Raw genomic sequence first — 109,484 nt, 5'->3', positions numbered from 1 at the left:
AATAAAAAATTCAGCCAAACTGGAAGCTCATATTCAGAGCCTGATAGGAATTTTCTTTCCAGGACTTCTTCCCTAAGTTAAAATAAAACTAAACACACAGAGGGAAAGAAGCAAATTAGGGAGGATGTTGAGCAACTGTCCTTGACTTACAAATCCTTGAAAGACTGGAAATGCAGCTCTAGAGGCAGTTCATATTCCACTCACTTCCCTTATTTCAAAAGACTTATTGCCTTGCCTCTCTGGGAACTGTTATCTAGCCCATCAACAATTCCTAAATTGAAGGAAAAAAAGGGAAAAAAGCAAGAAAAATGGCCATAAGAGAGAGCAGTCTCACCCAAAATCTAGCATCTGAGTGTCTTCTCCACAAATATTTGTAGAAAAAGCTTAAAATTAAATTTGGATTCAATTATTCTTCCATAAGTAGTGAGCCTTATATTACTGTAGCTGATTCATGGCAGTAATTTTAAAACAATAGCTCTGGAGTCTCTGTGTTTATATGTCTACGTATGTTATATATGTGTGATATTTTACCTCTAGATGGTATAATTTCTAAAGAGCTCTATTCAACTCAATTAAAGTAAGTGCTTATATAAATGTAATGGAAACTAACCCAAATATCTTTCAAGCTAACATAATATAAAATAATCCTTTGTAAATAAAAGCTTATTTAAGTTTGTTGGTTTGATTAAAAGAAACATGTTTTCAAAGTTATCAGCATGGAAACAAGTAAACTAAATAGATATAAAAAAGACAAGAGTTTATAGACAAACTTTTAGAACTTGAAACCTTAGAGTTTTGCTAAATTGAATTAAATGATGGAAGAGTCATTAAATATTTAGATCATTTCCAAATAATATAAAATACTGAAGCATTAGTTGATAAACATGTCTATCTACTTTTGACTTCTTATTACAGAGGAAAAAAGGATGTTTGGGTCTATTAGTAAACATGTCTTGTGTTTTATTAGAGATTGTACTATGAAGTAACATGTTTCTAGAAATTATAAAAAGTGTTTATAAATTTGCCAAGCTACAGAATGCTAATGTAAAAGAGTTTATAATTTCTTACTTCTTAGTTTTCACTAAAAATTAAGGCCCATAATGGTTAGAAATTATAATTAATATATGTGATTAAAGCTACTAAAAATTAATAAGGAAAACATCTTTGTATTCAAGGAAAGTAAGCTGTATGTTTTCAGTAAAGAAGGTATAAAGAATGGAAGTATTTTTGTTTGTTTTGTTAAGAAAGATAAATTTGTCCTAAAATACTAGGAGAGAAGAAAGAAAGTATGGGACAAATTATGAATGTAAAAAGAAAGTTACAGAAAGTTTTGTAAAAAAATTTTAAAAAGGCCATGAGGAAAGAATTTTGTGCATGGTCAAGTTGGCTGAGATTAAAATAAATTTAATTTAGTGGATAAGTTTTAATATCAAAAGTAAGCTGGTACAAAAAATTAGAATTTGGTTTTATCTGTCTTAAAAGGATAATTTTCTTGAACTTTTAGTCTGCTCCTGATGAGAGGTTATAAAAGGTTTTCTTTACTTTTGAGTGAGTCTCACTTTGATTAAATGTCTTAAAAGCATTGTTTCACAGCAACACAAGATCAGCAAACACTTGATCTTGTTTAACCAAATGTTTGAAAAACCTTTTGATATTTTTGATAAGCTCCTCAAAATTCATATCCTAAATGAAGTCTTTCTTTTGACTTTTTTCTTTGAGACTTTTCAGAGGGCCCCTGAGACTTCAGAGAAATCCCTCCTCTTCCCATAAAGAATGGGATGCTAAACTAATTAGGTTTGTTTGGTATTCTAAATTACACAGAAAGCATTGTCAAGTAAATAATGATATGCCTTCTTACCTTATATTGTGTAAGTAAATATTATTCACTATCTTAACCCTACTACCTTGCTTCCAGCACCACAGGAGGAAAAGACCACAACTCCATTCTATTATCCAATTGGGTTTACAGATGGGTCTTACTTAAACTATAAGCAAGGACATTATCAATCTGGATATGCTGTCCAGCCTTGAGAATGCCCACTACTTTCTATTAACTCTGCTAACCTAGTAAAAGATTTCCTTCTATAGACTCAAAAAATTGGCATGAAAGAAGAGAAACAAAGGTGGCATCCAAAGGGGGAATTTTTAGGTTCGGGCCCTGCTAACAAACCATAGTGCCTACTGGAGCACAGCTACCACTGCTCCAGTATATACACCAATTAACCTATTGGGCCCCTGAAAAGATGATTTTTTGGGGGAAAAATCCTTCTCCAACAGTGGCTCATGAAGCCTATACTCATTGTGCTGTATGCCCAAAGTATAACCTAGGGAAACGATTTCATGGGTCACAAGGTCACTTCCCCTTCCTAAGGGACCCTTTGAGGTATGGCAATTGGACTTTGTTCAAATGCCACCATCTCAAGGATAAATTTATCTTTTAATGATGTGTATGTTCACACACTGGGTTGAGGCCTTTTCTTGCAGAAGTGTGACAGCTTTACGTAAATTATTATTATTGGAAATGATAATTCCTGTTTGAGGAATTCCTACTGAGTTACACAGTGACTATGGAACTCATTTCAGTGGACAAATAATTAAATCTATTTGTGACATTTGGCCAATAACGCAACGTTTTAACTAACTGCATAATCAAAACTCAATTGGCAAAGATTTCAGAAGCATTTTACCTTTCATGACCAAAAGCTCTTCTGCTGGTGCTCCTCAGTTTTAGAGCTACACCTTTGGTAAGTGGCAGCTGTCCCCTTTCAAGGTAATAACTGGACAGCCTATGCAATTAGATGAAGAAATGTATGAACCAGGTTTTCTTAAAGGAGATATCATACATCATTGTCAAGGTCTCATTGAGACACTTAAAAGAAATGAGCTGTTGACAGCTGATTCTTTTCACAGTGAGCTCTTGGGAGATGAGGACCTTGAGGATCATGGACTTCAACCTGGAGATGGTGTTTATTGGTAAAGAGACCAGATAAAAGAATCTTTGCAGCCCTGTTGGAATGGAGCATACCAGGATGAGAAGAAGACAGCATCTGTTGTAGACAGCTGTCCCAAGACTCCAAACGAGCCCTGTATTTTCCAAACTTATATCTCCTTATTTAAACTTTCGTAATGCTTAAACCATTTACGTGTTTTATGATTGTTCCATTTAAGGTTTTCAGAATGCTATCATACTTAAAGAAAGTGGTTGATTTAGAACAACTGGTCTCAAAGGCCAGTCATTTATTGGGTGGTTTCTAATGGAACTCAGTGGTCATGTAGAACAAATCTCTGGCCTTGGCTACTGCCTGCATGGCTGAAACACTGCCCCCTGAGCTTCCCTTGGATGCAGGGGAGGATTCACCCTGAGCTAACATCTGTTGCCAATCTTCCTCTCTGTCAGACCAGATGGGCTCATTCAGTGTTCCACTGGTATGGCCACCTAGCGGCCGTATTTGTTCCTTCTTTGGAGTTAGAAGATGTCATATCACATGTAGAGCTCTGACTAAATTTACTCAATAAGCTCTTAATGATAGTCAAGCAGGAATAGCCTTATTAAATAGTGAAATGTCTTTAAATGAGAAAGGTTGTCCTTCAAAATACAGTGGCCTTAGATATTCTGTCAGCATCCCAAAGTGACACATGTGCAATCATTCCGACTAAATGCTGTGTTTTTATACCTGATGAATCTTCCAATGTGTCATCTCTGCTAAAGCACATGAAAAAGCAGGTAAATGTCTTAAACAAATATTTTATAATTTTAAACAATGTGAGCATGTGAGTCATGTAAAAACACATGTACAATGTTTGTGCAATAATCTAAAGTTAATTGAAAAATTATGTAACCTATGAAATGCTTCCTCTGTTAATATATACCTCTATGCTTATCTGACTATTTCCCCCCAACGTGGATAACTGGGCAAACCAATGAGATAAAAGCCTATCACTGAGGGTCATGATGGAACCAGGACAGACAGCAACCACCCTGGCACTGAGGGACAATATTTTGATCATCAGTGCTTTCTGTTGAAAGATTATAGATCAAGAGGGGAAAGTGATAAATAAATGAAAAGCAATAGGAATATTGGAGTATATGAGGAAGCCATTTGGTATAAACCTAATTCGGCCTGACCTTGTTTTTCCAAATGGGCCTGATGTGTCCTGTTGATCATGCATTGTAAATCTGCTTTAAACATTTGCTGTGCCTCAAAGACAAGAATGATGCCCCTAAAGACAGGGACATTGCTTCCCCCATATTGGCATTTCCTTTAGGATAAGAATCTCTCCCTAAAAACTAAGGATTAATTACCAACCTGCTGTGCTCACATTGTGACCACTGACCTGCTGACCCCTGACCTGCGGTGCCAGGTAAGCATCTCATGACAGTAGTAACAGAGATATTCCTGTCATGCGTGATGTATGCTCTTTGTTCCAAGGTGGTATGTTACCACTCTGTACACCCCACTTGTTTGGTGCCCTTCCTTCCTTGGGGAAGGAAAGAATGCCCAGGGTTATAGTTTTTAAATTTGGCTCATAATAACCTCACCCCAATTTTGATTTATAGATTGATTATGGATTGTTTGCATCAATATTTCTAAAGACAGCTTTCATTCACTACACTCAGATTCTCAGCCTGTAATTTGCAAACTTTGTTTAATCTTTACACTTTCCTGTGTGACCACTACTAAAGTTGTCTCAGTTTTTGAGAAGAGGACATGAAAATCTGGGGTCATTTAAATTCAGGATCCACGATTGTGTCAGAAAGTGGAGCCTTTTCAGAAAGTAGTGCCTCTGAGTCCCTCCCCTTCCTCGGCTCTGAGGACTTGCTCTGAGCTGCACTGAGTGTGCTGGTGCTTCCTGAGTCCTAATCCTGCGTTCAGTGTCTCTGTCTCCCCTGCACCTGGAGTCACCAGCCCTGTCTTCCTTTCCCTGAATCCACATTGCCAAGCATATGTCTGTCACCTATGTGCAATCAGCACATTTCTGGTGACAGAATAAAGAGAACTGCATGAAGTAACCCTTGGTGTTCAGTTTTATACCACTACTATCTGTAGACAATGTCAGAATACGTGAGCTATGGCTGCTGTGAAGAAATGCGGAAGAATTCAAATCAAACATATTAGCCCCTCAAAAGGGAAATGCAGAGGGCTGAGGAAACTTGTATTTCATTGCAATTTAAGAAGTGTAAAAATGCCATCCAGGATCAAACCTCCAAGTCCTCTGCTTATTAGAATTAGAAAGGAGAGCTAAGGGCTGGCCCTGTGGCCTAGTGGTTAAGTTCAGTGCACTCTGCTTCAGCAGCCCGGGTTTGGTTCCTGGGCATGCTACTATGATACTGGTTGGTGGCCATGCTGTGGTGGCAACCTACATACAAAATAGAGGAAGATTGGTAACAGATGTTAGCTCAAGGCAAATCTTCCTCAGCGAAAAAAAAAAAAAAAGGAGAGCTAGATTGAGACTTAGATTTTTATTTCAACATTGGGTCTCATTTAGATGGATACATCTTATTGCATTGAAACTTCTGTCATTTTCTGTGAGTATGTTTAATTTCCAGTGTAATAATACAAAAGAAGTGTTGAACTCATGACATTATCTGAGACCCATAAATAGAAGAGAAATTGAACAAAAGTGGAAACAAAATTGGGATAAGTACAGAAAATGACAATTCTAGCCTATTTAAGAATCTCATTTTGCAAGACGGTGCTCAGAGGAGCTGGATAAAGGCTTGCACAGCCAGACATCTGCATTACCAGGCTCAACAGAGACCTACCAATCTCTTTACTGATGACACTGAGGTTGACGATGTCCAGCTCTGTCTGCACCCTTAGCTGTGACATGGCCCAGACCCATGGCCCGCCAAAGCAGGAGGCCTTCAGAGTTCTGCACCAATCAGAAGAATCTTTCTTGTTTTCCAGCTTGAAGGGCAAGAATGTTTTCAGGTTCCCTGAGACAGCTGGATGGCAGCCAGTTCAAAAACCTCAGGCCACCTCTTTGTCCGTGAGGTGATCCAGCAGATCTTCAGCCTCTTCAGCACGAACAGCTGAAGTTCCTCATTGGACTCCATCAGCAGTTGGAAGGTCTAGAGACCAGATTGCTGCAGGAGATGGGGGAGGAAAAGAGCCTCCTGGGCGATGACGACTCCAGCCTGGCTGTGGAGAGGTCTTTCCAAAGAACCAGTCTCTATGTGAGAAAGAAAGAATACAGCTCTGTGCCCGGGACATTGTCCTACTGGAAGTCAAGAAGTGAAAATCAGTATGTGCTTTCTCTGGGTCATCAAGTCACAGAAAACCTGGGACAGGAAACTTAGACCCAATCTTCCACAGTGGAGTCTTACCTGCTTGTAAGTAGCCTCAAGCTTGTAAATATTCACTCAATCAATTCAAAGACTTTCTTTCTGCATCAGTTGTTAAATGTATTGAGTCATTATTGCAGATTTTTTTAATAATAAGAGGAAACTACTTTTGAATCAGGAGAAACTGTGTTTTTAATTTGTAATAATTAGAATTTATGTATCTATGATGATTGTTGTATTTAGAAAATTTGTTCTTCAAGTTATATGGTCAGCTTCGTCTTCTGTTTTCATTTTCTCTGGAACCATACAATCTACATTTTAAATCTTGGGTCACACTCATACTCTTAAAGAGATGCAAAGTGCCCTTACACCTTTAATCTGCATTCAAATCCAAAAGGAACATAAACAGTTTTATTCATTTCATTGATTCATGAAATATTTTGAAGTATCTCTGCTCCAAGTGACTTACTTTTGTTTGTGTATAATTTGTAAATAAAACAAAGATATTTACTTCTTTAATGTCATGCTCTGGCAGAGAAGACAGGCCAAGTCATTGACAGATAAGTCATTAGGAACTCTCTCTAGGACTTTGAAGGAGATGCACCAAGACACTATGAGAGATTATTCAGTTTTACATATACTTTCTTGGAGAAATCATGTCTAATGGTGGTTGATTCAGTTTCAGCAGTTGCACGAACAAGAAACTAAAGTGAAATGTATTATACATTCATGGAATTTAAACTTCAACAAATAAGTTGTAAATATACCTTCTGTTTGTTGGCACTGGGATGGGTGCCAGATACAATGAAAATGCATGGTGGTCAAGTTTGGACATAGTAAGTGGAGGTATTCTAGGGTAGCAGGTAGAAATATGGGCCTAATGTTTGGAGATAGGAATCTGGGTAAAGACATGCACATGGAAGTCATAATCAGAGAGATGGCATCTGAAACTATTTGGAAGGTTGAGACCGCATGTACAGAGGACGAACGTGATGCCTAGCATTTTGAGGAACACCAAAATTCCCCAGGATGAGAAGGAGTAGTCAACAAAGGAAAGAGAGGAGGAGCAGAAAAGCAGAAGATGGTGGTGACACAGAAACCAGAGGGAGGTCCAACTTTCAAAGGAGTATGCGGTCCAAAGTGTCAGATGCTTCTGAGCTGTCAGCCCAGGCTGACGGACAGTGATCTCTGAATTCAGTAAGATGGAGTGTATTGTAAACCTCGGCTGAGCAGCTTCAGGAGAACAAAGAGGCTGAAGCCACATGACAGTGTTACAGGCTCTTAACATCAGCCCTGATATCAGTTCCCCCACATTGAACCCAGCGTATATGAGGTTAAAACTAAAACCCACCACCCCCTTTCCTGCTTCTCTAGCTCCACTCATATGTAAATACCTGTTTCTTTAAACTTGGACTCCTTGAGCTTTACAACTAAATGGGAGTCACAAATTGTTAAAAGCCCAGGTGGCCTGGAGTTGGAGGCACACTAAAGTTTAGCTAATCATGTGTCCTTGAGTTTGCCAGGAAAGCCACTGTCTCAAGAATATCAAGGAGCGGAGGCTTCCCAGACCTCAACTCCTTGACTCCCAGCGCTCGAACCCGCCTCAAACAAGAAGACAAGACAACAGCGAAGGACGCCCACCTGCCATCCTCCTATCTCACCCTCCCCCCTGCCTTGCTGCAAGCAGCCTCTCAAGGCCAAACGCAGGCTGGTGGGAAAGCACAGAGCTGCACAAGCTACATGTTCCCCCCTCCCCTACCCAAAACCCCAAATAAAAATCCCTACCCGTTCCTCATCGGGGAGCTAGCAATTTTTGAGTCATGAGCCCTTGAATTGCTCCCTGTGCCTAGCATAGTAAAAACCTGTCCTCTCCACTCAAGACTCTGTTCTCGTTATTTGGATTGGCATCAGGTTCAGAGACTGAACTTTTGGTTACAACAGGGAGTGCAGAAATGAGCTGCATGCGGAGAAGTAGGGGCAGATAGTGCAGAGAATGTTCAAGAGGTTTGGGTACGAACAGAATGGCAGAAGCAAGGTAATACAGGTGGTTGTAGGGCTGAGGAATGAATGGTCATATTTAGCATGAAGAAGAGGAAAATTAACCATATTTAATGTTGATCAAAACTAACTAATAAAAAGGTAGATGTTGGTACAGGAGAGAGGAGGTAACTGACAAAGCATAAGCATATTTTCTCTACTTTGCATCATGGGAATTTCTCACAAAAGCTAAGCCTTCTGGAATTGTACCCTGTTTAGTGTCAAAGAGGTTTTGCATCCTGGGGCAGTGCACTCTGGTGAGGTTTGGGATTCATAAAAGGGACATAAAATAATGATAAAAAGTCTAAATGTGAGAATGGAAGTGGGAATGGAGATAGGCCAAACTTCAACCTCTCTTCTCAGATCAATTTTATGCAAGGGTGTTTATCAGTGTTGAGGATAAGCTTCATAATGAAAAATTTAAATAAACTTTGAACACTTTTTAAAAATATTAAATGGATTATCTTCTGAATAAAAAATACAACTGTTTGGCACAGGAAAAATGGAATTTTCCTAGTTGTGTCAATAAGAACTTTTGCATAATTGGTGGCTAGGATTTAATATTAATCCATGAATTAGTAAAATCAGACAACAAATTGAGAGAATTTTTTTCTTTGATACTTGTCATAATCACATATTAAGTCTTTCTATGCCTAAACATTTGTAATAATTTTAAATGTGTACAGAAATATCTTGTACTGAGAAACAAATCTTCAGTCAACATATTACAAAGTGTAAAATCAAAACATGTTTACACATTTAATGAGTCTGGATTCACCAGTAGATCCTTTCTTTCCTCATCAGCCCCTGTCTGATAGGTATTACACAACCATTTTTGCATTAAAGTGTATGTGGGTTTCCTAAGAAACCAGGCAGGATGGCCTACTGCCTTAAGAATAGTTTCCCTGAGAAGATTAAATTTAAAAGAAATAATATCCTCTTTCTGGCCTTTTCAAGGATAGTAGGAAAATAAATAAAAGTAATTTAGGCCCTGGAATCAAGTTGGTTCTTTTTCTTCATTAACAAGTTGACAGGAAAACTCAGGAATTAAGGAAAAATATTTTGACTCTGGAGATACTGAAACTCACTGACTTTCACTGGGACATGAAGACCAGCAAATGACTGATTTCACTGCCCCCTTTCTGACTGGTTACTGATTAAAGGAATGGTTGATGGGGATGGTTTTCCATGGGGAAAACGAGGGTGCTGCTGGCCTGGCTGAGCTGGGCATCTGTGAACCTTGGTCCCAAGGTTCTCTGATGACATTCTTTCCAAGCATGGCCATTAAATAGGAAACACAATAATTTTCACTTTCTAAACATTTTTCCATACTTTAATTTCCTTTTTTGTTTTCATATATGTATTCTCCACATAGCGTAAGGAGATGTCATCAATCCAAACCATTAATTTTGCAATAGAAGTTTAATTTTCCCAGTAAACTTTGCATGCTCCAATCCAAAAGGATACTTTTCAATCAAATGAGAAAGGTCTTTGTCCTAAAGTCAGAAGTGATATAGCTATGGAAATACTCACACACACATTCTCTTTTTCATATATAAATATTGTCTTCTCTGTCTAGGGCACATTTCTAGGCCCCATCTTAGGCCCCATTTTTCCCTCTTCACTTTACATAGGGGGGCAGGCTCCCTCAGCCCTAATAGTTTCTGCATTCATTGAGGGATTTACCAGACCACCTTGGGCAGTTAAGCTCTTTAGAACCAAGGATTGGGTTTTACTTACTGTTTGATTCACAGCAGAGGCTGATGATTATTAAAGAATAAGCTTCTCTACTGTTTCTCTTCCTTCAAGAACTCATTCATCCAGGTCCATGTGGTTATGCTTCCCGGGGGCCACAAGTTTGGGACTAACAGAGACATTGTCCTTTCTTTCTACCATTTTCTTACTGGAGGCCTATGGTGCCCCTCAGGCTGTGTCAACACCACCTGTAGGAGTCCTGGTTCTTTTCAGGAGCAGATGGGTGTGGCGATTCAAATCCAAGATAATTTATTTCCCAGTACCACCTCACTCACAAGGTACATATCACATCTAGGACCACCTTCTCCTCCAGAGTGACAGAGGCCTCTTCCTGAACTTTCTTGGACTCACACCCTGAGGGCAGGCTGACCACATCCTGAGGACTTCAACATTTCTTTTCTGTGGAGGGGCCTGTTTCTGTGTTGGCAAAATAATTTATCCTTCAGGACCTTCTCATTGCTCCTAGACTGTTTGAGTGAAGGACCCCAGTTCTCAGTGATGACCTCCTGCTCTCCTGACCTGAGTCCCCAGGTCTCAAAAGTGTCAACAGCCCTTCGGTAGTGACAGCAAACATTTGTTTTGTCTAAGAAGGTGGAGGAATTCCCCAATTGCAGTCATTTCACCTTTCGTAGGCACATAATTTTTATGTTGCCAAGTACAGATGTTACTATTCAACTCTTTTACTTAAACTATTGAACACTTGTTAATCTTGAGTTTTCCAAGCTGCGCACAGGGGATTCAATGATTGTGATGTCTCTCATTAGAAGCTTATGTTACAGAAAGTAATGATCTTTGCTTTTTTATCACTCAGTGGATTCCAGTGGGCTTCTTTGTTCCTCTGTCTCTATCTCCCTCTGAGAATGCAGGGCAGTGACCAAAGCTACTAAGTCAGAGAGAAATGTCCTTCTTTTCTTTACTTGAAGATTTTTTATTTAAAATTTTTGTACCTTCTTTTCACTCAGTGAATCAATGGGCAAGATTTGTCTTTCTGCTCCTGCATTACATTCTAATTCATGATGAAGTGAGAACAACAAAGTAAGTAAAAGAAAGGCAAAGAGGCTGCAATCTCTGTCATTTTCAGGACTTCAGATTTTTTGTTTCTCATGTCAGCTTTCATAGAAAGTAAAATTCAGCTGTTGTTTTGTGGCAAAAAGAAAACAAATGTAAGTCTGAATGTTGTGAAAGTCAAAAAAGGGAAGTGATTTTCTCCTAACAAAATGATATATTCTAAGTTAGCAAAATTCACTGCTGCAAAGTTGGGCACCAGGGTAAGACAGAGGGGAAGAAAGAAGGCCAGTGTTGAATAACTCAAAGGCAGGACAATGGCTGCTTCTGCTAGAAGCTCCAAGACCAACTCCTGAGTCAATGGCCTGTCTTAAATTTTGCAACACCAGCCATCTGATTTTTCTTTCATTTAATCCATGTGTGAGCACCTCTGAGGAGAGAAGGAAGAAGCCTCATCAACCAGCTCACAGACAACACCACTTGCTACAACACTAACCCTCTCTGGCAAGATAGTGGGTATCAGCCCTTGCCTGAGCTGTCTACCTAGTTGATAAATCTACTCAGACAATGGAGAGATTGCCTTGAGAAATCTAGAGTTATAAGAAAGGGAATTAGGTGATTTCAAAAGGTTCTGATCTTAATCTGGATAATAGTAATCGTGACATGAAAAATAATAACTGAATTTTATGTGTACTTATAATGGACTAGCCACTATTCTAAATTCTTTAGAATATTAACTCAATCTTCCCAACAGCCCTATTTGGATTACACTCACACAACTGGAGAGAAATATAAATCTGAAGGGATGAACTATTGAAATGTACCCAAGATCCAAGCACAAACATTAGGGAGAGTCAGTATAATGACTTGTCTGGAAGACACCATTAGAGGGAGTGAAGGATAGAAATGCACATGGGATTTATGAACCAATGAGTGGCCATGGCATGAAATCATTGAGGATGTTACTGCACAAAATTTTGGGTCTCTGCCTGGTGCACATAAACAAGCTATTGATTATGGAATCAGCCTTTGGGAAAAAAGATCAGCTTTATTCTGTGAGATTGACCTGTAAAGAGAACAGGGGGCATGTGCCCTCAGATATGTCTCCCCAATTCAGGATTTGGGGCAAAATTTAAGAGGTTAGGGAGAACAGGCTGGCACACAGAAATGCTAGTGGGACAGGTTTTGATTGGTGGCCTTCAAACATTTATGGTAAGCTTTTAAACATTTATGACAGGGTTCAACAGTTGTTTTGTGGCCACAAAGTCACCTATATGATGAGGTGGCAAAGGAATTTTAACACTGGATCTTCTTGAGTGAGGGATCCCTTGCTTCTGATAGGAGTCTGACTTTCAAATTCTGGTCATGTCCCAGTCCTTGGGTTCTGTGGGAAGGAGTATCTTTAGTTCCACAGTCATTTCAGGTTAAGATTTCTTCTTTTGTCCATGTCCTGGATATGTGACTTTGCAGATTTTCCATAAAGCAGTTCTTAACCACTCTGTTGATGAGAGATAGGGTCACTTGAACTGACCCTGGAGGGTCTGTGGTTAGAAATCTCCCCTTTTTTTTTTCATTCCTCAATCTTCAGGGATATAGGGAGATGACTGCTCTACCTTCTTCCTGCTGATAAGGAGTGTATGTTGTTCCATCTCATTAAAGTAGCCTCTTAGTAAGATGGTGAGGCAGATGGGCTCCCACAGTTAGACCTACATTGTGTAAGCAAATAACCAGGTATTTAATAAGAAGCATTTATAGAGAAACAAAAAGAAAAGCAAGGCTAATGGTTGGAGCAAATTATAGACAAGTTTCTGAGCCAAAGGCGCAGCCAGTCAATGGATTTCTAGATGTCAGGGTCGAAGTATCTTTTGCAATTTTAAACATCTCTGATGATGTCATTGGGTGTTCAGGTATCTTTCTGAAAGGGTTACACAACAACAGACATGCATCTTAAGTTTATAGCAAGTTGTCCAGCTTCAGTTTGCAGGGCTTCTGGAGAAAGGTGAGTTTCAGTTCTCAATGATTCCAAATGAAAATGATGGAAAAATTGAAAACATCAGTTTGGAGATTTGTAGCCAGATATTTCAGGAGACTAGAAGAATTCAGCATCTGGTCCAGTTTACAGGTAGAAAACAAAACCTCAAAGACAATTAATAGAACTAGAATCTAATATCCATGAATGTATACTGTAGTTTTTATTAAAAAATAATTTTTCCCTCTAAAATCATCCTCATTTTAACCAAAGATAGCCACAGCAAGACTCATTGGTTTTCAAAATAAGTCTGGTTTCAATAAGCTTAACCCAATTGTTTACATAAGTATAGCAAGAATAGCAATTGATTACATAGGCTCTTTCAAATCTGCTTTGCTGGAACTTTTTATAAGGAATCTTAGATTGAACTTTAAAGGCCTCTTGAGGCCAGGAAAGCCAGACCAGGGACTTGTCATCAGACCCCCACCTGCAATACCTATAGATTTGGGTGGATCCCTCTCTACTCTTAAGCTTCCCCAGAATATCCTGAGGGTCCTTGTACCTACCAGGGAAGTAACCTGCCTTAGGCAAGTGGTAAGGTTTCTGGGAACGCTGTAAGCAAGGTACCAGGCCAACATTTCCAGGTAGCTTTATTCCATAAAGTCAACCTTTGTTCCTCAAAAGCTGTCTTGTCATATCTGAGTCTGCATTTTTCTTTCAAATATGGCATTCCAGTCAAAGCTTTGGTAATATAGCCAATGTTTCCAATTATGTCCTGTTATAAGGAGAACAGGTTTTTATTGAACTTATGCAAATAGCTGTATTTCCATCAAAACAGTACTCAATAAGAGCTTCTAAATTCTGGAGGAATCATTTAGGGAGAAAAAAGATAAACAGTTCAGTTCTGCTTACAAAGGTATAATTTACCAAATTGCTTTAAGTCATAGTTAACTTAAGAAAAAGGAGAAAAAGCTTTCCTTAAATCTGGAAAAGATAAAACATCAAAAAAATCAGCAATATCTCAGATGAAGAATCATAAAAATTATAATCATCCTCATCAGTTCATTCAGTCTTGTGTAACCGATTCTGTCTTAATCTTCTGTTAACAGTTTCTCCTTTAGAGTACTGTAATTTCTTACCCAGTTCAGTTTTATGATCTGAAATTTTATCAGAAATCTGTATTCTAGAGCAAGTGTAAGAGTCCTTGCCATGAATCTCTCTGAAGATGAAACATAAAAATCTGCAAATGACAAAAGACTCAAAAGGGCAATTGACAAAGAAATTTGGCTATTTCTGTAACATACAACACTTCAAGACAATAACTAGAATTATAGCTGACAACCAGGACAGATCAGAATTTTAGGAATGTTATATAATTTTTTAAAACACTTATATCAATAACATTTACCAACATGATATCATAGGTCCCTAAGAAACAATATTTAGTTATCTAATTTACCATGGTGACAATTAAAGATTTTCAGGCCAATGCAGAAAATTAAGTAGCTGTAAGAAAAACCTTAACACCTATGATTAAAGACCTCATGAAAACCATACTGGAAATTTATTTTGATGAAACATAAAATACCTACCCTTATGGTAGGCTACTCAAAGAAAAAATCCTTTCATAATCTCTTTATCAAGAGCAGACTAAAAGTTCAAGAAAATTATCTTGTTTTTGTTTGTGTGAAGAAGATGGGCCCTGAGCTAAGATCTGTTGCCAATCTTCCTCTTTTAGCTTGAAGAAGATTGTCACTGAGCTAACATCTGTGCCCATCTTTCTCTATTTTGTATGTGGGATGCTGCCACAGCATGGGGTAGTGAACCGTGTGTAGGTCTGTGCCCAGGATCTGAACCCACGAACCCCAGGCTGCCAAAGCAGAATGTGTGTATGTAACCACTATGCCATGAGGATGGCCCCAAGAAAATTATCTTTTTAAGAGAGAAAACCACCAAATTCTAATTTTGCACCAGTTTACTTTTGATATTTAAACTTATTTACTTAATTAAATTCATTACAATCTTAGCCAACTTGACCATGCACAATTCCTTCCTCAGGGTTCCTCCTCCACAATGTTCTATAACTTTCTTTTTTTACATTCAGAATTTGTCCCTTGCCTTCTTTCTTACCTCCTAGTACTTTAGGACAAATTTATCTTTCTTAACAAAACAAACAAATATTTCCATTTTTAGATCTTCTTTACTGAAAACATACATCTTACTTTCCTTGAATACAAAGTTGTTTTCCTTACTAATTTTCAGCAGTTTTAATTACACATAGCAATTGAAATTCCTAACCCATACAGACCTTAATTTCATGGAAAGCTAAGAAGTAAGCAATCATGAGCTCTCTTTTATGTTAGCATTCTGTGGCTTGGCAAGTTTATAAACACTTTTCATAATTTCTAGAATCATGTTACTTCATAGTACAGTCTTTTAATAAAATACAATACATATTTACTAGTAGACCCAAACATATTTTAATTTCTCTGTAATAAGAAGCGGAAAGTAGCTAAACCTATATTAATAATTAACATCTAATATTTTACCTTATTTGGAAATGGTCTAGATACTCAATAAATTTTTATCATTTAATTTAACATAGCAAAACTTGAAAGTTTCAAGTTACCAAAAAGGTTTTGGAAGCTATTTTAAGAACACATGTCATAAGCTATAATTATTGCTAAAAGCTTATCTATAAACTCTTATTTCACTTGCATCTAGACCATGTTTGTAACAATCATATTTTGATTACTCACAAAAACTTTATGTGACGCTAAGGAAGTTAGCCATCATTTTAAGTTGTTTTAAGGACATATGTGATAACAATCATTGTTAAAAAGTTTCCCCCAAAACTTTTACCTTTTTTCCGTTTATTTAGTTTACCTGTTTCCAATAATTATTTAGATTGCCTATAAAGACTTTGAGACATCAGACAAAATCAGTAATCATTCTAAGCTATTATTTTTCTGACAAATTTGTAACAGGGATAACATAATCTTATTTGACTAGTAAACCCAGACTACATGTCTGCATCATATCCAATGCTGGTAACTTTGAGGATGCCTATTTCAATCAAGCCAACAATCTTAAATAAGCTTTCATTTACCAAAGATTAATTTATATCGTGTTAACTTGAAAGAAATTTTGGTTAATTGCCATTACACTTAGAAATAATTTATATAAGAACTTACTTTAAGCCAATTGAATAGAGCTCTTTAGAAATTATACCATCTGGAAGTATGGTATCATACACACATAAATATATATAGACACACATACACAGCGACTCCATAGCTATTGTATTAAAGTTAATGCCATGAATACAAGGCTCCCTGGTTGTGAATTCAAATTTTGTTTTAAGCCTTTTTACTAATAGTTGTTGAGAAGTCTCTTAAGATGCTAGATTTTTGGCAAGGGCATTCTTACAGCCATTTTTCTTGCCTTTTTCATTTTTTCTTCTTCAGTCCTAGGAATTAGTGATGGGCTAGACAGTCCCCTGAGGGTTTGCAAGCTCTTAAAGACAAGGGAAGTGGGTGGAATCTGAACTACCTAGCTGCATTTCCAGTCTTTTAAGGATTTTTTTTAAGGACAGTTGCTCTTAATGTCTCATAAATTGGGTTGTAACTCAAATGACTTTCCAGGTCGATCTACCCGTCCAAATACATCACAAAGACACAGAGAAACCACTCAAATTTTCTCCAAGGTAGAGCTTCTGGGGCATATTTGTCTTAGTTTCTAACATCCCAATATCTCCAAGCATTTTGAGAGGAACAGGTGAGGCTTTGGGATTGGAAAAAGACAAGTGAACTTTGAACCAACGTCTAGAGCCATGCATCTGGCTCTGTAGGGATTTGCAAGACAAAGGTGATTGTTGCCAGTTTCCCCCCAAAACTGGAAAGAGTTTAGCCCAGCCTTTCAGCTACATTTTTTCAATTTAGAAGTTTTTCCAATTTAAGGTCCCATCCTCTGACCATTGGCAAGTAGGATCTTAATAGCAACTCAAACCAATAAGCATTTATAGCTTAACCATGGATGCAAGAGCCCTCCCCAAAAGACAGTGCAAAAGAAGCTGCCCTCACAAGATCTAGAAAGTTCACTTCCAAAAATAGTTCCAGAAAACAAAGGCTTCTGCTGCACAGGTTGTAGTGCACTAACAAGCAATGAAGGTTGAGAAACAAAGCCCCAGATGGACTGGGACCCCTCATGGCAAACTCTCCTGAGAATGGATACAGCCAGCCAGAGAGTACATCTCAGAACTCCAGTCTACTTGACTGGCTGCCAAGATGCATGCCGGAACATGCATCCTCTGGATGGTAGAGACCAAAGAGGTCACAAAACCAGCTCTCAAGACATAGAACAAGACAAAACAAAGAAAACTTCATCTTATATGCACATTAACAGCTTTATCTAGACTTTGGGTCTCTTGGAGCCAGACTACTATGTAGGAGAGAGCTGCCACGGGGTTAGGGATTTGTGTGTGCTTTACAGAGTACCATGTTGCATGGATGTTTTCTTAAGGGTGGTGGGGGACCCTGTCATCATCTATCCCCTTCTGTGACCAACTTGTCCTATTACAAGAGTCGTCTTGAGGTGGCAGGTGCCCTAATTGCTCTTAACTGGTCAACCTGTGCCCACCAATTTTGTGGCCATTTTTGGCTTCCAGGATGCCACTTAGCAACAGTTTCTACCTTAAGCACATACTCCATAGGCAGGCTCTACAGCAAAGTTTACTGCAGCCTGCACAGACAACAGGCTTATGGAGATGCCTGTGTCTTGCCCCATGGTGTTTTCCTTTTTATGACAAATGGCACAGAGACAGAGACAAGGGAAGATAGTGACCTTCTCTGGGAGGAGAAAGATCAATAAACCAAAGAGTACTCAGTTGTTCGTACTAAGTACTTGTAGCTAAAAGTCACCCAATTTGGGAGAATGAAGCACAAGGGGCTACAGGTTGGGATCAAATTAGCATTTTCCCATTGTTTCAGAATTTAGACACTGCCAGGCAAAAGTATATTTATGCTGCAGCTAGAATCTGATCACAAAAATTTGGGGTGTCCCTGAAGCCAAAACCCTCCCAATGAAGGCCAAGCCAAGGCTTCTTTCCAACGGCCAATATAATTCCCCTGAGGCCAACGGCAGTTTGGTAGGGCCCTTAGCCACAAAAAGAAGTGCAGCCCACATTTCTGACCATTGCTGACCACAAAACGGAGTGCAACCACATTTTTGTCCGACCATAGTTTTGGGACCCCTCACACCTGACGATTATCAAGCCAAGCCTGCAGGACACAAAACAAGCTTAGTTAGATGCTGCAGCTCTTTGTAAACATTTGCAGCTTCTGGAAACTTTAGGTTAAAAGGTGGAGCCCTTGACTCTTAAAAAATTTGTTTCTTGGTTCAAAAGCTCAAAATGAACACAAAGCAGCCACTGTAATTTTAAATTATCATGGGTTATCTTGCCAGCTGATTACAGTTATCCCCATTTTAGGGGACTTTCCCCAAGGTGGCCAAAACAAACAAGATAATTTCTAAAGAGAGTTTGTTATAGGTACTGGGAAACTCAGTCCCCAAAAGAGCCAACTCAATTCAGACAAACATTAGCACACGCTACATTCTGCATATAACACAGACTAGAATACTAGCTAGTTTTCCAGAAGTAGCTCCGAACCAGTGCCAGGAGCTACCCCAAACCAGACTTCCAGGGATAACTCTTAGCCAGTGCCAGGACTTTCCCAGATCTAGTAGCAACTTAATGAGTGAAACTTTTATCCTGCCTCTAATTATCTTGGGTGTTTCAGGCCCCAGGTTGGGGTCTCAGCTCACAAAGATTCCTCAGAATACAAGCTAAACCTGTATTTCCAGGAAATCAAACTAGTAAGATGAGGGAAGGGACAGTTGCTTTCTTAAGGTTACTCACCCAGATCCAAGTGACAGCTTGATCCAGAAGCTGTTTCTTCTCCCAAAGGAAGGAAAAAATGCCTTGAGGCCTGGGGCTCTGCAGCACAGAAACAGGAATCCAGTCAGCTGAGTCTCTAGAAAAACTCCTCTAAGCAGCCACTTAGCCTCAGTGAAAAGACCCCACACCCTGCCAGGGGTTCCAGAGCCTTGGACAGGTAGTCAAAGGATCTTGTCCTTTCATGGTTTGTTACCACAAAAAATTGGGGTTCACTTGCCTGATGCACTTAAACAAGCCAATTAATTACAGCATCAGCCTTTGGGAAAAGAGATCAGCTTTATTCTGAGAGATTGACCTGCAGGGAGAACAGGGGCCCTGTGCCCTCAGACCTGTCTCCCCAATTCAGGATTTTGGGTGCAATTTAAGAGATTAGTGAGAACAAGCTGTCATTTATGGCAGGGTTCTAAACATCTGTGATGAGGTGGAGAAGGAATTTTAACATCAGATCTTCCTGAATAAGGGACCTCTTGCTTCTTGTAAGAGTCCTACTTTCAAGTTCTGGTCCTGTCCTGATTCTGGGCTTCCATGGGGAGGAGGATCTTTGGCTCTACAGTCATTTCATATCTAGACTTCTTCTTTTGCCCATGCTCTGGTAACATGACCTTGCCTATTTTCCAAAAGGCAATTCTTAATCACTCTGTTGATAAGACATGGGGTCGGTTTAACTGGTTCTGGAGGGCCCGAGGTTACAAGGAGAATGAGATGACAAAGGATGCTGAATTCCACTTAAAATGCCAAAGAATTGCTGTCTATTGTTTTGTATGGCAAAAGAGTGTGGTATGAGCCCAATGAACTGACTTTAAATTCTAAAGAAGAATAGACAAAATCCCTATTAATTAGTTAGAAGGGAGTAGATTTTTCTGCCAATTGAAAAAAAGTCTAAGATTTCATGAGTGATTTCCTCAATGAAATATAGTAAAAATAACTTTATTAATCCATTAACTGCAGACCTCTGGAAGCCTATTTATTTTTAACTCTTGAATTTTCTTGTGAGTTTAAGAAGAACAACTCAACACAGCTTATGGGGATACCCATTCCCTGCACAGCCTATGATTTCTCTCCAGCAGGTAAATTGGAACAATTATAGAGCTCACCTCATTCGTTTCCCTTTGTCAGGGATTACTGTCCTGTCCTACATTACCCTTTGTCTGAAAAGTATTGTTCCATATATTTTCTTCTTTTTGTTGTTGTTTAAGATGAGAGGTAAAAGTAGTCTCTGTAACTATATCATGATCAGTAGTGGAAGTACTGAAAATTGTTTTTGAGGTATCCCCCAAAATCTATTTCTCCAACCATAAAATTTAGACCACTTATAGTGATTGCTGATATATTTAGGTTTACTTCTATCATATTACATGTTTTATACTTATATTTTCTGATTTATTAAGCTTTCCCCTCTTTTATGTGCTTTAAATCTCTTCTTTTTACCTAGTTATTTAACAATCCATAGCTTTCAACAGACATTTCAAAAAGCTCAAAGGAAAAATCAACATCTTTACTCATCTATGGAAAAATCTAAAGATACTTTAATTATGATCACAGTATTTTAGTTCTACCATGTTTTAGTTCCTAAGAATTAGACATTATTATTATTGTTTGTGCAATTATTTTTTAGATGTAACCACATATGTAGCAATAGCATTCCTCTTTAAGACTTCCTTAAATTAGGGCCTTCAGATGATTGTTCTTTCATATAAAGTAAAGCACTAATACCTACTATCACAGGGATCTTTTAATGATAAATTCTCTCAGTCTTTCTCTAGTTTATTTAATTAATGATTTATTTCAAAATCATTAAGAATAAACAAAAATCAACTCACAGATTCCAGCCATATAGGCTCTGACTTTCCTCCTTTAGGACCTCACTGATTCCATGGGAGACCTCTTCTGGCCAGGCTGCTGTCCTCACTCCCAAGGACAACTCCGTTTCTCACCTCCAGCCCAGACTGAAGAACCTCTTCTCTTCTCTTTCTTTGCAACCAATAGTTGCAATGTGAGTGCTGAAGAGACTTAGGTGTGACCAAGATGGAGAGTATTATGACTTCTCAGACAGAAGCAGTGAGTGCTTACCAAGAAGAGTATTTAAATATATTATGTCCTTCACTTCAGAAGGCAAGCTTCTCAGAGCTATTTTCTATGTCATCATTAACTTCTCTTATTCACCCTTCCTCCTGTTCCAGTGTGGTTTCTGGTGATTAATTCTACCAAATCAACTCTCCCAGAGGTCACCAATGGTTTATTACTTTTAGAGTCGTCATAATTTTCTATGTTCATTTTAATTTAGTATTTTTCTGGGCAAGGACTTTCTTGCTGTTTCTGAGATACTTTCTATTTCATCCTGAAGTTAGTATCAAAACAGGGAAGTAAAACTGGAAAGATAATGGGCCTGTATCATTATTTTCCATCATTTTCAATACATCATTTTTTCTTTCTCCACTCAACTTTCTTAGAAAGCTGTCCTTGCATTTGGATGCACTGGGGCAAAAAGAAAACAAATGTCAGTCTGAATATGGCAGAAGAAATAAAGTGAATCCCCAGGTAAGAAAAATGACAGCAGGAGTTCTCTTCTCTTATCACCTGCTCCACTAGTCCAGTGTGGTTTCTGCTCATTAATTCCACCAAACAAACTCACACTAAGGTCAGTTCCATCTGTTTCCTCATGTAGTAGGTGGTTTCAATCAACAGAGCAGCCTACTGACCTTCAACATAGTACTAATCAAAATATTGATAAACGACCATCATAAGTAACTAAATATGCCATGATTTAAAGTAAATAAAACATTAAACATATTAATATGATTTGCCAATATATCGATTCCATGAAATCTATCCAGAGGCAAATATATTTCAAAAGAGGGAAAATGATGCAGAGAAAAAATAATCCACGCTGTATTATAGGTCAGACCTATTTTTCTCCCCCACTTCAGAAGGCAAACTTCTCAAAGCTATTTTCTATATATTGTCATTAACATTTCTTATTCACCCTTCCCCCTATTCCAGTGTGGTTCTGGTGACTAGTTCCACGAAATCAACTGTCCCTGAAGTCACCAATGCCATCTATTTCCCAGTGTGCTGGGCAGTTTCCATCCACATTTTTCATTAATACATTGAGTATTCTAAGCGGTTTCAGTCTTTAAACATGGTCTTCTCTCCATTCTCTCTCGTTCTGAAAATGCATGGCTATTCCACCTGTTTTCTTTGTGGTTCTTCCCTCACTTTTAAGGTTGAAGGTCCTAGCAACCAATTTAAGTCCTTTCTCATTCCCATACCCTCTCTTCCCAGGTGACCACTTTCCTTCGTATACTCTGCAGTTTGTGGAATTGCTTGTAAATTGTAAACTCAACTATCCTGCGAACATTTGCACTTAGATGTCTACTGGGAAAATACAGAGAATATCTACCACTTTTGTTCTTACAACCTGACATGACTCGATCCAGCTTGTGCTGAGAGAATTCCATTTTTCTCCCTTCCCATTTTAGCATTAAACCTAACTGATAATAATTTCTAACATTAATTAGTGTTAATTTTAAAATAACTAGTATTCAATTACCAATCAATTGGTTAGTGTTTTTAGGTTACTTTTCCCGCAAAAAACAAACATACAAGAAAGCAGGAACTGTATTTGTTGTGTTCACCTCATATCCTGAGGTCAACATACAACCAGGCTTAGAGGAAGTCTATTTTTACTTCTAACTTGAATATAACAATGATGGTAAATGAATAGTGCCATCCATTCTTTAATCAGCTTGCACACTCAGGTGTGGTGTTTCTTTTTTAAAGAATAAACAAATAGAAGATATTTTCTACAGTAAAGATTTAATGAACACAGAAAATAATAAATTGGCTAAATATAAAGAATGCATTTTGTTATATTAAACTACAATGTAAAGGTGCACATAATGTTATAGCAACAAAAATAATTTAAATCTCATAAATAATTAAATAAATAAATATTTAAATAAATAAATAGAGCAGCCGGGTCATCTGTATCAGACTAGTGTCCGCAGGGTTAAACACAATATTCATTAATACGCTTGAAAACATTTGACAAATTTGATTGAGTTCAGATCACGATTACAGCAGAAATCCTTGAGTCCTTGACATGGCAGAGCAAGTGGAAGTGTGATATTATCAGTCGATGAAAAGCATTTCCATGTTGAACCAGGTGTCATTTCTTCCTCCTTAACTCTGCGGCAAGTTTGTGGATGAAGAGAAGGATCTCATGATTTCTGCTCTGACGACCTCCCAGGCACAAGGGCTGTATTTCTTCTCTTGCAGATAGAGAGCGATTCTTTGGAAGTATCTCCTCACAGCCAGCAGGGAGTCCTCGTTCATCAGGGGCGTCTCTTCCACCCCCACCTCCTGGCTCAGACAGGCTTCCAGCTCAGTCAGCTGCTGATAGAGTCCAGTGTAGAGCTTGTCTAGGAGGCTCTCGTCCCAGGCGGCAGACGAGCCGTCTGTGCTGAAGAGGTGGAAGATCTGTTGGATCGTCTCATGGACCGCAGAGATGGCTTGAGCCTTCCGGAACTGGTTGCCGTCAAACACCTCCTGGGGGAATCCAAAGTCATTTCTGTCCTTCAGGCAGGAGAAGGGGGAGATTCTCCTCATTTGTCCCAGGAGCATCAAGACCCTTGTGTTGCCCAGGCTATGGGTGTGAGGCAGGTCACATCCCAGAGAGCAGCTGGAGTGGCAGCTGAGCACCACCAGGGCCATCAGTAAGGAAAATGGTAGAGCCATTGGGGATCTTGCAGATGCTGCTGGCCTGGCTCAGGTGAGTGACCCTGTCTCTGGGTTCTCTGAAAACCTTTCTTTGTGCATGTGTCTTAAATAGGGCACACATGAGTTTCCATTTTCTGAACGTTTCCCTTACTTTCTACTTCTGTTTTTGCTTTCCTTTATGCACTTTCTACAATGATTTAGAGCAATGCTTCTCAACCATTTGTATTTTTCTTTATTGCCTCCTGCCCCCAGAGTCTTCTTATGTGTTTTCCTGATTGAACCACTCAAGAAAACTTAGTAACACAGATATACTGTACATACAGATATGCATTATATCTATATATCTCTACTTTATACATAGAAAAAGAAGTGCAAACTTTACTTTTCTTATTCAATGCAAGATTAAGAATAACCTAGAATTTTAAGCTAAAATTTAAATTTGAATGCTAATGACATTTAATTTAACTTCATAGGTAAGTTTGCAGGATTTTTAATGTAATATATTTACTTATATAAATAGTAGTGTACCAAATTATATATTCAAATTCAAATTTTACATAAATACATAATCACAATACCAGTAATGATATACTTAAAATCTTTCAGAGCTGCTAAAAACAATATTTTCTTAACATGTGTTTTTATGTACATGACTGTCACTTTTGCTTCATGTCAGAAAATAATTTTTAACTTCACCAGCTCTCTGATAATATTGCTTCTTTTCTGCCATCAATATAAGTACTAATGTTTATTTAACTTTATGGATTAAATAATAAAATATAGACGATTTGCATTTAATTCTCAACCCCACCTCACCCTCAGAAGCACTAAGGCTCAAACATAAGCAACATCCACAGAAAGCTAATGGCAGCTCATCAGTAAGCGAAGGCAGCCTCTCACAGCATGACTTTGAGATGGAGCAAATGATGGGGGAGAGTCTGCCAGTGAACCATCCATTCACCATAGATATTGCAGCACTGATCTTGCATACATTTTGCGTCTATTCCATGAACTCAATGTCAATGCTTCTTATATGATACACAAGAAAACCCAACAAGAAAAATGAAGGAATAAGACTTTGTTGGATAGGGTTGAGCTTTGGAGTGCCACGAAGCATTGTAATATCTAACATTTGTTCTACCCTTTAGAATTAATTTTCCACCTTTTATAGCAATATCATCCCCAATGAGAATGGGCAATTTAGGAAACATCATCAATTTGAATCTTTCTTTGTATTTTCACATTAAAATTCAAATTTCCTAAGGAAGTTTCAGAGGTTCCAATTCAAGTCTGTTTTTTTCAAACAAAAGGAAAACATTGGGAGGCCGACCTGTGGCAGAGTGTTTAACGTTCCACACCCTCTGTTTCAGTGGCCCGGGGTTCACGGGCTCAGAACTGAGTGCAGACCTCATCCACTCATCATTGGAGGCGTCTCACATACAAAGTAGAGGAAGACTGACACAGATCTTAGCTCAGGGCTAATCTTCCTCAAGCAAAAAAAGAAGAGGATTGGCAATGGATATTAGCTCAGGGAGAATCTTCCTCACACACACACAAAAACAACAGAAAAGGAAACATCTTTGTCTTTAATTCAGAAGCACACAAATATTGATTATATATCATGTGAAAAATTAACTTTCAGCTCTGATCCTGAGCTCTGCTTTAAAACTCTTTTTGTTTTGCATAGGAAGTGAGGTTGCCCCAGCCCTCTAGATTCCTACTCTTTAAATGGTGGGTACTATAGTTTGTGTCCCCCCCCCAAATTCATATCTTGAAATCCTAATGGCTGATGTGATGGTGTTAGGAAATGGGGCCTTTGGGAGGTGCTTAAGTCATGAGGGCCTAGCCCTCATGAATGGAATTACTGCACTTATAAAAAGGATCCAGAGAGATCCCTAGACCCTTCCAGGTTGTGAGGACACAACGAGAAGTCTGCAACCCAGAAGTGGGCCCTCACCTGACCATGCTGGAGCCATGATCTTGGACTTCCAGTCTCCAGAACTGTGAGTCATAAATTTCTGTGTTTTTAAGCACCCAGTCTGTGGTATTTTGTTATAGCAGCCCGAAGTGGACTAAGACAGTAGGTATGAGACCATCTTAGGCAATTCAGCTCATTAGTAACTGGACTCTGTCTTGTTCATTGTGTTTTCCTCAGCATCAGGTCCAGTGTAATCACTCGATAAATACTCTTTACTAAAGCGGTCTCTTAGATTTTCTCTTCCTACTCGAAAGTGTTCAGGAATGACCAAGCTGTTTTGCTCATCACGGCCACATTCCTAGGATTATAGTAGACCAGGCTAACATTTCCACTCTTCTCTTATCAAGTGTCAATAAGAGTACTACTACTCCTGCTGAGTTTATTACTAAAACTTCTAGGAGTCTAGTGTTCTCAAGGCACATATGAGTCTGGGGAGTCAAACTGCCAGGGCAACACAATTTTCAGCCTTTGCCCAGCACTGTATTAAAATCCCAAGTATGACCTCATCTCTAATTTGCCCTCTACTTTTTCATAAATGCAAATAACTAGCTTGGTATCATACACAGAGCCTCATATCTCTACTCAAACTCTCCCTGATTCACACAGCTCACAGCAACCAGACAATTTACCACATTGCTTCTCAGGGGAACAGTAACCTATGTCCTCAAATGATCAGTCCTCCAGCTTTCCTGCCCTTTTCAATTATGGACAAAATCCCCAGAATGTGTGTGAACTATAAATAGTTGTGACATAATTTTTCCACAACTCAGAAACCTGGGCCTCAAATCATTTGATAATATTTAGATGACTGGTGGGAAGTCAGCCTATCTGAGGATAGAGATTATGGAATGGATCAATTATTTTAAAATAGCCAAATAAATTTTACTATTCTTTATTTTTCATGATTCAATTAAACTCTTTATATCACTGAACAATTAAATGCTCGAAGTTCTGAAATGAGCGTAGAGATTTGCATTCTCATGCAAATAAGTCACCTTTACAAAAAATGTGTGTTTCAAAATTTAATAAGCTTTAGTAATTTATCCAGTCAACGCATTTTTATTGGTTTTTGGGTTCATTCTTATCATCACATGCTGAGGATACAAGGCAGTTTTTCCCAAACTATTATTCTTAGTCTATCAGACACTGGACAATGAGCATTTTTCCTTTGTTCACTTGAGATTGTATTGGGAACTTCTGCATAATCCTTATTTATGGGGTATTTTACTGTACAAATTTGGTCTGCTACTCTTGTATTCCCTTAATTTCCATCTTCAGATTAATTCAATAAATGGATGTGAATATGATCAAGAAAGTGGACTATAAAATGTTTCTACATACTGTTTACAGCACCAGATATCTTTCTTTCTCATATCACTTTTCCTAGAAAGTAAAAATGGTCTGATTTTGTATCCCAAAGCATGGGAACATAGAGAAAATAAATGCATGTCAAAATATGATAAAAGTGTAAGAAGGAACACAAAAAACTACAAAATATCATAAGACAAGTGAAAATGAAAACAGAACATACCAAAACTTACATGATGCAATGAAAGTAGTGCTAAGAGGGAAATTTACAGCTGTAAAAGCTTACATTAAAAAAACGAAGAAATGTCTGAAATCAACAACCTAACTTTACACCTTAAGAACTAAAAAAAGAAGAAACTAAACTCAAAGTTAGCAGAGGGAAGTAAATAATAAATACTAGAACAGAGATAAAGGAAATAGAGAACAGTAAAACAATGATAAAGATCAATGAAACTAAAAGTTAGTGTTTTGAAAAGAACAAAATTGACAAACCTTTAATGATATTAACTAAGAAAAACAGAACACTCAAATAACAAAAAATCAGAAATAGAAGAGGAGACGTTACCACTGAGACTAAGAAATACAAAGGATCATAAGAGATTACTATGAACAATTATACACCAATAAATTGAGACATACAACCTACCAAGACTAAATCATGAAGAAATAAAAAATCTAAAGAGATCAATAATGAGAATGGAGATTGAATCAATAATCAAAAAACTCTCAACAAAGAAAGCCCAGTAGTAGATGGCTTCACTGGAGAATTCTACCAAACATTTAACCAATTAACACTAATCCTTCTCAAACTCTTCCAAAAAACTGAAGGAGAGAGAACACTTCCAAATGCATTTTATGAGGTGAGCATTACCCTGATATCAAAACCAGACAAAAATACTACAAGAAAAGAAAATTGATGGAAAAATCCACAACAAAACACTAGCAAACCAAATTCAACAGCAGATGAAAAGAAGTTTACACCGTGACCCAGTGGGGCATACTCCTGGAATGCAAAAGTGTTTCAGCATACAAAAATCCATCAATATACCGCACTGACAAAATGAAAGGGAATAAACTATGTAATCATCTGAATTGATGCAGAAAAAGCATTTGACAAATTTCAGCACTCTTTTATGACAAAAACACTCAAGGAACTAGGAATAGAAGGAAATTGCCTGAACATAATAAAGACCATATATGAAAAACCCACAAGTAACCTTGTACTCTGTGACAAACTGAAACTTTTTCCACTAAGAATGGGAACAAGACAAGTATGCCACTCTTACCATGTCTTTTCAACATAGTGCTTGAACTAAAGATCAGAACAATTAGATAAGAAAAAAAAAATGATCCAAATTGGAAAAGAAGTAAATTTATCTCTATTTCTAGATGACATATATGTAGAAAACTGAAACGATTACACACACACACGCACACACACACACACACACACTGTTAGAACTAATGAATGAATTCAGCAAACTTTCAGGAGACAAAATAAACACACAAAACTCAATTGTGTTTCTGTACACTTACAATGAACAATCCCAAAAGGAAATTAAGAAAATAATTCTTTTCCGAAAGCATCAAAAGGAAAGAAATACTTAGGAATACACTTAACCAAAGAGACAACAAACTTTTATACTTAAAACTATCAAACACTGCTGAGAGAAATTAAAGAAGAGACAAATAAGTGGAATGACATCCTGTGTTCCAGCATTACACGTTAATGTTGTTAAAATGTTCATACTACCCAAAGTGATGTACAGATTCAAAGTAGCTTAAATTCATTTTTTTAGGTGGATCTTGACTGAAGTGGCAATTATCTGCCCTTGTCCTGCAATTTTTTGTGGACTCTTCACAAAAAGTAAGAAATGACCATTTGTTTCCTGTTGTCTCCATCCATTTCCACGGGATAGTGGACTCCATTTCAGTTTGATACCAAATGTGGTACCTAATAATTGGAACACTACATCAGGTCAAAAACCAAGAGTTTGGGGGGCCGGCCCCCGTGGCTGAGTGGTTAAGTTCGCGCACTCCGCTGCAGGTGGCCCAGTGTTTCGTTGGTTCGAATCCTGGGCGCGGACATGGCAACACTCATCAAGCCACGCTGAGGCGGCATCCCACATGCCACAACTAGAAGGATCCACAACTAAGAATATACAACTATGTACTGGGGGGCTTTGGGGAGAAAAAGGAAAAAATAAAATCTTTAAAAAAAAAAAAAACCAAGAGTTTGGATTATGAGTCTTTGGTCTGCTGGTTTGGCTTGCTCATGTCCTCACTCTTCTTTATACACTAACATGGCTATATTCTCTCTCTAGCTTCCAGGGATGTAGCTTTTAATGACCAGCCCTATTATCTCCTTAAATTCTTCCCTACAAGTCTATAAGATACCTGTGGGTAGAGAATTCATCTTACCTAACCTTGTTTCCTATGCATTTTGCCCAGTCCTTACCATCTCAGGAACTCAATCAATGTACATGAGCCTTGGTAATAATAGGAGAATGAATAACACCAACGTATAATAGATAGCGATGATTTGAGAGGACGATAGACCGAACAATATTTTGTAAATTCTTCATGGTTCTCCAAGAGAAGTTATAACTGAATATCGCGTGAAGTTGAAAACAAATTGGTGGCAGGTATATGTTCTTCAAGTTTGTATTATTAGTATTTAGAATATCAGGATGATTATCACTGGCCTGGTCACGATGGAAGGCTCACTCTCACTTTTATTCTAGTGATCCTCAAGAACCTGCAAGGAGTTACCTGATCATACTTTCCTTGTCTCCCTCAGGTGAGAAGGAAACAACTTGAACTTTACAACGTGTTCTGAGGCCTCATCTCCAAACTTGTGGCCATTTTCTGACTTTAGCCTATGCCTTTGGGAATCAACTTGAATGCTTCTTTTAAAGGATCAACGATACTGTGAACTCTATGTAGTGACATCTATGTCATTTCCCTGAATTTGAACTGTGGAATCAGACTTTGGGTCAGTTTTTTAAAATATATAAAGTGTGCGCAGTGAACACATTGGTTATTTTGTTCTCCTAAAAAGAGCATTAATACAAATAGTGTAAAAAATGAAGAGTGGCCTTTTCACTGAACTTGTCTGCTCTTTCATTAGTCACCTGATGGGAGTCTATTTCCCAATTTCTTTGCACTTAACACATTTCGTGAGAATATACGCAGGCCAACTAATGTGAGCAGAAGTGATATTGCCCTGTATGGTCCTGGCCCTTGAAGATATCTTGTGTGATCCACTTTACTTTTTCTCTCTACAACTGAGTGGAATAGATTCAAGCATCACAGACAGACTTGGAGTCACATGTTGAATATGGTAAAGTCACGAAATAGAGGGTATCAATGTTTCTGAATCACTGTTTGGAGAAGAGTCAACCAGAAGATTCTTCTGATCAGGAATGCCTGCATTGTGCTCTTATACAAAGGAAAAATAAATTTCTATTATGATCAAATTATGGATAGTTTTCTGTTTATCTGTTATAGCAGCTAACATTTACGTAAGTGATAGATGTCTTTAACAATATATTATCCTGAAGGAACGTTGCATACAAAATGGACTTTACATTTTAGAAACAACAAATGCCCTCAAAAAGCTTAAACAGATTTTTTTAAAAGGTCATAAAGTTATTTATTTAAGAAAGTAGATCATGTTCTTCTCTCTAAACATACTTTTGCAAATTCATGATGTACAATATATTTTTTTAAATACCTCCATGATTTTAGTTTCAGATATTTTTCAGCTGGTACAGAAATATGAGTTGAGATTATTTGGGGGGGTTCTTAGCAAACAATGTGAATGATTAGAGAGCGGATAAGTCTAATTTTCTCCTTTATTTGCCGACTTTTCTCTGAGTATTGCTACATGAGGGAGAGGCACACTTCCGTTTCCCCTCTGACAACCTCCCAGGCACAGGGGCTGAATGCCTTTTCCTTCAGATAGTGATTGATTTTTTGGAAGTAATTCCGGGCAACAGTTCCCAAATAGGGACAAGCCAGGTTTTCTTCTTCCAGCTGCTCCAGGCTGTGATGAAGCCTAGAGAGTAGTTGATCCAGGAGGGCGTTGTTCCAAGCAGCACGGCTGTCGTCTGTGTTGAAGAGGTTGATGATCTCCTGGAGCATCACATAGTGGAAACAGGTGCCCTGCGTCTTCCGGATTTGGGTGATAGTCTCGCTTTCCCAAGGAAATTTGAAGTAGGTTCCGTCGTTCAGGCATGACTTAGAGTGGATTTTTTCCAGCTGTCTCAACAGCATGAAGATCTCCCTGTTTTTTAGGCTATGGATCCAAGGCGAGTCCCTGCCAAGAGAGCAGGCAAGGATGGAGCAGAGCATCACTCCTGCCTCTAGCAAATGGACCCGGGCCATTGAGAATTCCGGTGATTCACTGCACGGCCGCCAGGGGGCGCGCAGGGCACCGCTGAACAACTAGCGCAGTTTCCTTCGCGGGCTCCCCGGAAAGCGGGATTCCCTGGGCGGCCGCTAGAGGGCGCGCAGGGGGCCTTTCCTGACGCCGGGCGCTCAGAGGCGCGGACTTGGTCGGTTTCAGTCGTTCGGGCCGCTGGAGGGGGTGTGCGTCGCAGCCTTGGGAGCCAACTTCGTGCCTCTTTAATAGTGCACGAGACACCTTCCTCTCCGCGGCCCTTCTGCTGCGCGGAGAGCTTGGCCGCGGCCTCGCCGGGGACGCGTTTCTCAGGGAGAGAGCACCGAACCCGGCATTTTCTGCACTTGCCCCTGAGTTTTGCGCTTTCCTTTCGCACAGAAACTTCGGCGAGGCCATTTTTACAAAGAAGCCGTTTCTTGAGGGTCTGAGGCCGGAATCCGAGCGTGTTGAGTGGTTTTTACAGATTCGGGAGCGTTTGTGGGCGAGATGCGGCGACAGATGCGGAGAAAGGGGACGGCGGGGACGTGGGCCGCGAGCGGACGGTGTTGGGGACCCGCGGGGGTGAGTCGGGCGCGGCGCCCCTGGGTCCGAGGCGGGGAAGGTGCCCCCCACGTGCTCGGGGACTTTCCTGGTGACTTTCCAGCGTGACAGCGGGAAGGTGGAGGAGGACAGTACTGAGAAACTGAAAACCTGGAATATTGAAACTGCTTTTTATTAAGCAGCTTTTGATATTAAAATATTTTAATATTAACTATAAATATCAAACGTGAAATTTTCAACGTTGACCTTGACAGCATGTATTAAACTTTTTATGAAATATTTTATAATTAAATATCAAAAAAATTTTAAAAATATTGTTAACATTAAAACTGTTAAAAACAGCGTTTTATTCAACTTCACCTAAGTTTATTTAAACTATAATTTATTTTACCAAAACAACAATTTAATATAATTTTGCTTTCCTCGCTTTAATGGAAGTAAACTGAATAATATTTTTTCAAGATTACTTCTTTACTTTTTTTAAATTGAGAATTGCCATGTTTGACACTTTCTCCTGATTCCGTGAGAATCTTAAATAATTTTTATTTAACTTCACGTTGCTCAAACGACTTTCACAGGACTCCGCCTTCACTGTGTTGTTCAAAGGAAGTTAGTGCTGTGTACAGGCCGTGGAGGACATTGAACAGGTCAGATCTTCAATTTTCTTTGGTATAAATTTTATAGACTGAATGGAATTTGCCTAAATTTCCTTTGCATGGGGCCCCCTTCCTTTGTAAGACTCTCCCAGCCTTGCCAGTGCAGGGTTCTTTCTTGTCTGTATTTAAAATTTTGATATTTTGTTCATCATGGGTGTTTTGGCATTAGTTTTCATTTTTAATCTTGTGTTAAAATATTATTTATCTTGAGTACTTAGATTTGGTGTCTCCTTAACTTCCATGCTTGCGGGAAGTACTCCCTCACTTTAGCTGAGTGCTAACCCAGGAAACAGCTTGTGAATTAGTGTTGTGAGCTTCCCTGGCTGGAAACCTAGCAATGTCCCATTCTTGTCACTCTCTCCCCCATATTTCTTTTAACCACGTTCCTGGACTCTGCAACTTTTTTTTTAACCGGTCCCTTAAGAAATATTGCCAGAGGTGGTCTGAAAGGAGCTGAGGCTGAGGGAGGGGACTATTTGGCTCATTTCTACTGGTCGCAGAGCAGCCACGTGGGCTCAGACGACTCTCCTCCGGGCTGGTTCTCTGCGGAGAGCCTCAGGCGCACCGTCAGTTTCTCTCCTTCAAGTGTCAGGCGCAGATCCGACTGCATGTATTAAACGATCACTTCTTTTCTGGGAAGCCCCACACTTTAACACATTGATGTTCTTTTACTGTCTCAGACCTTACTGATTACTAATTCTCTATGTTTTCATTAATTTGTCTTCCACTTCCAAACTTGTAGATGCATTGACCAAATTTTGATTATTTTATGTAATAAGCAAAATGAAATTATCAATTGGCAATTATTTCTGAGAACTTAGAATGAGATCAACAAAATTAATAATTCTAACAATAATTATAGAATAACCTCATTTAATATATAAGGTGGTTCATACAGATTGCCAATATTAATTCTCACCATAAATTTATGAGATGCATGGGAGACAAGACGGGTGAGAGTTATGGCCCCTGCACCAGAGAGTGAATTACAAACATTTCAGTGACTCCTCTGTTGAAAATACTGAGCTAGTGGCACTTGTGGATTAAAAGGAACAAATACTTATGCTCTCAATTTACATGAAAATGGGAAATGACTGGAAAAATATAAGACGACATATACCAACTGCTAAAATGTGAGGGATGGAGCAGAGCATCGCCATTGCCATCAGCAGAGAAACCTGGGAGTCCAGAATCTCAGCACTTCGCCTGTACCACAGTGACACTGAGCGCGCGGCCACCGCTCAACAGCGCGCGCAAACCCCCGTCGCTGCCCCCAGCGGCCGGCAGGGGGCGCCCGCACTCGCCGTGACCGACCCTCCGGCGCCGCCCGCCCAGCGGGACCCGCCTGGGGCTCCGGCCGCGGACACCGGGAGACCCGGCGCGTCGCCGTCCGCGGGAGCCCGGCCCGGGCGAGGCGCCGCGGGGCTCAGGGACCGCGCGGGGCGGGACAACGCGGAGCAAACGCTTCCTTTCGGCCCGACGCGGCGGGGAGCTCCGCCGGGGCCCCGCCAGAGCCTTCCGCTGCCTGCGCCTGCCCGCGTCCATCCTTCCCTTTCTCCTGGAAGGTCGGGGCCACACCGTTTCCAAGAGCGCGCGCTCATTCGGGGACCGGCGGCTCGAGGTCAGAGCGTGCTGTGGGCTGTTTCCAGGCTCAGGAGGCTTTCTGGGGAGAAAGACACGAATTCGGGGAAACGGAGACGCAGCTACAATCTGGACAGTAGGGACGGAATATTGCGACCCCCTCCAGTGGAATGACTTGGGGACAGGGCTGAGACTTTAAAGGAGCCCCGGGAGAAAGGGAGAATGTGCGCCTATATTTACGTGATTTTGAAACTGAGGATGAAGGAATTAAAATTTTCCTGGCTTAGGGTGAAACTGTGCCTTGTACTCACAAGGTTAATATTGGAAACAAAATAACTCAAGTTTCTGAGCTTGCCCTGCAGGACAGCAGGCGGACCTCTGATAAGGTAGGAACTTGCTGACAGCCCCTTGCCTGATTAAGCAGCTTAAGCATCTAAAATGACTGATGGTGAAGTTTAGATGTCAAAGACTACAAATCCACAGCACGCAACACATAGAACAGTCATGCCCGTGCTGAGGATTCTTTAGAACTTCAGCCCTCCAAGGCTACATGCTCCCCCTTCTCTACCTAAAACTCCAGATAAACACCCTTGCTTATAGCTTTCCAGGGAGTTCGGGATTACAGCTTTAGCTGACTGTTCCCCTTGCTCAGAGCTTTGCAGTACAACTCCTTTCTTCCCCTACACCTGGTGTCAGACGGGCTTGCTGCACCACGGGTGAGTGAACGCACTTCAGGTTCGATGTCAATTTCATTCCATTTTAATGGTTAATTTCTCCTACAATGTTAAAGTGGTCGAAAAAATATTTTAAAATTTAAAAGTATTAAAGCACATTGTTTAAGTATTTTATTTATGCAAAAACCAGGCTTTATTATAACTTCCTGGCTTTAATGGAAACAAACTCATCAGTAATGTTTTCAAAATTACTTCTCTACTTATCTCATTTTCAGTGGAGAGAATTGTCATGTTTGGCAGTATCTTATGATCCAGTAACTATCTTAAATAATTAATTTCAACTTACAAAATCTTTTTTTCCCTCTCATTTGTTTTAAGCATGAGTCCTCTATTAAGCATTCTGCTTTATATATAGCCATGGCTTTTCATTGGATGGTTTTAACTTTTTTCAAAATGTCATCCCAAATGAATAAGTTGCAAAAAATTTATAATCTATTTGCATCAAAATTCTTTCCATTTCAGCGTAATGTAGGTTTGCACTTAACATATCATTTACTACTTAACGTCTTATTGCCAAATGCACTCACTGCATTTTCTATTCATGCCCACTAGATATCCTTAGGTGTTTTTAATGTACTGTTTAGTGCAGAGATGAGGATGTTACATTTGCTAGTTGCATTAAAAAATTTGTGTATATCCTATGTACAGTACTAATAAAGGTGATCCTAATTCACAGAGGTAGAAATTTTGCATAATAAAATTATTAGCTGAGTAAGGCACAAATGTATAATCATATTTTTGGAAGCATAAAATAATGGCTTTTACACCTTTGTGTGCACTTGTCAGTGTATATATATATGTTACCAGTACACAGTAACAACTATCATAACTATGTTTAATATGCCCCTGATGCTTTATATAATTTACTCAATTATGGTAACAACTTTATGTGTTATATAGAGACTATATAGAGTTATATAGAGACTATAACATGAAATGGAATACTGAATGGAATATGGTATTCTCATTATCCCCATTTTAACGCTGTAAAAGTACAATAGAAAAAATGAAACAATTGCACTAGTCATGCAGCAAGTTGAAGGAAAAAAGGAGAGGCCCAGTTAACATTTTTACAGGTCACCTGAGAAGGGAAGAGTAACCCACGAGAGAAAATAAAATCCAAGACAGTAGTTTTCAAAGAGCTTTACCGGCACAACTATTTTAAGCTTATTATATTTATCACTTTTAACAACCCTGAAGACCTACAATATTCCTCACATCATGCAGGATACTTAGTGGGATAAGAAATGAAGAAGTGCTCCTGCTCTGGGGAGTCAACTAATGACAAGCATTTATTTGACTCTCAATTATAAAGCCCTGGTGAGTGTGTGTGTGTTGGGGGTGGGGGGTGAATAAAATTAGAGGGCAGGAGTTTGCCCTTGAAAGTATAGGACCATAGGAAATTATTGGAATAATACAAGTTAAAATATATTCAATGAAATATATGATGATTGGTAGGAATTTCTGTTATCAGTTTTAGTGAATTAACCCTGGCTCGTTAGTGCAGGAGCTGGATAGACCTCAATAACCATGTGTTGTGTCAGTACTCTGACATGTTGATTGTTGAGTCTCTCTTAGAATATCACACACTTTGAGGACAGGGAACACACCTTATCTCCAGTAATTAACCCCATGCTCAAATCTCAGCCAGACCTTAATCCACGGTCGTGAATAAGTGCTGGGCTGGGTACAAATGAGATGCTTTGACATATTTCAGATAGTCAAATATCGAGATTTTGGCTTATAAGTACATATTGACATTTCACTTACTGTGTTTGATTTCCAAAATATTTGAGTGGGATCTATATAAGCATCTTGATAGGCAAGGGAGACAGAGGAATGTAGGCTGGATTTAAAGGTAAGATTTACATAGATAAATAACCTGAAAACGCCTGTAGAGGAAAGTGTTTTCACAATAATTAGGGGCCTTTCTGCTCTTTCCTGGGGTCACTTGCAGCATGTAACGTTTAGAATTAACAGGCAAATTCTTCAGGCAAGAATCTTAAAAAAGTGGTAATTAGGCACTTTATCAGAAAACACCAGCAAATATGTCAACATTATTTTTAACAGGTCATGGTGAAAAGTGAAAAGTCATCTACCTTCTTTTTTGAGAATAATAAAATCTAGATTCAAGTATTTTAAAAGGATTAAATAAGAAAAGAAACTCAGATTTTAAAAAAACTATAGATGCATAACAGGTAAAATATCAGTAAAATAAATCAGAAGGCATGTTAATAATTAGTGAATCATAATAAAATAGAGTTGGTCTGATAATCCAAGGATGCTTACACCATAGCTATAATACAATTAAGTAGATTTTAGAAGTCTTGAGTTCAAACTATGGAGCTTTCCCATATTCCTGGGTGAAAACCATCAATGGTGTTAAACCTCAATTACACAGACAGGACACCTGATGAGAGAGCAGTTGAGAATGATTTCAGGAATTTTAACCTGAGAACCTAGAGGTATGGAGTTGCCAGTAACTGAAGGGGAAACAGTAAGAAAAGAGGGTGATTGTGTTTGTTTTTATTTGGGTTTTGTTTTCTCCAAAAGGAGATTTCCATTTTCAATAACCTAAATTTAAGATGCTTATTAGACACCAACTGTCAAATAGGCATTTGGACAGATGCCTCCAGAATTTACTTTTGGAGCACCTCAGCATCGAGGTTGTTTTTAAAGCCCTGAAAACTAGATTAGGTTGGGATCTAGTTCATGAGCTTAAACTGAAAAGAATTCTAGGCACTGAACACAGGAAAACCACTAATTTAGATGTTTCAAGGGAAGCTAGAATGGGCAGCCAGAGAGGCGAGAGGAACATAGTGTTAGTGTGGATCTGGGATCTAAATGAAGACCCTGCAGACTGTGTGTGTGTGTCTGCTGTATAAAACAAAGTGTTTGCATAAAAAAATGAATAACGAATTTCTGTAAATAAGTAAGAAAAGGACAATGCAAAAGCCATGGGTGTATTTCTATGGATAGGAAATTCACAGATGAAACATGAATTTCCAGTGAATATGGGAAAAAGTTCTGAGCTATAATAGTGTGCTAGTCCTGAAGCGAACGTCCCACCTCCAAATTCTGGGGCTGAATTCCTTCAACTACGTTTCTTCTTTGCCAGCAGACTTTTTTTCATTTTAAGTTCTTCCATACCTATTACAGGAGATGGATGAGAAGGCTGGAGTAAATTTTCTGTTTTGGAGACTGGTTGTGACTGATAACAATTACCACCAATTAGGAGAAAGACAGCTAATGGTGCTACTAGATGCTACTTGTCACCTATCATATTGGCAAAAACTAAAAAGAATGATAAGATCCTGTGTTGGTCAATGTGTGGGGACATATATGAACGTATACACTCTTGAAAGCAGATTAACACAGCCAGTTTTCTCGTGGACAATTGGCAGTACGTATTTTCAGTGTGTATGTATTTTGACCAATAAATTTTACTTCCTGGCTCCTTCTTTAGAGAAAGACTCTCACTTGAGTATAAGACACTTGCACCAACATGCTGTTTAAACTTGAAAACAACTAAGAAATTGCCAAATAGTCGATATGGGCAAGGGTTAGGGAAAGAGAAAGGGAAACAGCTAGAAACAGAGAGAGTGTAGGGGATCCTTGCTGTGGGGTCCCCCTTCTAATTTGGGACAAATCTCTTAGTACTCCTCTTTGCGTGCACATCTTGTCTGATTGCCTTAGCCTATGTGTGTTTCTGGAGAAAAGTATTGATCTTGGAGGCAGATAATGACTTGTCATGTGACCCACAGCCAGTCACTCAGCACTTTAAGCAACCACCTCTCCTTGGATGAGTGGTCTTTGGCCAAGGGCACATGAGGAAGGTCAGTGTCCTGACGGTCACTTCCTCTGAGTTTTCTAGTCCTGGATTTCTGCCTATTTAGTTACTTGTCCTCTGTAACTTCAAGTTGAGAGACTCAAGTGAAAAGATGAATGTACAGCTAATTTATTAATTTCATAATGAAAAGCAGACATTACTCTTCCCAGGCTTCAATTGCTGTGTGAGTGTGAACCTCTCAGTAGGAGATGAAGGTTGCTTCTGCAGGCCCTGGATGTGGAAGCTAGGAAAGGGTAAAGAAACTGGAGTGGAGCCAAGATGACATTAACCCTGACCTCTTCTTTCCTCCAGGTGGAAATGGTACAACAGGTGGCCCCAGTGGCTCTTTTCTCCACTTAATTTTGCGATGACTCTCCTCCTTTTTGGTGACTCCATTTTATGGCTCTTCCTTTTTCAGCAGTCACTCCACTCAGCCCTTTAACAGTGTTGACCCAGACCCCGTGGATGCAGAGGAATACGGAGAATAATGTAGAGTACTTGGCCATGCTGATGGCAGTGGGCTGAGTAGTGATCCAAGGTGAGCCCAGAAAAACTACTCTTGTCAAAAATTGCAAGGACCTACTTCTGTTGCATGAGTGTGTACCTCCATGAAGGAGATATCCCATGGTTCTACCAAGCACACAAAATCCACAGAAGGCTCCACAACACTGAGAGGCCAGCTGTGCACCAAGGACAAGATCCTGCAGATCCTTCATGAAGTCTAAACAATGACTGTATGGAGGGCACTTACTCCAAAAGGGATTTTCCAGGCCTGGAATCATCCCTGCAGACTTTGTCCCTATGCTCAAAAACAAGCCCCACCTCTCTACTCCTGATGAGATGGCACCACGTGTTCTATTCTACACTGTAGTTGGGAGGAACCTAGATCAGGTTGTGTGCATGTATGTTTAGCTGGGAAGTGGGAGTTGTCTTGATTAGGAACAAGGGAAATACTCCCGTTACTTCCCACTAGCTGGATTATTTTTCCCCATCTTCAATGGCTCTCCATCTTTCCTACACATTCACCCTCCAAATTTTTCCTCACTATTTGCCTCTCTTTTCTGCAGGCGCTATGTGACTGCCCAGGGAACCATCCTGTCATTGAAGGCTGCATGATCCCTTTGTCCCCAATGGTGTCTTCAAGCCAGGCACCATGTAGATTCTCCATAGGGAGTGCATTCTCTTTCCTAAGGTACCCACCCAGTGGGAAGAATTCATTGTTGGATTCAAATTGTATTTCAAGGCAGATGAACACTAAAGACAGGGAAGTCCCTTTAGTAGCACTTACCTTGTTTCTTGACCTTGCCACGTCCCTCTGATAATACACCCCACTATATCTTCCCAATCACCCTCCATTTTAAAGCTCACTCAGCTCTGTCCACTAGATGGTAGTAATTTTTTTACCATTTAAAAAGTCATTGTTTTCTGAACAATGATTCTTTCTTATCCCTGAACGTTTTTAGAGCTGAGCTGTCTCGAACAAGGTGACCCAGGCCATGGGTCCATTTCCATGTCCTTAGCTTGGACTCCAACTCTCTTCCAGGGGCTGAAAGGGAACTCTCTTCCAGAAGCTGGAGAGGGTAGAGATTTCTTTCCCAAGCCTGATAGACTGTGTTCTTTCCCATGCCAGATTTGCTAAGACCTTACAACTGCTCTGCCATCCATTTGGCCTCCTCCTGGCCCTGCCTGTCGAACCACAGACACAGCCAGAAGTCCTGCATCCCTGCCACTCCAGAGCCTGCCACACACGGAAAGGAATGGGGAAAAGTGGCCAATTGTACACTTTCATTTAGGCTAAGCTAAGAATTGGGAAATGGAACTGATCTCCCCATCCTTAGAGGGCCTTGGAGTGAGATGGAAGGTGTTATCCACCCAAATATTTGGAGTCATGGGGTCTTCTCCTTTCCCTTCTGAACTCAGGGCCTCAGGACTGCCAAATTCCAGTTCCGTTTTTGGGATGTGTGAAGTTTCTTGTCTCTTTGTGTTCCTAGAGGCCGAGTGGGACACTTTTGGCCCTGCATGCCTGCGTAACCCCAAGCATTCCACCCCTCAGCTGTTTACAGTTCAGTATCGTGGTAGAGCGGGGCAAGGACCGAGAAGTCCAGTTCCTGAGGCTTTTTCGTTAATGGATTTTCTCATTTTTTTAAGCCCCTCGACATTTGTCAAGTTATTATGCTTTTGTATTTGTTTTTTTGGAGAGCTGTATTCAGATGACAAGTAAGAAAGCTGAGATGGCAGTGGGTGTGCGGTGCCACAGTCAGACTCTCTCCCTAACCTTCCTCAGCTTCAGAAACTCGAAGTGAGCTCTCAGGAAGAGCTGGAGCTGACCTCCTCTTCTCTCTAAGCGCCAGTGTCTGGATTCTCTAACCTTCTCCTAAATGCAGCAGAGACAAAAGAAAACACTCTCTTTTTAGAAGAAACAGATATATTTGGGAAGGGTGAATTTTGTGGTTCTTAAGAAACAGAGACCGTCCTTTTCAGAGGATGCATAATGTGAGAAACCATGAATTTTCTCTAATTTTATAGAAATATTTCTTTGAGAGAAATTTTCTCGGGAGTAGGGCATGGATGTCTTTCTAACTGACTTGAGGAAATGCATTCCTCAGAGACGGAGCCCGGGGCAGCTGTGAAGATGGTCCGATGGACCTGCCATCCGTGGTCCAGACTGCCGTGGCCTGGCTGGGGACACAGGCTCCCTAGGGAGCAGGAAAGTGGGATGTTTCTTGTCCCTCCCTCTTTTAGGTACCTGAAAACACTGAAAGAAATGCCTCGTCTCTTTGCAATGTGACTCCCAGTGGCGCCTCTGGCAAGAACTGGGGCTTCTTGTGCCCAGGAGCCTCCACTCGTCACCTGTCCTGAGCAGGGGCCTCTTCTCTGTGAGGTGGGTGGTCTCCATTCATCTTCTCCTGCTTAGGGTCTCCTACAGTCCTCTCTCTCTTTTGTTGTTGATGGAGTTCGGTCCTGTTTGCTATCCTCCCCAGTCAAGGGCCGCCTGCAAGCCTATGAGCAGAATGAGAGGGGGCCCCTCTCTTGGCCATCTGGCCTTCTTTTTCCCACAGGTAAGGGTGGAATTAAAGAGTTCTCCAGGCCAGGAGCTGAATCTTTTGTGGTGGCCTCTTCTCCATGACCTGCTTGAGGGTTTTCTCCAAGATGCGTGGCAGGCACAGCTCGAGCGTAAGCTCTTGAAACTTGGGTAGATGAGGAAGAAGAAGTGGACTGGGAAGAGGTCAGCATTGGGTCTTCTTCACGTTAGAGTGTTTTATAGTCAGGGACCTCAAAGAATGGGCCCCACCCCTGATGCATCCCAAACTGCCTAACATGGACTTCTGAAATCTGTCAAAGACCTGCATGGAGGAAAGAAAGCCTGCCAGAGGAATTCTGGTAATATTACTGATGCAATAAGGGAGCCACATTTCTGTTTTGTGCCTGGATGTGGGGCTTCCCAGGACGGAGGAGTGGACATCATTCCTTACAGTATTGATCTTCCCCATTTTCTTGCCCAAGTGTATGACCGGGGTAGACACCCAGAATCCTTCTAGTCTGTCTTCTGCCCTAGGCCTCTTGATTATTCATCCTGTGAGTGACTCACCACACCACATTTTGTCTCTTTCTCAGAGCTACCCCACAGAAAGCTATCCTCATAAGGGAGCTTATGCAGGTGCCTGTAGAAGACAGGAGGTAAAAAGGGTGGGGGGAACTTCCTGGCCAGGCAGGCCCTGGAAGATCACATTCCTCCTGTCACTGACTTTATGGGACTCCTTTCTCCCTCACCCATGGCTTCCTTTCCTATTTATTTCCCTGTGGTACTTCCTGTGTCAACCTCATGCTGTGCTGGAACCCCAGAAATCAATAGGGAAGACAGCAAGGGGGATGCCTGAAATAATGGAAGAGATGAACCACCTTTTCTGAAGAGAAAGTAGTTCTGGTGCCACATTAGCACCTTTTAGGAGGGCTCTCTAAACTGGGCCAATTGGAGCCTGGGTGTGTCAAGTGAAAGTGGGAGCAAAGAGAGTATGTAGGAGGCTAAGTGGAATGTTCCATTGGGAATAGATTCTTTCAAGATTCATGCCAAGGAATTTTAGGATTCAAGGTCAGAGGTTCAATGACAAGAATAGTAAGCTCCACTTATGTATAGGGCTATGTCATTTTAAAGGGCTTTCACAGACATTGTCCCAAGCAGTTGTCCAACACCCCCATGAGTTTGTGGGCCAGGTGCTCCATCAGAGAGTCTGAACCTTGGAGAAGTTAACTTGTCTGAAGGCATTGCCCAAAATATTTGCCCCCCAAACAATCATTCTTCCACTGCATCTCACACTGGCACTGAATGGGTGAGCCCCACGATGCAGCTTTCACATGGGGGAGCAGAGCAGGGTGAGGAGAAGTGTCTTGGGTTCCAATTTCTTTGCTTTCCTGCTATAAGTCTCTCCTCTGGGGGCATTATTTTCCAAAAAGGACTGGCTCTAGGAAGGGACATTGTGAGCACTTATGGACCTGGGACTTTATGGGAAAGAGATGTAAGATTACACCTGCGAGAGCCTGGTATTGAGTAGCAGAACTTTACCTTGTAAAGCTCCTGCTTTTTTCCTTCCTGCGTCTGATGTGCTGCTGAAAGACCAAAACGTAATGAGTTCAGAAGGTCTTCTTTGCCCTTCCCATTCTAAAGAAGCAACGAACATTATTAATGAATAATGTGTGTGACTTTCTACATTAATCGAGGTCTCTATTATTTCCATGTTATTCATCTATGAAATAGATCAAAATATTTCTACTGATCCTCCTTTGTCACTCAAATAAAGAAGTGTTTTGTGCATGTGGTTCTTTATTGATATTTCAGACAGTGGTCCTCTACTGAAACGGGGCACAGACTCTCAGATCTTCAGTGACACGTATGCTCCATCCTAAAGGATTCTGCTTCCTGAGAACAAATTGAGTCCCATCTGATCGGAGTGTGTCAGAGGCTCAGCACTGCTTTCCATGCATCAGATCTGACACAAGAAGAGGCTTGGCCAGAGCGCCCTGAGATGGGAAAACGGCAGATGAGCACTCTTGGGGGACTTTTCCCCTGGGTGGTCTGAGCTCTCTTAATAAGCAGTTCCATGGTCCTGAACCAAGATTTGGGGGATTTTATGTATCATTATTATTCTTATTTATACCTATGTGTATGGCCTGTGATATGGATAGAAGCCCTAGTCTCCACTCTGCCCTGTACCCTGCCCTACCAGTTCTCATAGATTGATGATCTAATCTTCCCTGAGAGTTCCCATTCCTGAGGTCTGGCCATTCTAACAATTGGTTTAGAATAGTGGGAATAGGAAAGGAAAAGCCCGATTCAATCTCTTTTCTAGGCGGGACCCTGGCTTCCCTTACCTGATTGTTGTCTGTGTTTTTTTTGAAACATTGGTAAATCTGGACACCACTGAGTGCAGTAACATGACAAAGATTATGCCAACTGTATTCAAATAAAGAGAATGGTGGTGGGTAGAACCTGAGCCCCAGGGTTTAGTAAAATGCGGATGAAACAAGGTGATGTTCTCCGTCTACTGCACACTGCTGCCCAAGGCAACTGAGCACAGAGATAATAGACTCTAACCGAATCCCAGGCACATATCCCAGTTAGGGGACAGTCACAAAGGGTTCTTGAGTTGGGGGAAGGGGACAAAAACATGTGTACCTGAGGCCCCTCCTCACCATCCAGCCTAGTAGATGCTACCAGTCTTCGTGGTCACTGGATTGCATTTACTTATCCTCCCTGCTTTCCAACAGCAACCTGTGAGTGGATCATATATGTGTGTGTAGTGTATATAATGTGCATATGCACACTAAGGTACATGTGGTATACATAAAGTACAGGTACGTGTGTGCACATGCGTGCCATGCCATTTCTTGTAGGTAGAAAGTAGCAAGGACATCAAAGGAGAGAAGGATATTTATATTGCTTTAGTGCATTTTCTCTTTACTCCATTTTTACCCCAGATAGTAGCTGGAGTTTCCATTTTCTCCTTAGAGAAATAGGCTCGGATGCCACCACATCCTCAGCTTTTGGAGGTCCAAAAGTCTCCCAACAATTTTTTCTAAATCCCAAGAACACTTTTAGAAGTATAATACAGATTGCAAATATCGTTGGTATTCAGCACAGGGAGTTTTCATACACTGAAGACACTGTGAAACTAGCACCCACGTTAAAAAAGAAACAGAAGAAGAAGAAGATTTTTCCCAGGATCTAGCGCCACCCAAGTGCTGCCTCCCGGTCACCACCTGAGACCAGCTCTCCCAGCTGTTCTCTGAGCGTGACCGTTCTGGGACTTCTAACAGTCCTGCTTATTTTTTCCAGGCACACTTTTATACCTTTTGTGTGTATTTACTCATTTAATCCTGACAATAATCCTATGAAAACATACTATTATTGTCCCTATATTAAACATGAGGAAACTAAGGATTCTAGTGTTTATATTATTTGTCAAGGACACACTGCTCTTAAATAGAAGAGCTGGGATCAAGCACAGGAACTCGGGCTGCAGGATCACATTCTTTAACCAACAAGCCATGCTGTGAAAAATATCATGGCAACCTGGAAAACAGTCCAATTCAACACAATTCAATGTGTCTCACAATAACCACCATGCTCCACATATCGCTTTTCAGAGGGTTTCACACATGTTTCTAGAGTTCATATTTTCTAAATTGTGTCCCAGAAGGCTGTGGGGAGACCTGCGGCTCAGAGAAGAGAAGGGACTTGCCCAAAGGCCACAGCTGGTAAGAAACAGAGTCAGATTTGAGCACAGGATAGACTAGGAACCATGCTGTTTTCTCCTCTTCACAGGACAGGAGGAACCTGAGGCCAAGGAGGGTTCAAAGAGTTACACAGTAGTCTCCTATCTCCAGCAGGCCTGTCTCAGCACTCTGCACACTGGTGGTGCTAAACTTATATGAATCCAAGTCGTCCATGTTTCTGGACTTCGTGTTTACATGCTACTCGAACTCTCAGACTCCTGTGGGGAAACTGAGGTCTGAGCTGCCCTTGTGTTGGTGACAGATGTATTTAGGACCTAGGTTCTAGATGAATGAGAAGAGAATTGTGGGAGAAGTGAGGCACAGGGTGAACAAGAGTGTCCAATAGGAGTGTCTCTGTATCAGGTCGAAATGATATAACCCAATGTATACAGAGTACTCAGGTTTATAGAGATATAGACTTCACCAACCCACTGAGCTTTACAGTATTTCATCTTCTGTCCCTAGTGATGGTTAATTTCATGTGTCAACTTGACTGGACCGTGGGGTACCAGATATTTGGTCCAATATTCTAGGTGTGTCTGTGAGTGTGTTTTGGATGAGATTAAGATTTTAGTGGATAGATTGAGTAAAGCAGACTGCCCTCCCCAATGTGAGAGGCCCTCATCCAGTCAGTTGAAGGCCTGAATTGAACAAAAAGGCTGACCTTCCTCAAGTAACAAAATGACAAAATATAATTTAGCTAAATTCAATGCAACAGAACTGGGGTCTAAGGCTTATAGCAAAGAGGAAGGATGAAAGGCACAGTAGAAGTGCAGCAAAAGCAGTAAGCTGATGCCTTCTGGTAGGGGCTTAAAGAAAAGTAATCCTTGTCCAAAGGCCAGCCTTCAGCTTTGCAAAACCAGTCATGTGACTATTATATTTTTTTATCCAGACGTAATCAGTTTGGGAACAATGAAGGGGAATCATACCAACCAACTCATGAAAGAATCACTTTAAAGAAGAACACCAACTTACTAATTCTATCTGGTAGAATAATGGATATTAGTCCTTTGCAATGGGCATGTCACACAATGAATGAATCCATTCAGAAACTTGGGTCATCTCAATAAAATTAATACTCAAGATAATACAGCTAGAATATTCTATGACAATATTAAAATAAGGATGACATTGAGCACCTGCTATCGACTAGGTGCTGTTCTAAGAATGTTAATAATGGGATTCATTCCTCTGATCACTGCCTTGAGTGAACATGCATTTATAAAACAGGTGTTTCCCAAGCACCTGCATGTGTCGGTCACTTCAGTGCATGTCAGTTAACAAAACAGGCAGATGTAAGTCCTTTCATTCTCCCCATTCTATGAAGAAGAAAACAGAGCCACAGGGAGATAAATAACTTTTCCAAGGTCATGGCAACATTGTGAAATCCAGACCTCTGACTCCACAGCCTGAGCTCTTAACTACATTCTGGGAATATCACTGTCCATAGAACCAGAGACGCTGCTGAGAATCGGAACATCCTTTCTCCAGGGCAGTCTTTGTGAAGGCTAATTTTCTGTGTCAACTTGGCAAGATCAACAACCAGCCATCCTGCAACTTGCCCTAAAATGGATCTGGAGGCAGAGAACCGTAAGTGTCGGAGCCCACCATGATCTTACAGGTTAGACTAGCACACCTCCACCTTGGCCAAACAACACATTTGTACCTTGAATGTAACACACTTGGCCTCTCCTATTTAACCTGTGCAATCAAGAGCCCTGTATACCAAAACGTGCCAACTTTCCTACTTTCCAACTTCTCCAGCTGCTGCTGGCTCTTACTACCTCACAGTGCTTGATGCTCACTTCTGTTTTACTGAGCAAATGAGCTCGTGTGACTGATGCAGTCTCCTCCTAGTGGAGTCAGAACTCCAAAGCTCCTAAATGCCTGTGCAGTGAGCTCCCGGATTCTTTACAGTTTGTGTGGTGTAGATGTGAGCCGTGTAGGTGCTGCAGCTCCGTCTGTTTAATGTTTCTGTGCCTGGCTGGTCATCCCCGGGGTCTTGCCCATGACAGCACAGGATGTTGGCAGGCAGGGAGGATCAAGGTGTGGCTCTGTTCACACTCAGCTGCCTCCAGCTGACCCTGCACAGTGATTCCCTGCAGATGTTCACGGCCACCATAGTGGTGACCTGGGTCTCCCTTGGTCCTCTTCCCCAGCCGCATGTGTCTTGGGCAGCTAAGTCCAGAGACATGGAGGGAGCTGTCCAGGGTGGACAGCTCAGCGCTGCAGTGGTTCGGCGCTCACTCACCCTGCAGCTCTGCCGCTGCTGGCCCCGCCTTTCAGGTCTCCAATACTTTCCAATAGACATAAACTCCTAAATATATGATCACAAATGTATTAATAACTCCTAGACAGTACACAGGATATGGCTGCAGAGATTTTCAGGGCAAAGTGACAGTACAGGGCTGGCTAGGAGAATTTTTCATGCTCAACATAACAATACAACAAAATGAACAAAATTATATGCATGTATGTATATATATGTATAGATATAGATATATGATACATATATATATGTCTATTCTACAGCACCTCACATAGAAAAGATCATAATATTTGAAGATATTACATAATCAAAGAAGGAAACACAACACAAGTCCAAAATAGCCAAGTCTTTCTCCTGCTCCTAAACTGGTCCACAGAGAAATAGTAGCAGAGGAAGAAAGACAAAAGACAAAAATCTATTAAAATTTAAATATTACTAAGACCCTCCCCACCCACAAGTTATAGAAAAGCAAGCTAAAGCATTGGCTGTATCATCTGAGGCAAAGATTCAAGAAACCCTCCCAAATGACAGCCCTGCCTGCTACCTGAGCAATTCACAAACACACACACTTCCTGGTTAATTATCTCCAGTACATTACTGTGCAGGTTATAGCAACACCTCTCGATTTCTACCAACATTCATAGACTTGAATGAAAAGGCCTCTGGTTGTCAGTTGGTAATATTAGAGTTCCCTGAAAGTTCATGAAACATGTCTGAGCTCTCTGTTTGACTACCTGGAAGGGCTGCCAATACCGTCATTCAATATGATGATGAGGATATTTTCCAGTCAGACAGTCAGACAGGATCAGATATTTGGAAGGAATTTGTGAAACTGGAAATTTGCTATTTACAATGACATTTATCACCATCAACTATGAGAGTTCCCGTTAATCCAAACACCACTGCAGTCCCACGCCCATTTTGTCCAGCTCCAGCCCACAGTGTGCATAAGGGATGGTAGTCAGGAAGCGTTTAGCAGAAGGCTGGAGGCAGGAAACACATTTAATCCCCTTCTCTCCACAGCTACCCATTGCCCAAAGAGGCTTTGCCCTGCCTGAAGCTGTCGACTTGTTCTTTTTGTGAAGATAAAAGCTAAGAAACTGTCATATTCCAGTATTAGATCAATTCTTGCCAGAAAAGGCCTATTGTTGCTTTTGGAGATGAGTCCCCGGGAAGGGGTAGGAGTTGTGCATGGAAGAGAAGCCTGTCTCCCACCTTTGACCACAGACTTGTCACACGTGGCCACCAGGGGTGCACCTTCCATAAGAGGGTTTCATTAGCCCCTAGGGTCAACGGGGTTCAGCCGATTTCTTTTACTTTTACTCTTTTTTTTTTCATTTTCTTTTCCTTTTACTGATTCCTTTTCCTTTCAGTGCCTATTTCATCCCTGAAACAGGGGCATTCCCTCAGGAACCAAAACTATTCATCAGGACATTCACAGAAACAAATCTGCCTACAAGAGTCTTGAAAAACTTAGAGCTGTCATTGAACTTTTGCTCTCTCCCTGTAGCTTTCCGCTCTTAGCAGAAACCTTGAGGCTAGAAAGCACAACAGAACCAGAGCACCCTGTGGATGGACAGTAAGGTGGAGGGCGTGAAGAGACTGTGTAAGGGAGGGAAGGGACTCCATAAGCAGGGCCGGGGAGGGGCCGGGAGGAAGAGCACAGGTACCAGGATCAGCCGACAAATACCACGTCTCTTTCTCGCTTCACTCTAGGAGGTGACTCCTTCTCCCAGATATTTACCCTTCCTACTGTTTGCTGACTGAGCATAAATCACCTCTGACATAAGAACTGACGGTTTCCGTATGTTCCAGGACTCCTCACAATCCCATGGAATTCCAGCTTTTTTTCATGCTAAAATAAAGTTTATATTTTTATTTTTACAGTTTTTTTAATTGAGTTCATAATAGTTTACATCATTGTGAAATTTCGGTTGTACTTTCTTTCTTGTCCATCACCACATAAGTGCTCCCTTTCACCCCTGGGCTCACCCCCCAGCCCCCTTCCCCTGGTAACTACTAAACTGTTTACTTAGTCCATGTGTTTGTTTATATTCCACATATGAGTGAAGTCATAAGGTGTTTGTCTTTCTCAATCTGGCTTATTTCACTTAGCATAATACCCTCCAGGTCCAACCATGCTGTTGCAAATGGGATGATTTTGTCTTTTTCTATGGCTGAGTAGTATTCCATTGCATATATGTACCATGTCTTCTTTATCCAATCATTTGTCAATGGGCGCTTGTATTGTTTCCATGTCTTGGCTATTGTGAATAGTGCTGCAATGAACAGAGGGGTACATATGTTACTTTGGATTGTTGATTTCAATTTGTTTTGGTAGATGCCCAGTAGTGGGATAGCTGGGTCATACGGTATTTCTATTTTTAGTTTTTTGAGGAATCTCCAAACTGTTTTCCATAGTGACTGCACCAGTTTGCATTCCCACCAGCAGTGTGTGAGCATTCAGGGAATTCCAGCTTTTGACAGGCATTTTCTGACAATTGATAGGACAGTCCCATGGGACTGAATAGACAAATACTATTTTGAGGTATATTTACATAGAAAAAATAAAGATTTAGGTTTTAAGAATAAAAAACTCAAGAAGTTTTCCTTGATAAGAATTTAATAAATAAAATGCAAATTTAAAGAAAAGAAAAGATGAACATGTTTTTTAAATTTTACTATAATGTAAGGGCAAATATCAGTTATATAAAAATACATAAATATGATAAGATGCAAGAATAAATAAATAAACACAAATAATAAATAAATACATCAGGGCAGTCATCTCTTACAGGTACCCCAGGATTTGAATATTTTTAACATATTCTTTCTTAATACTACTGACAAACTTTCAGCTGAATTAATTCAATAAATTCTGTGACTAAAGCAGAAGTAGGAGCCTTTCGAAATGAGCAAAACTACATGCAAGGGTGACGTGGCACAGTAGTCGAGAAGAATCTTTTCAAGGTGAGCCCAGGTCTCCATCCTTCATTCTGAACCTTTCTTGCAGGTTTGATGATGAAGAGAAGGATCTCATGATTTCCATTCGGACAATCTCCCAGGCACAGTCACTGTATTTCTTCTCTTTCAGGTAGAGATGGATCCCCCGGAAGTACCTCTTCACGGCCAGTGTAGGGCGCACAGTTCCCAGGGCAGATTCTTCCTCTCCCATCTCCTGCTCCAAACAGGTGTCCAGGTCTTCCAGCTGCCGAAGGAGTCCCGTGCAGAGTTCGTCCAGGAGGGTCGTGTTCCAGGCAGCAGACGAGCGCTCTGTGTGGAAGAGGCTGAAGATCTGCTGGAGCATCTCGTGGAGGACAGACGTGGCCTGGGCCTCTGGGAACTGCCTGCCATCCGCCATGTCCTGGGGGAACCTGAAGTCTTTTCTGTCCTTCAGACAGACTGCGGAGGAGATTCTGCTCATTTGGCCCAGAAGCACGAAGTTCTTCCTGCTAACCAGGATGTGGTTCTGAGGCAGGTCACAGCCCAGAGCTCCACCAGGACCATAGCTGATCACCACCAGGGCCGTCAAGAGAGAGGGCAGGAGGGCCATGGGGAAAACGAGGGTGCTGCTGGCTGGCTGAGCTGGGTGTCTCTGAACCTTGGACCCGAGGTTCTCTGATGACATTCTTTCCAAGCATGGCCATTAAATAGGGAACACCATAATTTTCATTTTCTAAACATTTCTCTCCAGTTTTACTTCCTTTTTTTGTTTTCATTTACATATTCTCCATGTGGTCTAAGAAGACGTCATCAATCCAAACTATTAGTTTTGCAATAGAAGTTTAATTTTCCCAGTAAACTTCACATGTGCCAATCTGAATGGATACTCATCAATCAAATGAGAAAGGTCTTTGTCTTAAAGTCAGAGTGATGTAGATATATAAATACTCTCACACACACACACGCACACACACACACGCACACTTTTTCATATGTAAGTATTGTCTTTTCTGTCTATGACACATTTTTAGCCCTGATTTTAGGCTCCATTTTGCTCTCCTCACTTTACATAGGAGGGCAGGCTCCCTCAGCCCCAAGTGTGTCTGTATTTGTTGAGGGATTTACCAGACCACCTTTGGCAATTAAGTTCTTTAGAACCAAGGACTAGATTTCATTTACTCTTTGATTCACAGCAGAGGCTGATGATTATGAGTGAATGAACTTCTCAGATGTATCTTTTCCTTCTAGAATTTATTCATGCAGATCCATGTGGTTATGCTTCCCTGGTGCCAAAGTCAGGACTAACATAGACATTCTCCTTTCTTTGCACTATTTTCTTGCTGGAGGCCTATGCTGCCCCTCAGGCTGTACCAAAGCCCCCTGCTGGAGTCCCAGTTCTTTTCAGGAGCTTTTTCTTTCACACCATTTGGGTGTGGATATTTGAATCCAAGATAATTTATTTTCCCAGCACTGCCTCAATCACAAGGTACATATCACATCTAGGACCACCCTCTCCTCCAGAGTGACAGAGGCCTCTTCCTGAACTTTCCTGGACTCATGAACTGAGGGCAGGCTGACCACATCCTGAGGACTTCAACATTTCTTTTCTGTGGAGTGGTCTGTTTCTGTGTTGGCAAAATAATTACTCTTTCAGGACCCTTGCTTTGCTCAGAGAGCTTTTGTGTGAAGGATCATAGTTCTCAGTGGTGACTGTTACCACACAAAGGGCACAATCTGCTCACCAGAAGAGAAAAGACAATCGTCAAGAGGCAAGATGGTGGCAGAGAAAGGGCATTTTATTACAGCTTTCTAGTAAGAGGGAAGATGGCCGACTAATGTCCAAAAGAACCATCTTAAAGGGGGCACAGAATCTTGAAGCAGTTATATGGGCCAGTGGGCTCTAGTAAAGGAGGTTAGGAATGTTGACCCTCTGGTGTTACAGACTGGGAGTCACCACACCAGATCTTTCAGTTTTCATTGATGATGGCTTTCAGCATAGATTCTCTGTTTGGGGGTGATCACATTCCTAAGGAACTCAAAAGAACACAGTTATCATCTTATCACAGCTGGGAGGTATGTGCACAAGCAGGGATCAAAAAATCTACCATACAGGTGAATCTCCTAGAGGGTGAAAATACAACTAGGTTAGTTAGTCAGAGGTTATTCAAAGTTACAGGGTGGTCTCTTTTCTACAATATGGCTTCCCTTAGGTCAGCATTGTGTTGAGCCGGTTTCAATTCCCCCTTTTTGTTTTTTGTCCCTCTATCTTGAGGGACATAGTGTTGATGAGGGGCATAGGTTGTTCCATCTCATTAAACCAGTCTCTTAGTAAGATGGTGATACAGGTGGGCTTCCAAAGTTAGGCGTATATTGGGTAAGTAAGTAATCAAGTATTTAATATGTATTTCTAGAGAGACAAAAGGAAAAGAAGGTTAATGGTGGGAGCAGATGATAAACCAGTTTCTGAGCCCAGGGGGTAGCCAGTCAAGAAGATTCTAGATGTCAGGGCCAAAGCATCTTTTGCAGTTTGAAATGTCCCTGATGATGTCACTAGGCATTCAAGTTCTTTTTGAGGGGTTTACACAGCAACAGACATGAATCTCTCGTAAGTTTATATCAAGTCCTCCAGCTTCAGTTTGCAAGGCTTCAGGGAAAAAGGCAGGTTCAGTTCTTAATGATTCCAAGTGAAAATAATGGGAAAACATTGAAATTGTTAGTTTGGAGATTTGTAGCCAGACATTTCAAGAGACTAGAAGAATTTAGGATCCAGTTCAGTAGACAGATACAAACAAAAACCTCAAAGCAATTAACAGAACTAGAATCTAATATCCATGAATATGTATCATAGTTTCTACTGAAACATAATTTTTCTCTCTAAAACCACCCTCATTTTTACCAAAGATAGCCAATTAAGGCTTATTAATTTGCAAAATAAGCCTCATTTCAATAAAACTTAATTCAATTATTTACATAAGTACAGCAAGAATAGCCATTGATCACATATGCTCTTTTAAATCTGCTTTACTGGAACTTTTTATGAGGAATCTCAGGTAGAACTTTAAAGGCCTCTCTCAGCCAGAAAAGCCAAACCAAAGATTTGTCATCAGGCTTCACCTGCAATACCTTAGATTTGGGTGAATTCCTCTCTTCTCTTGAGGTTCCCCAAAGTATTTCAAGGTCCCAGGCACCTGCCAGATAAGTGACCTTCCTTACTTACCCAGGTTGCTGGAATCCTTGCAAACAAGGTACCAGGCCAATATTTCCAAGTGGCTTTATTCCAGGAAGTTAACCTTTATTCCTCAAAAGCTGTCTTGTCATATCTGAGTCTGTATGTTTCTCTCAAATATGAGATCCCTGTCAAAGCCTTGGTTATATAAACAATGTTTCCAAATGTGTCCTGTTATAAGGAGAAGAGATTCTTATTGAACTTATGGAAATAACTATATTGCTATGAAAATAACCATACTCACTCACTAAGTGTTTCTAAATTCTGGAGGGGTCAGGTAGGGAGAAAAAGGTAAATGTTTCAATTCTACTCACAAAGGTATAATTTCACCAAATTGCTATAAGTCATAGTTAGCATAAGAGAAAAAGGAAAAAGATTTCCTTAAATCTGAGAAAGCAAAGCAAAATGTCAAAAAAATCAACGTTTCAAAGAAAAGTCATAAAAAATTATAATCTTCCTCATCAGTTCAAACAGTCCTGTATAATCAACTCTTGATCTTAATCTTCTGTTGGCTGATTTATGAGGTTATCAGTTTCTCTGTGAGAGTTCTGTAATTTCTCACCCAGTTTGGTTTTATGACCTGAAAGTTTATTAGAAACATGTACCTTAGAGTAAGTGACAGAATCCTTCCCATGAATTTCTCTGAAGATGAAACATATTTTGCAAAATCATCAGAGTAAAACAATAACTGTCTGTAAACAACAAAAGACCCCAAAATGGCAATTGACAAAGAAACTTGTCTATTTCTGTGACATAAAACACTTCAAGATAATAACTAGAATTGTGAGAGTGATGTCAGCATCATAGCAGAGTGAGGTCTTCCCTTGGACTCCCCCCTGTAAGATACAACCAAAAGGTCATTCATGCACCAACAAAGGACATATACACATCAAAAAAGATGTCTGAGAGACCCACCCAGCCATATGCCTGAAGATGGTGCTGGGGCTGGATCCTCTGGAGGAGGTGGAAGCTGATCCACAGGAGAATCATGGGGAGAGGTGGGCTGTGGCAACAGAAAGTGTGCAGGTGAAAAGGGCACCCTGTCCATGCCCTGTATTCCAACCCCAGAAGTGTCCAGAGCACAGTGTGGTGAGCATGATAGTGGTGGGAGGGAAAGGGTGCAGGCACTCCAGCCCCATGTTTGCCCAGAGCAAGGTACAGACAGCTTGCTGGTGGTGGTGGGAAAAGTGAGCAACCCCAGAGTTGTCCAGAGTGTGGTACAGAGACTGTGGCAGCCACAGAGGGGAAAGCGCACAACTGAGAGAGGTGCCCTGGTACTCCAGCCTCAGAATTATCTGGAGTACGGTGCAGAGAGCTTGGCAGTGGTGGCAGAGAAAGGAAAAGTGCACAGTGCTGCAATCACCCAGATCTCTGTACAGAGAGACAAGCAGGGGCTGGGGGAAGTGCTGGGAAAGGAGAGTACCCCTCCCCCAGCCCAGAGCTCCAGATCTGCCATTCATCAGTTGCTCAAAGAGAAAAGCAGTCAGTGACTGGAGCTGAGGAGCCTCTGCTCATGCCAGATCCAGAATACACAGCATCTGATCCCCATCCTGTGGCAGTACATGGCAGCTGTGACCCAATAAGAACACCACAAGGAAGCAAAAATCTACCTCATCAAGCAGTATGAGTAGGTATATTAAAGCTCCAGACAAGAAGGAAAGTGACAAGTACCTAGAAACCTACCCTGAAGGAACAGAAATCCATAACCTAAATGACAAAGAATTCAAAACAGCTATCATAAAAAAACTTGATGAGTTACAAGAAAACACAGAAAGATAAATTAATGAATTCAGGAGCTTTTTCACAAAGGAGATTGAAACCATAAAGAAAAAGTAATCAGAATTGTTAGAGATGAAAACCACAATGGATGAAATAAAGAAAAATATGGATTCCCTAAACAACAGAGGAGACGATATGGAGGAGAGAATCAGGCAGTTAGAGGATAGTACTACAGAAATGCTTCAGAGGGAGGAGAAGAGAAAACTAAGACTAAAGAGAAATGAAAATCTCTCAAAGAAATATCTGACTCAATCAATGCAACATAAGGATTATAGGTATTCCAGACGGGAAAGAGAAGGAGAATGGAGCAGAAAGCTTGTTCAAATAAATAATAGCTGAGAACTTCTCAAACCTGGGAAGGGAGCTGGAAATCCATGTGAAAGAAGCCTCCAGATCTCCTAACTTTGTCGATGTAAAAAGACCCACTCCAAGGTATATAGTAGTGAAGTTGGCAAAAGTCAAGGACAAAGAAAATATACTAAGGGCAGCAAGGCAGGAGAAAATAACTTACAAAGTAACCCCTATCAGGCTTTCAGTGGATTTCCCAGCAGAAACCTTACAGGCTAGGAGAGAGTGGAATGATATATTCAAAATCATGGAAGACAAAAACTTTCAGCCAAGAATACTCTATCCAGCTAAAATCTCCTTCAGATATGATAGAGAAATAAAAACTTTCCCAGACAAACAAAACCTAAGGGAGTCATTGCCACAAGACCCTCCCCCCCATAAGAAATCCTCAAGAAGGCCCTCATACCCCCCCCAAAAAAAAAACTGGGAAAAGGGCTACAAAGCCCTGAGCAAGGAGATGAATAGGTAGTCAATAATCAGAAAACGGCAGCTCTCTATCAGATCAGGTTAGTAAACACTTAACTTTAACATCAAGGATAAAGAAAAGGAATACACCAAAACAAAACTGATCTCATCTTTTTAACCTCAAACTCACAACACAAGATGGAAAAAGATACGAAAAAATAACTTAGAAGGGGAAGAGGAAAGGGATGGAATCAGTATAGTCTAAGGAAATAAGAGGCTATCAGAAAATGGACTATCTCAACTATGAGATTTTTTTATATGAACATAAGGGTAACCAGTAAACAAATAATTAGAACAGAGACATTTACAATAAACAAGGAGAAAATGAAGAAAACCAACAGAGAAAACTATCCAATCAAATTGGTAGTATGAAATACATCGGACAAGAAATAAAGGAAATGCAGAAGAACTGGGAAATGTGCAATAAAATGGCAGTAGTAAGCCCTCATATATCAATAATCACTCTAAATGTAAATGGATTGAATTCTCCAATCAAAAGACACAGAGTGAGGGCCAGCCCTGTGGCTGAGTGATTAAATTCACGTGCTTCTTTTTGGTGGCCCAGGGTTTCACCAGTTCAGATCCTGGGAGTGGACATTGCACCACTTATGTGGCTGCACTGAGGCAGCATCCCACATGCCACAACTAGAAAGACCCACAACTAAAAATGCACAACTGTGTACCAGGGGCTTTGGGGAGAAAAAGGAAAAATAAAATCTTTAAGACACAGAGTGGTGGGATGGATTAAAGAAAAAGACCCAACAATATTCTGCTTCCAGGAAACACATCTCAACTGTAGAAACAAACATAGGCTCAGAGTGAAGGGATGGAAGACAATACTCCAAGCTCATGGCAAACAAAAGAAAGCAGGTGTTGCCGTACTTATATCAGATAAAGTAGATTTCAAGATAAAACTGGTAAAGAGAAACATAAAAGGGTAGTATATAATGATAAAAGGGACACTCCACCAAGAAGATATAACACTTATAAACATGTGTGCACCCAACACAGGAGCACCAAAGGACATAAAGCAACTATTAACAAACCTAAAAGGAGATATCAATGACAACACAGTAACATTACGTGACCTCAACACCCCACTTATATCAATGGATAGATCATGCAGACAAAAAGTCCACAAGGAGATAGTGGACTCAAATGAAAGGTTAGACCAGATGAACTTAATAGATTTATAGAGAGCACTCCATCTGAAAACAGCAGAATATGCATTTTTCTCAAGCATACATGGAACATTCTCAAAGATAGAGCATATATTGGAAAACAAGGCAAATCTCATAAACTTAAAAAGATTGAAATCATATCTACTATCTTTTCTGATCATAATGCCATGAAACTAGAAGTCAACTACAAGAAAAAAGCTGGAAAAGGAACAAAAATGTGGAGACTAAACAACATGCTACTGAACAACCAATGGGTCATCAAAGAAATAAAGGGAGAAATAAAAAAATATTTGGAGACAAACAAGAATGAAAACACACCATGCCAACTCTTATGGGATGAGCAAAAGTGATCCTGAGAGTGAAATTTATAGCAATACAGGACCATGTAAACAAACAAGAAAAACTCAGCTAAGCAATCTTAAACTACACCTAGAATTAGAAAAAGAAGAACAAACAAAGCTCAAAGTCAGCAGAAGGAGGGAAATAATAAAAATTAGAGCAGAAATAAATGAAATTGAAACAAAAAAAGACTGTAAAAAGGATCAATGAAACAAGGAACTGGTTCTTTGAGAGGATAAACAAAATTGACAAACCCTTAGCCACACTCCCTAAGAATAAAAGAAAAAAGGCTCAAATAAATAAAATTGGAAATGAAAGAGGAGAAATTACAATGGATACCACAGAAATACAAAAGATTATAAGAGAATATTATGAAAAGCTATACACCAACAAACTGGATAATCTAGAAGAAATGGATAAATTCTGAGACTCTTACAACCTCCCAAAACTGAATCACGAAGAAATAGAGAATATGAATAGACCAATTACAAGTAAAGAGATTGAAACAGTAATGAAAAACTTCCCTGAAAATAAAAGTCCAGGACCAGATGGCTTCTCGGGAGAATTCTACCAAACACTCAAAGACAATTTGTTAACTATTCTTCTCAAACTATTCCAAAAAATTGAGGAAGATGGAAATATTCCTAACACATTCTATGAGGCCAACATCACCCTGATCCCAAAACCAGATAAAGGCAACACAAAGAAGGAAAATTACAGGCTAATATTGCTTATGAACTTAGATGAAAAAACCCTCAACAAAATATTGGCTTAGCACAGCCAGAGGCAGTCACAACTAGAATATACAACTATGTACTTGGGGGCTTTGGGGAGAAGAAGGAAAAACAAGGATTGGCAACAGATGTTAGCTCAGGTGCCAAGTTTTGGGAAAAAAACATATTGGCAAACCGAATACAGCAATACATTGTAAAGATCATACACCATGATCAAGTGAGATTCATACCAGGGACACAGGGATGGTTCAATATCTGCAAATCAGTCAATGTGATACACCATATTAACAAAAGGAGGAAGAAAATTCACATGATCATCTCCATAGATGCAGAGAAAGCACTTGACAAGATCCAACATCCGTTCATGATAAAAAAAAAAAACTCTCAATAAAATGGGTATAGAAATAAAACACCTCAACATATATGACATACCCACTACCAACATCATACTCAATGGAGCGAAAACTGAAAGCCATCCCTCTGAGAACAGGAAGAAGACAAGGGTGCTCAGTCATCACTTTTATTCAACATAGTACTAGAGGTTTTGGCCAGAGTAATTAGTCAGGAAAAGAAAATAAAAGGAATCCAAATAGGCACGGAAGAAGTGAAACTCTTGCTCTTTGCAAATGACATGATTTTATATATGTGAAACCCTAAAGAATCCATCAGAAAACTATTAGAAATAGTCGACAACTACAGCAAAGTTGCAGGATACAAAGTCAACGTACAAAAATCAGTGGATGTCTATACTCTAATAACTAACAGAACAGGAACTCAAGAATACAACCCCATTTACCATCACTACAAAAAGAATAAAATATGTAGGAATAAATTTAACCAAGGAGATGAAAGACCAATTCAAGGAAAACTATAAGACATTACAGAAAGAAATTGATAATGATGTAAAGAAATGGAAAGATATTCCATGTACATGGATTGGAAGAATAAACATAGTTAAAATGGCCATACTATCTAAAGCAACCTACAGATTCAATGCAGTCCCAATCAGAATCCTAATAACATTCTTCACAGAAATAGAGGGAAGAATCTTAAAATTCATATAGGGCAACCAAAGACCCCAAAAAGCCAAAGCAATCCTGAGAAACAAGAGCAAAGCTGGTGGCATCGCAATCCCTGACTTCAAAACATATTACAAAGCTACAGTAATCAAAACAGCATGGTACTAGTACAAAAACAGGTACACAGATCAATGGAACAGAATTGAAAGCCAAGAAATAAAACCACACACATACAGACAACTCATCTTTGACAAAGGAACCAAGAACATACAATGGAGAAAGGAAGATCTTTTCAATAAATGGTGCTGGGAAACTGGACAGCCACATGCAAAAGAATGAAAATAGATCATAATCTTTCTCCATACACAAAAATAGACTCAAAGTGGGTCAAAGACTTGAAGGTAAGACCAGAAACCATAAAATTTCTGTAATAAAATATAGGCGGTACACTCTTTGACATCAGCCTTAAAAGGATCTTTACAAATACAGTGTCCACTTAGACAAGGGAAACAAAAGAAAAAGTAAACAAGTAGGACTTCATCAGAGTAAAGAGCTTCTGGAAGACAAAGGAAACCAAGATCAAAAAGCAAAAAAACCCCATCGACAGGGAGAAAACATTTGCAAATCATATATCTGATAAGGGGTTAATCTCCATAATATATGAAGAGCTCACACAACTGAACTACAAAAAATAAAAAACCCAATCAAAAAGGGAGCAGAGGATGTGAACAGATATTTTCCAAAGAAGACATACAGATGGCCAAAAGGTATATGAAAAGATGCTCAACATCACTAATCATCAGGGAGATGGAAATCAAAACTACACTTAGATATCATCTTATGCCCATTAGAATGGCTATAGTCACCAAGCCAAAAAATAATAAATGTTGGAGAGGTTGTGGAGAAAAGGGAACCCTCATCCACTGCTGGTGGGAATACAAACTGGTACAGCCACTTTGGAAGACAGTATGGAGATTTCTCAAAAAACTAAAAATACAATGACCATATGACCCAGCTATCCCACTACTGGATATTGATCCAAAGAACTTGAAATCAACAATACAAAGAGACTTATGCACCCCTATGTTCACTGCAGCATTATTCATAATAGCCAAGACATGGAAGCAACCCAAATGCCCAACAGTTGATGATTAGATAAAGAAGATGTGGTATATATATACAATGGAATACTACTCAGCCATTAAAAAAGACGTAATCATCCCATTCACAACCACATTGATGGGCCTTGAGGGCATAATGTTAAGCAAAATAAGCCAGACAGAGAAAAACAAACATCACATGATTTCACCCATATGTGGAATATAAACAAACTATGAACAAAGAGAACAATATAGTGGTTACCAGAGGGGAGGGTGGGCACAAGGGCTGCAGGGGCACATATATATGATGTTTGACAAATATTAATGTACAGCTGAAATTTCACAATGTTATAAACTATTTAGACCACAATAAAAAATATAGAAAAATAACTAGAGTTATGGTTGACAAACAGGACAGATCAGAATTTCAGGAACATTCATAATTTTTAAAATATTTATATCAATAACATTTATAATACCACCTAGGAAGTTTGTCATCATTTATTTGACAATGCCTCCCATGTAATTTAACAGACTAAATAAGACTAATTAATTTAGTATTTTCCTCCTTCTAGGAAAAGAGAGCAAACTTCTTTGAGAAGTCTCAGGGTCCTCTGAAAATCCTCAGAGAAATTCTCTTCCTTCTTCCAGGTCAAAAGAAAGCCTTTATTCAGTACTTGAATTACTATTGTTTTTTTTGGTGGGGAGGGCATGTCAAAAATATCAAAAGGTTTTAAAACACTCGTTCAAGTAGGAAACAAAGCTCACTGCAAAACAATGCTCAGGTATATATTCAAAATGACAACAGAAACAGTCATAAAATCTTAATAGAGAAACCTCAGTCCTTCTGAACATGGGAAATTGTTTTTAACAAAACAGATTTTCTGTCTTTTAAGTAGACTTAAAGTTAAGGAAATATCTTTTATAACTTCTTTATCAATAATACACCAAAAGTCCTAGAAAATTATCCTTTTGAGAGAGAAAACCAAATTTTAATTTTTGCACCAGCTTATTTTTGACATTAAAACTCATTTACTTAATTGGATTTACTTTAATCTTAGCCAACTTGACTTGGCATAAAACTCTCCTCAGAATTTCTTTTTCACAAACCTTCTATGCCTTTTTTGTTTTTACATTCAGAATTTGTCCCCTCCTCCCTTTTTTTTTCATTCTAGAATTTTAGGACAAATTTATCTTTCTTAACCCAACAAACAAAAATATTTCCATTCTCTATTCCCTCTTTACTGAAAACATACATTTTAATTTCCTTGAGCTGTTTTCTGTATTAGTTTACAGTAGCTTTACTTACCTATATTAATTTAGAATTTTTAACACTTAACAGACCCTGGTAAAAACTAAAAAGAAATTGTGATTTTTCTTTTATATTAACTTTCTGCAGCTTGGCAAATTCACAAACATTTTAAAAATAATTTCTAGAAACATGCTACTTCATAGAACAACCTTTAATAAAATATGACATGTTTACATATTTTAGCTTTTCTGTAATAAGAAGCCAAAAGTAGATAAACCAGATTTAATAATTAACATCTAATATTCTATCTTATTTAGAAATGATCTAGATACTCAATGAATTTTTATTATTCAGTTTAACCTAGTAAAACTTGTTTCAAGTCACCAAAGAGATTTTGGAAGCTATTTTAAGTACTCATATCATAAACTATAACTATTGCTAAAACTTTATCTATAAAATCTTATCTTGCTTTCATCTAGACCATTTGTTTGTAACAATCATATTTAGATTACTCACAAAAACTTCACGTGACACTGAAGGAGTTAGCCATTGTCTTGTTATTTTAAGTACATACATCATAAAACATAATTGTTAAAACGTTTCCCCCAAAACTTTTACCCTTTTTACATTTATTCAGTTTGCTTGTTTTTAATAATTACTTAAATTGCCTACAAAACTTCATGAGACATTAGATAAAATTAGCCATCATTGTAAGTTGTTATTTTTGCTAACCAGTTTTGTGGTAGAGATAATATCAGCTTATCTGACCAATAAACCCAGACATGTCTGCATCATATCCAAATACTGACAACTCTCAGGACATGCTTATTACAATCAAACCAACAATCTTAAATAAGCTTTTGGTTACCAAAGATTAGTTTTATATCATGTTAATTTAAAAGACATTAGGGTTAATTTCTTTTCCATTTAGAAATAATTTAGGTAAGTGCTTACTTTAAGCCAATAAAACAGAGCTCTTAATTTTTGGCCATACCATCCAGAGGTAAAAATATCACACACACATAGACACACATACACAGAGACTACACAGCTATGGTTTTAAAATTACTGCCATGAATCAGATACAAGGTTTCCTAGTTATGAATCCAAATTTTTGTTTTAAGCCTTTTTTACTAATATTTGTGGAGAAGGCATTCAAGATGCTAGATTCTTCACAAGGGTGCTTTTCTGGTCATTTTTCTTGCTTTCCCTCCTCTTTCTTTCCTTCAGTCCTAGGAATTAGTGATGGGCTAGTCGTACCCCATAGGATGTGCAGGCACTTTGAGATAAGGGAAATGGGTGGAACCTGAACTGCCTCTAGAGCTGAATTTCTAGTCTTGCAAGGATTTTTTTTCAAAAGGATAATTGCTCTTAATTTCTCAGAAATTGGGTTGTAAGTTAAATGACATTATAGGTTGATCTACCTGTCCAACTACATCATAAAGGCACAGAGAAACTACTCAAGTTTTCTCCAAGGTGAAATTTCTGGGTCATATTTACTGTATCAGTTTTTTTAATGTTCCAATATCTATAAGCATTTATGGCTTAACTATGGATGCAAGAGGCATCCCCACAAGAGAGTGTAAAAGAAGCAGCCTTCACAATATCTAGAAACTTCACTCCCCAAAATACTGCAAGAAAGCAAATGCTTCTGCTACACAGGTGGTAGTGCACTGATGAACAACAAATGTTGAGACAACCAAGGCCCCCAAGGGACTGGGACCCCTCATGACCAGAGAGGTCACAAAGCCAAGCTCTCAAGACATAGCACTAGAAAAAAAGCAGAAAAAACCCTCATCTTATTTACACATTAACAAATTTAGATATGCTTTGTGTCTCTCAGAGCCAGAATAATACCTAGGAGGGAGGTGCCATGGGGTTGAGGATTGTGTATGCTTTACAGAGTACCTTGTCATTGCACAGACATCTTCCTGAAGTTGGCAGGGGCACCTGTGTCATCTACCCCATTCTGTGACCAACTCATCCTTTCACAGGAGACTTCTTGACATTGCAGGTGCCCTAATGGCTCCTAACTGCTCAACCCATGCCCACCAATATTGTGGCACTTTTGGCTTCCAAGATGCCCTTAGAAACAGCCTCCACCTTATGTGCATACTCCATAGGCAGGCCCTGAAGCAAAGCCTACTGTGGCCTGCCCAGACAACAGGCTCATGGAGTGCCTGCATCTTTCTCTATGGCTTTTCCTTTTATGACAAATGACACACACGCAGAAAACAGACACAAGGGAAAATTGTGGCTGTCTCTGAGAGGAGAAGGATCAATACAATGAGGACTCAGTAGTTTGTACTACTTACTTGTAGCTAAAAGTTGCCCCATTCAGGAGAATGCAGCCTAAGGGGTTACAGGTGGGGATCAAATTAGTATTTCCCATTGTTTCAGATTTTAGACATTGCTGGTCAAAAGTACGTTTATGCTGCAGCTAGAATCAGATCACGAGAATTTCAAGCATCCCTAAAATCAAGACCCTTACAATGAAGGCCCAGCCAAGGCTTTCTTCTAATGGCCAGTGTTGTTCCCCTGAGGCTGACAGCAGTTTGGTAGGACTTCTAGCCACAAACAGGAGTGCAACCTGAATTTCTCTCTATCTCTTACCGCAAAATGGTGTGCAACCATATTGACCATTTTGGGACCAGGCCCCCAACCTGACAATTATGAAGCCAAGCCCTCAGGACACAAAACAACCTTGGTAAAATTCTGCTGTTCTCTGTAAACATTTACAGCTTCTGGAAACTTTTGATCAAAAGGTGGAGGCCTTGACTCTTTAAAGATTAAAGATTTGTACTTGTCCCTTGGTTTGGAGGCTCAAAAAGACCCAAAAATGGCCACTGTAACTTTAAATTATCCCAGGCTATCTTGCCAGCTGTTTACAGTTATCCGCATTTGAAGGAGCTTTTCCCAAGTTGGCTGCAACAAACAAGATAATCCCTAAAGAGAGTTTGTTACGATCACCAAGAAACTCAGTCCCAAACAGCCAATTTTAACAAACAGAACAGTCAGATCTAGACAAACATGACCAGATACCAAAATCCCGTACTTATGAGACTCTAACCCAGGGTACTCTGGGACTCTAACCCAGAGCTCAGGACTCTAAGCTGGTCCTTTTGGGTGCCCCAGTGGCTGTAACCCCTTTATGTTGTCTCTGAAATCCCAGCCTTGGAACTTTAATCCAGCAACCAAATCTCACCAGTGGGCCTTTAACCCACAATCCTGGCCTTGAGATTTTAACCCCACAGCCAAATCTCACCAGAGGGCCTCTAACCCACAGTCTTGATGAGATATTAGAAAATTTTAGGCACAGGCGCATTTCAACGAGGTCAGTCACCCAAAAGACGTCTGATCCTGGAGCTCTTTACAGACATAGATGAAAACACAAACATAGAAAAACCAGACACCAGCGAACCGGTTCCTAGATTTCAGATACAGTCCTATACCTCTTCCCACTCCAGCAGGGAACCAGATGGTCCCCCATCTCAAAAAGGGGACCCAAGATGGGGGAGAAGGAAAGTCCTCAGTGGTGCACCCCTGAGGCGACTTACCCTACTCCAGATGTGAGCACATTGACCCACCAGAAGTAGCTGTTTCTCTTTCCACCATAGGGAGCATTAGAAGGCAGCGGGTGTCAGCACAGGAGAGCAGGAAGGGCAGATCCCTGAGACAAAGGGAGTCTCAGTGGCCACGAGGGACTTACTCAACAGGTTGCCTGTCTGAAGGCAATGAAGGCCATGAGCAGGACTTATTGTCCCTTCGTGGTCATCAGATTTTGTTACCACACAAAGGGCACAATCTGCTCGCTGCGAGACAAAAGCCAATCATCAAGAGGCAAGATGGTGGCAGAGAAAGGGCATTTTAATACAGCTTGCTAGCAAGAGGGAAGATGGCCAACTAATGTCCAAAAGAATCATCTTAAAGGGGTCACAGAATCTTGAAGTAGTTATATAGGCCTGTGGGTCACAGGGGAGGAGGTTAGGAATGTTGACCCTCGAGTGTTACAGACTGGGAGTTGCCGTGGCAGATCTTTCAGTTGTCATTGATGATGGCTATCAACATAGACTCTCTGTTTGGGGGTCATCACATTCCAAAGGAACTCAAAAGAACAAAGTTATTGTTTTATTGCAGCTGGGAGGTATATGCACAAGCAGGGGTCATAAAATCTACAGAACAGGTGGATCTCCTGGAGGGTGCAAATCCAGCTGGGTTAGTTAGCCAGAGGTTATTCAAAATTACAGTACGGTCTCTTTTCTACATTATGGCTTCCCTTATGTCAACCTTGTGTTGAGCTGGTTTCAGTGACCTCCTGCTCTCCTGACCCGAGTCCCTAGGTATCAAAAGTGTCAACAGCGCTCAGATGCTGATAGCAAACGTTTGTTTTGTCTAAGGGGGTGCAGAAATTACCCAATTGTAATATTTTCACCTTAGTAGGCACATAATTTTTATTTTGCCAAGTAAAGATTTTATCTTTCAACTCTTTTGCTTAAACTGCGGAACACTTGTTGTGCTTGAAGTTTCTGAGCTGGGCACAGGGGATTGAATGATAATGTTGTTTCTCATTAGAAGCTGCTATTACAGAAACTAAAGACCTTCAGTTGTTCATCAGTCAGTGGATTCCATTGGGCTTCTTTCTTCCTCTGTCTCTGTCTCTGTCTCCCTCTGAGAATTCAAGGCAGTGAGGGTCAGGCTACCAAGTCAGGGAGAAATACCCTCTTTCTTTTGCTCATTTATGATTTTTCATTTAAAATTTTCATAACTTCTTTTCATTCAGTGGCTCAGTGGGCAAGATTTGTCTTGCTGCTCCTGCACTACATTCTAATTCATGATGAGGTGAGAACAACAAAGGAAGTAAAAGAAAGGCAAAGAGGCTGCAATCTCTATCATTTTCAAGACTTCAGATTTTTTGTTTCTCATTTCAACTTTCCTAGAAAGTAACACTTGACAGTAGGTTTTCGGCAAAAAGAAAACAAATGTAAGTCTGAATGTCATGAAAGTGAAAAAAGAGAAGTGATTTTCTGCTCATGAAATGACATATTCTAAGTTAACAAAATTCAGTTCTGCAAAGTTGGGGACCAGGATGTGGCAGAGGGGAAGAATGAAGGCCAATGTTGAATAACTAAAAGGCAGGACAATGGCTGCTTCTGCCAGAAGCTCAAAGACCAACTCCTGAGTCAATGGCCTGCCTTCTGCTTTGCAAGACCAGCCATCTGATTTTTCTTCCATTTAATTCACGTGTGATCAGCTCTGAGGAGAGAAGGGAGGAGTTACACCAACCAGCTTACAGAGACTCACAACCAGAAGCCCAGTTGCCAGAACACTAACCCTCTCTGGCAGGATAGTGGGTATCAGCCCTTGACTGAGCTCTCTACCTAGTTTATCAACCCACTCAGGCAAGGGAAAGATTGCCTTGAAAAATCTAGAATTAAAAGAAAGGGAATTAGATGATTTCAAAAGATTCTGATCTTAATCTGGATAATAGTAATCATAATGTTAGGTAATAATAATTGAATTTTTTTTGCATACTTGTTATGAACTAGCCACTATTCTAAGTTGTTTAAACCGTTAACTCAATCCTCTCAATAACCCTATACGGATTACACTCACTGATACAATGGGAGAGAAAGATAAACCTGGAGGGGTGAACTTTTTCAAACATACCAAAGATCCAAGGGCAAACCTTAGGGAGAGTCAGTATAATGATTGGACAAGCCATTAAAGGAAGTGAAGGGTAGAAATGGATATGAGATTTATGAACCAACAAGAGGCAATCACATGAAATCGTAGAGTGAGGAGAGTGAGATGACAAAGGATGCTGAGTTTCACTTCAAATGCCAAAGGATTGTTGTCTATTGTTTTGTAGGGCAACATGGAGTGTGGTATGAGTCCATTGAACTGACTAAACTCTGAAGGAAAACAGACTAAATCCTTATTAAATAGTTAGAAGGGAGTAGATTTTTCTCCAATGGGGAAAAAAAGTCTAAGATTTTATGAGTGATTTCTCCAGTGAAATACAGTAAAATCAGTTTATTAACCCAACTGCAGACCCCTGGAAGCCTATTTATTTTTAACTCTTGAGTTTTCTTATGTGTTTAGGAATAAACAAAAAACACTTGACAATTTCCTTGACTTTCCTTCTTCAGGACCTCACTGATTCCACGGGAGACCTCTTCAGGCCAGCCTGCGCTTCTCATTGCAAGAGCAACTCTGTTTCTCACCTCCAGCCCAGACTGCACTTCCTGTTGTCTACTGAGAGAACCCAGTAAAGAATCTCTTCTCCTCTCTGTCTTTGCAACCAATGGTTGCGATGTGAGTGTTGAGGAGGCTTATGTGTGACCAAGATGGAGAAGTACTATGCCTTCCCAGACAGATGCAGTGAATGCTTTTAAAGGGCTACTTACCAAGGAGAGTTTGGCTTGAACTCCAGACTCAGCCACACTGCTTAGTATAGTTGTCTTGATTTTTCTAGCCTCATCCTATTAGAAACTCATAAAATAAAACTGTAGGATTGAAGTAAACATATTATTAAAATCAGCATTAATTGATAAAATGATATTTTTAGCAGTAATATAGGAATGTTCTTTGCTTATTGTTTGGACTCTAATCCTCAGGAAGATTTCCAACTGGAAAGACAAGAAAGAGGATTGATCCATCAATGTCCTCTTTCCAATTGCCAAAATTATATAAATGAATTTTCACAAAAGTCTTGGTTGCTTCTAGCGATTGTGATCTTCCAATGTGCACATTACTAATACATGTTCTGCTGGAAAGGCTCTACACTGCTTGTTGCTAAATGTATGCAAATCCCTGCTGTGTCCCTTCTATTCAAGCATTGTTTTATTTTGTTTGTTTGTTTTTTTCCCACGTAATTTTATTGAGATCATAATGGTTTATAACATTGTGTAATTTGGGGTGTACATTATTGTTTATCAATTTCCAAATACACTTCATTGTGCTCACCCCCTGTAGTCTAATTTTTATCCATCACCATACTGATGTGCCCCTTTATCCCTTTTTCCCACCCTCCCCCGCCCAACCTCCTTCCCCTCTGGTAACCACTCATGTGTTCTCTTTATCCATGTATTTGTTATCTCCCATATATAAGTGAAATCGTGCAGTAGATGTCTTTCTCTGTCTGGCTTATTTAGCTTAACATCGTACCCTACAGCTCTATCCACGTTGTTGCAAACTGGACAATTTTGTCTTTTTTTATGGCTGTGTAGCATTCCGTTGTATATATATATCATGTATTCTTTATCCATTCATCTGTAGAAGGGCACTTGGGTTGCTTCCACATCTTGGCTATTGTGAATAATGTTACAATGAACATAGGTGTCATAAATCTCTTTGGATCATTGGTTTCAAGTTCTTTGGATAAATATCCAGTAATGGGATAGCTGGATCATATGGTATTTCTATTTTCAATTTTTTGAGAACTCTCCATGCTGTTTTCCATAGTGGCTGCTCCAGTTTGCATTCCTAGCAATAGAGTATGACAGTTCCCTTTTCTCCACATCCTCTCCAACATTTGTTGTTTTTTGTCTTGATAATTATAGCCATTCTGACAGGTGTAAGGCAATATCTCAATATAGTTTTGATTTACATTTTCCTAATAATTAGTGATGTTGATGATTGTTTCATGTGTCTGTTGGCCACCTGTATATCTTCTTTGGAAAAATGTCTGTTCATATCCTCTGCCCATTTTTTGATTGAGTTGTTTGGTTTTTTAGTTGTTGTTGAGTTGCATGAGTTCTTTATATATTTTTGAGATCAACGCCTTGTCTGCTAAGTGATTTGCAGATATTTTCTTCCAGTTTATGAGTTGTGCTTTCACTTTGTTCCTGTTTCCTTTGCTTTGCAGAGGCTTTTTAGTCTGATGTAATCCTATTTGTTACCTTTTCCTTTTGTTTCCCTTGCCTAAGTAGACATGGTATTTCAAAAGATGTTGCTAAGACCAATGTCAAAGAGTGTACTGCCTATATTTTCTTCTAGGAGTTGTAAGGTTTCAGGTCTTACATTCAAATCTTTAATCCATTTAGAGTTAAATTTTTGTGTATGGTGCAAGATAATAATCTACTTTTCATTCTTTTGTATGTGGCTATCCAGTTTTCCAACACCATTTATAGAAGAGACTTTCCTTTCTCCATTGTACATTGTTGGCTCTTTTGTCAAAGGATAACTCTCCACATATGTGTGGTTTGATTTCTGGGCTTTCAATTCTGATCCATCGATCTGTTTGTCTGTTTTTGTGTCAGTACCATGCTCTTTTGATTACTATAGCTATGTAGTATGTTTTGAAGTCAGGGATTGTGATGCCTCAAGCTTTGTTCTTTTTCTCAGGATTGCTTTGGCTATTGGGAGTCTTTTGTTGCTCCATATAAATTTTTGGTTCTTTGTTCTATTTCTGTGAAGAATGTCATTGGGATTCTGATTGGTGTTGCATTGAATCTGTAGATTGCTTTGGGTTGTATGGACATTTCAACTATGTTTATTCTTCTGACCCATGAACATGGAATATCTTTCCATTTCTTTATGTCTTCTTAAGTTTCTTTCAACAATGTCTTATTGTTTTCAGTGAACTGGTCTTTCACCTCATTGGCTAAGTTTATTCCTAAATATTTTCTTCTTTTTGTTGTGAATGTAACTGAGATTGTATTCTTGATTTCTCTTTCTGCTAGTTCATTGTTAGTATATATAAATGCAACTGATTTTTTCAAACTGACTTTGTACCCAGCAACTTTGCTGTAGTTGTTGATTATTTCTAATAGTTTTCTGGTGGATTCTTCAGGGTTTTCTATATAGAGAATAATATCATCTGCAAATAGTGAAAATTTCACTTCTTCCTTGCCAATTTGGATTCCTTTTATTTCTTTTTCTTGCCTAATTGTTCTGGCCTAAACCTCCAGTACTATGTTGAATGAGAGTGGCAAGAGTGGGCACCCTTGTCTTGTTCCTGGTCTCAGAGGGATGGCTGATTCTCACCGTTAAGTATGATGTTGGCTGTGGGTTTGCTGTATATGGCCTTTATTATGTTGAGGTACTTTCCTTATATACCCATTTTATGGGTATTGTATCATGTCAAATGTTTTCTCTGTGTCTATTGAGATGATCATGTGATTTTTATTCTTCATTTTGTTAATGTGGTGTATCCGTTTGATTGATTTGCAGATGTTGAACCATCCCTCTATCCTTGGAATAAATCCCACTTGATTGTGGTGTACGATCCTTTTAATGTATTGCTGTATTTGGCTTGCCAATATATTTTTTTTGAGGATTTTTGTATCTAAGTTCATCAGCGATATTGACCTGTAGTTTTCCTTCTTTGTGTTGTCCTTGACTGGTTTTGGTGTCAGGGTAACGTTGGCCTCATGGAATGAGTTAGTAAGTGTTTCATCTTCTTCAATTTTTTGGAATAGTTTGAGAAGGATAGGTATTAAATCTTCAAATGTTTGGTAGAATTCTCCAGAGAAGTCATCCTGTCCTGGACTTTCATTTTTTGGGAGGTTTTCAATTGCTGTTTCACTCTCTTTACTTGTGATTGGTCTATTTAGATTCTCTATTTCTTCTTGATTCAGTTTTGGGAGGTTGTATGAGTCTAAGAATTTATCCACTTCTTCTAGGTTACCCAATTTGTGAGCATATAGTTTTTCATAGTATTCTCTTATAATCCTTTGTATTTCTCTAGTATCTGTTGTAAGTTTTCCTTTTTCATTTCTAATTTTATTTATTTGAGCCTTCTTTTTTTCTCTGTGAGTCTAGCTAAGAGTTTTCCAATTTTACTTATCTTCTCAAAGAACCAGCTCTTAGTTTCATTAATCCTTTCTATTGTATTTTTAGTCTCTATTTCATTTATTTCTGCTCTGATTTTTATTATTTCCCTCCTTCTGCTGACTTTTGGGCTCAGTTTGTTCTTCTTTTTCAAGCTCTGTTAGGTGCATTTTAGGATTACTTATTTGAGATTTTTCTTGCTTGCTGAGGTGGTCCTGTAGTGCTATGAATTTCACTCTTCAGACTGTTTTTGCTGCATCCCATAAAAATTGGTAGTTTGTATTTCATTTTTGTTTGTCTCCAGGAATTTTTAAATTTCCCCTTTGATTTCTTCATTGATCCAATGGTTGTTCAATAGCATGTTGTTTAGTCTCCACATATTTCTGACTTTCCCAGTATTTTTCTTGCAGTTGATTTCTAGCTCCATAGCATTGTGATTAGAAAAGATGGTGGGGATGATTTCAATCTTCTTAAATTTATTGAGGCTTGCCTTGTTTCCCAACATGTGGTCTGTCTTTGAAAATGATCTATGTGCACTTGAGAAGAATGTGTATTCTCCGTTTTTGGATGGAATGTTCTCTATATATCTGTTAAGTCTATCTGATCAAGTGTTTCACTTAAATCTATTTCCTTGTTGAGTTTTTGTCTGGATGATCTTTCCATTGATGTAAGTGGGTGTTGAGTCCCCTACTATTATTGTGTTGCTGTTAATTTCTCTCTTTAGGTCTGTTAATAATTGCTTTATGTACTTTGGTGCCCTTGTGTTAGGTGCATATATATTAATAAGTGTTATGTCCTCTTGGTGGAATGTCCCTTTTATCATTATTTACTGCCCCTCTTTGTCTCTCATTTCTTTTTACCTTGAATTCCATTTTGTCTAATATAAGTATGGCAACACTTGCTTCCTTTTGTTTGCCATTAGCTTGGAGTATTGTCTCCCATCCTTTCATTCTAAGCCTATGTTTGTCTTAAGAAATGAGATGTGTTTCCTACAGGCAGCATATTGTTGGATCTTGTTTTCTAATCCATCCAGCTACTGTGTGTCTTTTGATTGGAAAATTCAATCCATTTACATTTTGAGTGATTATTTATATATGAGGGCTTAATATTGCCATATTATCTCTTGTTTTCTGATTGTTCTCTGTTTCCCTTGTTTCTCTTCCTTTGTATTTCTGAATGTGATTTCATTTTGGTGATTTTCTCAGGGACTTTCTCAGTTTTGTCTCTTTTTGTGTGGCTCTGCTCTGATTTGTTGTTTAGTTGCTACCATGAGGATCGCATGAAAGATATTGGAGATGAGATAGTTCATTTTCTCATAGCCTTTTATCTCCATTAACCTAAGCAGGTTCCTACCTTTTCCTCTCTCCTTCTGAGTAATTGCTGTTACAAATTGTTTTGTTTTTAATGTTGTGTTTGTGATTAAGTGAAGTGTTTATCATTACTTTTGATGCTTTCTCCCCCTTTCTCTTTTAAGTTGTAATTGAGTCTTTGCCTCCCTGTTCTGTTAGAGAGCTGCAGGTTTCTGATTATGTCTGTCTATTTATCTCCTTGCTCAGAGCTTTGTAGACCTTTGCCTTTTTGTTTCCAGTGTGAGGGCATTTTTAATTAGTTCTTGTAGGGGAGGTGTAATGGTGATGAACTCCCTCAGCTTTTGTTTATCTTAGAAAGCTTTTATTTCTTCAATGTATCTGAAGGAAAACTTCAATGGGTAGAGTATTCTTGGCTGAAAGTTTTTGTCTTTCAGTGTTTTCAATATATCTCTCCATTCTCTCCTAGCCTGTGGGGTTTCTGTTGAGAAATCCACTGACAGCCTGATAAGGTTTCCTTTGTAAGTTATTTTCTTCTACCTTGCTGCTCTTAATATTTTTTCTTTGTCATTGACTTTTGCCATTTTTGCTATTATATGCTTTGGAGAGGTCTTTCAGCATTGATGTGATTGGGCATTCTATTAGCTTTGTGTATTTGTAAATCTGGAACCATCCTCAGGTTTGGGAATTTCTCAGCTATTATTTTTTTGAACAGGTTCTCTGCTCCTTTCTCCCTCACTTCTCCTCTGGAATACCTATAATCCTTATGTTGCTTTTTGTAATTGAGTTGGATGTTTCTCAAAGAATTCCTTAATTTTTTAAAAAAAATTCTTAGTTCTGTCTCCTCCTCCACCTGTAGAATTCTATGTTTTTATCCTCTAAATCACTTATCCTCTAAATCACAGCTCTATTTCTTAAGGATTATTTCTTATTTCATTGACTGTGTTTTTCATATCCAGGATTTCTGCTTAATTCTTCTATCTAGTTTCAATCTCTTTGGTGAAAAGATTCATTTTATTTCTGAGCCCATTAAATTGTCTTTCCAAGTTCTTTTGTGAATCATTGAGTTTCTTTATGATGGCTATTTTGAATTCTCTGTAATTTAAGTTGCAGATTTCTGTGTCTTCAGGATTGGTTTCTGGAGTATTGTCCCTTTCCTTCTAGTCTGAATTGTTGCTGCAGTTTCTCATGGTGTTTGATGAACTAAACTTTTGTCGGGGCATTTGTGGTAGTCACAGATTCCACCTGTTATTGCTAGGGGAAAGCAGAAACAGTGTTTCTGGCCTCACCCCATTTGCTGGAAGCCTTGGGGGTAGTATGGGTGCTTGCCTCAGGCTGGGGAGCCTTCAGTCATTTGTGTGGAATGTGCCTGGGCAGCTGGGCTTCCTTGCTGGACTGAGCTAGGGCCACTCCCTGGCTCTGCAGGAGTACAGTGGGCTCCCTCTCCCCGCTGAGAAAACAGGCCAAAGGCTGCTGCCGCCTCTTCCCACTGCTGCCACACGACACATTTCCTCTTATGGGACTCAGCAGCACTATGGGTGCCTGTGCAGGCTTGGAGTGTGCTTGCCCCAGCCTTCAGATCTGCTGCGGTCTCTGCCTGTGGCTGCTCTGTGCTTGGTGAGCGGGGCTTCCTCACAGGGACAGAGCTAGGGCCACTCCTTGGAGCCACAGGTGCATGTTGGGTTCCCCCTTCCTGTTGGGAAAGTGATCACAAGCAGGCTAAGGGCTGCCATGCTCCTACTGTTGCCCCAGTGCATGCTTCCACTTTTAGGGGTCTTGCGCCAGGCTGTAAAGCATTCCCATGCATGCACAGGGCTACTGGGGGAGAACAGGGAGTGCTCACCTGTCTTCTCCACTTCCCGGGGGGCCAGTCCATACACTCTAAGACGTACAGCTGTGTGTATCTCTCATGCATCCTGTTGTGGTGTGTGGGCTTCCTCCATTGGTTAGTGAATGTCTATTTAGTTGTAGTTTGAAAGGGGGAGAGACAAAGGGGACAGCTCACTCAGTCATGTTGCTGATGTCCCTTATTTTGTTTCTTTTTAAAGGAGACTGCATCATGACCCTAAATTAGGAGATTCTTTGCATTGCATTGGCCCCAGGAATAATTTTCCCCGAGCTGTGATGACTTGCTGAGCCCTAGGGAGGAAACAGAAGTTTGCAGCTGGCACTGGAGGAACGACATCCCTTCCAATATTCTGCATGCTGCTGTGCTATCAGTGTCAACCATGTTGGGGACACTGCTATTGGCCATGTCTCCATGGAATAACTTACGTGTTCTCAGCATCCACTTCAATTTTCTCACCCTCTGAATCAGAATGTTTCTGGGGGAACACTTGACTCACTGCTGCCCGTTGTATTGTTCCATCTCCTGAGGACATGCCCCTGTTCCAGTGAAAGCTTTAATCTCTGTTCTCCTTCCAAATTCTCAAACTGCTGCTGACTTTCAACTCCATGTTTCACGCGCTTTGGGTTTTTGAGCAAATAAGATCCTGAGCCTAGTGCTGCCTCCTCCTAGTGGAATCAGAATGTGCGTGCACCTAAACAAAGGCACAGATGAGCTCCTGGATTCTTTACCAGCTCAATGGGTGTAGATGTGTGGGCGGGGTTCCCTCTAATATTTGCTGTGTTTCTGTACAAGGCTGGACAGTCTTGACCTGCAGTGAGCAGCTCTAGGTGGGCAGAGAGGATGGAGGCAGGTCCACATTCACATTCTCTTCCTGTCCTTACAGGACCCGGTGGTCTCCAGCTGGCACTGCACTGTGATCTCCTGTCACAGCTCCAAGGGAACTAGGGCAGGGACCATGGATCCTTGTGGCTCTTCTCCAGTCGCACTGCCCAGAGACCTACCTGTGCTGAGCAGGTGGGTGATTAGCATCCTGTGCTGCCAGCTCCACGACCCCCACCTCTTCACCCCTCCTACCCCTGGTTCTCCAGTACTTTCCCATATGTAAATATATAAATTAATAACTTCTGGATGTGATCAGGATATGGTACAGAGATTTTTCAGGATAAGGTGAGAATATGGAGCCAAATCATACAATTTTTGCCCACAGAATGTAAAAGATGTGAAGGACATTTAAATGCATATTACTAAGAGAAAGAAGCCAGTCTGAAAGGCTGCATGCTGTATGATTCCAACTATATGACGTTCTGGAAGTGGCAAAACTATGGAGGCAGTGAAAAGATCAGTGGTTGCCAGGGGTTGGGGGATGAACAGGTGGAGCTCAGAGGATTTCAGGGTAGTGATGCTATAGTGGTGGATACGTCACTATACATTCCTCCAAACCCATAGAATATGCAACACCACGAGGGAACCTAAATATAAACTGTGGGCTCTGGGTGATAATGATGTGTGAATGTTGGCTCATCACTTGTAACACGTGTTCCATCTGATGAGAGATGCTGATAATGGGGAGACTATGCAAAAGGAGGGGCAGGGAGCGTGTGGGAAAATCTCTACACATTCTGCTTTCACTTTGGCTGTGAACTTAACACTGCTTAAAATACCAAGTGTATATATTTTTAAATATACGAAAGCTAAAGAAACGGGCTTCTTCCAGTATTTTGGTCAGTTCTTTCCAAGAAAGAGCCTTACTTTTGACTCTGGAGAAAAATTTTCTACAAGGGAACAGAATTGGCCTCTGTCTTTGTGCATCTTGGCCAGTAGAGGACACCCTTTATAAATATTTTAATAGTCCACAGAGCAAAATGGATCCTACTTTCCGTTTCCTTTTTGCTGCAGCAACTGTTACATCATTACAACAGGTACTTCCCCTCATTTCCAAAAATATTCACAGGGAGGAAAAAAAAAGAGTCTCTCATATGAGAGTTTCAGAAAAACCTAGAACTTTCGCTCAACTTTTTAATGTGTGGCTTTGTGCTCTTAAGGGGAATTTGACAGCCAGAGACCACAATGGAAAAGAGAGCCGCTGTATGAAAGTGCAGAACAGCTTAATGAAGAGTCAATGAGGAGAGCACACTGGGGATTTCCACACTGGGGGGAAGGAAACAATTGTGATATGAGAGTGAGAGAATGGGATCCAAGAAAGCAGAGAGGAAAGGGGAAGTGTGCCAGGTATCAGAATCAGCAAATGAATACTATATAAATATGTATAATACTGTAGTATATATATAGTATATTATATACATTTTATTGTATATATGTATATATTTATGTGCATATATATTATTATTATGTATATAATTACATACAATTGATAAACCACTTTTTCCCATTTCTGTTTTTGAGACTGTCACTATTTTCCAGCAGTTACAGAGAGAAGGGTAGGAGAGTTCACTATTCTCATATAGACTCATTGAAAAAACAAGAAAATAGTCACCATCTGTTCAGCCTTCACTCAGTGGAAGATACTCTGCTAAGTGCTTTTAAACGTTCCAGTTTGTTTAATACTCACAACAGCTCTAGGAATATTTCCACCTTCCATGGTATTTGAGAAAACTGAGGGTCAGGGAAGTTAAGTGAATTCCCCAGGATCACAGGTATGTCCTGGTGGAATCTGGATTCAGTGCAGAATCCCATATCACATGTCATAAGTAATTACTAAAGTTTCATCTTGCGAAATTCTCAAACTCTTTCTTTTCTCCTTCAATGCTTTCTGTGGATCCTTCCTCCTGGTTTTCTCCTGTCTGCACTGGCTACTCCACCTCTGTCCCCTCTGCGGGGCCTCCTCTCTGTCAGCCTTAAAAGTTGAAGGTCCTCATAAGCTTTAGGTCATCTTCTCATTCTACACTCTACTCATGAGTAATGACATCCATTCCCATGCCCTGATGTCCAAATATGCAACAAACAACTGCAAACTCATATCTCCAGGATGTACATTGTTGGTGATTCCAGATCCATGGATGCATCTACCAATGGTACGTCTGCCTTTAGATGTTTCTTAGGCACTTTATAGAGTACATCTGCTTTTTTCCCTTTCTTGCCATCCCCCTTCCAATCTTCTGGTAAGAGAATCCCTTGTCCTTTACCTTTCATTATAACATAAAACGCAACTGAAATTTATTAAGCATGATTACTGCTTTATGTCTCTTTCTCTTCCAAATTGAAAGCTCCAAGAGAATAGATTTTGCATTTACCTTTTTTCTTCTCTATATTCTCAGAACTATCAAATAACCTGACATAGAAATATGCAATTTTAAAACTTAACTGACTGCAAAAAATGAATGAGTTGAACTCATCATCCATTTTTCAATACAGGTTGAAAATTTAGGCTATTTCCTTTTTTAAGAATAAACAAATCAAAGATATATTGTGGGAAAGAAATTTATAAATTAAACAAGAAAATCATTTAATAAAAGATACAGGTGAATACATTTTGTTATATTTGAATATATTATAAAGGTGAACGTGATATTATATGAACAAAACTAGTGTAAATATCATACAGACTATGACATATAGTACATAAATGAGTAAATGAATACATTGGAGCCCTTAGCATATTAATCATAGTTATTTTAAATTCTTGGTCTAATAATTCCAAAATCTCTACCATATCTGAGTCTAGTTCTGATGCATGCTCTGTTTCTTCAAACTGTGTTTTCACTTTTTAGTGTGCTTTGTAAATTTCTGTTTAAAGTTGGACATGATGTATGGGGTAAAAGGAACTGTGGAAAGTTGGCCTTCAGGGTGAGGTTATATTGTTATTTTGCCAGGAGTTGGGCTGTGTTTACGGTTTGCTGTAGCTGTAGGTGTCAGACACTAAAATTTCCTGTTGTGGCCTTGCTTCCCGCTCCCCCCTGCCGTTGTCTTTGGATTTCCCTATAGATTCTGACACATGCAATTCTTTTCAGTTGTAATCCCCACCATACAGGAACCTTATTGATATGATGGCAGGTAGGGGAGAGGTAAGTGTTCTAGAATCCTATGATTAGTCTCAGTCTTTCAGTGAGCCTGTGCCCCTGGGCTTTGACCTTCACAAGGGCTTCTCAGCTTTTTATGACCCTAGTAGGTGATACAGGAAAGTTAGAGGGGTTTGGAGTTAGGTATTTCCCTCCCTTCCCCCAGGTGGGTTAGGCTCTGGTAAAATAGTTTCCCTAGAGGGCAGGCCATAGTTAAGAAGAACAGAACACTCAGAGTATTTCAAAATGATTACTTTTCCCTCCCTCTGCTGGAAAAAACAGATTTTTCTCTGATCTTCACATGAGAATCTGGTAGGGATCCTGAAGGTAAAGCTCACAAAAGTCTGGGTTTCCGCTAACTCTGGACGCCTCGTGTTTTTAATCTTCAAGCTGATCTACATGGACCCTCCGGCAATTCTTCAATTACAGTTTAGGTGGTCCCACCAATACTATCTCCAGCTGCCGGCTTCTGCTCCAGGAAACTGACTCTCTGCATCCTCCTTTCTCTCCAGTTATCAGGGCAGTGTCTTACCCTGGGACCTCAATTCTTAATGGGTCTAAGAAGAGGTGTTTCAAGTCACGCTGCATTTTTAGTGTTGTTTACAGGTGAGGAATGATGGCTTCCAAGCTGGTTACATGTTGAAGGAGAAATCAGAAGTTCCCCCAGTATATGAATATGTACACAATATCAGTATAGCTCTCTCTCAAGGAGCGATGTTCATTTTAACAAAACATTTTAACAATGTTGAACAATTTAACTCAATAGGTTGTATGACTAAAGCAGAATGGGAGTCTTTAAAATGACTGAACACATGGGCATGTGACAGTGTATTAGGTAAAGAGAATCCTTTCAATAACTGTATTTATTAAAGAGAATCATTTCCAGGTCCCTTCCCTTACTTCATCTTTCTTTCAAATTTGATGATGAAGAGAAGGATCTCATGATTTCCACTCTGACAACTTCCCCAAATCATAGTCATTCTATTTCTTCTCTTTCAGGTAGAGATGGATTCCTTCATGGCCAGTCTAGGGCCCTCTGTTCCCAGAACAGATTCTTCCTCTCCTATCACCTGCACCAAACAGGTGTCCAGGTCTTCCAGCTGCTGATGGAGTCAGTGCGGAGTTTATCCAAGAGTGTTGTATCCAGGCAACACAGGAGAGCTTTTTGTGGAAGAGGCTGAGGATGTGCTGGGGCGTCTCACAGAGGACAGAGATGGTCTGGGCCTCCTGGAACTGGCTGCATCCACCATCTCCCAGAGGAGATCCTTCTGTCAGCATAATAATATTATCCTCCTCATTTGTCTCAGAAGCACCAGGTCTTCTTGTGAACTAGTCCACAGCTCTGAGGAAGGTCCCAGCCCAGAGATGAGATGGTGATACAGCTAACCAGAGGAGGGCCATCAGAGCAGCTGGAAATTTGGGACCTTGGGGATACCGGTGGCCTAAATGAGGTCTGTATCTGTGTGTGTCTTGACCTCTAGTTTCTTTGGAAATCTTTCTATGCCTGTCTTTTAAATAGAGAACACAGTAGTTTTCATTTTCTGGATGTTCTTGTACCCTTTTTATATTTTTTCCTTTCTTTTATGTATGCTCTAAATAAATTAGAAGACCTCAACCATTTAAATTATTCTTTCTTTTTCTTATTTACATTTAATTTTCCCAAAAAAACTTCAGATATGTCAATATAAGTGGATTCAAAGCTTTCAAATGAGGAAAGTTTTTTTGTTAAACTTAGACTTATGTAAATAGTGTTCTTCTGCTAAGAACAAAATTTCTCCTCTGATCCTGAGCTCTCTTTTGCCCTCTTTGTTTTGCATGTCAGCCAGGCTGCCTTACCCTTCTGGATTTGTCTTCTTGAAAATGGATCTATTAGACCTGTTTGGCAAGAAACCTCCTCAGGAGAAAGGTCTATATCTTGTTCACTATGCTATCGTTAACACATAGTTCATAATAATTACTCAAGATTTAATTAATCATCCCTAGATTATTTGTCAGTACATTTCCACAGAGCTTCTAGGTTCATCTTTCTCCATCTCACAGTGAAGAATGTAGGACAGTGAGACTGCCTTGTGGTGTTACAGGAAACTTGCCATCTTTGCTTTACTAGTTTCAGGGTTTTTATCATTTTGTATGTTCATTTTAATGGAGTATTTTCCTTGGCAAGAGTTGTCTTGCTGCATCTGAATTACCTCCTATTTCATCTTGAGGTTAGTACCAAAATAGGGAAGTAAAAATGGAAACTTAAGAGACCTGTGCTATTATTTTCCATCATTTTCAATACATCACTTGTTTCCTTCCCCTTTCAGCTTTCTTAGAAAGCTATCCTTGCATTTGGATGCACTGAGGCAAAAGGAGAATAAATGTAGGTCTGAATATGATGACAGAAATAAAGTGAGCCCACACGTGAGAAAAATGACAATGGGAGTTCTTCTCTTATCACCTTTCCGCTACTCCAATGTGGTTTCTGCTCATTAGTTCCACCAAACTAGCTCTCACTAAGGTCTGTTCCATTTGTTTCCCCGTGTAGTGGATGGTTTCAATCCACAGAGCAGCCCACTGGCATTCAACATAGTACTAATCTAAATAATGATAAATTATCATTGTAAGTAATTAAATATTTCATGATTTAAAGTAAATAAAACATTAAACATATTAATATGATTTGTCAATACATCAAAGCCGTGAAATCTATCCAGAAGCAAGTGTATTTCAAAAAAGGGAAAACGATGCAGAGAAAAAATAATCCACACTCTATTCTAGGTCCTGCCTTATTCCTCTCCTCCTCTTCAGAAGGCAAAGGTCTCAAAACCATTTTCTATATATTGTCATTAACTTCTCTTATTCACCTTTCCTCCTACTCCAGTGTGCTTTCTGGTGGTGAATTCCACCACACTAGCTCTCCCTGAGGTCGCCAATGCGCTCTCCTTTCCCAGCGTGGTGGGCAGTTTCCATCCACATTTTTCATGAATGCATTGAGTCTTCTAAGCAGTTTAATTCCTTAAACATGGTCATCTCACCATTCTCTCTCGTCCTGTTAACATATGGCCATTCCACCTGTTTCCTTTATGGCTTGTCCTTCCCTTTTAAGGTTGAAGGTCCTAGGAATCAATTTTAAGTCCTTTTCTCATTCTGTCGTCTCTTCCCATGTGACCACTTCCATTCCTACTTCAATTCCACCTACAGTTCATGGAATTGCTTGTAAATTGCAAACTCGAATATCCAGCGGACATTTGCACTCCATTTTTTTCCTTTCCCATTTAGCATTAAACCTAACTGATAATAATTTCTAATATTAATTAGTGTTAATTTAAAAATAATTAATATTCAATTACCAATCAATTGGTTAGTGTTTTTAGGTTACCTTCCCCAGAAAAAACAAACATTCAAGAAAGCAGGAACTGTATTTGTTGTGTTCACCTCATATCCTGAGGTCAACATACAACCAGGCTTAGAGGAAGTCTATTTTTACTTCTAACTTGAATATGACAATGATGGTAAATGAATAGTGCCATCCATTCTTTAATCAGCTTGCACACTCAGGTGTGGTGTTTCTCTTTTAAAGAATAAACAAATAGAAGATATTTTCTACAGTAAAGATTTAATGAACACAGAAAATAATAAATAGGCTAAATATGAAGCATACATTTTGTTATATTAAACTACAGTGTAAAGGTGCACATAATGTTATAGCAACAAAAATAATTTAAATCTCATAAATAATTAAATAAATATGTAAATAAATAAATAAATAGATCAACATGGTCGTCTGTATCAGACTAATGTCCACAGGGTTAGACCCAACATTCATTAATACTACTGAAAACATTTGAAAAATTGATTCAATTCAGGTCATGATTACAGCAGACATGAGAGTCCTTGAGATGGCAGAGCAAGTGGAAGTGTGATATTATCAGTCAATGAGAAGCATTTCCATGTTGAACCAGGTGTCATTTCTTCCTCCTTAACTCTGCGGCAAGTTTGTGGATGAAGAGAAGGATCTCATGATTTCTGCTCTGACGATCTCCCAGGCACAAGGGCTGTATTTCTTCTCTTGCAGATAGAGAGCGATTCTTTGGAAGTATCTCCTCACAGCCAGCAGGGAGTCCTCGTTCATCAGGGGCGTCTCTTCCACCCCCACCTCCTGGCTCAGACAGGCTTCCAGCTCAGTCAGCTGCTGATAGAGTCCAGTGTAGAGTTTGTCTAGGAGGCTCTCGTCCCAGGCGGCAGACGAGCCGTCTGTGCTGAAGAGGTGGAAGATCTGTTGGATCGTCTCATGGACCGCAGAGATGGCTTGAGGCTTCCGGAACTGGTTGCCGTCAAACACCTCCTGGGGGAATCCAAAGTCATTTCTGTCCTTCAGGCAGGAGAAGGGGGAGATTCTCCTCATTTGCCCCAGGAGCATCAAGACCCTTGTGTTGCCCAGGCTATGGGTGTGAGGCAGGTCACATCCCAGAGAGCAGATGGAGTGGCAGCTGAGCACCACCAGGGCCATCAGTAAGGAAACAGGCAGAGCCATTGGGGATCTTGCAGATGCTGCTGGTGGGTGACCCTGTGAGCCTTGGTCTCTGGGTTCTCTGAAGACCTTCCTTTGTGCATGTGTCTTAAATAGGGAACTAGTTTCCATTTTCTGCATGTTTCCCTTACTTTCTACTTCTGTTTTTAGTTTCTTTATGTGCTTTCTATATGAAGTAGATGTTGATGTGGTTGTAGGGCAGTGTTTCTTGACCATATTTTGTCGTTGTTGTTATTGCCTCCTGCTGCCAGACTCTTTTTAGATGTTTTCCTAATTGAAGCCCTCAAGAAAACTTAGTAACACAGATATACGGTATATCTGTTTATGTGCACCCTGCCTATCGCTACTTTATACTTAGAAAAAGAAAGTGTAAACTTTACTCTTTTTCTTCACTGCAAGATTAAGAATGATCTAAAATTTTAAGCTTAGTTAAATTTAAAAGCTACTGAAATTTAACTTTATAACTAAATTTTTAGAACATTTAATGTGATATATTTACTTATTTAAATAGTAATGTATCAAATTACAAATTAAAATTAAAATTTTATGCCAATACATAATCATAATACCAATATTATGATATACTTAAAAATGTTTCAGAACCACTAAAACTAATTGAAAATTCAAATTATTTTCTTAACATGTGTTTTTATGTACTTAAATTTTACTTCAGCTTTGTATCAGGAAACAATTTTTATCTTCACTAGCTGCTAGATACTCTGACAATATTTTTTCTTTTCAGCCATTGAGTAATTATTAATTGTTGGGGAACTTTAGGAGAATTAAATAATAAAATATAAACTATTCACATTTAATTCTCAAAGCCCACCTCACACTCAGAAACACTGAGGCTCAAACATAAGTAACATCCACAGAAAACCAATGGCAGCTCCTAAGTAAGAGAAGGCAGCCTCCCACAGTACGATTTTCAGATCAAGGAAATGATGAAGGGAGAGTTCTCCAGTGAGACATCTATTAGCCATAGATTTATAGCACTGATCTTGTATACATTTTGTGTATCTTCCATGAACTCAATGTCAATGCTTTTTATATGATACACAAGAAAATCCAACAAGAAAAATGAATACTAAGGAATAAGATTTTGTTGGAGAGGGTTGAGCTTTGGAGTGCCACAAACCACTGTAATAGCTAAGATTCTTTTCACACACCCTTCTCCCCCAAGAACTAATTTTCACGTCCTTGGTAGCAACATCATCCCCAAAGAGAATAGACGATTTAGAAAACATCATCAATTTGAATTTTTCTTTGTATTTCTACATTAAATTTCCAATTTCCCAAATAACTTTCAGAGGTTCCAATTCAAGTCTATTCTTTTCAACCAAAAGGAAAACATCTTTGTCTTTAATTCAGAACTGCACGAATTTTGATTATATATCATGTGAAGAATTAACTTTCAGCTCTGATCCTGAACTCGGCTTTACTCTCTTTACTTTTCATGGGAAGTTGGGTTGCCTCAGCCCTCTAGATTCCTACTCTTTAAATGGTGGGTGCTATAGTTTGTGACACCCCCCCCCCCAATTCATATCTTGAAATCCTCCCACCTGATGTGATGGGTTAGGAGGCGGGGGCTTTGGGAGGTGCTTAGGTCATGAAGGCCCAGCCCTCATGAATGGAATTATTGCCCTTATAAAAAATGCTCCAGAGAGATCCCTAGTTCTTTCCAGCTTGTGAGGACACAACAAGAAGTCTGTGACTCAGAAGTGGGCCCTCACCTGACCATGTTAGAGCCATGATCTTGGACTTCTAGCCTCTAGAAGTGTGAGCAATAAATTTCTCTTTTTTTTTAAGCACTCAGTCTGTGGTGTCTTGGTATAGCAGCCTGAAGTGGACTAAGAAAGTCGGTATGAGATCATCTTAGGCAAATCAGCTTGTTAGTAACTGGACTGTGTCTTATTCACTATGTTATCTCCTGCACCAGGCCCAGTGTAATCACTCAATAAGAAATTTTTGCTAAAACAATCTCTTAGATTTTCTCTTACTACTTGAAAGTGTTCATGAATGACCAAGCTGTCTTCCTTCATCATGGCCAAATTGGCTAGGATTATAATGGACATGGCTAATATTTCCACTCTACTCTTAGTGAGTATCAATAATGCCTACTGAGTTTATTGCTAAAACCTCTCGGATTCTAGTTTCTTCCAGGTGCATATCGCTCTGGGGATGCAAACTGCAAGGGCAGCACAATTTTCAGCCTTTGCCTACCACTATATTAAACTCACAAGTATGACTTCATCTTTAATTTGCCCTCTACCTTGCTAGGAAACAACTAGCCTGGTGTCATACACAGAGCTACGTATCTAACCTCAAGCTCTCCCTGATTCACACAGCTCCCAGCAACCAAACAATTTACCACATTACTTTTCAGGGGGGCAATAGCCTATGTCCCCCAAATTATCAATCCTCCTGCTTTCCTGCCCTTGTCAAGGATGGACAAATTCCCCAGAATATGTGTGAACTGTAAATATTTGACGTAATTTTTCCATCACTCAGAAATCTAAGCTTCAAATCATTTGATAATCTTTAGATGACACTAGTAGAAAGTCAGCGTATGAGTTTCTGTATCAGGATAGAAATTATAGAATGGACCAATTTTTTAAAAAATAGCTGAGTAAATTTTATTATTCATTATTTTTCGTGATTCAATTAAACTCTATATCATTGAACCATTAAATGCTCTAAGTTCTGAAATAAGCATCAGGATTTCCATAATAGATGGGTCATCTTTCCAAAAATAGCATGTTGCAAAATTTAATAAGCTTCAATAGTTTATCCAGTCAACACATTTTTATTGGATTTTGGGTCATTCTAATCATGACACCCTGAGAATACAAGGCAATTCTGCCCAAACTATTATTCTTAGTCTATCAAACACTGGAAAATGAACATTTTTTCTTTGTTCACTTGAGATTATACTAGCAATTTTTGCATATTCCATTTTATGTGGCATTTTACCCAGGGATTTCTTTTAATTTTATCTTCAGGTCAATGTCAATAGAGGGATGTGAATAAGATAAATGGACTAAAAAATGTTTGTATATAGTGTTTACAAAACCAGATATCTTTCTTTCTCATGTCACTTTTCCTAGAAAGTAGAAGTCTCTTGATTTTGCATCCCAATACATGGGAACAAGAAGAAAATAAATTGTACGTCAAAATGTGGTTAAAATGTAAGAAGGAACACAAGGGAAATTAGAAAATAACTTCAGACAAATGAAAATGAAAACACAACATACCAAAACTTACATCATGCAGTGAAAGTAGTGCTAAGGAGGCAATTTACAGCTGTAAGAGCTTACGTTAAAAAGAAGAAGAAATGTCTGAAATCAACAACCTAACTTTACACCTTAAGGAACTGGAAAAAGAAGAACAAACTAAACTCATAGTTAGCAGATGGAAGGAAATAGTAAATACCAGAGCAGAAATAAATGAAATAAAGAATAGAAAAACAATAGAAAAAATCAATGAAACTAAGAGTTGGTGTTTTGAAAAGATCAACAAAATTGACAAACCTTAGTGATAGTGACTAAAGAAAGAGAGAAAACTCAAATAACAAAAATCAGAAATAAAAGAGGAGACATTACAACTGTTACTGCAGAAATACAAAGGAGTGGGGCTGGCCCCATGGCCGAGTGGTTAAGTTTGCCCGCTCCGCTGCAGGCGACCCAGTGTTTTGTTGGTTCGAATCCTGGGCGAGGACATGGCACTGTTCATCAAACCACGCTGAGGCAGCGTCCCACATGCCACAACTAGAAGGACTCACAATGAAGAACATACAACTATGTACTGGGGGGCTTTGGGGAGAAAAAGGAAAAAAATAAAATCTGAAAAAAAAAAAAGAAAAGAAATACGAAGGAGCATAAGAGACTACTATGAACAATTATACACCAACAAATTGAAACATACAATCTACCAAGACTGAATCATGAAGAAATAGAAATTTGAACAGATTTATAACAAGTGAGGAAATTGAATACACCATCAAAAACCTCCCAACAAAGAAAAGCCTGCTAATGTCTTCACTCTTCTTTATACACTAACATGGCTATATTCTCTCTCCTAGCTGCCACAGATGTAGCTTTTAATGACCAGCCCTATTATCTCCTAAAATACCTCCGCACAAGTCAATAGATGCCTGTGAGTAGAGAAATCATCTTACCCAGTCTCGTTTCTTAGGCATTTGGTCCAGTCCCTTCTATTTCAGGAGCTCAACCAATAAACATGAGCAGAATAATTGTGGTGATAACAGGAGAAAGAATAACACCAATATGTATTAGATAGCTATGATTTGAGAGGACGATAGACCCTAAGATTCTTTACAGATTGTTCATGGTTCTATAAGAGAAGTTATAATGGAATATTGTCTGAGGTATTTTAAAAAGAAAAAAAACCACATTTGTTTGCAGGGATATTTTCTTCAGGTTTGCATTTTCAATATTTAGGATATCAGGCTGAGAATCCCAGGGCTGGTCATGAATGGAAGACTCACTCTCCATTTTTATTTCAGTGATCTGCAAGTACCTGCAAGGACCTACCTGATCATATATCTCTTGTCTCTCCGTCATGGAATAAGGAAACAACCTGTGATGTCTCCACATGCGTGGCTATTTTCCTTGTTAGCCTCTGCATTTGGGAGTCAACCTGAATGCTTCTTTCAAAGGGTCAATGATGCAGTGAACTCTAGCGAGTGACATCCCCGTCTTCTCCCTGGGTTTAAATTGTCGAATCAGACTTTGGATCAGTTTTTTTTTTTTTAATAAAGTGTGCGCAGCAAACACATTGGTTATTCTTTTCTCCTAAAAAAAAAAAAGCATCAGTACAGGAGCCAGCCCCATGACTGAATGGTTAAGTTCGTGCGCTCCGCTTCTGCGGCCCAGGGTTTCGCCAGTTCGGATCCTAGGCACGGACATGGCACTGCTCATCAGGTCATGCTGAGGTGGCATTCCACATAGCACAATCAGAGGCACTTACAACCAGAATATACAACTATGTACTTGGGGGGTTTGGGGGAGAAGAAGAAGAAGGAGAGAGAAAAGAAGACTGGCAGATTGGCAAGAGATGCTAGCTCAGGTGCCGATCTTTAAAAAAAACCATCAGTACAAATGGTGAAAAAATGAAGAGTGGCCTTATTCACTGAACCTGTCTCCTCTTCCATTAGTCACCCAGTGGGAGTCTGTTTCCCAGCTTCTCTATTCTTAGGCATCCCATGAGAATAAATTCAGGCCAACTAATTCGAGTAGAAGTGATATTGCCCTGTATGGTCCTGGCCCTTGAAAACATGCCATGTGATCCACCTTACTTTTTCTCTTTACAGCTGAGTGGAGTAGACTCAAGTACCACAGACAGACTTGGAGTCACATGTTGAATATGGCAAAGCTGCAGAAGAGAAGGTAGCCATGTCTCTGAATCACTGTTTGGAGAAAAGCCAACAAGAAGTTTGATCTGATCAGGAATGCATGCATTGTGCTTATATGAAGGAAAAATAAATTTCTATTGTGATTGAATTATTGACAGTTCTGTTTATCTGTTACAGGAGCTACCATTAACTTAAAGCACAAATGTCTTTAACAACATACTCTCTTGAAGAATCTTTCCATAACAAAATGAACTTCACACTTTGAAAACAGCAAATACTCCCAAGAACTTAAAAAGATTTTTTAAAACGTCATAAAATTGTTTAAGAAAGTAGATCATATTCTTCTCTCTAAACATATTTTATAAACATCTGATGTACAACATATTTTTTAAATATTCTGATGATTTTGGTTTCAAATATTTCTCAGCTGGTGCAGAAATATGATTCGAAATTGCTTTTAGGGCTTAGCACACAATAACGTGTTTAGGGAGAGTCCGAAGTACAACTTTCTCCTTTATTTGCTGCCTTTTCTTTGGGGATTGTTACATGAGGGAGAGGCACACTTCCATTTCTGCTCTGACAACCTCCCAGGCACAGGGGCTGAATTCCTTTTCCTTCAGATAGTGATTGATGCTTTTGGAAGTAATTCGGGGCAACAGTTCCCAAACAGGGAACAAGCCAGATTTTCTTCTTCCAGCTGTTCCAGGCTGTGATCAAGGCTAGAGATCCAAGAGGGTGTTGCTCAAGGAGTATGGCTGTCCTCAGTGTTGAAGAGGTTGATGATCAGCTGGAGCATCACCTGGTGGAAACAGGTGCCTTGTATCCCCTGCATTTGGGAATTATTCCCTCTATTCCAAGGAAATTTGAAATGGGTTCTGTTATTCAGGCATGACTGAGAGGGGATACTTTTCAGCTGTCTCGACAGAATGGAGATTTTCATGTTTTCCAGTCTATGGATCCAAGGCAAGTTCCAGCCCAGAGAGCAGGCAAGGATGGAGCAGAGCATCACTCCTGCCGCTACCAAAGGGATCCGGGCCTTTGAGAATTCCGGTGACTCACTAGACGGCCGCCAGAGGGCGCGCAGGGAGCATTTCCTGACGCCCCGGGTTCAGATGCGCAGACTCGGGAGCTTTTGTTTCAGTGGTTCGGGCTGCTCCAGGGAGATGCCCTCGGGTCCTCGAGGACCAACTTGTGCAACTTTACTAGTAGGTAAGAAACCTCCCTTTCCCCGGCCCTGACTGCTGAGGAGGGAGCTTGGCCCCGGCCTCGCCAGCAATGTGTTTCTCAGGGAGAGAGCACAGGACCTGGCGTTTTCTGCATTTGCCCCTGAGTTTTGTGCTTTCCTTTCACACACAAACTTCAGCAAGGCCGTTTTGACACTGAATCCCTTTACAGAGCTCTTTCCTTACTTGCTTTAAAAACAAAAAATCAACTAAAGCCATAGTTTACATTAGGGTTCACTCTTTGTGTTGTACATCTATGGATTTTGACAAATGCGTGCACCGCTATAATATCCTGCAGAATAGTGTTCTTGCCCGGAAAGTCCCCTGTGCTTCACCTGTTCATCCCCCTCCCCAAACCTTGGCAACCGCTGATCTTTTTCCTGACTTCATAGTGATGTCCTTTTCTAGAATGTCATACAGTTGAAATCATACAGTATGTAGCCTTTTCAGATTGACGTCTTTCAACTAGTAATATTCATTCAAGTTTCCTTCATGTCTTTTTCATGGCTTAATAGCTCATTTCTTTTTAGCGCTGAATAATATGTCATTGTCTGGGTGTACTACAGTTTATTTATCCATTCACCTATTGGAGGACATCTTGGTTGTTTCCAGGTTTTGGCAATTATGAATAAAGCTGCTACAAACATCCTGTGCAGGGTTTTGTGTAGACGTAAGTTTTCCACTCATTTGGGTAAATCACAAGGAGCACAATTACTAGATGGTATGGTAAGAGTATGTTTTGTTTTGTCAGAAACTGCCAAACTGTCTTCCAAAGTGGCTGGACCATTTTGCATTCCCACCAACAATGAATGAGAGTTCCTGTTGCTCGACATCCTCACCAGCATTTGGTGTTGTCTGTTCTGGATTTTAGCCATTCTAATAGATGTATAGTGGAATCTCATTGTTCTTTTAATTTGCGTTTCCCTAATGATGTGTGATGTTGAGTCAACATTTCATATGCTTATTTGCAGTCTGTATGTCATCTTTGGTGAAGTGTCTATCTGGATTTTTTGCCCATTTTTAAGTGAGATTTTTGTTTTCTTATTGTTGAGTTTTAAGAGTTTCCTGCGTATTTTGGATACAGTCCCTTATGAGATCTCTCTTTGGCAAATATTGTCTCCTAGTCTGTGGCTTGTCTTCTCATTCTCTTGACAGTGTCATTCGCAGAGCAGAAGTTTTTTACTTTAGTGCAGTCCAACTCATCACTTTTTCTTTCATGGATCGTGTTTTGGTGTATCCTAAAAGCTGTTGCCAAATCCAAGGTCAATTAGATTTTTGCTATCTTTTTTTCAAACAAGATTAATGGTGAAGACAACTGGCTTTTGATTTCCACTCTGACAACCTCCTATGTACAGTCACTTATTCCTTCTGTTTAAAATACAGACTGGTTCCTTGAAGTGCCTCTTCACAGCCAAGAGGAAGTACTTGCCTCAGGAATTTATTTTACTTTTTTCTCCAGACTAACAGATCTCCCTGTCTCCAGCTGCTGACCAAGTCAGGTAAGCATTTTCTCCAGGAGGATACCCTCCACTTCACAAACAAGCTTCCCAGAATAATTTTCTATGCACAGTGCCCCTAATTCTCATTCTTGTGTTTCTTTTTCAACCTACTCCCATCTGATTTCTGTCCCATTATTTCCGCTAACCCAGATCCTGCTAAGGTCACCAGCGGCATCTGCTTTCAGGTGCACTGGACACCTGCGCTGAAAGCACCACTCTGTCCTTTAAACACTCTCTTCCCTTCAGTAGTCTCCCCCCATCTGTCCCCACATGTCCTTCTAACTCCACTGGCCACTCAGCCTTGGTGCTCATTGCAGACTCTCCTCTGCCCAACCTTTAACTGTTGAGGGTCTGCAGGACTAAGTTTAGGTCCTCTCCTCATCGTCCACTCTATTATAGGTGACACATCCATCCCATGCCCTCCTGCCCAGATACACAGTAAGGAATCCCCAGTTAATACCTGCACCCAGGGCATTTGTTGTTCATTCTAGACCCATGTACCCAACAGCTGACAAGAGTTCTGCAATTATGTGTCACCCAGGCACCCTAGAAAGGATATCTTCTCTCCGCCCAAAATTATTTGTATCTAAACCTTCTGATGTGAGAACATTATTTTCCTTTACTTCTTTTTGTATTTTTTAATATAATAGAAATTTTAAAAATGTTTATAGTGTTTTTTATGTCTCTTTCCCTGTAAGACTGAAGGTTTCAACTTTAGATTTAGATTTATTCACTTCTGTTTCATGAAGGCAATTCCACAAAAATTCACAACCACTTTGATACTCAATTCATACATACAACATGAACTGAATGAATGAATGAGTAGATAAATATTAAGATCCATTCTTTTATTTGGTTTAGAAAACCAGGGTTTGGATTTAGGTATAAAGGACAAAAAGACTTAAGAAGTTTTCTTTGATATGAATTTAATAAATAAAACGAAATGCAAATTTAATAAAATGGAAAGGTCAACATATTTTCTAAATTGTAATACAATATAAAGGCAAATATCTTTTATGAAAGTATAAATATAAATATGGTAAGATATAAACATAAATAAATAAACAAATAATAAATAAAAACATCAGGGCAGTCATCTCTTAGGCACTGATGCCCTAGGACCTGAATAATTTTAACATATTCTTGCTTAACATTACTGACAGACTATTTGCTGAATTAAATTTAAAACATTCTGTGACTAAAGCAGAAATAAGAGGCTTTCAAAATGACCAAAGATATGTGCAAGGGTGATGTGGCACATCAGTCAAGGAGAATCATTTCAAGGTGACTCCAGGTCTCCATCCTTCATTCCTAACCTTTCTTGCAGGTTTGCTGATGAAGAGAAGGATCTCATGATTTCCATTCGGACAATCTCCCAGGCACAGTCACTGTATTTCTTCTCTTTCAGGTAGAGATGGATCCCCCGGAAGTACCTCTTCAGGGCCAGTGTAGGGCGCACAGTTCCCAGGGCGGATTCTTCCTCTCCCATCTCCTGCTCCAAACAGGTGTCCAGGTCTTCCAGCTGCCGAAGGAGTCCCGTGCAGAGTTCGTCCAGGAGGGTCGTGTTCCAGGCAGCAGACGAGCGCTCTGTGTGGAAGAGGCTGAAGATCTGCTGGAGCATCTCGTGGAGGACAGACGCGGCCTGGGCCTCTGGGAACTGCCTGCCATCCGCCATGTCCTGGGGGAACCTGAAGTCTTTTCTGTCCTTCAGACAGACTGTGGAGGAGATTCTCCTCATTTGGCCCAGAAGCACGAAGTTCTTCCTGCTAACCAGGATGTGGCTGTGAGGCAGGTCACAGCCCAGAGCTCCACCAGGGCCATAACTGATCACCACCAGGGCCGTCAAGAGAGAGGGCAGGAGGGCCATGGGGAAAACGAGGGTGCTGCTGGCCTGGCTGAGCTGGATGTCTCTGAACCTTGGACCCGAGGTTCTCTGATGACATTCTTTCCAAGCATGGCCATTAAATAGGGAACACAATAATTTTCGTCTTCTAAACATTTCTCTCCAGTTTTACTTCCTTTTTTGTTTTCATTTATGTATTCTCTATATGGTCTAAGAAGACGTCATCAATCCAAACTATTAGTTTTGCAATAGAAGTTTAATTTTCCCAGTAAACTTCAGATGTGCCAATCTGAATGGATACTCATCAATCAAATGAGAAAGGTCTTTGTCCTAAAGTCAGAAGTGATGTGAGTATGTAAATACTCCACACACACACTCTTTTTTCAAATATTGTTCTTCTCTGTCTAGGGCACATTTTTAGCCTTGATGTTAGGCTCCATTTTGTCCTCCTCACTTTACATAGGAGGGCAGGCTCCCTCAGCCCTAAAGGTCTCTGTATTAGTTAAGGGATTTACCAGACCACCATTGGCAATTAAGTTCCTTAGAACCAAGCACTGGGTTTCATTTAATGTTTGATTCACAGCAGAGGCCGATGATTATGAGTGAATGAGCTTCTCTGATGTTTCTCTTCCTTCTAGAACTCATTCATGCAGGTCCATGTGGTTATACTTCATTGGGCCCACAAGGTTATGACTAGCAGAGACATTCTCCTTTCTTTCTACCATTTTATTCCTGGAGGCCTATAGTGCCCCTCAGGCTGTGCCAACACCCCCAGTAGGAATCCTGGTTCTTTTCAGGAGCAGATGGGTATGGAGATTCAAATCCAAGATAATTTATTTTCCCAGCACCACCCCACTCACAAGGTACATATCACGTCTAGTACACATCATAGCTCCTCCACAGTGACAGAGGCCTCATCCTGAACTCCCCTGGACTCAAGAACTGAGGGCAGGCTCACCACATCCTGAGGACTTCAATCCTGAGGATTTCTTTTCTGTGGAGGGGCTTATTTCTGTGTTGGCAAAATAATTTATCCTTCAGGACCGTCACCCTGGCTCCTAGAGTGTTTGCATGAAGGACCTCAGTCCTCAGTGGTGACCTCCTGCTCTCCTGACTTAGTCCCCAGGTATCAAAAATGTCAACAGCCCTCAGGTGCTGAGAGCAAACATTTCTTTTGTCTAAGGAGGTGGAGGAATTACCCAACTGCAATCATTTCACCTTTAGTAGGCACATAATTTTTATGTTGCCAAGAACAGATTTTACTATTCAACTCTTTTACTTAAACTATTGAACACTTGTTGTGCTTGAGCTTTCTGAGCTGGGCACAGGGGATTCAGTGATGATGATGTGTCTCATTAGAAGCTTATGTTACAGAAACTAATGACCTTTGGTTGTTTATCAGTGAGTGGATTCCATTGGGCTTCTTCATTCCTCTGTCTCTGTCTCCATCTCCCTCTGAGAATGCAGGGCAGTGAGGGCAGGCTGCTATGTCAGAGAGAAATAGTCTCTTGCTTTACTTATTCATGATTTTTCATTTAAAAATTTTGTAATTTCTTTTCCTTTAGTGGCTCAGTGGGCAAGATCTGTCATGCTGCTCCTGCATTGCATTCTAATTCATGATGAGGTGAGAACAATAAAGGAAGTAAAAGAAAGGCAAAGAGGCTGCAATGTGTATCATTTTCAGGACTTCAGACTTTTTGTTCCTCATTTCGACTTTCCTAGAAAGTAAAATTTGACAGTTGTTTTGAGGGCAAAATAAAACAAACATAACTCTGAATGTGGTGAAAGTGAAAAAAGGGATGTGATTTTCTGCTGACAAAATGACATATTCTAAGTTAACAAAATTCAGTGTAACGAAATTGGGGACCAGAGTGTGGCAGAGGGGAAGAATGAAGGCCAATGATGAATAACACAAACCAGGACAATGGCTGCTTCTTCCAGAAGCTCAGACCAACTCCTGGGTCAATGGCCTGCCTTTAGCTTTGCAAGACCAGCCATCTGATGTTTCTTTCATTTAATCCACATGTGATCAGCTCTGAGGAGAGAAGGGAGGAGTCACACCAACCAGCTCACAGATACTGGCAACCAGGCTCCGAGTAGCTAGGACACTGCCCTCTCTGGCAGAATAGTGGGTACAAGCCCTTGCCTGAGCTCTCTACCTAGTTGACAAATTCTCTCAGGCAATGAAAAGATTGCCTCGAGAAATCTTGAATTGAAATAAATAGATGATTTCAAAAGATTCTGATCTTAATCTGGATAATAGTAATCATGATATTAAAAAATCCTAACTGAATTTTATTGCATCCTTATTATGGGCTAGCCACTCTTCTTAGTTCTTTAAAACATTAACTAACTCCTCGCAATAACCCTATTTGGATTCCACTCACTTATACAACTGGAGAGAAATACAACTCTGGAGGGATGAACTCTTCCAAACGTACCAAAGATCCAAGGGCAAACCTTAGGGAGAGTTGATATAATGGCTTGTCTGGAAGAGCCATGAAAGGAAGTGAAGGATAGAAACGTTGACAGGATTTATGAATCAACGAGAGATCACGGCATGAAATCATAGAGCGAGGAGAGCGAGATGACAAAGGATCCTGAGTTCCACTTCAGATGCCAAAAGGTTGTTTCTTGTTTTGTAGAGCAAGACAGAGTGTGGTATGAGTCCACTGAACTGACTTTAAGTTCTAAGGAAAAATAGACAAAATGCCTATTAAATAGAAGGGAGTAGATTTTTCTTCCAGTTGAAGAAGTTGAGTGACTTCTTCAATGAAATATAGTAAAATAGCTTTATTAACCCATTAACCATAGCCTCTTGGAAGACTATTTCTTTTTAACTCTTGAGTTTTCTTGTGAGTTTAAGAATAAACAAAAAACCCCTGACAGTTTCCAGCCATATGGGCTCTGACTTTCCTTCTTCAGCACCTCACTGATTCCGTGGGAGACCTCTTCAGGCCAGCGTGCTCTTCTCATTGCCAAGGACAACTCTGTTTCTCACCTCCAGCCCAGACTGCACTTCCTGTTGTCTACTGAGAAAGCTCAGTGAAGAATCTCTTCTCCTCTCTGTCTTTGCAACCACTGGTTGCAATGTGAGTGTTGAGGAGGTTTATGTGTGACCAAGATGGAGGAATACAATGCCTTCCCAGACAGAAGCAGTGAATGCTTTTAAGGGGCTACTTAGCAAGGAGAGTCTTTCTTGAGCTCCAGACTCAGCCACACTGCTTAGTATAGGTGTGTGTATTTTTCTAGCCTCATCCTATTTAAAAAATCATAAAATAAAACTTCAGGCTGAAATAAACATACCATTAAAATCACCATTTATTGATGAAATAATGAAAGTATTGTTTGTATTGGAAATAAAGGTTGGTTAAATAACTTTAGGTCTACAAAATTCAATCAGTCAGCGATGAGGTCCCCAAGTAAGGTCCCTGCAAATAGGAGAGGGCCAGATGGGAATCATGGAATTTAAAAGACCAAGGAAAGATTCATCAAGAAAAAACAGACTAGAAATTCTACTTTAATGCAAATAACACCTCTGATGTATTCAAAAAGCAACAACACATGCAACATAATGGAGTGTGAGGAAAGGGCAACGGACTTTGTAAAGGACAGCATTTCTTAAACTTTTTGGTTCGGGACCTCTTTACACTCTGAACAATTGTTGAGAACCTGACAAGTTTTTGTAAGGTGAATAATATCTATCACTATTTCTCATATAATAAATGTAAACTGAGAAACTTTTAATACATGAGATTATATAGGCACACATTCTATGAACTCTTAGACGAAATCATCATACATCACTTGACAGCTGGAGAAGTTCACCAGACACATGAGAGATTGAGAGGGAAAAAGACAAATAACATCTTAGTACTTTAATAAATATAAATAAGAACAGTTTGACCTTGTGGACTCACAGAAAGTGTCCCAGGAGTCCCCAGACAACACTTTGAGAAACACATCTATTGGAAAATGAAAATAATTTTTACATTTAATTAAGTGCTGAACTTCTCTATGTAAATTACGACAGTATACCTATTATTGATTCTAAAAGAGTTAAAAGCTGGTAAAGGGTAGTGGTTTTTAAAAGAAACTAAAAACATTAACATTGATTTTCTCCCTAGCCCTGACCTGATTAATTTTTGTGCATAATAAAGAGCCATGGATGAGTTGTTTTACTACTATTAAATAATACATTAAAATAGATGATTTTCCCACATTTGCCTCTGTGTCATTTATTTTTCTTAGGGGTAAGCTTTAGCAAGATGTCATTTTGTTTTTGCAAACATTTACCAAAGTCTGAGATAAAACTCTGAGCTGAGGGAGGGCCTATATCTCCACACGCCCAACGTGTATGACCCATGCGAACAGAAACACGTGGAGCTTTTTCCTTCTGGTCCCAGACTCCACACTCACAGTATGAGTGTGGCTAGGGCTCTCGTGCAAGGGATGTTGCCTCACTGTCCAAGGACCTGGATGGTTGTCTAGAATTGGTGCCCTTGCACAGGATAAGGTTAGCTTACTTCACGTGGAATCCACAGAAAGCCAAGTGCTTGATGACCATCTCAACGTACTTCACGGAGTTTCCTTTTATGCAACAAGAAATTAGATATTTTTTGTTGTTTGTCTATTTCCCTGTTTGGTTTTTACAGACTCTAGCATCCACCAGCTTCATGAGTAATTGTCCCAGGCTGCAGTATAATAGCCTTTTAGGTGTTCACGTTAATGGCTAATGGTTCTAATTTATTTATATACGTTTCATGTTCTTTGCTTTTTGAACCCTAATCCTCAGGAAGGGTTCCAAGCTCTAACTTTAAATGTACTTACTCTGTGCAGTATGCACCATCTGCAAAGAAAAGGAGAAATAATTCATCAACGTCCTCTTTTCAGTTAGTTAAATAAATGAATTTCCACAAAGGTCTTTGCTGCCATGAGAAATTTTGGTCTTCCAATATTCACATTAATAACTGTTCTGCTATGGAGGCTCTGCCCTAGTTGCTGCTGAATATCCTCAAATCCCTGCCTGTGACCCTTTCGTTCAAATATTGTTTGGTTTTAAAGAAGGCTGCCTCCTGACCTGAATTTAAGAGATTTCTTTAATTGCACTGGCCCCAGGAGTAATTTTCCCTCCGCTGTGATGACCTGCTGGGTTCTAGGGAGGGAACAGAAGTCTGCAGCTGGCAGTGGAGTAACCCTTGCCCCTTCCAATATTCTGAAGGCTGCTGTGCTATCAGTGTCACCCATGCTGGGGACACGGCTATTAGCCACATCTCTGTGGGAGAACTCTGTGCTCTAAGCAACCACTTCAATCTTCTCATCTTCTGATGAGAAAGATCTGAAGAAACTTTTGAATCAGTGCTACCCATTGTATTGTTCCACCTCCGGAGAACCTACCTCTGTTCCAGTCGACGCTTTACACATCTCTGTTCTCCTTCCAAGTTCTCAAGCTACTGCTGACTTTTCAGCTCCATGTGCACTGGAGTTTTTTGAGCAAATGAGAGTCCTGTGCCTAGTGGAGTCAGAACGTGGAACCGCCTAAACAGAGGCATAGATGAGCTTCTGGATTCTTTGGGTGTAGGCAAAAGTGTCCCTGTATTTAGTGTTTCTGTGCTGGTCTGCACTTCACGGGGCCTTGACCACTTGAGAGCGGGAATCAGCTGACAGGGAGGCTGGAGGCGTGGCCACGTTCACACTGTTGCTCTCCACGCTGGAAACCCTCAGTTGCTTTGACCTGGTGCTGCATGGTGATCCCACTACATCAGGTCCACTCTTTGTGCCATCTAATGTGCTCTCTCTACAGACATAGCATGGCTATATTCTCGCTGCTAGCAGCCATCGAAATAACCCTAGAAGATATGTCCCATTTTCTCTTTAGAATAGCTCCCCAGGAGTCTGTAAGATACCTGTGGGGCAAGAAAATACCTTATCAAACCATGATCCCTTGGCATCTAGCCCAGCGGCTACCATTGGAGGAGCTCCAGCAATATTCATGAAGAGAATAATGAAAGGAATAAGAAAAATATAAAGAATAATACCAACACAGTATATGTAGTTGATTCAAGAGAATAATATAAACTGGATCAAAAGACATAATGTAAAGAGTTTATTATTCAAGGGAAGTTATAAAAGAAGATTTTTTTAAAAATTTTATTGAGGTCATAAAGACTTATAACATTGTAAAATTTCAGTTGTACATTATTATTTGTTAGTCACCATATAAATGTGCTCCTTTACCCCTTACGCCCACCCCACAAAACTCTTCCCCTCTGGTAAGCACTAATCGGTTCTCTTTGCCCATGTGTTAGTTTATCTTCCACATATGAGTGAAATCATATGGTGTTTGTCTTTCTCTGTCTGTCTTATTTCGCTTAACATAATACCCTCCAGGTCCATCCATTTTGTTGCGAATGGGACAAGTTTGTCTTTTTATGGTTGAGTAGTATTCCATTGTACATGTATACCACATTTTCTTTATCCAATCATCAATCGATGGGCACTTGGGTTGCTTCCACTTTAAAAGAAGATTTTTGAGGAGCTTTTTTTTTAATTGATTACAAGAATATTTTCTTCAAGTTTGTATTTGCAAGATGTAAAATATCAGAATGAGAAATAAGTTCGTGGTTATTACTGGAATACACTCTCTCCACTCTTCTTTTTGCGTTTTTGTAAGTACCTGGAAAGAACTGTTGATTGCTTTTTTTTTCAGCTTGGCAAAAATAATATAATTGATTAGAGAGTTGAACATAACATTCATCTTTATTTTCTGATCTTTTTCCTATGGGTATTACTAAATAAAGGAAGAGTGCACTTCAGTTTTCTTCCTGACAGCTTCCTTCAGATAGGGAATGATACCCTGGAAGAATCTTTGAACAGCAATACCCAAATATGACAAGCCTGAAGGATTTCTGCTTTCGTCTTTTGTTCCAGCTGTTCCTGATTTTACGGTCAAGCCTAGAGCGTAATTTATCCAGGAGAATCTTCCTCTAAGCAGCGCTGTAATCTTCTATGCTGGACACACTGAAGATTTGCTGGACATTCTGATGGCAAAAACAGGGAGCTTACCTCTTCTGGGCTTTGATGATCTCTCTACTTTTCTCAAGAAACTTGAAGTGGATTCTGGCATTCTAGCGGAACTGAGAGGCGTTCCTTTTTAGAGGCATGCCTTACAAACATGAAAAGTTCCTTATTTTCCAGGCTGTGGCTCCAAGGCCTATGCCAACCGAAAGAACAGGCACAGCTACAGCAGAGCGTCACCACTGCCATCAGCAGAGAAACCAGGGAGTCCAGAATCTCAGCGCTTCACCTGGATACAGTGACACTGAGCGCGTGGCCACCGCTCAACAGCGCGCGCAAACCCCCGTCGCTGCCCCCAGCGGCCGGCAGGGGGCGCCCGCACTCGCCGTGACCGACCCTCCGGCGCCGCCCGCCCAGCGGGGCCCGCCTGGGGCTCCGGCCGCGGACACGGGGAGACCCGGCGCGTCGCCGTCCGCGGGAGCCCGGCCCGGGCGAGGCGCCGCGGGGCTCAGGGACCGCGCGGGGCGGGACAACGCGGAGCAAACGCTTCCTTTCGGCCCGACGCCGCGGGGAGCTCCGCCGGGGCCCCGCCAGAGCCTTCCGCTGCCTGCGCCTGCCCGCGTCCATCCTTCCCTTTCTCCTGGAAGGTCGGGGCCACACCGTTTCCAAGAGCGCGCGCTCATTCGGGGACCGGCGGCTCGAGGTCAGAGCGTGCTGTGGGCTGTTTCCAGGCTCAGGAGGCTTTCTGGGGAGAAAGACACGAATTCGGGGAAACGGAGACGCAGCTACAATATGGACACGAATCTATATATAAGATTTTATTAAGTTTTAATGGTTAATTTATCCTACAAAGTTAGAGTCGTTGAAAACTATTAAAGAGTAGGTGTACTAAAACACAGATTAACTTTAAAGATTTGTTTATACCAAACCCAGTTATAATTTCCTGGGCCTTACTGAAAGCAAATTCGGCAATAATATTGTCAGAATTACTTCTTTACTTACCTTATTTTCAATTGAGAGAATTGCCATCTTTAATTTTAGCTTGCTGAAACAGTTTTGGAGAAACACCATATAAGTTATGATTTACGTTAATTCCTTCTCCATCTCGTCCCTAATGTATGTCCAAATTACAGGAGATATTCTTCCTGTCCCACGGTTTGACAATAGGATTTTATGGCAGGCCAATATTTTGATATCTTTTCTTTGGCTGACAACAATAATAATCATTTTGTTGGCACATTTTTAGGGAGCTGTCTCTATTTTGACAAAATCAAAATTTCCAGCAAGTACTTCTGTGTATAGGGTGACTGAAGAATGACCAAAAGTTTTCATTATGAAAGCTTTAATATACAGGTAGGCAAATCATATTTTTTAGCAGCGTTGTGTGAAAAGGGTCCAAGATATTTAGCAAGTAAGTATATTTCAGTTTCTTTGGTGAGAAATTTATAGACAGAATGGAATTTGTCAACATTTAACTTTGCATTTCACCCCCCCCCCCCACACACACACACACACATTTGTAAATCTCTCAGGCTTTTGTAATTGCAGGGCCAGATCTTATCTTTATTTAAAATTTTGATATTTTGTTCACCAAGAATTTTTTTATCATTAGTTTTGATTTTTGAAAATATTACATTAATATATCACTTTGCCTCATTACGAAATCATTTGGCACCCTGTTTCAATTTGTATCTGAGGCAAGTTCCAAATTCACCTAAACCTAATCCCACACTGGAATAGCCTTTGTTATGAAGAGTTGTGATTTTCCTTGGCTGAAAATTACATCTGAAAATCATAGAACATCCCCTTTCCTATCCCTCACTGAATTTTTTTTACAAGTTATCTTTGTCTTTATGACATTGTTTTACCTTAAACATTATTACTAGAGGTGATCTGAAACTAAGTGAAGATGAGGGAAGAGGTTATCTATATCATTTATTTATACGTTTCACAGAGTAGTTATGATCTCCCAAACAATTTGCTAAGATGCAGGTTCTCCAGAAAGAGCTTCAAGTCTGCGTGCGATTTCTCTTCTGTGCTAGGCACAGCCTTAACAATGTAGGCTGGGCTTTGCTCCTTCATGTCCTGCAGACTGCCCCCTGGCCTAGAGTTCCCATTTGGGAGGTGCTAACTTCCCTGACCCTTAAGCTTAAAAAACAACCAAGAAATTGTCAAATCGTCAGGTAAACTATGTCACACCCAAATCACAAAATTAGGTCAACATTCGTGAACTGCCATGGAAAGATTTCCAGGATATATATTATGTAGAAATATCAAATGGTATCAAAGAAATATCAAATGTTGATGCCTTTGGTATAATTATATAAAAGCATATCCAAAAAATGCACTGGTCCAATAGAGAGAGTTTGAGATGCTGACTCCTCAACTTTCGTGGATGGGGCTACCTTGAGGTCTCACTGTCTCTGGACCAGTCTTGATATTTCTAGGGCGCTGAGACTCTTGGGGGCTTTGGACAGTGTTACTTGTCAAGTCCATGTGACAGCTTTAGCAAAGTTGGGCCTTAAATTTGTCTAAAGTGCTTACCTGTGCATTCTGTTCTTCACGATCATGTTAACAGTATATGTGAATGTTCCCCAGTTAGTAGATGAGAGTTGGGTGGGCCCTCCTTCCCTCTCATTTCTCATTCCTTTCCCAAAATGGTGCTTGAGTACTGACTAAATGCTAACCACCTAAGCTGGTGATAGAGCAGTGCGTCCCTGTTCTGGAAGAAGATGGATAATTAAGCCAAAAGTCACAACATAGATGAGAAAGTAAGCCTGGGGAAGTAAAGTCACCTTCCCTAGCTGGCAAGGTCAAAGGACTCACCCTGAGAAACCCTTCTCACTATGACAGGAAGGAAGGAGGAGAGGAAGGGTGGGATACAAATGTTTTTGAGTTTGGTGAAGAAAAGTTGTCTCCTGATGGCTTCTGTTTCCTCTGTGAAGTGGCAGCTAGCACATCTGCTGAGGTTGGGGGGACAGAAGTCTGTCTGTCAAAATGGGGAATGTGTGAAATAGATTAGTTAAGGATAAGAAAGTTGGCCATGGAACAGTGATATGAGCTCTAAGAAGCAGGGAGCTTTGTGAGTTTTGTTCATTTATGTGTCCTAAGTGCACATAAGAGGAACTGACCAAATATACGGCATGAAGGAAAGTATGACTTCCATGCAGTAGTCGAGAGGCCCCTTAGCTGCAGACCACAGAGCTGTGGTGGCCCAATATACGCAAGTGTGCAATTTTATCTAGTAGGCCTCAGCCACTTACTGGAGGTCAGGTGTGGAAGAGGCAGAGGGTTTGCAATTTTGCCAGATAAGAATGAAGATACAAGAATGAGGTGAGGGTGTTTAGAATGTTTCTTATGCAGCGGACCATGAATGGCTACTCTATTAGTCTGCTCAGGCTGCCATAACAAAATAACACAGACTGGCTGGCTTAAACAACAGAAATTTATTTTCTCACAGTTCTGGAGGCTAAAAGTTCAAGATCAAGATGTCAGCAGATTTGCTTTTTTCTGAGGCCTCTCTCTTTGGCTTGCAGATGGCCGCCTTCTTGCTGTGTCCTCACATGGCCTCTTCTTGGGGCTGGCCCAATGGCATAGCAGTTAAGTTCACATACTCCACTTCGGGAGCCCAGGTGTCACAGGTTTGGATCCTGGGTGTGGACCTATCACCACCTGTCAGGCCACGCTGTGGTGACAACCCACATAAAATAGAGAACGATTGGCACAGATGTTAGCTCAGTGACAATCTTCCTCAAGAAAAAAAAATAAAAAAGAAGAAAATTGGCAACAGCTGTTAGCTCAGGGTCAATCTTCCTCACAAAAGCAAAAACCAAACAAATAAAAATGGCCTCTTCTCTCTGTGCACCCATCGCTGGTGTCTCTTCCTCTTCTTATAAGGACACCAGTCATATTGGATTAGGACCCCACCCTAAAGGCCTCATTTTAACTTAATCACCTGTTTAAAGACCTTATGTCCAAAGACAGTTGCCTTCTGAGGTACTGGGGGCTTGGAACTTCAATATGTGAATTTGGAGGGGGGACACAATTCAGCCCATTACGTTACCATAGAGAGAGAACAAAGACCAGAGGTTGTTGATGGACAAGGAGAGACTGCAAGGACCAGTAGATTGTTGGTCCTTACTAACCGGCATATAAGGGCAATTTGGAAAAGCTGAAGTTGGAGGCCAGAGGGTGGGATGCTCGGCTGTGTTACTGTATTACTTCAGAATGCAGAATAGCACCTAAAAGCAAAGATCTGTGAGTTTGGTGTAACTTGTCAGGTGATCCAGGGCCAGTCACTCAGCACTTTAAGCCACACCTCTCCTTGGATGAGTGGTCTTTGGCCATGGCAGCATAAGGAAGGTCACTGTCCTGAGGGTCACCTCCTCAGAGTTCTCTAGCCCTGGATTTTCTACCTATGTGGATACTCATCCTGTTGAATTTCAAGTTAGGAGATCAAATTTTAAAAGTGAATGTGCAGCATGGTTAATTATGTAATGAAAGGCAGACATCACTCTTCCCAGGCATTACTTGCTCTGTAAGTGTGAACCTCTCTGCAGGAGATAAAGCTTGCTTCTCTAGGCCTGGATATGGGAGCCAAGGCAGGTGAAGAAACTAAAGTGGAGCCAGGATGAGCTACACTGACCCTCACCTTCTCTCGCCTGGGCACAAGAGATGGCTCCAGTGGCTCTTTTCTCTATTTCATGGGGACTCCTCCTTTTTGGTGACTCTCTTACTTTCTGGCTCTTCTTTTTCAGCAGCTACTCCATCTGGCCTTTTAATGGCATTGACCCAGACTCCATGGATGTAGGAGAATACAGAGAGTCCTTTAAACATTTGGCCATGTGGGCTTCAGTGGGCTGAACAGTGGTCCACGTTGAGCCCAGAAAAACTGCACCCCCGTCATACATTGCAGAACCCACCTGTGGTGCGTGGGCTATGTGTGTCCTGAAGAAGATATCCCACGACTTTACCAAGGACATACTGATCACAGAGGACACCTCAGCCCTGATAGGTCAACTGTTTGCATTGAGTACAAGATCCTGCACAATTTTTAGAAAAAAAATGGCTGTAAAGAAAGCACTTACCCAAAAAAGGAGTTTGGCAGGCCTGAGAACATCCCTGCAGGCATTGTCTTTGTGCTCAAAGACAACCTCTCCTTCTACCTCCCCTGCCTGCAACACACACATACACACACTCTTGCCAAGATGGCACCAGGTCCATCTCAGCTTATCAGTGTTCCAGTCAGTCACCAGAGCCTGAGTCAGGTCGTGGGGGAGAGGGTTGAGGAGTGGGAGTGGCCTGATTAGTGATGATGGAGACACTCCCACTCCTTCCCACCCACTGGGTCCTTCTTTCCCCTCTTCTTTTGTTTCCCTCCTTTCTACTTCCACAACTCTGACCTTTTCCTTACTCTCTCCTCATTTTCCTGCAGGCGCTGTGTGGCTGCATGTGAACATCCCTATCACTGATGACTGTGTGTCCCACTTCCCCTGCATTGATGTCATCGAGCCAGGCAACAGTGTAGTCTCAGTGAGGAGCTGCTTCCTTGCCCACGGTGACCAGCCGGCAGGAAGAATTCATTTTTGAGTTCCAAGTTTATTTCAAAACAGCTGACTATCACAGATATAGCCCATCTTTAAGTAGTACCTACCAGAGCCTTGGGCCTCAGCACGTCCGTCTCAGTACCAGCACAGCAACACCCCCAACTTCAAGTCGGTTCTCACCTAGGTCTCTGTCCGCTGTACAGTGGCTACTTTTCTAATATCTATAAAAGCGACTTTTTAAAGGAAAATTGTCCTGTCTCTGGACCCCTTTGGAGCTGGGCTGCCTGGTGGGCAGGAGATGGGGTGACCCAGGTCATGGGTCAGTTTTCATCTCCCTAGCTTTGAATCCACTTCCCTTCCAGTGGCTGGAGAGTGATGTGTTACTTGAAGGTATGTGGAGATTTCTCCCCAAGCCTGTAAGCAGTATATTCTCCTCCCCATCCCAGCTTTGCTGAGCCCTTTCATCACTCTGCCTTCCCTTTGGCCGCCTGGAGGAGAAAGAGCAGGAACTTATCTACTTTACCAACCCCACCACACCCTGGGTCCACAGTTCCCAACAAAGAGCTAAGGTCGCTAAACACTTTTATGCGCTTGTACCAGTGAAGGGAGGTAACCTTTTCACATGGAGCAGAGAGGTGAACGACACCCACAGCAGCCTTGCTGATAGCTCCAGTCCCTGCCTCCACCACCACCACCACTTCCCAAACACAAAGCCAGGAGCTCTGTGTCTCCTACTGACCTGGAGCATGTCACATCGGGAGAGTAGCACTCCTCCCGTTGGTGTAATCTAAGATCCTTGTCTTTTCATTGGCCAGCATGGCAGCTCACTGGACTAGTCTTTCTATGATGAACTAGTATTAAAATTTCATGGCGATTTTCCTCATTTCTTTGGATTGTGTACTTGAAACATTCCAGGCTGGCAGAAGACAGCCAGAATGGAGAAACTGTATTTTGGGTTAAATATAACCAGTATACAGGGAATCGGCCAAAAGACAAAAACAGGTCATGAGTTTCTCTTCAGTACGAGAAGAATTCAGCTTCTTAGAGATGTAGACGGTGTTTGGCAGTGAAGGTAGAGGTGTGTACTTCTTGGGAAGTACGTAGTGAAGTTTGGGTAGAACAAAGGGCATGGATGCTCGGAGCACACGGACCCTCACAGCCTGCTTGAAGGCTGCAGGATGTGACACTCAGCTCTTACCTCTCCTTGGGAAAAGAGGGAGCCCTGTCATCACAGGAATTTCTACCTTTGGACTCTGACTGGTCCTTGAGTTCTTGCATGGGCAGACTATCTTTCCTTGCCTCAACTCCATGCATAAGCCTCAGTTTCTTCTCTAGGATCTGGCTATCATCTGACTTGTTCTTCTGAGTTTCACTGTTCCCTTTGGCCACAAAGGCTGCTCTTATTTCTAGTAGGTTTGAGCTCTAAACAAAGGCTGACATCACCATGGATTTGTGCCGTGGATCTCCCTGTGCCTTCCCTCTTTTCCATGGATGAAGCCTCTGACTCAAACACCTCATCCTGTTTTTTAAGTTACTCTTTTATGGAGCCTATAGGAGGAATTGGGTGACTTGCTCACAGGGATCTATGCTAATTCCCTGTCCTGGGCAAGGGAACTAATCTCTGTAATGTGGAAGGACCCAAATTCCTGCATCCCCTCTTTAATACTCTCCTTCTAAGAGTCTCCTCTGGTTCCCTCTCTCCTGAGTGGATGATAGATTCTTGTCCCATGTGCTATCCTTCCCAGTTTAATTCTGCAAGCCTATGGGAAGAATTAGAGGGGGTCCCTCTCATCTGGCCTTCTTTTGTCACAGGCGGGGGTCCAGGGAAAGAGCTCTGTAGGCTGGGGACTGAATTTCTTGTGATAGCCTCTTCTCCCTGACCTGCTTGAGGATATCTCCCAAGGAACTTTTTGACATTGGCCATGGAGTTAGTCCTTGAAGCATGGGTAACTGAAGAGGGAAAGATGGACTTGGGAAGCTGTAGGTCAAGTGAGGAGGTAGTGTTGGAAGACAAAGTGAGGAGTAGCTTCAAGTATCTTGGCATGCTCTGTGGGTTGAAGGTAAAAGGCAAATTGTGGGGTAGAAATGATCCTTGAATTTTGTGGGATCCAGTGATAAAAAGGAATTTGGAGGGAGAGAGGCACCCATTGGTGGTGGTGATAACAAGGAAAGTGAGGAGGTAGCATGGTCCCGTGGGCAGGTAAAGAGGCCAGAGTGAGTAAAGACTGAGTGGAGCCCAAAGATGACAAAGAGAGGAGAATCTTCCCCAGGTCCCCCCACAAAAGACTTTCTGCTTCCATGGTTGCTGTAACTGCTCCAGAAAGGTACCTCAAAAGGGAGCTGGTGCAGGTTCCTGCAGGAGACAGGAAGTTCAAAGTGCATCAGGGAGCAGAATGGGGACAGGTCAGGGTGCCACATAGCCCTTTACTGAGATGACCATCCTTGTCTAGACTGTCCGCAGTTTCTACACTTCTGCAGATCTAGCATCTCTGGTGTGAGAAGAGTGTAATAAATGAGCTCTCTGACCAGTCGCCCACACTCCCTCCAAGGAGTGTTCAGATATTATTTATTCACATTTACAAAGATAACCCATTCGCCTGATGCAGCCAGTGTGATCTGAAACCCATTTTCCTAACTGTTCCGTGGTCTTGGTGTATTCCTTAGCCACTGAAATGCATGTCTTCTAGATGTTTTCTCCTAATCACAAGGGTCTGTGTTTCATTCATAGTAATGTACTGTCTTTTAATTTGGGGAATCTACCAAAAAACAGATTTGATGCAAGGACAACCAGAGACCTCTGTGTTTTAATTAGGGGCTATCATGGTGAACACCAGGAAACAGCCATCAGAACAATTCATCGATATCTATGCTGAGATGAATCAGGTAAAGTCCTCTCCTTCATGGGACTCTCATCTTCCAGGGACCAGACAGAACAGGACCCTGCCACTAATTCTAATAGACAGTAATTAGTGCTCTAGAAGCAGCTGTGGAGCAGGTGCTAGGCGGTCAGCATTGTGAGTTAAGAACTCTGCCAAGGAACCATGGTTCAGTGAAGATATGATAATTAGCTGCACTTTCCACAAGGGGTGATTAGGAAATTATTTCCAGGCAGACATGAAGCAGGACGGCTCCCTTTTACTAGTGTCAGAGGTAGAAAGGGATGTTGCAATCCCTATACAAAGTTATGATAAGCATATTTTCCTAATTACAAAGTCAAGACATCTGTTACAAAAAAGGAACTTGTGAAACTGGGAATTTACTATTAACAGCAATTTAATGCACCATCAAATGTGAGATTGTATTCAAAATACCTTTGCAGGTTTTACCCTCAGATTTTCA

General features: G+C 40.4%; 6 protein-coding genes and 1 pseudogene across 6 annotated transcripts; 1 reads left to right on the top strand and 6 right to left on the bottom strand.

Annotated features, from left to right (window-relative positions):
• Nucleotides 1–16,501: 16,501 nt before the first annotated feature.
• LOC100053110 (interferon alpha-4) lies at nt 16,502–23,745 on the bottom strand. Its single transcript, XM_070248441.1, has 2 exons — nt 23,196–23,745; nt 16,502–16,521 (listed from the first exon to the last, which is right to left on the bottom strand). Exons 1-2 carry the CDS (start codon nt 23,743–23,745, stop codon nt 16,502–16,504), a joined length of 570 nt encoding a protein of 189 aa, XP_070104542.1.
• A 7,124-nt stretch (nt 23,746–30,869) lies between these two features.
• IFND1 (interferon delta 1) lies at nt 30,870–31,618 on the bottom strand. Its single transcript, NM_001143795.1, is given in 1 exon segment — nt 30,870–31,618. A coding segment is annotated over 1 exon segment (504 nt). The 5' UTR covers nt 31,403–31,618; the 3' UTR covers nt 30,870–30,898.
• A 2,003-nt stretch (nt 31,619–33,621) lies between these two features.
• On the top strand, nt 33,622–43,568 carry LOC111770185 (WW domain-binding protein 11-like). Its single transcript, XM_023627429.2, has 2 exons — nt 33,622–34,581; nt 39,071–43,568. The coding sequence occupies exon 1, from the start codon at nt 33,755–33,757 to the stop codon at nt 34,367–34,369; it is 615 nt and encodes a 204-aa protein (XP_023483197.1). The 5' UTR covers nt 33,622–33,754; the 3' UTR covers nt 34,370–34,581; nt 39,071–43,568.
• A 7,195-nt stretch (nt 43,569–50,763) lies between these two features.
• LOC100053069 (interferon omega-2) lies at nt 50,764–51,351 on the bottom strand. Its single transcript, XM_001497499.3, has one exon. It carries the CDS (start codon nt 51,349–51,351, stop codon nt 50,764–50,766), a length of 588 nt encoding a protein of 195 aa, XP_001497549.3.
• A 31,722-nt stretch (nt 51,352–83,073) lies between these two features.
• Nucleotides 83,074–83,660, bottom strand: LOC100629951 (interferon alpha-1). The gene has a single exon (XM_003363961.4). It carries the CDS (start codon nt 83,644–83,646, stop codon nt 83,092–83,094), a length of 555 nt encoding a protein of 184 aa, XP_003364009.1. The 5' UTR covers nt 83,647–83,660; the 3' UTR covers nt 83,074–83,091.
• Nucleotides 83,661–89,559: 5,899 nt separating this feature from the next.
• Nucleotides 89,560–91,914, bottom strand: LOC102150072 (interferon alpha-1/13-like; annotated as a pseudogene).
• A 1,051-nt stretch (nt 91,915–92,965) lies between these two features.
• On the bottom strand, nt 92,966–95,198 carry LOC100052971 (interferon omega-2-like). Its single transcript, XM_001497454.4, has one exon. The coding sequence runs from the start codon at nt 93,736–93,738 to the stop codon at nt 93,019–93,021; it is 720 nt and encodes a 239-aa protein (XP_001497504.2). The 5' UTR covers nt 93,739–95,198; the 3' UTR covers nt 92,966–93,018.
• Nucleotides 95,199–109,484: the final 14,286 nt, after the last annotated feature.

The sequence above is a fragment of the Equus caballus genome, chromosome 23 (assembly GCF_041296265.1).
Source record: "Equus caballus isolate H_3958 breed thoroughbred chromosome 23, TB-T2T, whole genome shotgun sequence".
NCBI classification, from domain to species: Eukaryota; Metazoa; Chordata; class Mammalia; order Perissodactyla; family Equidae; genus Equus; species Equus caballus.
The sequence above is the reverse complement of the archived record's forward strand: the minus strand, read 5'-3'. Positions and strand labels throughout refer to the sequence as shown.

What these genes read in the sequence shown, in the direction of transcription:
- LOC100053110 (XM_070248441.1), bottom strand. Translation starts at nt 23,745, where the DNA reads ATGGCTCTACCATTTTCCTTACTGATGGCCCTGGTGGTGCTCAGCTGC. An exon ending in ATCCACAAACTTGCCGCAGA is followed by an intron (nt 16,522 to 23,195) that starts GTTAAGGAGGAA and finishes ACTAATTCCTAG; the next exon opens with GACTGAAGAAGAAAAAATGA.
- LOC111770185 (XM_023627429.2), top strand. Translation starts at nt 33,755, where the DNA reads ATGGAGCAGAGCATCGCCATTGCCATCAGCAGAGAAACCTGGGAGTCC.
- LOC100053069 (XM_001497499.3), bottom strand. Translation starts at nt 51,351, where the DNA reads ATGGCCCTCCTGCCCTCTCTCTTGACGGCCCTGGTGGTGATCAGCTAT.
- LOC100629951 (XM_003363961.4), bottom strand. Translation starts at nt 83,646, where the DNA reads ATGGCTCTGCCTGTTTCCTTACTGATGGCCCTGGTGGTGCTCAGCTGC.
- LOC100052971 (XM_001497454.4), bottom strand. Translation starts at nt 93,738, where the DNA reads ATGTTTAGAAGACGAAAATTATTGTGTTCCCTATTTAATGGCCATGCT.